At 41.3% G+C, this 127229-nt stretch overlaps 4 protein-coding genes across 9 annotated transcripts; 2 read left to right on the top strand and 2 right to left on the bottom strand.

Annotated features, from left to right (window-relative positions):
• Positions 1-5866: 5866 nt before the first annotated feature.
• On the bottom strand, positions 5867-20651 carry dctn2 (dynactin 2 (p50)). 4 transcript variants are annotated; one of them, XM_047583245.1, is made up of 16 exons: positions 20456-20651; positions 20066-20134; positions 18567-18575; positions 16568-16573; positions 15646-15742; positions 14665-14726; positions 14361-14459; positions 13308-13468; positions 12580-12733; positions 12290-12355; positions 12007-12045; positions 11711-11788; positions 10365-10436; positions 9320-9422; positions 8179-8270; positions 5867-6693 (listed from the first exon to the last, which is right to left on the bottom strand). In XM_047583245.1, exons 1-16 carry the CDS (start codon positions 20489-20491, stop codon positions 6607-6609), a joined length of 1230 nt encoding a protein of 409 aa, XP_047439201.1. In that variant the 5' UTR covers positions 20492-20651; the 3' UTR covers positions 5867-6606. The 4 variants fall into 4 exon arrangements, with proteins under 4 accessions (XP_047439201.1, XP_047439202.1, XP_047439203.1 ...); XM_047583246.1 differs by lacking the exon at positions 16568-16573; XM_047583247.1 differs by lacking the exon at positions 18567-18575.
• A 1079-nt stretch (positions 20652-21730) lies between these two features.
• On the top strand, positions 21731-77300 carry kif5ab (kinesin family member 5A, b). 2 transcript variants are annotated; one of them, XM_047583804.1, is made up of 29 exons: positions 21731-22227; positions 38944-39031; positions 40653-40726; positions 41043-41147; positions 41551-41599; positions 42712-42767; positions 43339-43426; positions 43600-43724; positions 45248-45352; positions 47030-47178; positions 48682-48830; positions 51323-51540; positions 52348-52416; positions 53405-53611; positions 56529-56675; positions 57196-57384; positions 57988-58105; positions 60461-60525; positions 61033-61142; positions 62725-62826; positions 63357-63417; positions 63537-63608; positions 63708-63812; positions 65707-65923; positions 67822-68125; positions 69799-69863; positions 72270-72297; positions 72720-72802; positions 74361-77300. In XM_047583804.1, exons 1-28 carry the CDS (start codon positions 22099-22101, stop codon positions 72787-72789), a joined length of 3264 nt encoding a protein of 1087 aa, XP_047439760.1. In that variant the 5' UTR covers positions 21731-22098; the 3' UTR covers positions 72790-72802; positions 74361-77300. The 2 variants fall into 2 exon arrangements, with proteins under 2 accessions (XP_047439760.1, XP_047439759.1); XM_047583803.1 differs by having other exon boundaries at positions 72690-72802.
• A 1821-nt stretch (positions 77301-79121) lies between these two features.
• On the top strand, positions 79122-91316 carry soat2 (sterol O-acyltransferase 2). Of its 2 annotated transcripts, XM_047581918.1 has the most exons (16): positions 79122-79260; positions 81085-81171; positions 81417-81475; positions 81593-81732; positions 81844-81897; positions 82381-82488; positions 83144-83426; positions 84581-84656; positions 85502-85586; positions 85955-86000; positions 86304-86433; positions 86883-86980; positions 87782-87880; positions 88013-88148; positions 88547-88692; positions 89866-91316. In XM_047581918.1, the coding sequence occupies exons 2-16, from the start codon at positions 81093-81095 to the stop codon at positions 89920-89922; spliced, it is 1596 nt and encodes a 531-aa protein (XP_047437874.1). In that variant the 5' UTR covers positions 79122-79260; positions 81085-81092; the 3' UTR covers positions 89923-91316. The 2 variants fall into 2 exon arrangements, with proteins under 2 accessions (XP_047437874.1, XP_047437875.1); XM_047581919.1 differs by having other exon boundaries at positions 79129-81171.
• Positions 91317-92126: 810 nt separating this feature from the next.
• igsf8 (immunoglobulin superfamily, member 8) lies at positions 92127-105352 on the bottom strand. Its single transcript, XM_047583619.1, has 8 exons — positions 105204-105352; positions 104892-105059; positions 101479-101859; positions 99901-100362; positions 97155-97333; positions 96711-96963; positions 95704-96150; positions 92127-94910 (listed from the first exon to the last, which is right to left on the bottom strand). The coding sequence occupies exons 2-8, from the start codon at positions 104947-104949 to the stop codon at positions 94783-94785; spliced, it is 1908 nt and encodes a 635-aa protein (XP_047439575.1). The 5' UTR covers positions 104950-105059; positions 105204-105352; the 3' UTR covers positions 92127-94782.
• Between the last annotated feature and the right edge of the window lie 21877 nt (positions 105353-127229).

Genomic DNA, 127229 nt, shown 5'->3' with positions numbered 1-127229 from the left:
GTAGGCTATATATAGGCGATTTATTTTGCGCTTATTTGCTCGTGACGGGTTTATTAATTGAGTGGCGATCCACTCGTTTTCCCCTGACTTTTGATTATATGTGTTTGTGTAAAGTTTGTCGGTGACACTGTCTGCACACACCTGCTTTAACGTCACAGCAACCAGAGGGAAATAACATCCCATTAAATAACGTCCCATTGAAACTTGAATATGGGGACGGGGTATGTGTAGAGGACAGGTGTTTGTTATTTGTCCGGTATTTTTTAACATGCCGAAGATTTTAAGCACACGTGCACAGCGGGTGTCATATTCTCGCTCGTTTCATACCGCGCGCTCTGCTGCAGCTCCGCGAGATATCAAAACACGGGCTCGGTCAGTGGAGCGTCAGTAGCGCGAGCTGCTGCTGCTGCTGCTACTGGGTGTGATCCAGCAGCAGACTGGCCCCCTTCAGATGTCCGTCTGTTTTTTTGTTTTGTTAATATTTTATTTTATTTTGTTTTTCACCTGTTGATGATAAAATGCGGCAGGATTATCCATTATTGAATAATAGAAACTTTTATTCAACCTCACTCTCTCAAACATGCCTGTTATAATCAACAAACAAAACCGAACACACACACAATTTGTTTATAACCGATATATAAAAATGTTTCACATGACTATTAAAGTATTAGTTTAACACCATAACCCGCACATATATCAACATTAGCGCCTGTGGTGTGTTATGCGTATATAATCGACCTATCAAACTGCTATGGTTGTTAAAACTAATATAAATATATAAAGAAATAAAACATTAGCAACACAGTTACTTTGTGTATATGACAAATATATAGGAAGACATCAGGTGGATGTTATGATTTTAGTTTTAAAGCACAACTCTCGTACTCAAAGATGAACATTAGCTCATGTGGTGTCCCATTTACAGATAAACGACCTGTAATAGATTATATGCATGACAGCATAAATATGCTATCAATAAAATAAACGTATGAATTAATATTATATTGTTCGTATGTATAAAAAATTTAATACGTGAAATAAATAGAACAACAGATAGCCTATAAATAGCTTAAGAAGCGACCACATGAACATTTTAGCTTACTGACAGTACCAAATTGATCCAAGTAAAAATAAAAAAGGCTGCCACAGAGATAATAAAGTATATGAAAGCGTACATGTGGGTATGTGACAGGTAGTTATAACACAGAGTTCAACGAGGTCACTGTCCCAGACACACACGCAGCCTCGACTTAATGTGCTGTGATGGTTAAGTGTGTCGGCCATTACTAAGGTAAACAACGGCGGCGACAACAACAACAACAAAGAAAATGACACGATAAAAATTTCGTCATGTTTCACTGTTGGTGCGGGCTCTTCGCCCAGCTCCTGACACTTTTTCTGCCCTAATCCCAAACTCGGCGCACACTAACTGTTTTCTTTTTTCATGCAAGCCTCGACATGCACAGCCCCATAGCAACAGCGCCAAGTAGCGAATAGAAAGCTCAAATACTGTCTCTAGGACCCGGGTTAAAGCGCTGCAGGAAGCACCGAGAACACGTCACGACTTGAGTGGCTGTTGCTGAGTAGTTCAGCATACTTTCTCTACACCCCTCCTTCTCCACCCCTGCCGTCTGTTTATTTTGTCAGTCCCGTCGTCTGCGTTGTAGTCATTATAAAACACTGTTTACAAACCCACATCTAGGTTGCCTCCTTTATAGTTTTTCACCATGTTTTGATGACAACTAGTCCCTTTTTTCTTATGTACTGGTATTTTTCTTGGTGCATAATAGAGAGAGAAAAAATAAAATTAAATACAAAAACACTGTCTTATAGGTGACATATAATATTTACCCTTCATTGTTTATTTAATTGTGATGTTTTTATGGAAGAGTGTGAACAAGTGCTTAAAGCCACAAACTGTCAGTGGATCCGCCTGTGGTTGGGCTTTCAGTCCTCACTGATGATTGTGTTCGGACACCTTAGCCGTTTCGGTATTCTTGCAATGGTTTATTAGCTGTTTCCTAATCTCACAAATGTGTTTTTTTTGTCTTTATGAAGTCACGGATAGTGTAATAGAGTTCTTTTTAATTTATATTTTCTACCAAATCACCACATAATAGTCATATATTTCAATATATCATTTTAAATAAGGTAAACAAGGCAAAAAAAATAAATAAAAATATATCAGTAATGTCCTCATGAGTTTATTATACATGACAATATTCAGATACATTTACTGTGAACACAAGAGGTGAAACACCGTGTGTTACTGTGAAAATGTATATTCTATTTGCTTCCACGCTGTTTTAAACGAAGCATACCTGCTTGAAATTTAGCCCACGATAAGCAATGGAAGATATAAGAAAAACTCACTATGGTGTTGGTTCATCAATGATTATCTCTCCCCACCCAGCCCCCCCTTAAAAACACAACTCGTCGTCTGCTTTCTTTTGTTTTACAGGCAGAAAGAGTCTGGGGAATTTCCAGCCACCACACCACGTTCCCCTTCTTTCTGTCCTGTGCCCTTGGTCCAAGCTCCACACCCAGTTCCTCTCGACACACACACACACACTCGCACACCAGCTGTCGGAATCCTTCGCTTCTCTGAACTGAGACCAACTGATACAGCTGTTAACAAGTACTGCTCATAAAGTGGAGCCCCTTTTTTGTATCCTGGCTTGTCCGTTCCCATCATTTGTTTCAACTCTCGTCCGACGTCCGCTGACAAAAAGCAGAGAGAGCTCCTCGTCTTAACTGACCTGTTGGTGGAAACTCAAATTCGCACTACACAGAATAAAAAATAAATAAAATTGAAAAAAAAAATCCTTGTATTCCTGACACAGCCATGCACGGGCGACACTTTAAAAGTGCAAATGAGACATTTTGCCAACAGTGTGGACTATAAGCTTTGTCACTACATTCATCTCTTTCGCCAATACTGCAATTCTCTATTGTGTGATTAGGTCCATTTGCATTTTCTTTTCTCAGGAGGTTCCCCATCTATCACCCCTTTTTCCAACAGACTACCTTAGGGCCCTCAAAGAAAAGAAATCACTTCAGCCTTTATTGACTCATGCACTCAATAACATCTTGTCCAGGTTTAACAGCTAAGTGTCACATCTACTTGTTGAGATTTCTGTTTGGAGATTTAGAACGACTTTGCGGACAATCCTGTTAGGTCTGTTAAACTCTGTTTACCTATGAGCCTCGCCTATCTTTACCCCATCATCGCCGTCTTCCCCGTTTTCATTCGCTACCAGCCTCATTCTGCCCCACGACTGCAGACTGTTCACCCTCTGCTTACCTCCGCCCTCCTCCTCCTCCTCCTCCTCCTCCTCTGTCCTTTCCCTTCGCTTCACCCCAGCCTCCTCACCTGTCCGGACCCATTGAGGAAAATCTGACAAACCGATGCCGAGCCCTTTGTGTGATTTGCCTCCACTTCTCTGAATTCCTGCCTCTCGTTTATTTTCAGCATTAGGATCTCTGCACTTGTTTGTCGAGGTAGCCGCAACGTTAGCGCTGAAGTTGAATTTGAACTTTATTAAATATTTCATCATCATTTTCCCCGACCTTTAAACATCTCTAACTAAGTTGGTTCAGTTGTTTTCATGATTGTGATTTAATGTTTTAAAGCCTCTTAAGAACAATACAGCTGTGTGACCGTTGCCGTCAAAAACCACTGTTTCTGCCTTGATTTCTTCATTCACTTATATGTCAAGGATAAAACATAAAAAAATAGAAGGCAAAAAAAAAAAAAGATATACAAACCTAAGCAAGAGACTGTAGGGCATTAAAGTTTAAACGGCTGTCTGAACAGGTGGGTTCGCTGGCAGTGAAACACACACTCCAGGTTCTTACGCCATCCTTTTCTTCCTCTACTCCCAGTTTTTCCCCAGATCAGCACCAGAAACAGAGATTTTAGAGCAATTTGTGCTCCCTACAGCCTCCCCTGTGTTCAGCTGCTCTGCGCTGGCAGAGGACTTAAACATCAACCCTGTCCAATACATTAAATGGCAGGCGGTGCTGACATTTATATGTAAGTGGCTGCATGTATCCTGTAGAGTCAAGAATTCCTATTTCGGTTTCCATCTACAGTGCGTCACCTAAAATAGACAGTTCTTTTTTTTTCTTTTTTTCAATAGAGCTTCCGTTTTTTCATCCCATATTTATTCAGTGTTGTAAGGCAGCCATGCTCTAAAATAAAACTATAATATTTTGTGGCTCTTGTTAAAGAAGGGGGGAAAAAAATGCTGTGAGCTCTCTCCCCTTGGCAAATCCTCAATTTGTGCTTGTGTTGAAATGTGCCTTAACAGATGGGTCTGGGTGAGACCCAATCGAGCACACCCAAAATAGAAGGACAAATGCAGTACAACATGATATACAGTACACAGTACGTCTGTGTGCTCATCTGGGGCATTCCCTTCTAAGTCGGAGCTCTGGATCTGGTTCCCTGGAAGTTGCACTTGATACGCCCTGTCTAAGAAGGCCTGAGAGAAAGCTAGAGTCCATGCTTGGCCCCTAATCAGGAATGGAAGTAAAATATGTGATAAAGCCATAAGACGCAGCTTTAATACTGTACAACTTTGTCTTTTTTTTTTTAAATATCTAATGTACACTTTAGACATTTAAAGCGCACTTTAGACCTGCATGTTTCTGTTGGCACGCCGTATCCTTCTAATAATCCACTTGTGGCAGCTTGGCTTGATAGTTACTTAACTCACAGGAGCTGATGTGTCTGGATGAGTCACCAGAAACACCTGATCCTTGAACTGTTATCGGCCAGTTTTTGTGACCAATGCCACCTGACTTCACACACGAGCTGAGACTTTACACCTTCTAATGGCAAACGGATTTGGGTTTGACCTCAAATTCATCCGGTGCCTGCTGTTAATTTACTCCTCGTGTCATAGTTTGTGTTGTCGCTGCCCCGTGGGAACAGAGCTTTTAGCCCTATAACATTACAGTGTTAGACAGATGACAGCAGATCCACAAGACAGAGAATGAGGTTTGGGGTGAGAAACAGCAAATCTCACAATTGGACAGTTTTAAAATTATTTTTGTTCATATGGTCGTCATGTAACCTACACTGTGTTTTTAAATACATTTCAGAAGTTTTTGGTTCCAATGCGTTAGTTTAAACTCGTAGGAATTAAACAACTTATGTGTGCATTAACGATTTAAATAACACAGAAACTAATGTGCTTTAATGATGTTATTTAATAGTATCCATTGTTGGCTTGACGTTTATTTTATTAGATGCTCTGCTACCACCTAGTGGTCATAAATAACACAAAAATTAAGAGATCTTTAGTTTGACTGTTTAGGAAGGTAGCGTTTGAAAATACAGCTGTTAAATTTTATATGTTCTTATTTGAAAGTGTTTTACACAGCAAAGTGTGTTTCACACACAAATCCATTCCTATATGACAATCATGCACTAAATTGTGGTTTCACAAAGGTTATAACAGCAGTTAATTGTAAACATTAACTTGAACTGTTTCCATTTTGGAGGCTGTTTCGTAGTACTACGTTTCTATTATTTTCACATCCCTATCTTAGTCAGTGTGCAAGGTTAAGTAACAGAAACCATTTGATGTTTCATTCATTACAGTTTAACAGCATCACAAACAACTACCTCCACAATGATACACTTGAATCACCTCTCTGACCCCGTTTCAACATCAGCTGAACGTCAGCTGAACGTTATAACAATCATGGAGGAGGATTAGTGCAGGACCATCAGGAACAGGAACTTCTGTTATTGCTCTTTTAAAAGCAGCAAAATTACATTTACATTTGAATTTTCTTTTTTTTTTTAGTACAAAAGTAGATCCCGGTGCCATGAAATCAAAGGAGCCAAGCATATCGCACTTTGTTTTATTGATCAGTTTCCATGACCACAGATGAACAGTAATACAGTGGACTTGTAGGCAATGACAAAGCAGATTAAAAGTTTGTTTGTGGCATCTGGTCTCAGTCATAATAATATAGTTACAAGCGACTGAGCGTGAAGAAACAATAACAGGCGTATTTACAAGCTTTCCTTCTGTGACATAACCCTGACACCCAAACATGCTCCTGCTACAACGATACAGGACAATAGATCTTAATTTATTCATTTTTTTTTTACACATCTTTAACATGTCGTACAGCCTTCTAACTTCACTGTGATCCATTGCATTTGAGCAAAGTTTACAGTACAAATCCTGCAATAGTGTAAATTCCTTATGTTTAATACTAATAATTATAAAAACAATCCAATCTAAAACTAACGATAAGCTAAAGAGGGGCTTCAATCAGCGGCATGTATAGAGAGGACAGATGTGTTTTCAGTTGATCTGTTTGCTGCAAGAGAAAGGAAGCTGAACGGAGGGTGGACAAGAACATTTGGTCTCTTTTTTTGTTGTTGTTGCTGCTATTCCATCTTATCCAACTTTATGACATCCCACTCGTGAAAAAAAGGCAGAGGCGGAAGTAGAGAGCAAGAGAAGGATGGCCAGAAAGGACAGCGTGAAACCCCTAATCCCCTTCATCTGTGCTCTCTCGCCAACTCTTAATTGTCCATGTTCTTCTCTCCTGGACCGGTCCAAACACTGCCACCGTTTATTTAGAAAGCTTCTTCATCCTCTGATCTAGAGCAGCAAAGTTCTCTTCTATAGCCACCAGATTTTCCTTCATGGTCTGCTGCACCTGTTGGGAAGAGGGGAAAGGTTAGTGGAAGAGAGAAGAAAACATAGGCAGCATTGGTGAACGGCAGCAGAAAACAAAGAGGAAATTTAGAAGGGACAACATTTGTGTCTAACTAAACACAAAACAGTTGCTGTGTTTACATGGACACGAGTATTCCAGCAATAATCAGAATTAAATCCCAATCTAATCATAAATTGTTTAAGTTTGGTTGAAGAAATATTGTCTGTGGAAACACTGAAACTAATTTTCAAACAATTCTCAAGTCTAACTTTTCTTTTCAACAAAAACATCAACTTAATTGGTTCCTGCCTCGGAAATGTGACGTTTACTTTTCTCTGGATTCTATAATTTGTAAATGTAATATTTTGTTTCCGTGAAGTTGACATGACAAAACAAGACATTTGCATTTTACATTTGAGGCTAAATAATCAAAACACGTCTACAGATTAACTGACAATAAAAATAAGCATTACTTGCAGGTCTCTTTAATATGTTTACATAAGTCTGTCATGTGGATTCGAGGAAAAATTTTTGAGGACACACTAATAATTACTAAAATGCTGCTGAGAGCCATCGTTAAAAGGCGATGCCATTCAGGCTGCACAGAACTGGATTAAAAGGAAATCATTGAAAAGCACAAAAGCCTGTAGGACACTTCATGTACAAGGCCACACACTGAAAAGAAAGAATTTTCAAGGAACAAAATAAAAGGAGAAATATTTTACTTGACAAAGCAGTGTTGTGTGTGTCCAGTTAAACCGGGAAAACCCAGAGTCATTATTGACTGAGCCCAAGAGAGGCTTAGAGCGTCTGTGCTCATAATAAAGGACTGTACTTTGTTACTTCTAACCATGAAAAGCAGCCTTTGCTCCACACTCTGTTTGCGCTGCCTGCATCGCTTGCAGTGGTCATGCTGTTTGCATGGTTTTGTATTGTTTGCCTAAGCTCACACACACTTTATGCTCAGTGCCTTATTTTGTACTTAGTCCCAGGTCTCCATGTAGCTCCACGGTATTGAAGGAACATCCCCTCATCTCATTATCAACCGCTATGAGTGGATCATTTTATTATTTAGACTTGGTGTATTTTTTTTTTTAAGTATTTTTTTAAGTTTTATTTTTAAGTATTTTGACTTCTTGTTTCTTTTGGCACTCTGTCAGCATCTTTGCAAACTCTGAATTCACTTGTGGCAGCTTGGTGTGGCTGACACTTAATTCCGAGGAACTGATGTGTTCAGATGACTCATCAGAAACCGTGCTGTACGTTATCTGTCGCCCTTTGCCTCCAATACTGCCTCACTTCAAACATGAACTCGCTTTTAGTGTTCATGCTTTAGTTTCGTGCTCTACCAACAGACTCGGCCTCCTCTTAATTTACTCCGTCAACGAAGGCCCATCAGAGGAGCCCTGTCGCATTTAGCTGCAACAGGAGGACTTATTTGTGTTGCCCCAACAGGCGAGCAGAGCCGTGAACTGAACTACCTACCTGTGTTAGCAGGGTGTTGTTGTCTTTCAAAGAGTTGTTGACCATCTGCTGAGTGGTGTCCAGATGGGTCAGCAGTTGGCCAAACTGCATGGCTGTGAAGCAGACGGTTGAAGTGAAGAGAAAAGGTGGAAAGATGGAAGGAGACAGTATTTGTTTTCAAATTGAAACAAACTTGCTTACAACATGTCTTTGTTCTCAGAAACAGTGAAAGGGATTAGTGCTAATCTAATCTGAATGTCTGCTTGAAAGATTAAAAAAAAAAAGTTTATTGGTAAAAAAAAAAAAAGATCAGGAGAGTGAGGAAAAAATCTGTAGCTGAAGCTTATTGAGCGGAAAACCCTTCAGCTGCAGACTGTGACAGATGGAGACTGGATGATAAATGACCTCTTTCAGCTCTCAGAAATGAATTATCAATATAATCTAATGCCAAGGTTCCGCTTTCATGTGCTAAATAATAAAAAGATGATAATGTGATATCTAATATCATGCATCTCTTTCTCCCCGAGGGTTGTTTAACAGTATTGCAAGATTAAGTCTAATTCTGTTACCATTCTGAGTCCCCTCTCAGTGCTTTCCTTGGCCTTTGTTATAATAGATCGGTATAGTTTGGGCTAATTCTATTATCCTTCTGAATTCCATTTCCATCTTTTGTTTCACAGACATTTCTATAGTAGATGCAAATCTTCCAGGCCAAGTATTACTTCCCAGCACAGATGCTGCATGAAACGTGATCCAGGTTCATACCCTGTTATGTTCCACAGCAACATCCTACATATTTTGAATCTTTAATGCCACATCCCCACCCCCACTAACCTACATACATCCTCTCCTTGAACTCTCATGGGTGTCAGTTCAAGGTTCTTCTTCCCTCACATAAAAGAATAGAACATAAATTATCTGAGTTTTTCATTGTTATTACCCCGACTGGGGTGAAATTTGCCCCTAAAGCGATAACAATTCAATATTTGAACCAATTACTCACAGTACATTAATTTAATACTGGATAAAATGAACTCCACCACCTCCAAACATCTCAACAACCTCCTCAATTCACAATTCAGAGCAGTGTGTGAATAGGCAGGGAACCTCTTGGACTGCCACCTTGTAATTAGGCCTGTGTGTTCCTGCTCCTGTGTGTTACCTTGCTCATGCAGCTCCTTGACGGCGACAAGCCGCTGCACCACCTGAGGTATAGAAGTGGAGACTGCGTCCCACTTCTGCACCACGTCATACAGCTGCGTCACCTGACAGGTAAACACAGTCATAGACACATTTAATGCCAGGAGAAAGAACTGTGTTTACTAAATAAATAAATAATTAAGGGGAGGCCACAATATGACACAATATTTTTTGGAATAATAAACACGTTACATCATTCTGAGTATCTCGATGATGAATTTATATTTTGTCCCAAGGAAAACTGGGTCAACATCTGTTTTATCCTCCAAGATGTTCTTTTAAGTGTGCTTATCACATGTGTATAATTTTTATTGCTGCAAAATGAGAGTCAATCCAAGTGATGGACCAACACGGTTATAAAAACCTGCCATAAAGGCTGCATGAACCTGACAAACAAGTCCAGACTAGTCCAAATGAAATGAATGAAACGGTTCAACAGCACCATCTAGTGGACTGAAAGAAAAACTATTATTCTTGTATCAGAAATTTAAGTAACAAAAGGATCCGTAGTTGAGGCCTGTATATTAATATTATGAGTTACAGTTTTACGCCTAATGTTACAAAAAAAAAATATATAAAATAAATGTATCCAACTGAGTCCAAAACTATTTTTGTCTACATTGGGGCAGTAGATAAACTAATCTGCCACACAACACTCAGTTGATCCTTCGATTTGAACCTGAGTCCACACTAGGACATCAAGAGTCGACCATTTTTTAATTCCAAGAATTTGTTCAAACACTGTACAAATCAATAAAATAGGGAGAACGGGTAAATAATAAAAAGTCAGACTCTAGTAATCTTTTTCAAATACACATTTTTACCACTAAGACTAAACTTGTAAGATTATTCTTTGTGAGTCAGATTATATACAAAGTCCTTCTTAATATAAATAAGGAAGAAGAAGAATCTTCCACTGAAAGTGCTTCACTCTGAATCAGGAATTTGTGAGTTTCCATTTATGTGAGAATATCAATGCATTTATTCATTACTGATGGAGTACCAACCTTGTTTTGTGTTTCAGCGTCCTCAATCGCTGCCTTGTGTTTGGCAATCTCATTCATCTTCCCCAGTACACTCTGGAGAGGAAACAAGCCACGTAGTTATAAATTCAAATACAGTACAATTTAAAGGCAGATAATAGGGGAAAAAAAAGACCATGTGTAATCTGAATATGTCATCAAGGCTGGGCGGTATATCGGTTCATACCGGTATTTTTTTCTGTTGTGATATGAATTTTTAATAAACCGGTGTATTTGACTACAAAGCACTTGGAACGCTGCACCGCGAGACACTGAGAAAATGGAACAGTGAAAAATTAAGTGGCAGAACAAGAGTGCCAAAAAAAAAAAAAAGGTGCCGTGTTTTTTTTTTTAAGGGTGACTAGATGTCCCTGCTTTCCAGGGACAGTCCCCGTTTTGGATGACCTGTTTCCCAGCTAAAGCTGTCTCCAAAAGTGTCCCCATTTTTTTTTTTTTTTTTTTTTTTTTATAAAGCTTTTTATGAATAAGAGAAAAATCGTTGCACGCAGACTACAATTGTTATGGTAGCCGGTAGCACTGCTATTGACATCACAGACATAGCAGTTTAAATGTTTAAATGTGAATTAATATGTCAAAATAAATGAAACTGTAATTGTCCCAATTTCATCTTAATAACATTTTTTTTTTATCTCCAAGCTGTGTCCACATCAGCAGGCAGTGGTAACATGGGGCCATGAAAACCTGTTTTACTACTAGTGCAGGATTATTCTACAATATTTACTCATCATCACAGTAAAATAATCCACCCTTCCCCTTTGACTATCTACTATCTGTGAATATGTGATTGACCCTGACATAACGTGACACCGTCAGAATTTTGAAAAACGCCACCATATACATTGTTGGTCAAACCGCCCTACGTGTAACCTAAGGGTGCCACAGAATGACACCACATAACTGCAATGTCCAGTCTGACCCCTTAAGACCTTAGGGCCTTAAAAATGAAGCTATGAAGATGTGCCAACAACTAAATTTTCTTTAGTTATAAAGAAAGTTATAAACTGGTAGTTGCATTAAAAGAACGTGGTCACTTTATGTGACAGATGGATGCCTTCACACAGCGTAATTATCTATGTAGGCATCACCTGCCTGACTCAGCTTCACTCATGTTCTCTCCTCTTTAAGTGTTTCTGAACTAGCAGGGAGTTAGACACACTGCCAAGATGGCAGCCAACACACTGACCTTCACACTGATCAGTATTTCACCACTCACTGCTCCAATAAATTCCAAAAAACTTGCCCTTTGGCAGCGAAAACGCCCCTCCCACCTAACCTCACCCTCTACTGTATGCTTTTTGGAGAACAGTCACCTGCAGTCTCGCCTCCACTTGATCCAGAGTAGCCGAATCCAGGGCGCTGACCCTCGCCTGCAGGAGCTCTATAGTGTCCTGATAAAAAGAAGCACAGAAGTTACATATAAGCTTGAACACAGAACTTTGTGTTCTTGCTCCTGCTACTGGCACAGCAGCAACAAACAAACTTGGAAGCACTGATGTCATCTTTGAAGTATGACCCATTTCTCTGGCTGCACATCAGATGCACACAGTTGTGAATACAGACACAATCTACACACAGTGTGTTCCAAAGAAAGTAGTCGACTTCTTACCATTAAACTAGCTCCTTGTGCGCCAGCACTCAGAGGTCCCTGCAATATAAACACCGAGAGGGAAGATCGATTTTAAGAGAAAGCAATGAGGCCGCCCACATAATATACATAAATGAAAGTGGAAGATTTTATTTTTAATTTCACTTCGTGGATGGTTTAACGGAGCAAAAGACGCATGAAAATTCTGCTGGTGTGAGAGTGTGAGGGAGAGTAAAATCCACAGAAGCAGTGTGAACGAGAGGAAAGCATTAGAGTGGATTCGTGTGTCTGAGTCGATGTGTACCTGCTTGTCTGATCCCGAGCCAACAGCAATCTCCAGCTCAGCTAGACGCTTCTCCAATTCTGCCATCTAAAGGAAAGGCAACACATGGTTGGCAGCGACAACAGCGTCCCACAAGACACACACACACACACACACACACACAAACACCCACACATTTGCACCGTCCTCCCCTTTTGTCCGGTTTATTGCCATCAAAGATTCTGACATTTCTCTTATGAGAACAAAGCACGTCAAAAACGCTTCAGACGTGTGTCAGACACTTCACTCTCCCGCCTGCCTTTCAACTTTACCTTCGCAGCGTCATTGAATTTTTCCTGCTCTGGTCTGCTGTGTAGCTCGTAGAGTACCACTCCGTCTGGGGCTTTAGCTGATGCCGTTGGTTTGCTGTCTCCTGCAGCACTGCCACGGCTGCCCTTAGCTGCTTCAAGCTGGGTGAGGAGACGCCTGGGGGGACAAAAGAAAGATAAGAAAGTGCGAAAGGATTTCACGTTCGATATTGTTATCTGTCCTGTGTGCTGCTGCTACTACTACGTCTCTGGTCCCCTCCTCAATCTTGAATCCAATCTTTTCAGGCACTGTTTTAAACAGTAATGTCAAGATGAGCTTGAATCTCCTGACATTAACTTGTGTCGTTGCTTCCTTTTCGCTCAACCTTCAGCTCCACTCACTCATTTCTTATGGCTCCCTGTGTTCCCTCATCTTTCACCTTCTCCAGTTTTTATTTTCCTCCCTCAATTATTAAGCCGTGGTGCTCTCCAGGCAGTGACACAACAAGATCAACATCCAGTTACACTGCATTTTCCCTGCAACTCCTTATCTTCTTATATCTAGGTTGTGGTCCAAAGTTCAGTGAAATGAATTGCTCTGCTCCTCTGACTGTCTCTTGACTCCGTTTCTTCAGAGTACATTGTGCTATGGTCTCCGTCATGGTCTAATGCGCAGTGTTAAAAGTTTCAGACTCCAGCTGCTCCACCTCTTTCTTGCTTCACGGACTCGTCACCCCTCCTTCTCAACTCACCTGGCCAGAGCACCGTCTGGGTCAGCCAGGTTGATGTGTGCCTGTGGTCCCAGCAGAGAGTCGAGATGCGCAGACACCAGCTGCTGTTTGAGCTGGGCTGCATGTTGGGCGAGAACCACAGGGGTGAGGCGCTCCTCTGCGTTACTCTCCTTTGTAGCCTCCTGGAAGCAGAGGACATTTTTAAGTAACTCAAGTCTACGCAGCGGCTTCAATTTTTGAAACGACTGTAGAAAAGTTGAAGAAATCCATGATACGAAAGTCCGTCTTTTCCACCCCTCGCACAACGTCTACAACGAACTGCTCTAACAAGCTATTTAACGAATTTAAGTAATTAACCCAGGGAGATCATCTCTGAGTTATGGTCTGTTTGGACAAAAATGGATCTGAAATATGTGAAGTAGTGCTCCAGATGTTTCTATGCCTTCTTTAATACATATTCAAAGCTCTTCCCTTCCGTCTCTTCTACAGAGGAGATGTATGGTATAATCTTAACACTGAAAAATACCAAAACAGTTTTTTACATTTTAAAGTTATCCTGGCACAATATCATAAATGATCATATTATTCCTTAGCCAATCTCTTTTACGATATAAGTGAATGCTTCAAACTCAAGCATGCAAAATGTGACTCTTTTGTATTTGCTTTTCTATTTGCTTCATTTACCCTGATGGATGACAGCACATTACTTGGCGAATGTCAACTTCTCCAAGGAGACATTTTTTAACATTAGATTTAGAGACAGTAGCAGAGAGGCTGCCATCGTATCAATGGCTATGTTGTATCTTAAATTACACCCCGGTGTTAGATGCACACAGTCTGTACTGTGTTGCATCCAAATTTAATTAATGTCTCGTTTGATCGGTCTTTGTTAGTCTGAAAAGCAGGTGTAATCAAGGGGTTGGTATGATTTTTCGTGATTGCATGGAATTAAAATAAAGGCCGGATAATAGGAGAACAGAGTCATTTGTGTACTGCTTTGGCAAAGGGAAGTAAGTGTGTGTGTGTGTGTGTGTGTGTGTGTGCGTGTGTGTGTGTGTGTTGCTGGCAGTCCACCTGGATGGCGTCCACCTCCTGAGTGAGCTCCTGGATCTCATTCACCAGACGCTGATACTTCTGCTGGGGCGTCTCCTTCACTCCGCAGCCCTCTCCCAGCTAAACAAAGATGAGAGGTAGTGGTATGAATATTACACAAGTGAGTCTAGCAGAGAAAAAGAAGCCTGGAGAAAAACGATCGCACCACACCCTCATCCTCTCAGGCTTTTTGACTTTATCAGAAAACACATGTAGTAAGAAAAATGGATCACCTTCTGAAAAGTTAAAAAGTGAAGTAATGGATTTCTGAACAGAACATACTCACAATTTCAAATTCTCCTGACTCATAGCCCACTCTTCTGCTTCTACTGATTCTGTCGGAGAAGTCTGTGAGAAACAGAGAGAAATGTGTTGTAAGAGAAACTGGGTAACTGACGATAAAAGCCGACAGGTGTTGGCATGAATAATGGAAGGGAATGGAATATTTTGAGAAGTTGTCTACACGTTCTGCATTTATAGTTTCTCTTATAAATTTCAAGTAAATATATTTTGTGAACCCCCTCTTTTTTTTTTTAAATGACAGCAAACGGAAAACATTAAACCGCACTAATGAAGGCATGGCAGCCAAAGTTTCACTGTGGGAAAAAATTACACAAGTACTATTGAGACTCATTCTGGCAACTGTTAACAATTTTAGCAATAATTATAATAATTTTTTATTATTGGAAATGTTGCCTTTTTGTATTATATGCATATTAACAACATAATTATAATGATGTTTTTCCATTTACATGAACCACAGCGTAGCAATAAATGCCAGTGCCCATACTCGCTGCTGATGCTCCATTTGCGATGCAATTATTTACGGAAATTTACCTGAAAATTATGACTAATCACAAAAGTGTTTGCACGTAGCATTGAGGATGTGTTTTAAGTGTGTCTTTATTTCCTTAGCATGAATATAACGATCGTATTGGATCAATTACTCCTTGGATCAGAACAAACTGTAGGTGTGAAAAGAAACTTAGTCATTGTCTGAATATTTTTTGTTTTCCGAGTTAATTTATTTCTAAGGAAGATGTAACATTTTAAAAGGTTAAAATATTCCTAATTCCTAAAAAATAAGATGGGAATGAGAAATAAAGTCATCTAGTGGAATGATGTGGCTCTTTAAGTACATTATGGAAAACAAGGGAGCTCTGAGACCAGGCTCTTTGAAGCAGGTCATTTGTCCATTTGCACTCTAGAATAATTTAAGCTAATACCATGTAATAAGGAAGAGGATTATCTTCCACTACAAACTGACCAAGTCCCTTGGTGCTGACGTGCTTGTCTTTGAACTTGTCATAGGCTGCATTGGGGTTGACCACAATCCTCTCCACACTGTCGCTGCAAAGCTCCTCCTGTCATTGAAACAGCAGGAAATTAAGTCAGATAAACATGAATTAAATCATTAAGGGCATGAAAGGCTTAAGAGAAAACAAAGATTAAAAAAAAAAAAAGCTTACTGACTACTCAGCTCACTGAGCCAGTGAGCTGGAAGTCACTGGAAATCATTTTTGTCAGGTCGGGTAAGATACAGTGTGATTGGAAAACCTGAACACTGCCCTGAAATGTGATTTAAAAGATTTAAATCAGCGTTTTATTGCTTATCAAGGCCACATACCCTCTGAAATTGAAAAAGCCACATAGCCATAAATTGTTTAAAAAATCTTCACATTCATTATTTGAGGTTTTGTTTTGAAGAATTTCAACTTAATTCAGAGGAGCAGGCAAGAGGAAAAAAACAAAAACAAAACAAAATGATGCATGTCAAACACACAGTTTTGCCTAGGATTAAGTGTAGAGTATTCTGTAAAGTTTCAACATTCATATATAAAACAGTCCATGTGTGCTACACTGTAAGTCTATCATAATAAAACAATGTCAGGTTGATGAAAAGGCCAGCCTGAAGTCATTAACACTTTCTCTTACTAAATGACAGCTCTTTGATTAGTGATTCTGAGAAGCACAAAATTACGCTTGATCAAAACTTTCTAGTGATCAGTTATGATGGCGTAGAGGCTATGGGTAGGATTAAGAACACAACAGACACATAGATGCATAACATGAGTGGGATCACACACAGATTGGAATAAAAAAATACAGACAAAACACAAGACACTTAAACAAGATGCCGGGCGAAGGAGGATGGGGAGGAAGAGGAGGAGAGTTAGTCAGGCTCTTACCAGCTCCTTGGGTTTCCAAAGAGAGTTAGAGAAAATAACGGAAGAGCAGAGGGAGAGAAAAAAGTAGGGTGGGAGAAAGAGAGAGAGAGAGAGAGAGAGAGAGAGAGAGACAACACAGATTAATGTGGTTATCACATGCCATGCACACAACAGGAACAGTTGGCCGGGGTCGGGGACAGATAAGAAAGAAAGCAGTGTTCTGAGAGTTGCTGCTAAAAAACTCTGGAGACACTTCAGACAGCTTATGATGTCTGTAGTTCTTTCTCTCTTCCCCGAGACAGGGTGGTAAGATGTCTGTGGATTTAATAACCAAGAGTCTGGTGTTTAAAAAAAAAAAAAAACAATCCATGGGTCAGAATTTTTGGGACGGTTTAAGAGGTCCTAAGAGAAATAAGACGACGTAAAAGGCCTGAATTCCCTAAAATGCATTCTGTTGCTGTTATCCATCACCGAATCATTCAGTTGGAATTCTTAGCAACATGCACTTCATTCAAAATAAATCAGCTTGACTGAACCAAAGCAAGCGATCAGCTACGAGGGGTGAATGATAAGTTTGTGGGCTATGGTAGAACACACATTTTCCCCCAAAGTAGCCCCCTCTAACATGTACGCAATATGCCAGCAGTCCATCACTGGGCATACGAGCAGCATCTGAAACCCTCTTGGAAGTCTTGGACATCCAGGTAGCAGTCAAAACTGTACTGACTTGAAATTTTCAGTTACCCAAACATAAATACTAAAAGACCTTAAGCAGTTGAACTGCGTGTGCATGTATCAAGAGCAGTGCAACTCATTTCCTTCCATCTTAGACCACAAACCTATCAGTTACCCTTCATATATGTAAGATAATGCCTCTGTAAATTGTGTGATCTTGGATTTTCCCAAACAAATAATGATGAATTACTCTGCCACATACGTGTAGCAGTTCCCAACTGAAGGCTTTAGTGACCAAAAAAAGCCTGAATAAAAGAATGGGCAAAATGTAGGAGAATGCAAATTCTCCACAAATGACGACTACAAACCCAAAACAAGCGATAAGACAAATCTAACTTCCACTTATATGTGTAACTGAGGTTACAGTGAGTTACAGTCTGCAGCTGTGACTGAATTAATTTAACAGCAAAACAAATAATTTTATATTTACAGAGGAGCCATCATCTCAATGTAGCTCAATCATGTTGCTCATTAATTTAATAAAGACAGTATTAGTTGCATCTTTGATTATGTAGAATACACAAACATAAGCATAGTTTTTGATCCAAGTACCAGAGGGAAAATCAAAAACAAAATCTTATAAGTGTAGTAGCCAAGGCTTAAATTTTTCTGGCCACATTTGCGGTATATGACAACACCACAGGTAGAGAGCACGGGCTGGCATATTTCTGCTTTTTTAGGTTAAACCCAGACACGTTTATCGAACTGTCTCAAAATTTACAGTCCACTCCACATTGCGACTGAGATTTCATGATATTACAGCCATCTTGCATAGTGTGGCATGCAATGATCCTGCAAGAAGTAATCATACAGTGTACAGAGGCCTTGAAAAAGTCCAGTTAGTGAGAATAGTGTGGTTAGCCAGGAAGCAAATGTTAGAACATGAAAAGGGATTAAAAATGGAAGTCTACAGAACAAATAACACAAACACGCCTCTTTCTCCTATCCGAGCGTCACAATCACACAGATGCACACTAAAGCCTTCACTGCTCCGTCAAAGCATGACCCAGTGAAACAGTGAATTAGTTTTCCTTGAAGACCCACTGACACCATTATGCCCTGAAAAGTGTAAATCAGCAGCCAAAATAGCGGGAAAAAGGAATCAATTCCTCGCACGCCAAAACAATCAGAAACGGATTAATTAGAGCATAAAAAGGGCCACATCATCGATCCATTTCTCATTTCATCCCAATTAATGGAGGTAGAAAACGTGGAGATCAAAAATGAATAAAACATGCATAAAAAGGCATTGAGCTCACTGAGAGAAAAATGGAGCCAATCTTACTTGTACAAACTAGGGTCCCGGGAGGGTTGGGGGGGAGTCAAAACAAGGGTGAGGGAATGGGGAGGATGAATGTGGAAACATGGAAGGGAAAATGCCAATTAGGTTTCACTGGTCACAGCTGGTCAGTAAACACCTCAGACATGTTGAAAAGCAAAGTCAGACCCGACTCCTTACAATGTGCTTACCAACAGCACTGTTAAGAAGGACTGAAAGCCTGAAACCACATCGCTAACACTAGACAGCAGTGGGAAGAGCCACATTTCTACAAGTCACAAGATGATCACCATGACATACACATACACAGTACCATTCATTCCCTGATACCTATAAATAGAGCTTGGAGGAGACTTTGGGAAAAGCTTGTTCTCCATTACGTCTTTGTCTATTAATCGTCTCCAAATACACACACACTTACCAAACTGTTAGGTACACCAGGGAAAATGAATATACTCTAATGTAACAGTCCTACACTAAATATCAGTGTTTCATTCAAAACAGCTGAACAGCACCAAAAGTTACATCCTCCAAACTGAATTAGTGCATTTCTTACAGAGCTACAAGATAAACTGAACATTAAAAGCAGCCATGGAGGCGGATTTAGCGCGGTACTGTTATTAGAATTCATCCATTTTCACTAGTGCACCCGTTGTTTTTGGCAAGTGTGTATAAGCACGTACTTAAAATGTTCATAAATTTGTAAGTTTTAATGGAATACAAGCAAAATAAACTATGAACTGTTTGGAGACTTAAGCTTTATCCATTAAACATTAATACATTAGTTGGTGAGGAGACAGCACAATGCACTGGCACCATAGATGAGATTTCACAGCTAACAACACAATGAGTATGTGACCAAAGACCACAGGTGTCAAACATATGGCCCGCAGGCCAGATTAGACCCTCCGTTGGGCCGCTTTTGGCCTGTGGGATGATTCTGCAAAGTACAATAACTACATTGAAGACATCAACAGCAATTTTTCCCCCAAAAAAAGTAAGTGCTATTCCTGGGCTTCACGCACTTATGGACATGGCACAACACTGAGACCTAGAACTACACAGAAACTGCACTTCTTTTTCTTAAGATGCAGAACACACTAGTCCAGCTGTTCATTACATGCTTTGTAGTTCATTAAATGTAGACACTTTCATAATGTGCTTTTTTACACTAAAACAAAGTAAAATATTTGGAGATGCTATTTATAGATTAATATATTAGTCCTGATCCGGTCACCCTCGAAATCAAACTGGGCACAATGAGTTTGACACCCCTGCTGTAGGCTATTTAAATGCATTGCTCTGCCTTGTAAATTAGGTAGTTAAGATAAGCCAAGTAATTGTGCAGTTAGTTGATGAATGGCGGAAAACATAATGCACGCTGATTACAATAAACCTACATCTGCACTTCTCTTTTGTATGTTAGATGTAAACACTTGTTCGCTAGTTAGCTTTATGTGCAGACAATTATCCGACAGACAGCAAACGTTTAGGACATAGCTTACCGACTCAAACTGAGCCTGGTCATCTTCTGGAAGGTCACCGGTCTCGTACACGTCCGGTTCGTTAAAGGCCTGTTGAAACAATTAGGTAAACAATATAATACGATTGGACATGTCCCGTTTATTCCCGTTAGCCTGGCCAACGCCCCGGCCCAGTCCACTACACACATTTCCTAAGCCTTGCTCTGTGGTGGCTTATAACACAAAATGTCCTGCTAACTGGTGAGTTAGTTACTCTAAAGCTATATGTATTAGCAGTAAGTTGTTCAGTTATTACAAACAATATGCACAACAATGGGGCCTGCGGTGTTAGCTAACTTAGCTGTCATCTAGGAGCTAGCACTGCTTACATACAGCAGTCCGGCTAGCTGTCGTTTAGCTTTAGCCACTTACAATTCCTGGCAAGTTTGCGTATTTCGGGTCAGCCATTGTCAGCGGGAGGCAAAAACGGCACCAGCAAACCACGAGAGAATAACACAGTAGTCTTTAAAACGTGTAAACTGTCAATGGACCGAGTCGGCTATCGATGGGTGAGCCAGCAGTCTCTGAGCCGCCCGGCTGATGTGGTCACCAGCCTGATATGACGGAGTGTGCGCTCGGTTTCTTACAGACACATTCGGATGGGCGGTGCTGCGTTTGCTGCAGCAAAGGGAGAGAGACTTTTGACGGAGTTTTACAGGCAACAAAACAAACATACCCCAAATGTGGAGCGTCATTACGCACGCGTTCCGTTTATCCAATAAGATTTAAAGATCTCCTTCGATTGTTTAGAAACATTTCAGTAGATTTTCTGCTTTAAGCACAATATGGTATGGCACTCATGTTCTCTTGAATTATTAATTAGTTCCAACAAAAACGTAACGCAGCTTTGTATTAATTTTTAATGATAACAGGGATGAGTTGCAACAGAGTTGCCACGTGAGGGCGCCAAAGGAACGAGCAAACAACTTGATCAATGAACCAAAGATGGTCAATGAAGAAGATGATTCATTGTATGGGAAAGCAGATGTTCTAAAGTGGTTTATATCAGTAATATAGTGTTGTTGTTTATTTCTTTTTCTTTTTAAAAGAAATAGCTCTCCAGAGTTATAGGCTACACGAAAATCGTAATTTGAAATTAGTTCAGTGTTTATTTAAGTCTGAGATTGATAGTGAGGTCGGACGTCTCTTTTCGTTCTTGCTTTCATCTCAGAAATATTGTGTTGCAAACGTAGGGCACTGGATTTAAAACAAAGGGATTTGTCACGCTGTAGGTGCGTAAAGTCTTTTTAGATGTCAGAGATAAAATGATAGAGCCTTTGACTCATGCAAAACACATTGCTGTGACTACCAGTTCGGTGCAACCATGAAAATAATAATAAAACAAATGTTCGCCCTACTTAAAAAGCACTACTGTCCTCAGTAGGGAAAATACGCAATGAGGCTTTTGTGCAAGTTGCTGCTTCTGAATGTGTTTGATGTTTAAATTTGAACTTTTTTTGTTTGTTGTTTTTTTTATGAAGATCGGTACTCTTCAAATAAAAGTGGCAGAGTTGGAGCTCTTCCCACTGCTCCTCTGCTCAGTGGTGCTGGTGAGAAAGGATTTGAGTCGCTACTCCACCACGCCCCGCCCCCAGTGAGAGAGCAGGGATGACAGTGATGCAAGGCATGCTTCTGAGCAGCCTGCATCCTATCCAGACCGACCGGACCACTTTGGACTACCCTACTCCCCCATTTACAACTCTCCATCTGTTCTCCACAGCTCACCTGCGTCTTAGTTTGGTCCGAGAGGGCATTTTAAACAAGAAACCCCTCAAACTATTTCTTTTTCTGTTTTTATTGTACATTTCTGTAATGATTTTGGATCCCCAAAACTCGTAGTTGTCCATTATTCCAAATGCATCGCCTCCTAGTCTCGCTTTGCGTGTGGGCATAATCGGTGGGTTCAGTCAACGTCCAGGTGCCTCGGGAAAAAAGATTGCAAAGGGAATATTTTATAACCTTTTTTTTTGTAAATCATCTTTTGGAAGCGCATCCACTATTTCATTCCTTCCACAATGGCTGATGCCAACGCTGAATGCAATATCAAGGTGTTGTGTCGATTTCGTCCACTGAACCAGTCCGAAATTATCCGCGGAGATAAGTTTATACCAATATTTCAAGGAGAAGACACTGTCATCCTCGGGGTAAGTTATTTCTAATGATCCCTTCCTTTTTGACACCTTCCCATGCAGTCGATGAACGCTAGGGGTTACACTTATCATCTTACACACACACCAGATACTGGACAGACTGAAGACTGGTAGCTTAAAGGCTTCTCACTGGGATCAAACTAAGTATAGCTTCCATCAATATTATCACTACGATTAGCTCGCTGGATTCGTTGATCTATAGGCTGCTGCCTAAAAAAATAAGCACTGATCAAAACGATGATAAGCCATTCAGTGCTATGTTGAAGAATATCTACCACTTTCTTTTTCAAATGCAGTCCAAGATCATCCAACTCCACAATCAGTAATTCAAAAAAAAAAAGGAAAATCAATTCACCACTTTATGAAAATGCATTTGGACCCCACCTCCATAATCACCCCCAGGTCCATTATTTGCTCCTTCTTTAGGATTGATCTGCTGGAATTTGGTGTGTCCCCTGTCTCAGATAATTATGCAGAATTGATTGATGTCCATTCTGATGCATCTTGTTGTCAGCCTTTAATGCACCGTTGAATTATGGGGTGGTGCAAGTCTAATGAGGGTCATAATTACGCTCTGTGGATTGTTTCTGTGCAGTAAATAGAATCTGGCTTTATCTCAATGCAAATGGATTGCTGTCATTGCTTAGGAGCTGTAAGGAGATTGGGCCGTGCCATAAAATGTTTATCAGTCTGATGAATTCCCATCTGAGGCGGAGGTTAAAAGTGTGATTGTGATCTCTTTACCGTTGACATTTTAGTGAAATGACTAGCGTGCAGGAGGACGATTAGAGTGGTCTAAATGCAAATATTCTTGTTGTTTGGATGTAAAGCCCATCTGGACCAGGGCTTACACACAATGCATGCATAGATACATGCATAAATCCATACATACAGAAATGCACATGCATGCACACAATGAAATTTCTACAAACTGCTCATACTTTCCCTGCACACACACTATAGAGGGAAATCCACACCCATCTGGCCTGAGGGCTGACTTCAAGTGATGATGAAGATAGCTGAAAATCCCTACCGGCTTTCTCTGTTGTCACACACACACACACACACACACACACACACACACACACACACACACACACACACACACACACATTCAAATGCACCACAGCTTAGTTGGGATAGATGTCTCTGCATGACTGTCTTGCAAATCTTGGCTGTAGCAGCAGGATTCCTGCAATAGACTGAATGCTCATTATCACATTATTTTAAAGTCTGTTTGGGGATGGAAGCTTAAACTGCTTGAAATCCTCCATCCCGGTGTCAGTCTTGACAGTGGTATTTAAATAATTTGTGTAAGTGTTGAAAGACAAAGAATGAAAAGGATGTTCGCTCTTACAGATGGTGATTACGAATTTATTGTGTGACACCGCTGCTTGTGTTCCAGTCCTGCAATTATGTGTCAAACAAAGAAAATGTGTGCTTCTTATGAACCTACGGATGACAGCAAGAAACAGTGCAGAAATGAAGTTAAGTTATATCAACACGTCCAGGGAGGTGTGATCTGTCACTATGGGAAGAACCTGCTGTTGTTCACCATGAATATTGGTGGCAACAAGAGCATTCACAATGTCTACTTGTATTTCCACTCATCTCACGTACAAAGTGTCCTTTAATGTTTTTCTTTTCGGATGATTGTTATTTATGAATGTATAGAATGTATAATGTAATGTATACAATTACTTCAGAAGCTTTCATGTGAAGTGTTTTTCATGTGCAAATGTAGTCAGTGTTTGTAATCTCCTCCTGTGGTGCTTCACTATCTTTCTAATACTCTCCAAGGAAGTTGTAAAGAAATATGCCTCCTGCGAGTTGAAATGCTGCGGCCGTCAGATTGGATCAGGAGGTAAAATATCAGGCTGACAGACAGGCGGGCGTGCTGCAAGGGCCCCGCAGCGACAACTAGACACTCACATTTTGGCGGTTGATAAAAACAATTCGCGTTTGGACAGTGCTGATGGAGTCACATTCGTCTGCTTGAGAAAGGCTTCTTGCAGAACTTGTTAGCTGACAGAAGCAATGATTTGAGCTGCTGAGCGATGGTTCGGCTGCACCCGGGTGGCAGGCAAGAGGAGACTTGCAGAGATTAAATATCGGAGAAGATCGTGTGTTGGTGCGCTCCAAATTGATGAAGGAGCATCTCTGGGGACTTGGAGGTTTTGGGAGTGGTGCAGCCTGCACAAAACAAAAAGCATTGATTATCGGATCCATTTTAATGGCAGCTTGAATGATTTGAACTTTAACCTGTCAACGTAAGTCTACATTAGCAGTGAGAATTTCACCGTGACAAACAAGAGAAATTACAAAAATAAAATAATGAATTCATTTTAGGGAATTGTGGAGATTAGCTGCTTAAAGCTACGTATCTTGTGATTACATCTTTTCACTTGTAAGAGAAGTATTGGTTATAGCATTGCTTATTCTGTTAAACATTACACAGTTGCTTAAATTATAACCAATTTGTCCAGAAGAAGAAGGTCCAGCAGATGTGGAGCAGCATTTACTTTCGTTGGTGTTTTGTTTCAGAATTTCCAAGTTTTGGTCTCCACCACCTCCTGGCCACTAAATCCTCCACTTAGGCGTAGTCGCTAACTGAGTCTGTCTGCAGTTCACCTTGAGGGCGTGCAGACTTCCCCGCAGTAACAGTAGAGCTAATTTGCAGCATCCGTATTGACAACAGAAGTGAAGAGTGGGGCGTTCTTTCACAAAGTACAGAGTTAACGACTGAAGAGCGGCTGAAAGCAGCAGTGGAGCATGATATGAAGTAGGTCATGCATTATAGTTGAGGTCAAATGCGGAATACGTTTTATTATATTCCCCCGGTGAGACAGTCATCTTTCGGAGCAGTTCATTTTTCTCCACGCACGTCACATCTTCTACCCGTGTGATGGGGGAATAAATGCCTGTGTTTATTATTAGTGGTTTGTTTCGGTGTCTTTTCTCACCATCTCATGCGAGGCCACCTGTGGAGCCCCACAGGGCTCTGGGGCTGTGTGACAGTAATAATTACTCACCCTGCGCTGCCCCAAGGCATGGCCTTTGTGTTTGCTCCACAGTGGAGTGACACAGCTGTCTCTACTATTTCACTGTCTAGAATAATGCGGCGTCACAAGGGCCAGATTGTCCCTCGTAATCTTCTGGCAGGGAAAAAGGACTGCCACGATGAATCACGCTTTCTCTTCTATGAATAAATACATGATAGTGGCAGCCTCCGAGGCTCCATGGTATGGAATTTTCTCTCTCCTGTTTTTCAGCGTTGGCATATAGATATCATGTGAAGGTAATATGAGCTGTCCATAGGCTTGACTTATTAAAAATGTATTGTGCTCACATATGAATCATATCCACATATACAGTATTATTATATAATGTGGGCTATCTGAATAAAATAACAGTCATGTCAGACCTGAGCCATTCATGCCGTGTTTATTTATTTATTTTGTGGTACAGTATTTCTCTTCAGCTGCAAGAGCTGTAAGAGCCTCGCTGGTGCTCAAGAGGATAAACAGCATCATTTTCTTTCCCTTTATCCAAGGTAAAAAAAAAAAAAAAAAAGAAAAACATTACAGTTCATTAGTTCATTTGTCTGTTGGTGCTGAAAACCCCTGATTTTTTTTTTTTTTTTTTTTTTCCCGGCGCAATCAGGCTCCGGTGTAAATTAACCAGCTCATGGAGGCGGACACATATTATTAAATCCTTCTCTAATTATGAGCAAGGAAGAGGGGAAACTTCCACAGTGGATCCGCAGCGTCTTTAAAACTATACTGTAGGTCACTGCGCCTCCAAAACTTTGGGTCCCTGTTATGGTAAGCCATTCGTTTTCTGAGATAAGAGGTATTTTTTAATGAGAGCCCGTAGCCAAGTCACACAGATGTAGACAGAAAATAATGAGGAAACTTTCTTCTTTGTGTTTGGCAATTCAAGCTGTATTTATGTTTATATGCGACTGCTCTGACCAGAATAAAACAACTAACCTCTACACAGAACCTTCTTGACATCATCATGGGGAGTGGATGGATGGATGGATGGATGGATGGATGGATGGATGGATGGATGGATGGATGGATGGATGGATGGATAGAAATACAATGCAAATCACTCAGCCTGTGTAAATGAGACCACTTGAAACGGCACAAACCACCTATTGATTCTCTATTTTCTGCTCACCATTTATAATTGTATGGATTAACTTTCTACGACTGCCGTTCTCTTGTGTGCTCACAAATCTCCCATAGAGAGTCCACAGTCTGCAGCTGTCATAACTGGGAAATCCTCGTTGTTTACATATTTAGGAAGGTTAGTGGATTAACGGCTTTATAGCGTTCACAAAGACAGAGTATGCGCTGCACTCCAGCTCTCTCAACATGAAGGTTGTTATTCTCTCCTAAAGCTGAATTTTATGGGAATAAATCAGGGTCATATGGCGTGCCACTGCAGAAAATAGGCATGTAATGCAGTTCAAAATTAATTGAGGATTATTCATCAGCAGCCACTTAAGATGTCCCCGAGTCTAATTTCTGATGGGATGTGGCTCTTTCCTCGTGATCCTCAGCTGCGAGACGATTGTCTTTTCATCTCATGTCCCCTCCGTGATCAGACGCAGAAGTAGGAAATAGGAGGAGGAAACAGCTGCTGCTGAAACAAACTGTTGACAGTGCATGTCGGGCGCCGCGTAGAGTCGTCTACCTGTCTCGTACTTTTTGTTGTTTATAGTTCCACTGGAGCCATTTCTCCTCAAGGATATTTCTTTGCCGTGGCTTTAACTGTCTGCAAACCAAACTGAATCACAAATGGAGGTCTAAGGGCTCCCCGGCTCTCTCCCGCCCCCCCGTGCACGCTTTAGTGCTCTAATTCCATCTCCGCAGTACACACACCCGATCCAATTAGGCAGCGTAATGGGATTGCTGCGCGGGGTCAAGATCTGTGCTCATTTGTCCTGTTGGACGCCTGCATCCGAGCAGTTTCCCTCCTGGGATCAGACCTCATCTCCTCCCTCCCTCTCGCTCTTTCTGCCATTCTTTTCCTCAACGCATGCCTCCTTGTGTTTTCTCTGTTTAGCTGGATTTCACAGTGTAATGATTCTGCAGCTCATTTCCTCGTGAGTCAGCAACAGTATTGGGAAGATGTGACAGAAGAAGATCAGTCTCGTGTGTCAGCTCATTAAAATTTGTACGGCGTCCTAGCAGGTTTTAATGGAATGGGTTGTAGCCTGTCAGCCATGAGCCAGAATATTTTAAGTCACTTCGGTTATGTAGACTTGTTTGCTTTAATATTAACATTATATCGAGATCGGTTTAGTCAGCAGTCACACTCAACAGGATATTAGCTGCCAGTTTGTTCAGCTCATCTTTATTTTTACTCGGCGTGCACGCGTGCCAGGGTAAGATAAGCTCGTGCCAGCTCGTCAACGCTTTTCCTCCCTATTTCTCTTCCTTTATGACAGAAGTGGTCTGTGATTACCAAGCTTTTTCCTCCAGGGAGTGTTAATGGACCATCCTCTTCTGATTAGCCACGGCCCTGCCCAGGACGCCGCCTGGTCCCCATGTTTGCCCTCGGCGTCTGTGGGCAGTTCATCACAGCCCACCGCACATGCTCTCACACGTGTTTGCATGTTCCAAGACCCCGAGCAGTTGGTGCCATGCTAGCATCGTAACGGGGTGGCAAGGAAATCCCAGTGAGAGGAAAGGAGCATCCCAGAAGTCTGTGTGCCCAGGACTCCGGTTTCCTTCAATTAGTTACAGTTCAGCTCCTCAGACTGACATTTGAGAACGCTGACTCCGCATCACTGTTTTGTCTCTCCTCCACAGGGGAGCTATGCTTCAAAAGGCAATTTTCTTCACTGTTTTTGATCTAGGTTAATCGAATTTACTCTGATGTTGGGATTTTATTCAAATGCCATAGCATAAAAGAGACCTGGAAAATCTTGGCTAACATAAATTTCAGACTTATTTTAATCTCTGCGTGTCCAAGGATCGGTCCCAGCTCCGACTTTTAAAAAACACTTTTCTCCAGGCTACAGCACAACAGCGGAGTTTCTTTGTGGCTCCCAGTAGGCACATCAATAACGGCAACAAACCGATCCTGTTCTCCTTCTCTTCCATCTCCTAGAGTTGGTAATTAATGCAATTCTATGCAAACTCTTAGAACGACTTGCTTTTTCTTTTTTTTTTCTTTTTTTCCTGGAGGCTTTTTATTATCCAAATTACCACGCTGCATGTCTCAGTCATTACTAGTGGCTGAATTACAAAAAGGAAAACAGTCATAACTATATTGACAAATTTTACACAAAATATAAATCATTGCTCAAATCGAGTTCTTGGATTGCTTCCTTTGCCAAGCAGTAATTCCCTCACTGGGTTTAATCACTGCTGCCCGCGTACATGTTGAAAGAAACGTGAGCTTACACTGCAACTGGCTACAGCTTCTTCCACTCTACCCTTGCACAATCCAATTTATTATTCATTCTCTGCCACACGTGGTCATTAACAAGGCTCATACTAATGGTCCGATGCAGCGCCTTGGTACCCTCGATAGACTGCTGCATGTGCTTTCCTCCGGCTCTCGTGCTTTTTGAGGATCCACATCCTGGATTCTGATTTAATTTGAACTGTGGACCATCTGTACTTCAATTTAGCACAGAGTTAAAGATGTCGGAAGTTATTGCATCATAAGTTGGGCGCATTATCATTACATCGGAGCATTACTTCTCCAGTTGATGCATTTGGCTCACGAGTCTCTGTACTAATTGAATTACTGGTAGAAAAGCATCAGTGGCTTGGTTAAGGGGTTTCTTCTTCACCATGGCGTTACTTTCAAAACGAGACCCTCTTCCCAAATGGTATGCCCTGTTTATAATAAGACAAATGTGTGATGAAGTGATGCCGTGCCTATTTAGTGTTAGTAAGTGTAGACTGAGTGACATTAGAAGCCGTGCATTTTTAAAGTAAGCTTGCCGTTTGAAAAACAAGCTGTCTTCAGTATTAAATGCTAAATGTGTTTGGATTTTTTTCCCCAGTGTGCCAAAGCAGTGTAGACAGAGACAAAGCTGCTGTCAGGAGTAATCTCTTGTCCCACGTGAATTAATTTTGACTGTTTTACTTATACACAACTTGAGCTGAAAGCAGGTGGCTGCTGGCTGAAAGGGAGATAACGACTGCAAGGACGAAAGACCTTTCCTCTGACATCAAAAACTCCCTTTGGAGGAGGAGGACGGGCTAATGGCTGGGCTCTCAGACTGTCTCGTGTAGTGATCGAAGCTCTTTGTTCCTGGTAGGGGTCAGTGATCCCAGTTCATGTTTGACAACTCAGTTTGTCCTCGAGGTTCATTTCTGTTTGCCGTGGGACTTATATAATTGTATAACATAAATAAATCGAAAGTGTTTGAGGGCTGAGGGCCCAATCAAAAGTGACATTGCCAGCGAGCGGTGGAACAGGCAAAGCGTTACTAAGATGATGAGGCCACCTTTGTCATCTATGACGTGTTTCCTCTCGTCTTCTTGCGCGCTGCCTACCTTTCCCTCTCTTTCAATCTCCTTTGTTTATTTATCTGTCTCTCTGTCTTATCTGCATTCAGTGTTTATTTGAACTGGGTTAAGTTTTTTGTGTGCTTTACTGTTCAAGGTTGCTCTGGGCTCTGCTTCGTGTGCTTCAGCTCGTTTCCATACAACCAAAAGACAACCCTGCATGCACAGTTATTAAGCAAGTTGCACATTTGAGTATTAGTTGTTTTATTTAACAACAACAGTGCTCTTGGTCGATGCAACATGTTAAAAAACTTCAAATCTGTGAAGGAAGTGTCTTCTAGACGCTGGCAGTAGGTTTGGGAGTTGAGTTTGAGTTCATCTTTAACCCGAAAAGGTCCAACAAGCTCAACTTTAATAAATCCAGCCCATATGAGTACCCCACCTCCACCTTGCTGGCATCTGAGTGGGAGTGGAGTTCTTTTCCCATTGCGGATCCAGCCACAGGATCATCCATTTGGTCCACCAAGACTCACTCTCATTTCTGTCTTCAGTCTGTCTTCAGATATTTCTTGGCCCAGTCGTGTGTTTTAACTTGTGTGACTCAATGTGTGACTCAATGTGTTCAATTATGGTCAGGTTGTAGCCTTTCTTGCCTTCGCCCTATCTGTGAACACTTAACACCTTCTGGATACTCCAGGAAGACTACAGGTCTGGACAGCACTGGAGGATAATGGGTTCCTGGTAGCTCCACGTTTGATTCCTCTCAAATCTTTGGCAGTTAATTTGCGTCTTTTTTTCTCAAGACGTTTGTTCTGCCCCATTTGGCGATTTGCAACTAAACGTTTGATGGTTCTGTGGTCACGTCCTAATATCTTGACAATTTCAAGAGTGCCGCGTCCTTCTAAAAGATGTTTGAAAAGACGAGGAAAAGAAGCTGCCTAATAATTGTGCACACCTGATAGGGACCTGGTAGGGTGTTGATGTCCAGAGGTCACACACACTCCCTCATTACACCATTGCACATCACCCACTATGCTTAAATCCAATAGGCGTTCATTCAGACTGGAGTCGGAAAGTATACATAAAAATATTCTCTTGCCTTATGTGTGCTGTGCACTGTGCACTCAATTGTGCATTCAGCCTGTGAAATGGTTCCTTACCTTACAGGAGAAATGTACACATGCTTTTCTATCGCAGCAGAATCGTTTTGTGTTGTGCAGTAACTGTCATGTCTTCTTTCTATGGGTAGGGTCACAAAGAAACACTATCAATGTACAACTGTTAAAAATTATATTTAATTCACAGAATAAGTGAATATTGGAGGCTTTTGCGATTTGTCTGCAAAAGGTCGAATTGTTATTGTTCAAATAAACAGTTTCTTTGCCCTTTTCTGGCAACAAAGACCAGGGACATCGCCTGGCCCACAGCAACACTCAAACCAACACTCTCATTTGCTTATTCCACACAAGAGCTGGCAGTTGTTGCCTTACGCTGAGATTTTCTGGAGTCTTATTCTCACCATGAGGCACAGAGGCGCTCATTTGAAGGTGTAGCCTTTGTCATCCATCAACCAAACAGAAAAAAAAAATCCGTACAGCTGTTTTCTCTGCACCGCAAGGTGAGATTGTTTTCGCAACCTCTACTCCTATATGGCCACAGACGAATTTTCAAGCAAAGCCAGATTTATGGTTGCATGGCAGATGAATGCATAGCTACCTCACGAGCGGATGTGCACCCACTCAGGGTGTAAAGGCACGTCGCAGCGAAGCAGAACGCAACAGCTGTAGTTGCTCAAAAATACATTTCCGCGCTCACGGCTCTCCAACCGGACAAGAACAGCCTGCCTCCCACACACCCCTCTTTTGATTATCGTTTTCACTAAAAGTTATTATTGTTCAATATTATCTTGAAGTCCTGACGAGCAGCCGGCTAGCATTTTAACAAAACAGTGTTGTCACATCAGATGTCGCCCGCTGGAGTACAAACCAAGCTTTGCAGACAAAAATTCAAATTGATCTGAAAGAAGAACTAAGCAGACATGCTTTTTAATACTTTCTGATAAATTTATGTGTCTGTGGTGGGCATTGTCATAATAAACCAAACAATGCGTCATTTTCCTGATGTACTGAGAACAGGATGAAATATTTGTGCAATATCTTCAGACATAACGCATAACAATTATGACTTTCTTTTCTCTATTCCTGTCTATCTCTCATCTGTCATTTCAACCAAGTTTTCATTCTTATAATCACTTACTCCGTCTCATTTTCCTCTGCTTGATGCTGATCTCTTTTTTCCTCCTCACTCTACTTTCATCCATAGGGAGGCTTCTGGTCTTTTTTTTTTCTGCTCTAAATCTCAGCGAGCAAAGCCCAGTCTCTCCTTCCCTCTGTTCTTCGCTCCTCTTTTTCTCTCACTCATCCTGATAAATTATGCAGAATATTTCACTTTGATGAGGGGCTAATCGCTCCACTTCTATGTGGATCTTTTATAAACAACTTCGTGCAGGAAAATAAGTGAAATTATTAGATGAGTGTTAACAATGTTATGCGGGGCGGTAAACCTCTGCTCCCTAAGCTAGTGATTAAGTGAAATAGCTACAAAAATTGCCGTGATAAGTACAAGATAGCTGCAAGGCAGTTCGAAAATAAACCACCGCCGTCGGATTCTGGCGTTCAGACTGTATATCTGAAGCACTGAGCCGCTCTGCCCCCGAGGCACTGCCGGTCGACTCTGCTTAGAGTTGTCAGCAGCGTGAATTAGGAAATACAGTAATGTTAGGTAATATCGTGTGACTGGAGCTTTCGTGGTTGTGAGGGGTTTTCTGTTGTCAAGAGAACAGCTAATGATGCTGTTATCTGGGGCTCGAAGCATGGTTAGCTTGACGGAGGGGGCAGACACTGGCAGCCTGAACCTCTCTCTCCTGTCAGTCTTGTTGTGCTTCTGTGTGCATTTATGTGTGTGTTAGGAGAGAGAGAGAGAGGAGAGTTGATGAGTTTGTGGGGAAGACTGATACGGAGGCTGACAGAGACCGAGACAGGCGCACACACACTGAAACACTCTCACACATACAGACTCCGACAAGAGAAATTCAGACCCCTCCTTCTCCTCCTCCTCCTCCTCCTCCTCCTCCTCCTTCTCCTCCACCTCCTCCGCCTCTGCCCCCAGTCGAGCTCACACACCAGCACCAAACCACCACAAACGAGCCACAGTATGCAAAGTGAGCATCCCTCCACCCGACTGTCAGTCCGCCAGTGTGTCGAAGCACGAGGGTCTCATGCCTTAATCTTATTATCATCTCACACAGCTTCCTTTAAAATATGTAACTATGCATCTTCTGGCTTGTGCGAAGGAGGCTTTGTTGTGAAACTTGACGGACGGGAAGAAAATAACAAGGATGAAATCTGTTTTGTGACAACAAAACATGCGCAGAAGGTGCTTTGTTCTGTGTTGGCCTTTTCTTGCAGAATTGCGTCTTTGAACTGCGCTGGTCAACTGATAGGACATTTAATGCAGCTTTCTGGCACTTGTCTTCGTTTAATGAATGTCGTCTGTCACAAGTAAAGGTGGTTCCTACAAAGAGGTAATTACAGAGCTGTGAAACCGCTCAGGGACAAGGTCGGCGTGCATGGTGCCAGCACAATGCCATGAAGCAGGTGACTTCAATACAGAAAAGAGCTGTTTGTAGCCTTTTTGTCATGTTGTCATGTTGAGTTGTGTAACGACACTGATCTTTTATTTTTTATTTTTAGTTATTGCTGCATTCACACATGGTTGTGTTCTTCATAAGTGGAAATTTGAACATCAGAGTCCACTTACTGTGATGAGTTAACTCTTTGTATTAAGTTGCCCAGCTACTTGCCGAACTGTTACTGTTAGGACATCAACCGTTTCCTTGCATCTGTGCTCTCATCAGTTGGGCTGTTATTATTTGAACACCGAGCATTTACACGTCTCCCCATATCGTAACCATGAAGACTTCCATTTGAAGGCAGCGTCGACCATGATCTCATCTTAACCTTAAAGTTATTTATGGGGGTTTTCACATTGTTTAAGTTTGCTCTGTGTATTTATGTTGGCATGTCTTTCTGTCTAGACTTGTGTTGCTGCACATTTTGGTACATTGCTACGACAGACCGTCAGCTCTTTAGTGTGTATTGTGTTGCTCATGTACATGACGTAATCACAGCTGAAAATCCACTCATCGTAGAGCCACTAGTGGTCAAAAACCACACAAAATGCCTTTATGTTGCTTAAAACTATTTAATTCTTAAACTGAACATGTCAGACTTCTTAACATCTGCCCATAGTTTAAACTCCATAAAATTTGTTCATGGACCTTTTTGAGATCAGCTGGTGTTCACAAACGCATGTTGAAATGATTAATAATAACTCTCATTTAGGTTGATTTTGTTTTCTACAAACACCTGGCGTAAAATGTGGATGTTTAAGCACTCCTCTTCACTAATCAGCCACAACATTAAAACCACCGACTGGACAAGTGAATATTATTGACCGTCTTGTGATAATTCACTGTTCTGCTGGGAAACGTTTGGACCTGACATTCATGTGGATGTTACTTAAACAACCACCCACCTAGACCAGACCAGACCAGGCACCCCCACCCCATATCAATGACACTCTGTGACAGCAGCAGCAATGCCCAGCACAATACAGCCTGACACAGACAAACACACAAAACAGCACAAGGTGTTGACCTGGTCTCCAAATTCACTAGATCCCAAACTGATCAAGTATCTGTGGGATGATCCACAGAGGCCCCTCCCTTCAACCCAAAGGATCCAAAGGCCCCCACTAACAACACTGTGTTGCCAGACACCACAGGACACCGTCAGAAGACCCATATCCATTCTGTGTTGAGTCACAACTGTTTTGGAGGCACAAGGGAGATCTACACAATATTAGGCAGGTGGTCATAATGTTACGCCTGATCAGTGTATATTATTGGGGCTGGTCAGTTGTTGTACAGTGGGTTTTCAGTAAAAACTACTGCAGAAAAAAAACTGACTATTGATTGGAACATTCCAGCAGCGACGAGATCCCTCATATCTAAACATATTCATGTAAATCTTTTTTGGTACATCGCCTTCATCTTGCATAGCCCTGACAAACAGCTAATTATTTAGCAGGGAAGACGTGTAGGTTAATTTACGAGGTTACTTGTTGTTCACATATGTGCAATATTTGTGCAATTGTGTGAGCAGCCCTTTCCATGCTCTCTGGTTGTTGATCTCTACAATCCCTAAACGTGGCCTGCTATAAAGCTTCCCATCTGAATTCTGTAGTCGCTGCTAAAACACTTCATCCCCCTTTTTTTTCTTTTCTTGATGCTTGTTAAATTATACGCTTTGGTCAATTGGCTTTTTTATACGTTCTCTACTTCTCTCCCCTGTCATTTCCATTCTTGACTGTATTTTCCCCCTGTCTCTCTTTTTTTTATTGCTGTTGTGTGCTGATTATTTGTCTTGTTTTTTTCTACCTTCTCCACACCTCTGTTGTTCTTTTCTCCTGGCCCTGGTTCTGTCCGGCTCAGTCTTGTGCTTAATTAGCTATTCTTTGTCCGCCTGCCAATGATTCTCACGGCTTCTGTTTATCATTGCATTTTTTAAACTCTCTCGCCTTGTGTTTCTCCATCCCTCTTCCTCACTGCCTGCAAACACTAATTCTTTGTCTCCTGGCAGACAGACTGCCGATTGCAGGCTGGACAGGCAGGTCATGTGGGTGTTTGACATGGCACACGAAGCTGAGGGGCATGATGTGCAAGCACAGTTGGATACAATATTTGCTCACACACTTACAGACGTTGCTTCCATCTCCAGCTTCCTCCTGTACATCAGTGTCCACTCACATAATTGAGCTTTCAGATAAAGTACATTCATGTCTTCTGCATGGCGCTTTAACAGTGGACCCAGCGGCACAAATTATTGGCAAAGGGCTGTTTTCTGTACAGCTTATATAACTGACTCATTTTATTCATTCTGATGACGACCACATCATAATTCCTCCCTCTGCCTCCCTCCATCTTTGTTACTTAGCGTGGTTCACATGTGTATACTGTACAGATTTATAAATGGCTCACTGGGAGCAGAGTCAGTCCTAATCAGTTCTGATGGGGAGCTTGTTTGTACCTGCAGCTGTGATTACGCCGCTTGAAAGCAACAGATAAACAGTTCGGCCCATTATGAAGCAGAAAAGAAGGCATAAAAATAAAGCCCGGATTCTGCCAAACTGTCACCACACACTGTCACAGACAATTTTAGTTTTTTTTTTTTTTTTTTTCATTTTTGCAAAGCTTGAACTGTAAAGTAGGAGGTCATTGTTTGAACGCTCCCATTCATTGTCTTTTGCTCTGCAGTAATACAGACTCATTTTTAAGCTACAGTTATCAGGAGTGGCACAAATTGTATTTTGTTTCTTCCTCGCTGCTGCGGCTTTTCTGCATAAAACAACATCAACATTTCATTTCGTTGTGTCATTGTGCACACTGGCGAGCAAATTGCAGCGCCGGCAGCATGTTCAACCGTGGCAACACGGAAATAAATTCCTGTTTTGTTGTTTTTATTGTGACAAACATGGCGAAAGAAATTGAATCCTGAGCTAACTGCCAATAAATCACACACTCCGGTATGCCAGTTCATTAGGTACACTAATTACTGGAGCAGTCCTTCACTAAGTCTCAGCTTCGTGAAGGTTATAAAGGATGTGGTGTTCAGCGTTTCTTTAAATTAACCGTTGATTCAGCCGTTTTCATTTTGGAGGCTGTGGTTTGTTGTGATATTGTGTTGTGTTGTATTGACACAATTTTCTTTTATTTTAATAGCCCCATTTTAGTCGATCCTGCGGTTATATCACCACTTTCCTGACACGATTTGAACATAAACCAAATATTAAGAAGGATTTAGTGCAGAATTGTTACATTAGTGTGCATTTGTTTTCACTACCTAAGGAGCTTGACACTGAAGTGGAATTCATTCAATTCAAATGTTTGGTCAAAGTTGAGTTAAGAAAATGTTGTAATAGAATAAAGATTTTTTTGCTGAAAAAAAAAGAAAAAGCAAGTCAGCCTGAGTTCAAAACCACATAGCTGTGACAGCGTGAAGTTAGCTGCATAGATAGTCACAGCTTCCTTAAATAAAGAAAATTTACAACCAATTTTCTATCTGCTTCTTCAATGTGAAAAAAATCAAATTGCTTGTCCTAACAACATCTTAGCAGAGCAAGTTTATATATGTACCCATATATTATATATATCTATATATATGTACCCATCATATTTTTTCTTCCCTAGCCGTGCAGTGTAATTTAAGAGTTACATTTTCATCATTCATCATCATGCCCCATAAGTTATTGTTGACCACATAAACAATAGGATCTATCATTGTGATGAATTTGTTCTTCCTACAGATTCCTGCACACAAACTATCAGATGAATATAAAGCACTGAAAATGAGTGTGCCCTGATAGCCACGTAATAAATTTACCAAGAGCTGATTAGGAACATGATAGATTGGGAGTCTAACTACAAACGCATCCATCCCCGAAAGCCCCAGAATAGAAGTTATTATTCGCGCCGCAGATAAACTTTGTGTGCTTTGGGATTTTGTGTATCGCTCGCTGTTGACTGTGTCATTTGGAGGGTTGACAAACAGCAGGGCCCATATGTAATACTTAGGTGCAGGGGATTATTGCCGTATTTTATCCGAGGCTGCTGGTGCAGTCATAATCACGGTTTAGACCGTCCCCGGGGGTTGTGCGCCTTTCATGCAAAGAACAACAGAGACACGTGTCCTGACTATAAGTGTCATTTTCTTTGTGGTAGATTATGTAACAGTAAAAGGCACAAGCGTGGTAATTGGTGCTTGCGTTAAGACCATTAAAAAACCATAGTAATGTTTAGCCTGTCCCATATAGCCCAAAGATTTCCAACCTTAATCTCTTATTCATGTTTATATGATTTCATTCATGTCTGTTTAATTTAATAGTTGCACTAATAACATGCAGGAGAAAACAATAAGAGGTAATTTAGCGGCATTGGCTGCAGTTCAACTTTAATTTATATGGTTAATGTAATAATATAATGCATATAATGATGCAAGATTTGCTAAATAATGTGCATATTCATTGAAACTGAACAAAACTGGTGACACATCTCCCACAGATGTATTTTAGCATATCAGCTTCTTGCAGTTCCTCTAAGGTGTCTACTTCTGCAAGGTTCGTGGGTGTTGACATGCTCTGACACACACTCAGTCGCTTTGAATTTTACATGCATATACAAGCACCACCCACTCAGACGCACAAAATATATGTATCCATACACACACACACGGCACATGAAATTAGGCCTGTCAGCAGTTCGGCCAGGTTTTTTTTAGGACTGGACTTCTCTCAGTGATTAAATCACTGTGGGAGCTGGTTCAATGTGTGACTCACTGTGAGTGGTTAACTGGGTTTTTAGCTGTTGCTTGTGGCTAATTAATTGCATGACCGACAATCCAGCCTTGTGTGAATTAGCGCGTACTGTATTTGGCTGAGTATGTGAGCGTATGTTTAGTCACTGATAATCAGCTGGTTGGCTTTTGTTCCTGATCGGTTGCTGGTTGAGAGATTCACTGAGATCTGCTTCAGAAAAACAGACTATTTTTTTTTTTTTTTTTTTTTGCTTCTCTCTTTGTGCAGTTCTCACGCTGTCTCTCTCACATGCAGACACTGGTTTCATCTGCTTTACCCTCTCTGCATTTCCACTCCATTTCTTCTCTCTCCAAGTCCTTGAACATTGCTTCTAATGGTTTCACCTCAGATGTGATTTCGTTGTCTCTCTGTCTCTCTTGGGGTCAAACAGCCTTTATTCTAAGGCTGCACCGCGCTCATTCATAACTCCCACCGTTCCTCAACGGCGCAAAATACACACGGCGTACACACTGAGCCACTCAAAGGGAGACAGATGGGCCCCTTAATGTGACAGACGCACTGTTATTCAGGGCTGATACACACAGATGGACACTGCATCCATGAAGTGCATCCATATTAAAGAAATGTTGGCAAGGCACTTCTTTATAGTGGCGACATGGGTTTACATGATGTTTTTAGGATAAACATCGTGTCTGGAGTGTTCCTCTCTCACACGCCCTTCAACTCAGACACAGGGGAGAAAGAGGTGTTGAAAATAATCCCAGATGCTCTCTGATCTGTCTGTTTCTGTTTGCAGGGGAAGTCGTATGCGTTTGACCAGGTGTTTCCCACGAACACCACACAAGAGCAGGTCTACAATGCTTGTGCCAAACAGATTGTCAAAGGTGAGTCACATATAGGTTTGTCACTTTCACGACGCAAAAGCAGAGGTAAAACAAAACCACCGGACTCGCTTGAGAGTTTTCTTGCAGATGTTTCACCGATCGTCCACGTGACTTCTTCCACTCTGGGTAGTTCTTAACTGAAAGCCACCTGAACCTGGTGAAACATCTGCAAAAAAAACCTCACGGTTGCCTGTTTTTCTTTTAGCTTTGTTGTAGATATGACTTCAGGTCTGAAACTCCTCACAGACCCGAAAGAATTTTCTTCATAGTCAGTGGGTTTCATTCACTGATGATTCAGTCACATGACCTGCAGGTATGAGCACTAAAATGCACAGATCAAAGTCACCTGTGCTTACAGTGGCACGACAGGATGGATCCACCTCAAAGCTACCTCTATCTGCCTCTTTTTTTCCCTTGTTAGACTCTTACATTTCTTTCACCATCGTGGCAAGCGTGGAGCTCCGGCGGACTAGTTCTAGGTGGAACACGGGAAAGATTGATTTGGCAGCTGAGATTACCTATAGAGAGGAAGATTACCATGCAGGCGGTGGAGAGAAGAAATAAAAAGGCGAGATGAATTGCAGCAGGGTTAAAAATTCAAGCTAGGGATTTAACAAAATGAAGTTTTTTTTTTTTTTTTTTAAAGAAGTGAGATTTGAAAGGTGTCAGGGGAGCAGGGTAAATGAGAGGCGAGAGCAGAAAGCTGGCCTGGAGACAGATGTCTTGTGTTTTCACTTTCTCTGCTTTATAGTGTTTATATCCTTTCTTTGCGGCCTTTGTCTCACTCTCGTGTTGCCTCATCTCTTCCATCTTTTCCCTCCGGTGGTCCCTGTTGTTCAGCAGCCTCATCCCCTGCTGTCTTTATTTCCCTTTCAAAATAAAAAACACCTCTTTTTTCATCCTTTGTACTTTTATGTGTCACACTCTATTTCTGTGTCACCGTGACCGATGTGAAAGCAGATCAAGACATGTTGTGAAGATGAGGGGAAGGGCAGCGCAGGACGGGAGGGTGAGTGGGAGGAAGAAGAGGAGGCGGAAATGAAAAAAGGTTGTGCACGGTTGCAGCCGAGCACCTCTGTGATTAGTCTGTGGTCAGCTAACCTGTGGCAGCCGGCCTTTCAGGGTGATATGTTTCTCTTTATTGTTGTTTGACTTTTACTGCGGGGGCTTATTAAACTGTGTCAGCAATTTGACATTCAACAGAGTGGTTCTTTATAACCTCGACCTGCGAGGGGGAGTTGTGTTTCGCCGTGGTTGCCACCAAATGAATGGAGGGGAGTAAATAGCCTACATCGGTACCTGCTCGGTACCTCACTGAGCGCCTCCTGTTGACACCGCGGGTTGTTGTTGTTGTTGTTGTTTATTGTGTGCAGCCACAGAGGTCGTTCCGCACCATACCGCCCTTAAATACCGTGCACTCCTCAGCGCATGCCGGCTTTACGAGACTCAGTTTGATCTCTGTCTGGAGCAAAGGTCAAAGATATTTTCTTCTCTCTTGATACTTCATGTCTAGTTTTTAACTGCTGAACTCTGTAATTCTGGCACTCCAACTGCTAACTTTTTTTTTCTCCCCCTTGTCTCTTTCTCTAACACATTTTCTGTTTCTTCCTCCTCCTTTTAGATGTTTTGGGTGGATACAACGGGACCATATTTGCCTATGGGCAGACTTCCTCTGGAAAGACGCACACCATGGAGGTACAGTGTTTCTAAATAATTCAAAAGGTAGCCCTCTTACTTTGGCACACATACTTTGCTTCTTTATTTTTTATGGACTACCTCCTCCTTTGCTCGCGCTGACAGTACATCAGCCACCATCACAGCCATCGCTCTCCATCTCTCTTTCCCATCCTCCTTTACAACCCTCTCTGGGATACGACCTTGCTTCTTTTCAAGTCAAAAGCCTCTCAGCCATGCTTTCTTTTACTATTCGCTCTACTTAATACATCCCAAGGTCTGCGTTTATCCCCCCTATTCGCTCTCGTGTTCTTATCTTGTCTCATTCTTCCTGCAGGGGAACCTTCATGATCCCCAGGGAATGGGAATCATACCCCGGATTGCAGAGGACATTTTTGAGCACATATTTGCCATGGATGAGAACCTGGAATTTCACATTAAGGTTGGTGTAGATTTCCATGTGTTTCTGTTCACGTGTGCGCAAGTGCAGATGGTGCGCACGCGCCCATTTTTGCTCCTACACGCTATGACATATTCAGCGGGAATTCAACTGGAACCTCTGATGTAATCCTCACGTGGATAGGCTGAGTGGAATCAGCCAAGCATCAATAAATCATGATTAGAAACCACCATGATCCCACAATATTTCCCCTTTTATACAGTCTCATAATAGAGGATAATACCTCACTGGACCCTCAGGAGGACAGATTGCTGCCATGTCATTTTGCGTTTTGTATTTGTGCTGTGATAAGCGAGCCCATCCCGCTCATTTATAGATTATCGCTGTGCCTCTCTCCTCTGGGGAAAATCAGCTGCTTGTTTTGATTTGTTGTGTTTTGCTGCAGGTCTCCTACTTTGAAATCTACCTGGATAAAATCAGAGACCTCCTGGATGGTATGCACAACTTGCATTTTCTTTCTCCCTCTTCTTTCTCTCTCTCTCTCTCTCTCTCTCTCTCTTTCAATTTCAAAATTCTCCCTCAAGTCGAGGCGAGCATGGGCATGCAGACAGGTACACATAATGTACACAGTTCATTTAAACATCAAAACGAAAGAAGAAATCTAAACAGCATTAAAAATTTAAGAGCAATTTCAGAAGAGCTTTAAAGCCTCACACCGTAGTTACACCCAGGAACATCATCTCCAGACATTCATATTTTTTATTCATAGGACGGAATAAAGCAGTCAAAACTGAATGTGGAAACCTTGTCTACATCTACATTTTTATTTCCTCATACTAACCCATCAAGGCAAAAATATTTGTCAACTCTCTCATCTTTGGTTGCCATGATAAGAAAAACCTACTATACAACCATACTTCCTTTCTTTATATTTTCACCAATCTGTATTCATATTTTACACCCAGAGGCACAACATCACTCCTCATATAGTCGTGTCACTGATAAATGACTTGTGTGAAATGATGAGGGCACTGGATAGAGAGCTGGATGCAGCATCACTGTGATTACATCTTTAATGGAGCCAGAGACGGTGGTGAAAGCCTCCATCCGTATGCAGGGGGGGTTCACAGAGGCCGAGGAACAACACACACGAAAATAGAGATGAATCAAGGCAGCAAAGAGGACAACACACTGTAGAGGTGTTTGAGAGGAACGCGCACAAACTGCACCGACTTCAAGGGGGGAAGAAAGCTTCAACAATCCTTTGAAATTTGGTCGGTCTTTCAAATGCGAAGTGCAGAAATTAGCACTTTGTTCGTCGACCTTAGCGCTTGTTCGTGTTTAACCTCTCTGTGACTTTGCCAAAAAATAGTTCAGTTCCAATAAAGACATTCAAACATTTTTTTTCCCCACACCACATTAGTGGAGGCTCACGCACACAAATATGAGGGGGACATAGTCAGGTGTGACCTTATTTATGGCTGGAAGACAAACAGTGACCTGCAGTTGGTCATTTGTACACACACACACACACGCACACACACACACACACACGCAATGGGTAAAACAATGACCTCTCTCCCTTTGTTTCCCCTTCACACCACAGTGACAAAAATCAACCTGTCGGTGCACGAAGACAAATACAGAGTTCCTTATGTGAAGGTGAGTCAGCCATAGATATGTTTCAGATGAGGAGCAAATTATCATTATTTTCTCCAGTATGTATGGGTATTTGTGTTGTGGGATAAAGGAATAAATTGGTGTTTTTAAAAACAACACACACACTCACTGCCACTTTATTAGGTACACCTTGCTAGTAAAAGGTTGGACCTCCTTTTGCCTTCAGAACCGCCTTAATTCGTAATGACATACTTTCAATAAGGGGTTGGAAACATTCCTCAGAGATTTTGGTCCATATTGACATGATAGCATCACACAGTTGCTGCAGATTTGTGGGCTGCACATCTATGATGCACATCTCCCATTCCACCACATCCCAGGAAATGAGCTTTTAGTGAACAAATCTCACACATGTCCATTTCACATGGGTAAAAACAATCATCTGTCTTTGTCTCTTGCCAGTGACTGTTGTCCCCTTGACCGATGGCTGTTTATCGGACGGGATGGGGACAGCCGTCTCAAAATATTGCTTTAAAGTTGCAGGATAGTGATCAGACATAGATCATATCAGTTTGTTGAAATGTGTCAATGAATGTGCGTTTGTTTCATTTAGGGCTGCACGGAACGCTTTGTCACAAGTCCTGAGGAAGTGATGGACGTGATAGATGAAGGGAAGGCCAACCGGCACGTTGCTGTCACCAGTGAGTCACACAGTTGATCTCACTGATGTTCTGACACTCAACCTGTCAGAAATTGCATGTCAGATGTTTTTTTTTTCACGTGTAATGTGATCAAAGTGCAAGGGGGAGGGGAGGAAATAGCACACTGAATGACATTTCATTTAAAGAGTCTCCTTGCTCTTTTTGTTCTTCAGACATGAATGAGCATAGTTCCCGCAGTCACAGCATATTCCTGATAAACATCAAGCAAGAAAACGTGGAGACAGAGCAGAAGCTGAGTGGCAAGCTGTACCTGGTCGACCTTGCTGGTAGTGAGAAGGTTGGAACAACGGGCTGTTTTCTTTTAATCACGTTAAAATTAGGGCATTTTATTGTAACTAGCTCTCAACATTTACTGCTGACAAGATCTCAAGACCAAATGTCTTTCTTCCCAAATTGTGTTTTCAGACATCAAATGAGCTGATAAACAGAGAATAAAAGCCCAAACTTACCCTTACAAACACATTTTAGTTTTCACCATGACATACCAGTGGGTTATTTTGAAGTCCACAGTGAGGAGTTGGGTTAACCTGTTTCTGATACGATGTCAAGTTTGAACGGATCCACTTGATTGCACTGTTGAAGAGAGAAAAGTATTTTCTGAGGAATAATATGCCTCAGAAATGGTTTCTGTTGGTTCAATAAAACTCTAGAGGAGGTTTCAGCCTTGACAAACCTCAAATTATTCGGAAACACAAACCACAAATTATTTCCCTGCTTCAAGGTTTGTTTCCTTTTTTCTTTAGGGGGAATTCTGAGTCAGCTTACTTCGTCTATTAAATGATTTATCTAAGGTCAAAGATCATAAACTGGAAAGCAGAAAATACATTAGAGACACAACATGGCCTTTGGCTTCTGTGTATGGTCTGGTGTTGATAGTACAGATGCAAAATACAGAATAGTGTGTGTGTGTTACAGTAGTAGTATGTGGCCTTGTAGTCTGGATAGATGCTGACAACTGCAGTTTTTAGCTAATACTTGCTGAAGGTGGATCTGTGAGTCCTCCTTTGGGGTGAATAGCTGGAAATGGTTCTGCTTCAGTAACTTATGAGACTTTGATAAAAAAATACAGTTTAAAGAAGAGGAAGCCAGTGATCCACAGAAGGCTGTGATAGGACAACTTTCTTTCCTCTATAATTAAGCCTCTCATTATATTGCTGTAAATAAGTGTATCTCATAGCGATTGTGACATGGAATGGCCCGCCCGTTCCTTTCAAAGCTAAATCTCTTGCAGGAGCCTTTTCAAAAGCTCATTGAAGCTCATTTTTTAACAACAAACAAAACAATGAATCAATGTCTTATTTTACTTGTCTGTAATTTTCTTGCAGTTTTCTTGCAGATATCCAATTTGGGGGGAAAAAAGACAGTTGAGTTTTTTTGGTTGTGATGAGTCCAGAAGGTTTAAATGTCTTTGGGATTACCATGACCTGGACAACTGAGAACCTTTTTATTTTTAAAATGAAAAAGAGTTCACTTTTCACCCATATAGTAGCTTCTTGGTTCTTTTATGTTTTTATTTTTTAAAATTCATAATTTTACCCTGAACCACATCCTGCTTCACAAATTTCACAAATTCACACATTTTCGCATTTCATTTCTTAATTTACATTGGAAGGGAAGCAACTGAACGGTCTATGTTTTCTGTATCCTACAGTTTATGTCGTCATCATCTAGAAACTGTGCTATGAATTTACAGTTACATGGGTTCTTGGGGCATGTAAATAGCATCACCAGAACAATAAATACAGTTTCCTGTTTGTTTTATGAACTAATTCCTCCTATCTGCCTGTGTATCTGTGTCAGGTCAGTAAGACAGGTGCAGAGGGAGCAGTGCTGGATGAGGCCAAGAACATCAACAAGTCCCTGTCGGCCCTGGGGAATGTCATTTCAGCTCTGGCTGAGGGAACGGTGAGGTGGAGAAAAGCTCTGCAGTCCTTCTTATCTATCGGCGGTGGCCTACGGCTCGGCTTCGTTATTGATTGTTTTTAACAGATACCTAATGCTTGTGGGCAAAGTAATATGTTTCCAAAAATTGAGTCCGGGCTGCAGTGAATTAGCTGAAAGTATTAGATTAGAACCGCCTAAATATCCTGGATGAGGAAAAGGAATCAAATGACACCAGCAGACAGTCAAATCCAAACTGACAGCACACTGCATGTGCCCAGTGTCTCTACAGATAAGACCCCTGCTTACTTTAAGGGAATAGTTCACTTAATTTCCAAAGCTTACTTGGTTTGTTGCCAAGAGTTAAATTGAAACACTGATAACAGTGTCACAGGTACATGGAGGATCTATCTGGGCTTAAGACAGAACGAACAGCAGCGAGCAGATGGAAACAACTAGCTTAGCTTTGTCCAGATGTCTTTCATCTTGTTGTCATTGGCTATGCTTATATGGATGTTGCTTCAAAGCAGATTAGTGATACCATCTTATCTCTTTGCATGGATTTTTTTCAAAAAGCTGCATTTATATTATTGGAAACATTATTCATCACATAGATTTCTGAAACGTGCAAAGTGGTGCTGTGGGATACACATTTTCCAATTTCATTGGCAACAATGAATTCATTCAATAGAAGAAGATGACTATGGTGGATCCAAGCTGAGTCTGACACACTCAGTTCCTCTTTTTCCACACTTGTTTGAACCACTTCAACCACTGAGGCATTCAATAATTATTCTTTGAAGGTCTCCAACACAAAATAGTTGTCTGTAGGATGAGTCCTGATATGCTACCAATATGTTTCTGTTCCTTGCGGTGGTTCATCAAGTCAACTCGTTTACCAGACAAGGGTGTGGAGAGAGAGTGTTTTAACATCAGAGTAAAATGATCAGATCATCCATGATTATGTGCTTCTTAGAAGCTAATATGTTCCCATGTTCCCCCCACAAATTTCTGAATGAATGAATGAACCTAGTAACAGTCAGCATCTTTAAGTAACCTGAACCACATGCCTTGCACATGCATTGAAAAGCAAAAAGCTTCGAAAACTTTGTCTCTAGAGGCAAAAGCAACACACCCCTGAATGCAAACCAGCGTTCTGAATACTTCCATATTGTAATTCCTGTCTTGCAGCTGGGCTGGGTGCATGCTGCAGTGACATGTTAGCTAGTTTTCGCTGACCCTCACCCATAATTCCCACCCCTGCTACAGCTGGTAACGTGACCCACTCTAACCACTCTGTAGTCGTTCCAAGCTCCATCGCTGTAATTAAAACGTCCACCACCTCCTATTATATAACTGTGAAGGCTTAGGGAAGTCCTCGTAAAAATAATGGAAAGGCTCGCAGGCTGTAAATGTCTCACAAATCTTTCATAAATCTATTGGTATTCATTTTTCATTCATTGAGCAAGGACACCGCCTGTTTGAAGCATTTCCAAAGGTAATAAAGGTAAAACTGTGATGAATGCGGCAGAAGGAGATGAATTGTGTCGATGCTAACAGCCCATTCTTTCTTAGTTTTTCAAAGAAAGCTATGGCAGTGCAGCGATTCATGAGGTCGTTCTGGTTTTTAATCATCTCCTCTGTCTTTTTTCTGCCTGTCCCTCGTTCCTTTTCTTCCTCCCTTTGCATGTCTCTTTGTAGAAAGCCCACGTGCCGTACCGTGACAGCAAAATGACTCGTATCCTACAAGACTCACTGGGCGGGAACTGTCGCACCACCATGTTTATCTGTTGCTCTCCCTCCAGCTACAATGATGCAGAGACAAAATCCACCTTGATGTTTGGCCAACGGTAACATGAACCTATGCTAAGTAGCCGTGAGGTGCTGCACTGCGCTGCACAACACACAAACACTGTAAAGTATGAACCTGAATCTGTTTCACTAAGCTGCACCTGTTAGAATGTTTTTGCTTAAATGTGTCCGCCCCAGATATGCTGCTCACATATTACTGCCTACTTGATGATCCACACGTTGCTGTAGAGGCTAGGTTTGTGCTGGGATTGCATAAAGAGCATCCCTGCTAATCTAATCAGTAAGCTGCATTCGTAGGTTTGGATTTCTTTCCTCTCCCATTGCTCACTGGCAGCTCAAAGGAATGCAGCTCTAAAGAAGACTCCTTAAGCCCTTTTCCCCTACGAATGATTTGAGATTGACATGTGAGGGCTGGCTGAAATAAATAATGTCTTGCCGGATAAAAGGATTCTCAGCAGATATTTGAAATTTCTTTCTCAGTTAACAACTGTTGAATGCTGTGGTTGGCTTCTTTGTAAAAATCAGTATGATATGAAAAATACAGAGACTGGATATTGAACTAATATTGTCACAGCTTATGGGGATAGGTCAGTATCACCAGTGAATTAAATAACCATAACTTTGCATTAATACGGCGGCTTTAAAACATGCTGGGAAGGACTGAAGGCGTAGCTTGAGTAACTTTTGTTAATAATTAATAACAGAGAATTGATCTTGGACTGTGGATTTAGGTACACAGTGTTTAGTCGCAGTTCATTGACTCTTTATTGTGCATTCACTTTTTTCTCACATAGATTAGATTAGATTAGATTAGATTAGATTAGATTAGATTAGATTAGATTAGATTAGATTAGATTAGATTAGATTAGATTAGATTAGATTGAACTTTAAATACAGTTTGGCGTCTAACTAGAAGTGCAAATAGCAAAAATGCATAACTAACCCAATGATAGAGGAAACGCCGTGGCTATTGTATTAAGTAGGTAAGCATTTACTTTTATTTGTATTTTCCTGATGTGTCCTGATCTGATGAGACATCTCCAGATGATGCTGTTTGTCTTGCTAATATCAGGGAATACATGAACAAGGACAACAGTGTTTTCTCTCCGGAGTGTGAAATTAAGTGATAGTCACTAAGTGCTGAACACTGAATCCATTTACTGGTGTCACAATCCAGGAATAACTTATTGTCACCTACATATTCCATCTTCGTAAGCACTGTATAATGTATATGCTAATGGTGTGAGTATGTTTTAGGTAGTCTGATGCATTTTCACCTGTTGAATTCTTGCCTCTTACTTTTCCCTCTGCATGCACCATCAAACACAGTTGGCAGCAACCCAATTTGCATACCAATTAATAAGATGCGAGCCCATTTTCAGTGAGCAGCCGAGGCTGAAAGCCATTTTTGAGTCTTTCTCTGTTCTCTCACACCTTGCTTTAGTCGTCATTTTTTTCCTTCTCACCTTCTTAACTCATTCTGTTTCCTTCTCTTCTATCCCCTGTCTCCCCACCCTACCTTTCTGCTCCCATCTGATTAGAGCCAAGACCATAAGAAATACTGTGTCAGTGAACCTGGAGCTCACAGCAGAGCAGTGGAAGAAGAAGTACGAAAAGGAAAAGGAGAAGAACAGGTCAATGAAGGAGACTATTCAAAGACTCGAGGCTGAGCTGAACCATTGGAGGAAAGGTAACAGCTGTACTGAGAAAAAAAAAACATGAACATAAACTTTCTTCAACAAGCAGTTTGGAAATCATTGGTACTGCTTATGTTAAACGTCAACCATAGTAACTTTTCATGCAGGCTAGACACAAAGTTTTAACAATCTTTGTGGTTTGAGTTGCATTGAAAAGGCATTAATGACCTTCAAGGTGTGTTATAACAACTCTTAAGACGACCTGATGTTTAATACTGCACAATAGTCACTTCTAACTGTTAATATGTCTGCTATTCTGGTTAATAACACAATACCTGCAAAACTACATTCCCTACCACATCAGCTGCACTTCATGCTTATTAACAGTTAGCATGCTACCATGCTAATCTAAGAAGGTAAAATAGTAAACATTATACCTGCTAAGCTTCAGAATATTATTAGCATTGTGATTGTGTGCATGCTAAGTTCGATTTTAGCTCAAAAACATTACTGTGCATAAAGTCTTATAGAGCAGTAGAACAGTAGCTGTAGAAAAAAAGATATAACGGGGATGATAATTCTGTTTTAAGAAAAATAATTGTAGGCCAACATCCTGAATTATGTTTATTGTTGACAAAGAGATCGACTGCCCACTAAAGGCCTTGTTAACAAAATAGTTTGCAGAAGAATAATCGCTTCAATAAGCTCTACATGACCCTTTTCATGCATGGAAGCATATTCACCAACAGAATGAAAATTTCACCGGTCCACAGACATTACATTTCAGGCCACGTAAAGTGCAGATTTGACCTCATTTTGGTATCAACTGAATAGCTGCCAGTAGAGATGCGAGGCAAAGGCAGCCAAACAGACTTGCTGGACTCGCGCCAAAAACATTTAAAAGTCTCTTTCTGGCTACTTCTTTTCCATATTCTTCAGACTTTTCCACTTAATATAATTGGATTCCCTCTCACACTTTACTGAAGGCAGGGGATGTTGCAGACTTTATGTTTTATGAATCCTTATGTATTAGTAATCGTCAGAGCAAAAAGGGGCTACTAACATTTATAGAGGATTCACAACATACACTGATCTTCTCACATGTCAGCGCGTGCACACACACACACACACACACTCACACAAACACACCACCGCTGTTCTTCCCAAATGTCACCGCTTTCAGTGGCAGTGATTGGCTGACATTCAGGATGTGTAATGAGTCTTGTCCGATGTTTTTCTTGGAGAGCGTTGAGAGCACTGGTGAAACGCTGTTACGTTATTGTACATTATTGAACTCAGATCAGTGAAAATAATTGCTCTTATTGCTTCATCCATTTCAGTTATTCTCAGTCTCCTTCGCACGCGGCCACAATCGTTCCTTCAAATCTCTCTGTATCTCTTTCACAATTTAGTGCTCTTAATTTGCTAATGGATCATTTTGACAACCTCGTTTTTCCCCATTCCCTTCCCACTGCTTCCTATATTGTTCCACACCTCAGGGCAGGAACTCCCCCGAAATGGACGCTGTTGACCTCTATCTTGTACCACATTACCCAACTCTTTAGTCAAGGGTGCCCTAAAGACAGGAACTGGTGTGTCTAACACTAAATCATATCCCTCTACAGTTAAGAGTGGGCATCTCATGTGCTTTGCAAAGCAGAGACATGTTGCATTTAATTTGACGGCTTATTTTATTGATCAGGGCAAGGATCTAATCTGTCGGAGGTGTCAGTTGCATGTTTAATCTTGAGTATAGATTTCTGTAACCTTGTCTCAAAGATCAAGTCACTCAGTTTCCTAATTGATCCTTTACTTTCCAGCTACAAAGCCTTAAAGAGTAATGACACACACACAGAAGCAGGCAAACTGAGAAAACGTAATAATGTGTAATAAATTGTGCACTTCAGGGAGTGAGGTGACAAACACATTATACAGAACAATAAGCATAACACAGAACAATAAATGCAGCACAATAGAATATATTACATTACATTGATTATTTCTCAGTTTACAGTTTGCTTTTTGTTACTCAGACTCAAATATTTACTGACTATTCATCACTATTCATGCTGTCCTTGTCGTACGTTCTAGTACAGTATGTCTGTCCTTAGACACTTTATGTGTTCAACTTTATGTGACATGACTCAAATGTCAGACTCTCTTTTATGTTATGCAGAGTTTGTGTTTTTCAATTAACTAGCTGCTTCTTCCTTTTCCCGTAAACCTCTTGATGCTCTCTGCGCATCAATCCAGAGTAGCTGTCATTTCAACTTGTTTTACTTTGTACAATTAGAATAATGTATTTTCTCATGCTCCAACAGTTTACCATTATATACATGGTATGTAAATAATAATATGAGCATATGTTAGGGCACTGAAATATCTCACACTTGCCATTAAAATGCATTCGGGAGTACAGGAATGACATATGCTGAAGATTAACCCGCTAATCCCTTTTTATGCGTTAATCCGAAGGGGGGGATTCGACAGAGATAAGAGTGACACGTTTACAAAGGGAATCAAATGTTTTGTTCCTCGTCCATAGGCGAGGAGGCCGCTTTGCTGGGGGAGCTCAGTGGAAGATCGGAGGATGCCCCTGTGGTGCCTCCAGAATCCGAGGAGCCAGTTGTCGATATGTGCAGCCCCTGCAGCCCGTGCAGCCCCTGCTCCATTGCCTCCTCCATTGTGGTTCATATATCTGAGGAGGAGCGTTACAAGTATGAGGAGGAGATCCGCAAGCTTTACAAACAGCTGGATGATAAGGTAATAAATACATGTCACATGAGGATAATTTGTGCATGAAGGTTTTTTTTACATAATGTTATGCACACGTGAATTGAAAGAGCATACATAATACATGTATTAATCATGTTAATGAATTCAGGTGCATTCACACTAATGTAGGAACACATATCATTGGGGAAATAATGTTTGACAGTCAAGCAGTAAAGCTTAGTTTATTTCAACACATTCTTTATGCACAAACTGTGGATTGCAGAATCTTATAACGTCTTATTTTATTGTTTTCATTAACACATACATCATTAAATATGCAGGGGCAATATACTGTTGAACCAGTGGCACATTTTTCTGTACATTTCTGTACAATGTATATGAGGAAAATAGCCATAATGTTTCCACATATGCAGACATATCTGGGTGTGCGGATGTCTATACAGGGTAATCCATGGGGATGCATAAATTTGGTACACCTACAATTATAGACCTGATGCATGACACTCTGTGTCACATGTTGCGTGTATTTATACACAGCAGTCGCCCGGAACATTTACTGTGTTTCTGGTTGTATGTAAGTCGAGTTTAGCATTGAGCTTGCTTTCATTGTAGTGTACATGAGCAACTGATCGTAGACCATTAAATAAATGATTTGAATAAATTTGAATAATAATTTGACTTGCCTTTATTAATATACAGTGCGTTTTCTTATTGTCTTGCTGCACTGTTGCAACGTCTGCACGGCTGCGACTGCACACTGAAGCCAATACAGTGTTCAGTAAATAACACATGAAACGAACTGCATCCATCACATCTGTCTCTTTACCACTAAAGGATGACGAGATCAACCATCAGAGCCAGATGGTTGAGAAGCTGAAGGAGCAGATGCTTGACCAGGAGGAGGTAAAATATCTACACTTTACATCCTTTCGTCAGTTCGTTTAAACAGCTCACAGCAAGAATTCAAATGTTGCAATGAAAGTCCCACTGTGAGGCGAAGGCAGCCACGAGAGGTTTATTATCTCACCCTTGAGATGAATGAGGGAAAAGTAAAACTCTTTTCAGGTAGCAGGTGCTTGGAGAAATTAAACTGCCTCGTTTAATCATGAGTGTATTTATGTCCAGAGCAGATTTAATTTGAACAGATTTCAGTGGCTGGAATCAAAGGCAGATGATGGACTGAAACTTGATCCATATTGTTTTTTTATTTCACTTGGTTAATATAGTGACTGATTCCATCTTTGGGAATTTATTTTGATGTAGTAGAAAACACAAACAGTAAAATGTGCAGGCTTCTACCTCACTACCTCATTGAAATGTAATTAGGAGCCGTATTTAAAGCACATGGTCATAACCAGAGACAGGCATTAGGAGGCAGTCCGCCAAGTAAAGGACTAAATTTGTCCATTCATATCCTCAAATTGTCCCGCTGTGTGCTGCGCAGACATAATCATAACCACAATTTGTGCACAGTAACATGCAGTTATATTCATGTGTCCCATCAGTTTGCCGAAGGCTACAGTGCAAATATGCAGGCACCTCATGCAGAGCGGCATCTACATTTAATGACGTCCATTCACTGAGATGACCCTCAGTGGGCTGCAGCAGAGCAGCAAACATCATGGTGGCAAAACATCATCGGCTCCTACAGTGTCACTTGATGATGTTTCATCTGTTCAGTTGCACCTGCATTGCGTAACAGGGCCTGTGCACCAGTTTATCTCTTATTACCAGGAGAATAAGATAAACGATGCAATAATGTTTTATTAAAACCCGAGCAGCTCTGCCCTGTGAGCGGTGCTCCACGTTTTCTGGGCTTTGGTTTTTCTTTAAACCAAATCCTGCTGTGTTTACAGTTTTTATTTTTGCTGTGTCTCCGTGTGCCTCTCAGCTGTTGGCGTCATCCAAGGGTGACAGCGAGAAGGTGCAGTCCGAGCTCGGCAGGCTACAGGCGGAGAACGAGTCTGCTAAGGCGGAGGTGAAGGAAGTCCTTCAGGCCCTGGAGGAGTTGGCTGTCAACTACGACCAGAAGAGCCTGGAGGTCGAGGAGAAGAGCGCACAGAACAAGCTCCTGGCTGAAGAACTTGCAAAGAAAATGGTGGGTTGGACTTTCAAGTAGCGTGATTCATATCACAGAAGTGACTATATATATGTATATAGTTTGGCTAAGATGGGAGAAATCTAAAAGGAGCATTAAAGAGAAAAAGGCAACGAGACAAAGGAGACTCTCCTGGCTTTATCACAAACGGATAAATGTTCAGATTTCGCACTGTGGTGATTCATGCTGCGGTAAAGCAGGTTGAGAAGAGGAAATGAAGAAAAGGAACTTTCAGTTGTGAAATAATCTAAGCATCACTCCATTTAAGGCCCTGTCTTACAAGAATATGTCTGACTACTGCTTCAAAGGCCAATTAGAGAGAAAATGAGAGCAATTAGAGCTACATGGAAGCTGCATGGGAGGACAGATAAGAAAGAAAATTAAGACATATTGTGCCTCCAGAATTCATAAACTGTTCCCTGCAAGAAAAAGGAAAAAAAAAAAAAAAAAAAATAGAAAAAAAATCACTGTCACAGTGGCAGTGGTAGGTAATACGCGTGTCATTGGTTGTTTTTCACTATAACTGCACGTGGATTTGGGAGCAGTCAGTGATGTAAGAGATTACATTTTAGTCAATAAAATCTTGCGTAATTCATTTAAAAATGATTTACAATATTCAGGTTTTATGAAGCAAAGCCTTTCAGTAGCTGGGTTCAGGGCTGTCGGTTTTCGAGGCTTTGAAAAATCTTAAAAACTGCATTTTCCATGGCAGACTCAGTATTTTCTCCCAAAAGCAAAAACACAATCGTGTATTGTGCTTTTGTAGCATTTATTTTTCTTCTCTGTGCTCTCCCGGGGAGGACGTGGTTCAGTCTAATATTTTAGTGCATCAGTCACGATTTAGGTGGGTTGTCTGGCCACTATCCGTCACCTACACAGTTGAGGCTGGAGTGTTAAATAATACAGTATCTCAAAGAAGTTTTTGCTTTGTACAGTATTTTTAGCACTGTTGGCTACTCAGTCAAGATCATAATGTCGCACGATTGCCACCAAGCCAAGGTTTTTAATTACGTTTTGGCGCACTGTCGCTTTAAATTGTATGCCAAATGAGTTCCTGTTAGCAGTTGTATATATCCAGGATGTAAGGCCAATTGTCCCTGGATCACTTCAATAATGAAGAAAACATCAAGGCCTGTGGTTAAATATTGATTTTCAAGGTTGTGTAGAGATATTGTGAAAAATATGTTTTTCAAGAGGAGGTTTGTTCATAAAGCAGATAGGTATTAATGTAAGAGTTCCAGCAGCTTTAAGATAAGGAAGAAGGAACAAGATTATCCGTGAAACAAAGTTCTGCTCATGCGTTATCATTTTAAAAGTTTGCAACTGATTGTATTCCTTGTGCTGCATTTTTCAGAAAATAAAAAAATAAAAGTGTGAATAATAGAGATAGAGCCGTAATAAAGACCACTGACAGAGCTCAGACCTTAACACAGTTGACTCACTCAGTGGACAGAGTGGAACATTATTCACCTTCTTAAAGCCGCTTCAGTATTTCATGCACGGTTTTACAGTCTGTCAGAGTGTCCTCCCCCTCCTCCTGCTCCGTCTTTCTTTCAGAAGCTGATCCAGATTGATGAAAGCATCTATAACATCTGCACACCTTATAGAAAGCCTTTTTTCACTTCATTTAGCTCAACACCTCCACTGCGTTTTCAGTCTGTTCTGCCCTGACCTCTCACCTGACATGACGCGTTCTCAAGCAGCCTGACTTGACGAGAAGCCGAACGCAAGAGAGTACACGAGACAAGTGAATACAGGAAAAGAGAAAATCTATTTACTGCAACGTCTCAGGGCGTTTTCCCAGCTGCAGTCTGAATCTGCAGGGCTAGTTCTCCACTCCCTTCAGTCCAGCTGCTAGTCTAATGAGCAGTGTTGTATTTCTCACGTGTACTTTATAAGGGGGGCTTCATTTAGCCAAAAAACAAAGTGCAGTGAAGTGCATTCATCACAGTCAGGTTTTCTCTTTCTCTACAGCCATCTTCTGAAACCGCATCCTTCTTCTGCAGGAGGCCACAGCACCGCTCACTGTCACTGCCATTCATCTGCTCCTTTAAGCGCCTTCTTTCCTCCATCTTTCCACTTAAGCACCGTTTTACCATAAACCCAATTCATCATTCCAGTCAGCTACTCTTTTACTGTATATCTTCACAAATCTTTCGTCAGCTAAACTGAACATTTCTCATTAACCTTTTTTTGTCCTTAAAGAAATCAATTTTAGTTAATTATATACTGCCATTTGGGCAAAATAAATGTTCCGACGTGAGAAGTGACCTGGAAAATGACAGCAGGGCTTGGAGTTAATGAAGATGAAAAACACGATAAAGCGGTGAATGCTATGTTATTTAAGCGGGGGATTGGTTACTGGTGGACTTGTCAATGGACTTATGATCCACGGGGGCAGTGAATTAAAATGTGCTGTTAAGAAGAGCTCAACTACATTTACCTCCTACAAAAATGCATCACCCACCTTTCACTGTATTTCGTCATGCTTGTAGACTCTACTACGTAGAGTATCGATTGTACCAAAATGGTTTATTGTTTTTCAGCCATTGTGGGTACAGCATTGTCTAGAAACTGCCTTCTGCGCAAAAATGATGAATGGTGAATTCAGCACCATTGTTCACTCTCCCAGATCCTTTCATCCACCACAGACGCCATCAACCCACATCTCTGTAGTTTATTGATTTGTTATTTAGTGGCTATTAGATGTTTCTACTCGGGTTTCACGAAAGAAAATAGGTCAGAGGTTAAAATGCATCTAAGTGCTTTCTCAGTCGTTTTCCTCACAATTTTATCTCACTTATCTTTTGCGCGTCCTTCTCATTTCCTCTCAGTCACTCTCTGACCGCGGTGCCTTTCCCTCTCTCTCATCCCGTCTTCTGCAACTTTGTCGCCTTTCTCCTCTCGTCTCCCGCAGGCTCACCTCATGGCGCTGGAAGCGGAGCTGTCCCGTATCCGCGAAGCAAGCAGCCACCAAAGAAAGCGCATCGCAGAGATTCTGAACGGGCTCATGAGGGACCTGAGTGAGTTCAGCACCATCGTTGGAAACGGGGACATCAAGCTGGTGAGTGATGGGGGGAGGTGCAAAGTGTAGATGTAGTTGCCAAAGAAACTGAGATGAAACCGGAGGCTCAAAAGATACGGAAATTACAATCATATCATGAATATGGGCTTGAATTGCAGATTTGCATACATTTAGATTTTTCTCTAAATTTGAGATCTCTGTATAAATGTTTAAACATCTTGATGAGCATTTAAAAGTGTGTGTTTGTGTTTAGAAGGACTAACTCAAGCCCTTGTGTTTTTACATATACTGTATATACAGGTTTATCTGCTGCCATGTCTTATGTTTAGACTGCTCTTTCATTCTCTGCCGTTCCTTTCAGCACACCTTAGCCACAGCATCTGTAAAACGATGCTGCTGTTAACCCAATGGCTTTTAGCACAAAATGCCAGAAGGTGTTTATAAGATCCTTCCCTCGCCTGCCCCTTTAATCTCCCAACTGTCTTCAAGTCGTCCCCGCTCAATCTCGATCAAACATCCAGTCTTTTAACTGTCTCCATCTTATTTCATTGATCTCCAGCCCATGGAGATCACTGGAGCGATCGAGGAAGAGTTCACCGTGGCTCGCCTGTATATCAATAAAATCAAGTCAGAGGTGAAGTCCATGGTGAAGCGCTGCCGCCACCTGGAGAGCCTTCAAACGGAGTGTCACCGTAAGATGGAGGAGACGGGCCGAGAGCTGTCCTCGTGTCACCTCCTCATCTCGCAGGTGAAGATGTGTTCTGAGAGAGGGCGAAAGCGATGAAGAGGCTATTGCTGGTGGTGATATTTGGAGAGGGCGCCTGATATAAGTATTAGAGAAACTAAAAACAGCTGGTGTTAGAAAGAGTGTGTTACTCCAGAAGTAAATGGTGTGTTGTCTTGGCAACATGTCAGCAATTCCTTCTGAAACAACTCATTGCCAAATATTAATTATCACCACAAATGACTGAGTGCCGTTTTAGCATACGCTTCAGTCTAATTACCATTATGCATAGCTGCGTCGTCTTTTGTGAAGTTAATGATGAAGAACAATGTGTTCACAGCATCAAACAGATTTTTATTTCTTTTGCATCAGGATCTTTCAGTGTACAAACTCACTCTGTGTGTAATGTGTTGAATGCCTGAAGCCACCACCATGTAAATTTTACTGTCTTTTGGCGTTTAAACTAAACTCCCTAATGGCATGAGATTATAAATATTCAATATAAACCATGAGCGTTCAACAAAGATGGAAAGCAGCTTTTATTCTCGGTATAAAGTGCTCCCTTGGGTTGACGTCTTTGCTCATCAGTAAACTTTCTGCATCTGAGATCTGTGTTCTGACTTTCAGCATGAGGCAAAGATCCGCTCTCTAACGGAGTACATGCAGAAGGTTGAACTGAAGAAGAGGCAGCTGGAGGACAGCTATGATTCTCTAACCGAGGAGCTGGCCAAGCTCCAAGCTCAAGGTAAGCGTTGTTATCTTTTGTCTTTATAGTTAAAAAAGAAGAAGACGTAAACTGTACATGAAACATACTGTTGACCCATAAAAAAAGTCATGCAAAGAGACGGCCCAGCTGAGCTTTTGATCTAGATGCTAACGCTTATTAGCATGCATTTAGGTGTAATGTAGAATTTTAAGCCAGAATTCTGGACAAATTACTGTTATGACTGATCGATGGTGCAAGATGAAAAGGTTATTGCAACTCATCCTGAGGGGGAATATGAATGAACCCAGTTTCATGACCATCCATCCAATATTTGACATGTTTCAAATATTAAAACCACAAATGTCAAAACGTGTGATGGCGCATGATGAAAGGTGCAGGGATCTCAAAAGTGGTATGACACGTCATCAGTGAACAATTTGCACAAAATTGTGTTACAAGCTGAAACAAATAGATGATTATATATATAGACAACCAGCTTGCTTTCCCTTTAATTGGGCCTAGTTTGTTATAACAGATATATTCTATTCAAGAAGTCAAGAGTCCGACCCACTCATGATGCCAGAGGAAAGGACATCTTCACATGAACAGTTAAGATCATTTGAGTTAATCTTCAAAGCACCACTAATAGCTTTGTAAAATGATGACAATTTGTACAACAGGCCGGGATCAACTGACCAGCCAACCATCCACACAGCCCCTCTGTTAAACATTCATTTTCTATAACTGTAATATCCTGCAGAGGCTCGCAGGGCGATGGAGCCTATCCTAGCAGACAGCGGGCGTGAGGCAAATGATCACAGGACGAACACAGAGAGACAAACAGTCGTTTACATCTACGTCCAATCACCAATAAAGCACAGACATGTGTATCTTTGGGAGGAAACCAGAGCACCAGGAGAAAAATATTTTTACCAGAAACACAGTGAAAACTCTCAGTGTACTACTAAAACTATTCTTGAGACACTCAAGGTGATGATTCTCTCAGACTGTTAAAACATATTTATCTTTTTTGAGGTGAAATCTAACTATCTAGGCGAACCTGGTGTTCGGGGCTCAGCAGAGCACAAACAGTAGAGATGCAGCGCACATAAAATGTACAGCCATGACTTTTGTAATAAAGTGTCTTTGCCTCAGGCTCAGGTTTAGATTTTGTGCCTACGTGAGTGGGATGCCAAACCAGATGTAAAGATTTTAAAATTTATTCTGATTTTGAAGTGGAGGTAGAAAAAAATTCAATATGGTCTGATCAGCAAAGCAGATTTCTGGTTGATAAATTAAACCAATTTTAAGTAGCATTATTCCAATGAATTCATATTGTTAAGATGACATTGTCCTGAAGGGCTTAATATTATGATTGATGATCACACGTACTGCGTGACATTGTGGGGCCGTCCTGCACAATGTTTACATCTACATTGTAAATCTTGATTAACTGCTGACTTGAGATGTCAATCTCAAGGTGTCATCAATGCAAGGTCGTCGCTTGAGGTGTCATCAGGGTTTTCACACAATTCGACAAAGTCTTCTATGTGCAAAATAATTAAAGAAAAAAAAAAGAACCAATGAGTCCAAAATGGGTGATTGTATTTCTCATGTCACAAAATCCAATTTTAAACCATGTTGTGGGAAGATATTTAATGTTTTCTCAGTTTCTTGTATAAAGTTTTCATGAGAAAAAAAATAAAATAAAATAATTAAAGCTGCATTTTAGCTGTGGCCTGTAGGAAGTGGGAGGAAGCGGCTTCACATTTAAGTCTGTGCCAGAGGTCCCCCTATCCCGTCAAGGAAAAGAAAAACACCGGTAAACGCTGATGGACAGGCTAGGCTTCCAAGCACCAGCACAGATAGATTAATTGTACATTTGAAATTTGTGCAAGGTCTAGCTAAGTGCAGGTGCTCCCAGTGCGCCGACACAATTCACAAATCAGGCCAAAGGCAAAGTAAGTCGTTCCTCCTCTTGAGTCCCATTGACCAGCATTTAATAGCTGGTGGAATCAGAGGGAGGGAAATCAATTTTAGCCCAACCTAACACCCAGGCCAAGGGGTCCTCAAGGCATTACAGAAGTATATAAATACAAAGTGCTGCAGGGCACGCTGCTCATCACAGCCTCGGCGACGTCGAGAGCCCCGTAATTTGATCAACCGACGGAGGAACAGCAGCGAGTCAATATCAGACCAGCGTGACACAATAGATGTCTTTTCAAATAGATATTATCACACTCTAGGCATGGCTCGGATCACGCTGACCTTGCTGGTGCTGCTGTCAGTGTGTCACTGTGGTTTATCTGTGTCTCCCTTTTTCTTCTTTGACTTTTTTTAAAAAAAAATTTTTAATTGCCATCCACCTTTGTTATTTGTTGTTGCGTGTTTCAGAGAGTATGTCACAGGTGACCGGGGGGGAGAATCACGCGTCTGTTCAGAGTTCCTGCGCTATAAAGGTAACCATGACTACAGCGAGAGCGAATTAGTGTACTGACCTTTTATCACATCGGCTTGGAGCTGGGCTATCCGCAGGTGTGCATGTGTCAGGGGTGTGTGTGTGTGTGTGTTACAACTTCTAAAGACATATGAAAATCATGAAGCAGTTTTTTGATAGAAGGCATCACCCTTTTACTGATTATGTTCATATATATTTCTTTTATAATTCACAGCTGCTAGATCTGATTGTATTTATTATTATTTTTGCTTGTATTTGTGGATTTTTTTTTTTGGTCATGTCACTATGTGTGTTGTTCTGCAGCATGGTCCCATTTCATTAGCTGTGTGTCATATCATTTTCAGTGGCAGTGTGTGATGCAGGATGTGTGTGTGTTTAATGCCCCATGCGGCCTCTCGTGTCCACATGTGCTCCTGCAGTGTGTGTAATTTTCTCCTTGCTATTTTGTCATTTTGTGTGCCTTTTGTTCCCATGGCACGGTACTCCCTCCTCTCTCTCACTGCCTCAGAGGGCTCTGGAGCAGCAGATGGAGTCGCACCGTGAGACGCACAGCAAACAGCTTGGGCGCCTTCGAGATGACATCAATGAAAAGCAGAAGATCATCGATGACTTGACTGAGTCTGTGTTTTGCTGTGATTCTTCACTTTGTCTGATGCTAAATGAGGCTTTCCTTTCGGAATAAAGACTCCGTTTAACAAGTTGTTGACATAGAATACAATAAAGGGAGGGCTATTTTAAAGTAATGATGATGCTGTAGATCAATCTTAACAGTATTTACCCGTTTATTTGAGAGTGGTTTGTGTAGCAATCCTGCAAAGCCTGAAAAGCTTCATTTCCTCAGAACAGGGCAACAATAACAATATTTAACTTTGCTTTTATCCAGCTTTTCTCTGTCGTCATACGTCAGACCTTTAGCTTTAAGACCAGACCTACTTAAAAAAATATGTCAATTCTATCATGAGATATTAATTCTACAAACTTGCTGAATTCGTAGATATTAGGCTTCAAAGACATACATTTTTGATGGGGTCCTGCTTTTGATTGACAGGTTCTCCTCATCTGGTTATTTACAGCTCTGAAAAAGTACCGCACTGTCTCATGTCTCAGTAGCAGAGTTTTCTAAAAAAAAAAAAAAAAGTCTAAGCCCTGCTGTAGCTGTAAGTGTGGCTGAGATGGATACGTGTGGGTGGTTTACATGGTGTGGAAACTGCATTGTTGGAGGACTTCTAACTGAGCTGCTGCTGAACCCCAGCGTGAGAAGCAGCCTGGTTTGGCCCATTTCAAAAGCTGTCCCTTCAGGTCCCATGTTTTGATGATGTACTATACCAAGCGTGGCCATATGGTAGGAGACAACTGGGCAGACCCTCTTGAGGGAACTAAACTACATTTCCCTGCTGGCCTGGGAGTGTCTGTTAACACCCAAGGAGCAGCTGCAGAAAATTTCTGTGTGAAAAGACCTTTTGGGGCTGCTCTGCTTATCCCACTTGCACAGCCTTATTTGGTTAAGCTGCTTGGAAAATGGATGGACGGATGGATGGATGTCTGTGAGGTAGAACGCCTGAGAAATAGGAGCAGTGATGCCCTTCAGATTCTTTAAATCCAACAGGGAAAGTGGGTTCTTCCAAATTGCAAGGATTAGAAAAAACCTTTTTTTTTTTTTTTTTCAAAATCAAATTTGGGTTATACACAGTGATACATTCAGGTGTGTATCTTTTTGACAAGTTCCCTATAATTCTGAAAACTACATGTGACCGTACGCCTTTCAGATATTTGTTTTTGACCTAATTACAGTCTTGGCCCACCCAAGTACCCCTGCGGTCTGCCAATATGCTTGTCTGGCCAGTTTGCCTTTGATGTGAATTGAGGGCAAAAATAAATCTTAACCCAGCTGAAATGCTTCTCAATCATTTTTTGCTTCTGTGCGCATGTTGAGCTGGAGCCCTATGCCTCACTCTAAGGCAAGACATTTTTCCCTCGTATGACAGTGAGGTAGTAGACAGGCTACTCTAAAAGTAAAGAAAAAATGTGGGACTCAGGTTACAGCGATAGATGGTGCAAAGTTAAATAGACGACATCTGACTTCCTTTTGCAGATTGTATGTCATTATATATTCTGCCTCAACTTGTACAGTATAAATTTGTTTGTGTTGCCACTTGTTAAACGCTTAAATCTCTTAGTGAGTCCGTCTTTATTTTTCCAGTTGTAACCAGAAACAGCAGCTGGAGTTGGAGCAACTGCACAGTGACTTTGAGCGTCTCAGGAGCAAGGAGCATCACAAGAGCCGGCAGCTGGAGGAACTGATGTGAGTATCTGCTTTACTGTCCTGGCTGGCTTTCAAACACTTCACCATATGGAGGCCTTGGGGCAAGCTGCCTCCTTTGATTCACGTCTTCCACTTCTCTGTGGCATTTGTCTTCCTTTTGTCTATTTATTTTTCTCTCTCCTCCGGAGCTTTTACAGTACGTGACTCACTCTGTGTGGAATAATGCAGTTATGCACATTGTGGCCAAAATTAGCTGGAAGCTAACAGCTTTAACCCTCCCTTTCCCTGTTTCTCTCATGGTCCCATTCTCCTTGTCTACTTCGTTTTGCGTCTCTATTATGGAGTTTTGGATTAAGGTAGCAGCTGGTTGTTAAGAGGCCTCCTTCTGAACTGACCTTTGCAGCATATTGCATCAGATGACAGATGGGTAGCAGCCCACGAGTGGGGCAGCCAATCTACAGTTCCTTTGTTCTCTATTCATGAATTATTCTGGTTATTCTCATTTGAGTATGAAGAAGTTCAGCTAAAATTTTCAGTATCTGTCTGACTATCTGTCTGTATATCTGTAGGTTCCTCCATGAGCGTCATGAGCAGTCAAAGCAGGATCTCAAAGGGCTAGAAGAGACCGTTGTAAGTCTAAACTGGCTGGCTGTCACGGTTCACATGAATACCCCCAGATCCCTCTGATCCACTAAATGTTATCTAACGGCTTTAACTGCACTGTTTCCTCTTCTCTCGTCACGCTGAAGGCTCGTGAGCTCCACACCCTGCACAACCTCCGCAAGCTTTTTGTTCAGGACCTCACGACTCGAGTTAGAAAAGTAAGCCAAACGTAACTAGACTGCACCGCACCCTGAAAAGCTGTAATGCGTCATTGTATTTTTTACCCCATGTTGAAACATGTGTATCAATATTGACAGAGTGCAGAGATGGAGCCCGATGATACTGGGGGATATATCACCCAGAAACAGAAGATTTCCTTCCTTGAAAACAACCTGGACCAGCTTACAAAAGTTCACAAACAGGTAATAATAAGAAGCTGATAGAAATTACAGTTACTGAGCAGGAAACACATGACCTGGTTTCTTTTGGAAGCCTGGTTCTCACCGTGGCAGAGCAGCAACTCGGATAAGTCTCAGCCCGATGCTAAATGGACGAGGAAGGCAAAAAGTGCAAGACAAATTAAAATGCAGGGAAGTGTGCACCATTTGTCATCGCTCTCTTATGGGCAAAAGTAACTCTAGGACCATCAGTCATTACTGCGACAACTTCACATGAAAGTCTCCTTGAAAACAGAGCAGCAGGAGGTGTTAACACAAGGAGGGACCCAGCAGACAACACTGATTCACATTTGATAAACACAAACGCTTTCATTCTCGAATGAGTGCTCTCAGTCGCGCTCCCTCTCGCAAGCATATACACTCCACATCTTTCTTTAATATTCCTAAATGGGCTCCAGCAGTGGACTAAGTGTTGACGTGCTAAACATTTCGCCGACTGGCGCATACTCTGAGGCTGGCAGATTGGTGAGAGCTGCACTGCAGCAGTTTGTCAGGCAGAAAACCAATCCTAAAGTGGCTGCTGGGAGACTCCGACCCCATTCACCACCTGCTGATAGTGTAGGAATGGAAGACCAAAGTCATGGTCATAAATCAGCAAACTCCAAGCAGGAACAGATAAGGCAAAGACGGACAGTGCATTGGGACTGCTACTATCTCTGTCCCTGTCTATCTGCACGCACACACACAACCGTCAGAATTTTCTCTTATAACATCACTTACCTCCCGTGGGAATCTAACCTCAATGATTTTTTATTTTATTATTATTATTATTTTAAAATGACACACCGCCAGACCTGGCCTGTTGTATAAATTTACCCACTTGCGAAAAAGTCTTGATGCTCAGTATCTCTGCAGGTTATCGATGAGTTTCCACGATCACGCAGCAGCAGACTGTCAAAGTTTAAGGTGCTCAGTCATTACCTTCACAACATAACATTTCCCAACAAGAAACATGCCACAATTTTGAATCAATAAACGTCTGCATTGATTTTTGCATCATAGGCGTAAATGTGTTAGAGTTGTTTCATATTATTACATAATGAGAACACTACGATCAATAAAGTTTCACTCTCTCTATTTACCCCATGGTGTTTTGTAAAGTGTAGTAGCTACTGTTTTCTGCATAATCGGTCATAAAATTGTTCTTTTTTGTGCTAGGTACACAAAATTATAATTAATGTTTTTTGTTTTTTTTTTTATTGTAGACCTATTAAATATTTGTAGCACTGGTGTTTTTACCTGCTGCTGCAGAACTTTTCTGCACAACTTTAAAGAGGACGTCAGCTCATCCTTGTTTGAATGTCTGGTATGAACGCTTCTCTTGAGACAGCAGCTGGCGTAGATGATATTTTCCCTTGGAATCAATTTTTTCTCTTGGCCAAGCCCAGATTGTGTTTGTCCATAATTGCAATCAAGATGAAAGCTCTACCATATTCTAAGAGAATTTTTTTTTGAAGTGCAGTTTGCTTTCTCAACATAAAGGATAGTATGAATCTTTTCCTCCTCAGCTGATGTTCTTCTGTTCTGCCCGACCGCACTGATTGGCTCTATCTGACAAAGACTTTCCATTTCTAGACCTAGGTGTTACATGGTCACTTATATTTGTTACTGCTTATACTATCCACTGCTATCTTAGCCAAAGGGACCAATATTGACCAATATAAAAAGACATCACACTAGTCTTAAGGAGAGTCTTAACTTCTCATTCCTGCTCCAACATACAGACATTAAAAACTGAGGTGAAAGTCGAAAAAAAAGTATCCCCTACAGAAATGGGAAAAACTAAAAAATGTTCCTTTGTTAAGGACAAAAAAAAAAGAACTACAAGGCTGTGTGTCTGTTCTTATGCGCGTTGCAGCTGGTGCGTGACAATGCAGATCTTCGCTGCGAGCTTCCGAAACTGGAGAAACGTCTTCGGTATACAGCTGAGCGAGTTAAGGCGTTGGAGGGCGCACTGAAGGAGGCAAAGGAAGGAGCCATGAATGACCGCCGCCGCTACCAGCAGGAGGTGGAGCGAATCAAGGATGTGATGAGAGCCCGCAATCCCTTCCGCCGGCCCCACGCTGCCCACATAGGTAACGCACAACACCTCGTTGTTAGATTTTCCATAAAATAACTAAAAAAGCCACAGTGAACTACGTGTTATGTTACACTGTTGTATGTGTCACTACTTTAGAAACTGTGTAAATTGGATCTGTGAGTGTTAATAATTCCACTGCTGTTAAGGATGTTAACTGGTTTCTTATAATTCCAGCAGTTGAGTCTGCAAGCAGAGCACATACACGGCCTTTTTCATGTCTACTAGTACATTTTTCATGCAGTCACTGCGGTAATTTCAACTGTAAAGCAAAAAAGGCTATTACAGAAAAAATATGTAAAAAACCACATGTCGTCATTCAGATCAGAGCTTTTTATGTCCTTTACATCTGATATTTTTCCTTCCCTTTCGCATCCCTTGCAAGTCACATTGAGAAAAAGGCTTGAGCATGGTGTAGCCGCCCCTTTTATGTCCCTGCTGTGATTTCCTCACATGCTGCATCCATTGTATGCTTCAGTCCCTCTCCTCTGTCATGTCCTTTCTTCTCTCTCCTGGATAACCATAGTTTAGACACTGCCAAACTATTTCTGTATTCAGGAAGTGAGAGTACATGAAACTCATGTTTGCCATTGTGGAACGCACTGAGGTGTACAACAGGTGATGTTCTGTCCCTATAAACCAAACAGAGTTTGGTTATTCAAGCGTGTAAAAATATAACTGTTGGAATATTTAAACAAAAACTAAGAAACCAACCAACGAAGAGCAGCTGGTCTTTCTGGAGACATCATGATCATCATTTATCAGTAGAAAATTAATTTTATTTCTTGCAATTACAGGATAATTATGAAGAACTCAGAAATAATTGTCTGGTGTATTTGATTACTCCCGATCCCAGCCTTCATGACAGCTGCCGTTACTCTCAGGGAGGATCCATAACCGAACTGTAGAATCCCTGAAGCGCCCTCCACTGTGAAGTGGCACCAGGTTAATCATCTATTTTAATGATGAGCACTGATCTGAATGTTTGCTTTCAGGGCTTTCTGGCAGAAAGGCTTTCTGGCTTTGTAACGCAAAGGGTCTGTTTGAGCCTGAGCTACGATATTTTCCAGGACCTGGCAGAGTAGATTTACTAAATGTAACCAGACTCTGAAAACTGAAAACAACCAGTTAACAAAAGCTTAAATTTCTCCTGTTGTGGTTCGATCTAGGACACCAACGCTAATCTCTTTGATGAGAGCCCTATGCTTAACTACCTGACTGCTGAAGCAATCCAGTGTTTTTTCATTAATTTTTAACCACAAAAAAATGACCTTTTTCAGTTGAGAAGATTAATTATCACCAAAAAACTAAATCTGCTGTATCATAATCAAGTAATTAACTTTTGATCTTAGAAAATAGTTGCAAGCTCAAGGAAACAACTATTATTTTCCTTGGAGGGTCAGAGAAACGAAGCCATCAAGGGGAAAAGCAAGGAAATAGCAGTTTCCTTGAGAAGCATTTTCTCTTGAAATCAGCCATGCTGTGAAGGTGGGAAAAATAATAATTGCCGGCACACTACAGCATGAAAGAAATGGGAATCATTAGAAGGGCAGTGTAATCCATTTTGATCACTAGCTCATTTCATCTGGTTGCACTGAAGATAACGGCAACACAGAAATGAGAGATGCATATCCTGCTGTCGTGAGAAAATGAGCTATTGATTTGGACGAGCGTTTTCAGAATAATGATTTTCATTTGAGGATTATGCCAGAGCAGTTGTGAATAACTGTGCTGCCCGATAATACATTCTTAGTGTTCCCAGGGCATACAAAATATTGTGTTATTTGCAAGTACAGTGTGTATCAAGATACTTCAGGGCCAAATAAATATGTCTTTCTCTGAATGAATGGATCAATAAGTATACAATCCATAACAATCATCTGTTATCGCTCGCAGCCAAACCTGTGCGTCCAGGCCACTATCCAGCCTGCTCCCCGACCAACCCCTTCTTCATCCGAGGCTACAGTGAACACCCCATCGCCTTCTGCAATGTTTTCCACAACAGCAACAACCAGCCACTGTCTGCTCCTTCTCCTGCTCCTGCTCCTGCTCCTGCTCCTGCTCCTGCTCCTGCTCCTGCTCCTCAGACTCTGGAGAGTGAGCCCAGGTTACCCAAGGTCAACTCCAACCAGAACAGAGACCCCAAACACCTCAACTCTCAAAACAACGACACACATGACAACGATGTTCAGAACAACTCGTGAGTAAATGTGTTCAGTCAGTCCAGTTAAATGTGATCTCTTTGTGTTGTTCTTCTACCCATATGTTTTGACTTTATCTCAGAAACACAAAAGTAGATGGACAAAATAACCTTAACACATGCCCCACTGGCTCACATTCATTCATTCACCCATTCATTCATCTTTTGTAACTACTTGTCCTCTGGTGGGTCGCAGGGGGGCCTCTCCCAGCTTTGCATGACCATTTGTCTGTAGCAGGGTTGAGCTGTGCTCTAACGGTTAGAGACACAGATTGGGTTCTTTGTGTGTACATACGGCTGCAAAGGTCTTGGGTGTGTAACTATATACACTCACTTGACACCTGCCAAACAGCTAATCAATGCATTTAGTGATCAAGACAACTTGCTGAAGTTCAGGCTGAGCATCACAATGAGGAGGAAAGGGGATTTAAGTGACTTTGAAAGTGGTGTGGTTGTTGGTGCCAGAGAGTATTCCAGAAACTGCTTCTACTGGGATTTTCATGCACAACCATCTCTAGGGTTTACAGAGAATGGTCCAAAAAAGAGACAATATCCAGTGAGTAGCAGTAACTCAAATAGCCACTCGTTACAACTAAGGAATGCAGAATACCATCTCTGAACACACAACACGTCCAACCTTGAAGAAGATGGACTACAGCAACAGAAGACCACACACGCTGCCACTCCTGTCAGCTAAGAACAGGAAACTGAGACTTCAGTTCACACAAGCTCACCAACACTGGACAACAGAAGATTGGAAAAATGTCGGCTGGTCTGACAAGTCTCGATTTCAGCTGCCATGTATCAGTGGTTCAGGCTGGTGGTGGTGGTGTAATGGTGTGGGGGATATTTTCTTGTCACACTTAGGGCTCCTTAGTACAAACTGAGCATGGTTTAAATGCCACAGCCTACCTGAGTATTGTTGCTGACCATGTCCATCCCTTTATGACCACAGTGTACCATCTTCTGACGGCTACTTCCAGCAGGATAATGTCACAAAGCTTCTGTAACATGACAATGAGTTCACTGTACTCCAATGGCCTCCACAGTCACCGGATCTCAATCCAATAGAGCACCTTTCCTGACATGTTAAACAACTTTAATTCTACAACTGTAACTTCCTCTGCTTTTAACCAGCTCATACCATAATGTCTTTGAATGACATTTAACATTTTCACTGTCAATATCAACTAAAGGTCCCACTGGCCTTTTTTTCTGACCCTTCAACCGCTTTCGTGAACTTTGACAAATTAATCTTAATTTAAAGTTCATTAGTTGACCTTTACTGGAGGCTTCAGCAACAGTGTGGTTCTCGAGACAACAATCCACAGACAAGGATGGTTGCTTTGGGAAATGGCGAGTAAATGGACTGTGAGTTAAAGTTGTTTTGTCAGAGCTCTATTTAGTTAAATATTGCAAATTCATTTTAGTTTATACCTCCACCTGCAAACAATCTCTGTTCTGCTTCTGAAAAGCTTAAACATCTTAAGGCTCAGCCTGTGTGTCTAATGTGATGTGACACAATCTGTAATCAGTTTTGACATGGGCGGGCAATTATTTTCCAATTTTCAGTTACACACATTTTGTCTTTCTTATTCAGACACCAAAATAAAAACTGTGTTTTGAACTTCCAAAACGACGCTGACTCGAGCATCTGCTTCTTGTTTTCGCAGACTTCCGACTGAACCGGCAAGTCAAGTGGACAGCAACACTCCAGACATGCTCGATTCTGAAAATGGTGAGCCCTGTTCACGTGGAGCCTGTTAAAATAATGAGAACTATTATGTTTTTGATCAGGAGAGGTACATTTTTATTTTTTTATTTTTTTGTGATTGCCTATGCCATCATACCAGCCATTATGTGTGAATGTTGTTTTATGTGCTCTTACTGAGTGATTGCTCTGCTGCAGTCATAACCATTCAATTTTTCTTGCTTTCATCTTCACGTAATTGGCTTGTAGTCAATAGATTCAACCGTCAGCTCTGATCCACTGGAGAGAGAGGTGCCGGCTCTCGATGTAGGTCAACCATCTATGCATAAAATGTCCATATACCGACAGAATACAAACTGTCAAGTTTTAAAATTCACCTCGAAATATGTGCTGTTGATTGTGTGATACTTTTTTTATATTTGCCTGAGGCTCTTGTGCAGGCTCATGTTTGAGTGTGTGTGTGTGTCTGCATCCATCAGCGACAGGCTCTGGAGGACACAGATTAGGCTTCCAGTGTCATTACTCAGACTGATAGACGACAGACAGGCTGGATGGCCACTTCAGCCTCTGACCCAGTGATGACAGTTGTTAGGTTGTGTAACAACACCACACCTCTTTGATTCTCACAGGATTATCAATAAAAGTCAGAAACTGGGTTAGAACTAATATATCAGTCTGCTGTGATAATGCTGCCTGGTATTAAATATCAGATATCACAGATTTACTTCTGCTTTAACTCAGTCACATGCGGTAGAGGTTGCAACTTCTGTCTTTATTTATAGTTATTCCAGCCACATTGCAGCCAACACTTCCCATCTTTCCATCTCAGTAGATGGTCTAAATTCATGGAAATGGTTATTAAGTTAATTATTAAACAACTGTACCTTTGTTCTGTACCAGAGCACAGCATAGAAACTAATTGAAATCATCGTAAATCAAACTCTTCCGATGGCATTTTACAGTTTCAAACTCAAAACCTTGATGCGGTAGTTGACAAAGTAATCTACAAAGATTAATTTTCTAAAGCCTCCAGCAACAGTTTGACATGAAAACTGCACGAATGAAGACATAATTGGAACCTTTACCTTGAGTTAAAATTATTCTGTTAAAATTCAAAGTGCATCTTGCCCGTTAGAGCCAACGTATCGATCTGCTTCGATATCAGATGTAACTGTCCAGGGATGACTTAAATTATTTAATCAGACTAGACCGTTTTAGATTTTTGCTTCCATCAGGAATATTCTGGGCCAGATATGCTAATGTTTTGCAGTTTTGTCTGTGAAAATACTCACCCTCAGACGGCTCTGGCACAGATAGGCGCTCAGCTGCTGTTATATATATTCTTAAGTGTCCCCAAAATGGACAAATGGCATTTTACAAGTAAAGTGGCTGTTCAATGTAATTTATTAATAAGTAAATTTTTCTGAGGCCAGATTTCCTCCTGGTTCATGACTAGGAATTTACACTCTGTGCACTGTGCCATGAATTTCAATAAGAGCTTATGAGAAAGTGTACAATTCATATCCAAACAGCTCTGCAAGGACTGCACCTCGTACCCCACACGTCCTCTTTCATAAGTTAGGTGTAGGCTTGACGGTGCAGATTGCCTTTGATGGCATCTGATTTTCATTAACTGTCACAATATTTTTTTTATCTTAAGGGATTAAACTAAACAGCCATATAATCCATTCAAGCGTGTGGTCCCATGATACGTAGCCAGCTCAGCAAATTGCAAGCAAATTAAATAAACTTGCTTCCATGCATAACAATGAATACATTTGGGGAGGTTTGCTGGAGGAACAACTGAAGGTTCTTGTTATGCAAGGCCGTCTACGTGTCATGTCAAACACAAAGTCTAGTGAATATTTTGTGAAATTGATCTCTGTCAGGGTTGTTCGGAGGAAACACACATCTCCAAGGACTGTAGTTATAAAGCACCGGGGCAAGGAGGATTTCTTTTCATTGTACAAAACACACGGAAAATTTATTCAGCCGGGTCCCATTTTCCAAGTTCTGCTGCACTATTGCTCCTCCTGTAATGACGGTTGTTTATGAAGCTTGCGCTCTTTTTTTGAAGACACTTTATGAAAGAGAGCTTTTAATTTGTTGCACATGTGTTTCTTTGTTAATATTAATTGTACCTGGTCTAAAATTGCTGCACTTTCCATTTGTCCTAGTTCATAATGACCCAAATGAATTAGTATCCTTACCTCACTGATTGGAGGCAAGGATCAATAATGCTCATAAACAGTTATATTAGTCATCCAGGTCAACACTCATTGTCTTATTACACTGCTGCTTGTTGCAAAGCCATCTGTCCTCAATGGCTTTGGACTGTTTCAGTTAAACCCACTTTTCTCCCTTTAGTGCTCACACCACAAACCCTGTCACTGTGCACCTGCCTGCCTCCTCACGCACTCTTTCTGTTCACAGGTAACACCACAGATATCAATGACAACAGGTAAGCCTGGCGCACACTTCGTGATTACTGCAAAACCCTAGCTGCTATCTTTAGCTTTGTTGATGCTTTGTGTTTTATTGTGGATCTTCTACGATGGCCTAGCCACAGTTTAATTTCCTGTTAATTGATGTATAGAAGTAATAATGCGTCTAGTGTGTTTGGTAACAAGGTGTTTAGAGAAGGCAGAACTTGCAGATTTGCACTGCCGCGTTCACCTTGCATGCACTGTCTGATCCCACTTGTGTTTTAAAACTAACCTCACTGACTTGCGTCCCTCACTGCTGTGTCTTTCTGCTCCATCGCTGCCCCCTTGTTGCTGCTGCTGCTGCTGCTGCTGTGAACGCTGCTGGCGATGACGCTGCGACGGTCTGTGACTCTGGTGTGTTGGTTAGCATGTGTCTGAATGTGACTTCTGTGTCCAGAACTGATGTCTGTGACAATCAGGACCCAGCCAAACTCTACAACTTGCAGCCAGAAGCCTCGGCCAGCTAATAGCCCTGAGGAGGTAAGACAACCAGAACCAGAGACAAAGAGAAACTCCTCCTCAGTGAGGGGCTGGTTTCCCACCTGAAAAATGGTATTCCTATAACCTCTTCATCATTTGCTGGTCAACAGCTGCTGTTGTCTTTGTTGTGGCCGCAGGAGTTTAAAGTATCAGCTTCACACTGAGCAGCAGTGGTTTTGGAGCTTCATAAAATTAAACCTACATCTGCTGCATTAAAATGACATCTTCTGTTTTGTATTGATGTTTATTACCTAAAATTCAGTCTTAAAATGGCAACTGAAGTCCAAGTGAATGATGGCGACGTCAAATGTCACACTTTTAAAACTTGCAAATTACAAATTAATTTCTGCATAAACGATCCTTAACGATCGTTACACCATCCATATTTTCATCCTTGCCTGCTTGTTTTGGGTTCTAGGTTTGGAAAAGCTTCTATAGACAGGATTTTTATGCTATGGAAATAAAAATGATCTGAAAATTGAGCTGATTGTTCAGAAGTACTGCATGGCATTTGAGTAGATCCATGAAGTGTGTCAATATTACATCTGCAAATTGGAGTTTGCAGGGTGAAACGGGAAGTACGTTTATTTATAGAAATGATATTTTCTCGTTCACACTTTTTCGAGATAGCAACTTTTTACGACCTAATATCTGTCTGGTTTGTGAGGAGGCCCGAGTCTTATGAAGCCTTTAGAGGCTATTTGGTCTCTTGCAGTTCTAACACTGCCAGCTGCCAGGGTGATTTCTTTTTCTTTCCCACACTAAAAATACAAACCTTCATGTGTGTGCTGAGAAACATTTGGCACAAAAAAATACTTTACAAACACCATCTGTCCAGGATGAGCACTTTTTAAAAATTACTTCTAAATCCCAGCCGAATCGAACAGTATTATAAAAATAAAAAATAAATTGCTGTGGGAACGACCCATATAACAAATGGGAATTAAATTATCACTGCTTCTGGGATTTTACTTCATCCCAATAGTTTTGCTCTTCCTTTTATTTGTTTTGCTTTATTTATTTATTATTTACCATTAAATTTAATACACATTCACACTGACTTATTGAGGGGGCAACAGAGTGAACTGATTTTATTTCATTTAGACTGCAGTCATTTTCTGCCTTAGGTCAAACTAGTAATGTGGAATAGTCTTGACAGTGCACCATTCAACCTGCAGACTGACGACTGTATAGAAGGCGCTACGTGATGATATCGGAAAGTTTTCAAGCCCTATAAACTGCCACAAAGTTTTACGCAGAGTAAATATAAGATTTTCCACAGACAAGGTGGATTTTACATACTGTGAAGTCTAAATCCGTCCCAGGAGTGCTCTGTGACGCTCTCAGACATAAGCAACTCCCAATGAAGACAGACCAGACATAAAATGAAAAAGAAAAATGAAAAAAGACATGTTCCTCCTGGCAATTTTAGCATGACTCACCGGCTGCCGTCTCCTCTTCTCTGCCATCTTTCCCTGTCGCTGTTCCTTTCAAAGGTATCTGACTGTCGCTCTAACTCTCTCTTTCTCTCTTCGTGTGTCCCTCTCTTTCTCTCCAGCCGGATGTTTTTGTCTGAGGACTCTTCTGTAAATCTGCATGCAGCTGATCACTGTCCTCCCAGACTCCCCTTCGTCTCCCATCCTCACCTGCCGTGAACAGACGTCCCTTGTCTCCTTTCCCCACCCCGCCTGCTCTTCTTCTATCCCTCCTCCTTTCTATGCTATGATGTGTTGGGTTTGAGTGCAGGTAGCAGTTTGGCGAGCACTGCGTCTCAGATGTCTGACCGGGCAGCCTACACCCATATTGCCGCTGCACTCCCTCCCCCGTCACTTGAAATACAGAGGGACCACAAATAGAAAGGTGGGGGGAAAAGAAGGTGCAGTGAGATATGTTACCACTAGGGTGTGCTGTTTGTCTCAGTGAGGGACAGAGATTTCATAAAAACCAATGCATTCAACAGTCTGAAGTTATTATTATGATAATTATTAATAAGAACACAAAGTTCAAATGTGCTAAACAACATGAAAACAGTGTGATCTAACTCACTTTACCAATATTTGTACTTTTGACTGCATGTTGATTTTTGATGTTGGTCAGAAAACATTATGATGAAATGTGTCAGTCAATGTGTCAGGAGATGCTGGGTAGCCTAGAGCTAATGGGAAGTAGAAGAAGGAAGAAAGAAGTTTAAAGATCAACACTGGGTGTGTGCTGTATGTCACTGGCAGTAAATGAGAGTAATGAACAGCCAACCAACAGACTCATTTGATGCCCCCAGCCTGCCTGTGGCTCTCATGAAAAATTCAAACGCAGGCTAATTTGTGAACAATTTCCACCATTCCCAAAAATGTCAATCTAATTACAATGTGCATTCTTAGAGGCTGTGTAGTCATAGCAACAGTAGGCCACATTGTTACACAGGCTAAACAAAATTAAAGCACACACAGGGGTATAGAGAAAGATGAAGAGGAGTCAAATTATTCAAAATTAACTATCAAGCTTTAGATGAAACACGATGCATCTTCCTCTTGAAACTTTTGAATCCTGTTGTGTGCGCTGACACACGGGCCAAATGAGGAAGCTGGTTAGTGCTCTATATAATAGTCAAATGTTCGGTGGTTAACAACAGTCACCCTAGCATGTCTGACTTTTGATACACATGCCTTGCTTTAACTGATATGTAAAGCAGCTACATCCGAACCACAAGTGAAGACAAAAATACAGGGTTGTCATGGTGTAGCAGAAAAAAGAGACTTTTAAGCTGTAAATCGAACCCTTAAAAACTGCCTGTCTGAGATTGTATGTGAAATATTAAGTCATTGTCATCTAAGAGCATGGCAGAGTCAAAAAAAAAGAAACAAGTGTAGCAACTATTTTTATACTGCTAGTTTTAATTAGAAAGATATATAATATTTATTATTTGCTCTTTAAACTTTAAATGTTAATTATTCCTGAGTTATGCCAGTTGTTGAATGTGTGTTATTTTTGGCACATGTTTCTTTTACCAGAATGATAAAGACTTCAGATCTCCACCGTTTTGTCAGTAATGAAAATGCATGTGTGCAGCCGCCGTTCCAAAATTCATTTTCTGAACCGCCTCAGAGCGAAACCAAAGCCCCAGTTGTCTGAGTGCAGTGAATCCTTCTGAGGAGAATCCTGCTCTGTAATAACTCACATGAGACACGAACCAGGGGTTACTGTAGGCTATCAAGAGCCCGCACAGTCCTATCTCTTCCCGCTGAAGTACGCACACACACACACACGCACACACACACAAACTGAGATAAAGCACCTCATCAGTGAAGTATCTAACCTTTGGCCTGAAAATACACACACACATTATAAATCCTGCCTGTTACTTGGGCACCGTCTGAGTTATCTGAGCAGATAAGTTGATTCACTTATTTTCCAGTGACACACTGGCGGTCAGTCGCCTCACCCAGCCCGTCTCTGTTGACCTCCTGATCAGACAGTCTGGATGAGGGTCAGGGGTGACGGTGGAAAGGCTGACCTGTGTGTGCACTTGTGTACTTGTGCGTTCTGCGGAGGACAGAATCTGTATCTCATTAGCAGACTCTCCTGCTCTTTGACTCTCTGTGATGCCAGATAGACCACTAACAGTTCCCATTTTACCTTAAATGATACTGAGACATGTTTAAACTGATGCAACGGTACAGGGAGTCCAGGTACAGGCGGTAACAACATTTGTGTTGAGGAGGTGCATAGAGGTTTGTCTTCTTCAGTATTTTATCATTCTTTAAAAACACACACATACTATTTTAAACCTGTAAATATACACTCAGATCAGACACTTTTGACAATGTAGTTTCCAAAAAAAAAAAAAAACATTTGTTAGAGCATCATAGCCTTAAAGCAAATGATACTGTAACTAATTTTACAGGCGTATTGGTATTTATCACCCTTTAACGCTAAACGTGTCGCCTGTTACCTCCTCATCCCACCACAGCACCGACGTTCATCAGAATTGTATGCAGCACTTTATCTTTTTATTCTCTTTTTTAACCCCTTCATCTTTCTTTACTGCGACTCTTTTCCTCAAAGGCTTTTAGTCTTGAATCTCGGTGCATTTGTACAACTTAAAGAAACCACGTTTTTGTCAGCGTCAGTATGAACAGATATTCTCCCGACGTGCACCATGGTTGCGTGTCAGTCTGAACGACTGAGTGTAGATCTGTCTTTCTTATTGTTCTGTTTGTCTTGAGGAAATTATAACAAGTCCGAGAATATTCTGGCAAAAAAAAATAAAGCAGCTATGCTGTGTCATAGATATGCAGAAAATGAAGTATGACGTGAATGGTGGAGTGGTAAAGAAGATACAAAGGCGATATGTCTGTGTTTGTTTGTGCAGTCGTGTCTTGGTTGGTTTGTTTATAGCGCGTGATTTAGTGCATGGAGTTCTCTCTCTTCTGTAGCGGCTGAGAAACAGCATTGTTATCTCATGAAAATTCATTTCAATAAATATGATCCTGTGTACGTAGCCACTTGTCTTTTCATTTTTTTAACAGCATTTTAAAGACATATGACGCGGATTTGCACTTGTGGTTAACGGAATATAAAGATTAAATAACTATGCTTCAGATATACAAACATAAGCTGCACCAGTAGAGGAAATGTCATCAGCAGCAAAAACCCTGGACTTCATAAAGTCACCTTCACTCCTGATTAAGTCTTGTTTAACTTTGTGTTGCTAAGAATGATAATCACGTTTTGCACTTTGTACCTAATGTTTGAAACTGTGTTTGTTTAAAATGCAGATAGATTAGTCAAATTAGAGTTCATGTAAGAGTTATATCAAGAGCTGAAATCGAGGAGACAAACAAACGGCTTGCCCAGTGTGTTCTGTCTGTTTGTGGTGTATTGCTAAAAACAAACCGTTTTTTTGATTTACCAACTCGTTTTTTTTTTTTTTTTATGTTACGCTCAACTGTGCCTTTAGCACAGAATACAGAATACACAATGATCCTTTCTGTATACGTCTGTTATCAGTAAGTGGTTTCACACAGTTCTCATCAGATTGAAAGAGTGCAGCTGTTTTTAGTATTTTTGCGTAGTATTTTTTTTCTGCTTTGTTACACACAGACACACATTCACTGATACATTTTTTCACTCAAGATCATCTTTCACTGCCTTAAGATATAAAATAGTTTGTTGTTGATGTGTGTTTTTTTTTTGTTTTTTTGTTTTTTTGCCAGAGTTCAAAACAACCAGCAAGTAAAACACACCTACACTGACCCAGCATAAGATTATGACCATTGACTGGAGAAGTAAATAACATTGACCATCTTGTGACAATACAATGTTTGGCTGGGAAATGTTTGGACCCACCTCGACCAGACCAGACACCCCCACCCCGTAGCAATGACACGCCTTGATGGCAGCAGTCATCCTCATCAGGATGCAGCCTGACACAGACACACACACAAAAACGGTTTTGGAACAAAAAAAAAAAAAAAAACATGAAGAACACTAACAAGGTATTGACCTGACCTCCAAATTCACTAGATCCCAAACTGATCAAATATCTGTGGGATGATCCACAGACCCAAAGCCCCCCCCCCCACTAACAACATCCTGTTACCAGACACCACAGGACACCCTTAGCAGGCCCATGTCCATCCTCTGATGAATCACAACTGTTTTGGAAGCACAAGGGATACCTACACAATATTAGCAATCTGGTCATAATGTTATGACTGATCAGCGTATACACCTGTTATTTCTTTCTTATTATAAAATCCGGTCTCCATCTGTAATTTGGTGTTAAAAATAAAATCGCCGTTTTATACAGTTTCACATTTATACATTGAGCTAAGATTTAAGGTGAGCTCAGAGAAATATTTCTCTTTCAATGGATGAGGAAAGTCTTGTAGTTTGACACTTTGCACATTCTGCAATGCAACAGAGGCCAAACACATATTTGAGTGATGGGGGGAAAATAACTACACATCTCTACATTTTTAGATGTCGAAGTGCTTTTGTTTCAATCTTAAGTTTGATTTGTAAAAAACAAACATTTGAGGTGAGGTGACAGACTGAGAACCCTTTCAGGCGTTACAATATCTTCAGGCCAGCATGAGTGCGTTACAGTCAAGTATATAAAGGCTGTGGATACATCTTGCAATATCTGTGTAGTTGAATATGTCAGACTCCAGAGTATAGGTCAAACTCCAGCTCTCTACTGCATGATCTCATGCATCAACAGAGAAGATGGATTGGGGTTGGGCAGCAGAGGATCTGGTTTGCCCAGGGACAGGAGCCAAAAGGGCAAAGTCTAGAAAACCAGCTGTGGACAGGACACACACAGATCACAAGAACTGTGACACGGACTTATTTAAACATACCCCAGCAACTCTCTCTCTATCTCAGTGAGGCTGATCAACTGAAATAGCTCCTCATCATCCTGTGGACTGCTGACTGAGCCCGGGGCCCGAAACACTGTGAGTACAAGTCTGACACAATGATCAATGTTTATGAAGGATGTCGCATCTACCTGACACAGCTGTGTTTGACGTCTGTCACTTTTATGATTTCGATTCTGCACTTTTGTGAGTTGAGGTTTTAAATATAACAGCGATGCAGAACAACACTAAATCAATGTGACTGCTGTGACCAACCAAGTTATTTGTGATGTGACACAGCAGCTTGACGTGAACAAGAAACAATAAAATGAAAGTTACGTTGGTGTGCAGAAATGAGAAGATGAAAGTTATGATGGTCAAGTTTTAAAAACTTTCATTGAGCACATCAAAATTGTAGCTCACTGACAGCATCGTATAGATCGCGGAAATTGTAGCTCATAAATCCAAAAAATGCCATGTTTATATTGACAGAAGTGGAGTTTCATGTCTCAATTTATATATAAATAAATATATATATAACCCACCTAGACCAGACTATCATATGTGTACTCCGGTATCCTCCTACACTCCAAACACTCTTGATTCTAAACTGCCCATAGGTGTGAGCATGAGTGTGAATGGTTGTTTGTCTATGTGTTAGCCCTACAATAGACTGGCGACCTGTCCAGGGTACCCCACCTCTCAACAGCTGGGATATGCTCCAGCAACCCCTGTGACCTCGGATAGACAGTAATAGAAGATGACATGAGATATATATATGACCATGAAATTGTAGCTCATACATACAAAAAACCTATACTAAAATTTCATGTTTCAATTTTCCTGAATATCTACAAAACACTTTGACTGTATGTCAGACATTACATTTTACGATGTGAGCAGGTTAAAAATAGGCCAAGCCAGTAAATGTTTTCTTAAACAATCCCACTCAAGTCACCGCAAACAATCCAGCATGGATTACAAAATGAGGTTACTCTCCCAGGAAGTGCGTTTAACACAAACTCTTTGCCAGTCTCATGTGCGTCTTATCTAGCGCGTGTGTGAACAGCCACAGGAGCTTTATCATCTATTTACATTGTTCCGGTTGAACTATGATGACTGTCGGCAACACTCGTTGTGAAAAACCACTGTAGGTAACTATCGTTCAGGACCCCATGGCCTACATGTCCCTCTATCCAGATGAGCTGCTCGTGCACTTTGTGATTCACGTAAGTGAGTGTGCTTCCTGGCACCGAGGCTTATCAGGAATACCGATTTCATATTAATATGATGCAAGCATTGGCCCACTGACCTGATGTAATCTCTCGATTTATAGTCATCTCTACATTGTTAAACTTCAACAGAGAGTAAATCCACCTGTACTTTTCCCCGTGGGTTGAAACATACAGATTTGTTGCACCACAGTCCATTGATATTGCTGCACTTTTAGTGGGGGTATATCTCATGTCATTTATTGTGTCGTTTTCTTGAACAAGCCCAATAAACTCACCACGAACAAGGCTCTGCAAAGATAAGTCACATCTGGGTGACCCTCTAAAGTGTCATCTCTGTCTCTGAGTCATCTCATCATGTGCAGAATGTATCATCTGTGTATCTATGCAAAGTCCAAAGAGTGTTTTAGTACTAGTTTACCTTATATTATAGCACCACTGGGGCTATACATGGATCCAAGTAGCCCTGTGTAAACTCCTTTTATTTTCTCATTTTCATGAATACGAGCAAGTTCGACCATTAATCACCCACTACCACAGGCAACAGTGTGACATCACATGCATTACTCTCGTTGAGTTCTTTTAAATTCCCATTTCTTTTCCTCGGCAAAGCAGTGGTGTGTGTTACTAACCTGCATTATCATCTGCACGAGTCGCAGCCGTACATTTTAATAGCTGTGGCTCATTTCAGTGGTAACCATGGCAACCGCAGAGTCACAAAATGGACTGTGGCGTCGAAACATCAAGGCCCAGCAGTCAGACGACTCCTCCAGCTGTGGTATGATCAGAAAGAAATGCTTTTTTATGCTGTGACTTTTAAAATGTTTTGTTGACAATGTTCTTGGAGACTGCAATTGTTGGCGTTGATCAAATTTTTTGATCAATCAAAATTATGGATGGGTAGTTATTGGATGTGGTAGTCATTTACATTTTAATTTGCCTCCCTTGGTTAAATATATTTCGGTTTCATGTAATACTGTAATAGTATGACAGTTTAAGCAACATGTGTCCTTCTGTCTGCAGCTGGGAGCCATGACGACGCGCAGGAAGAAGATTTCAGGCAGTGGGAAAAAAATGCACAAGTAACTTTTTTCTCTTGCTCAGCCGAAAAGAAACTAACCCTGTCATTATCTGTGCACTGGAAACAAGAGCACCATGTGAGTGAGGAAAAAATGTTGTCTTTGTCCGCCTCCATGTAGAAGATAAAGGTGAAAGTTATGAAGCAGGTCCAGGAGCAGCTCAGTGAAATCCTAGACAGAGCTCTGACTGAGTCCGTCCAGCCTGTCACGCACGCCCAGTTGAGAGTGAATGGAAAGGCAGCAAATAAAAACTCCTCCAAGTGAGACAAGTTTTACTGTGTCATATATTATTTCATGTTAGTCCAGTAGGTATTGTTATTTTCTCAACAACTGCAGTTAAACTGCCTGTTTCTCTGTGTGGTTTGTGTCAGATTTCAGAAAATGGACGATGGCAAAGTGTTTATGGACAGAGCGTCACTGCTGGAGTGAGTATAAAAGCGCAGACCAACGTTAGCTTCAACACAGGGGCGCTGTTAATGGATGGATTAAAGGAAGATGAAAGTAGCAAGAGACATTATAATTTTCAAGAATTCAAGCTAACATCTTCAAATGTCGTTTTGACTGAACAACACTCCGACACACAAAGATGTTTATAATCACATAGAGACATTTTTTGCTAAAACATGATTTGATCATCAAGGTAGCTGTCATTTTTTATTTGCCTTACTTTCCTTACCTTGACAGCGTCTTTACTGAATGTATTAAAGAACAATAATAAGGATATTGCTCAGGGATGTGAGCATGATACACTGTGTAATACTATGGGATCCACTACAATTTTCCATCCAGTGTAGATGATCCAGATAATCTCCCTGGTGTGTTTGCGTCTTAGTACGCAGCTCAACAGATGCACATGAAGACAACAGACAGTATTTTAATGACTTCACACTCTGTTTCCTCCCCATCAGTGAACTGTTTGAGATCAGCCACATCCGGACCATCTACCACATGTTCATAGCCATACTCCTCATCTTCTGTTTGAGCACGCTGGCCGTTGACTACATCGACCAGGGCAGGTCTGTGGGACACATGGAGGTCACTCTACAGAAATCAAACTCAATTATCCCACAGAAAAAAAAAAAACTTGTTAGGTCTTATCTTCCGTTGCTCCTCATTGTGTCGCCCCCTCCTTTCCCTCTCCGCTCGTCTGGCAGCAGAACGATAGTGCGGCCGGTCCCTCTGAGCATTTCTGCTGTTGCTCTAGGCAGCTCGGTAATGAGTCGGCCATTGTCTGCGTGTGCAAATGTTCCACATTTGAACAAGCGCCAGCAGCCGACACCACTGTGTGCAAATGGTGTGAGGCATTCACTCTCAGATAATATTGATTTTAACGTGGCTAAATTGATGAAATGAAAATAATTATAACGTTGGCCTCGTACGAAGCCGTGTTAAATTAAGCAAATCCTTTGACATGCTCTATTGAGTGGGTATTTTAAATCTTTTTATTATTATTGCTGCCAGAGGGGTCCTATGTCTTTAAATTAGAGTAATATGAATGCGTTTAACATTTGGTGGCATTTATAAGGCAGCCTTCAGTATCATTAGCTGTTATTCAAAACCCTGTTTACATCTGTTGAGAGCGTATGTCCTTAATAAGATTAGGATTTATATGCTTATTGAAAGTACATTGAGAGTAAAGGAAAAAGTAATTTAATGTGTTTTTTATCTCAGGCTGGTCTTGGAGTTCGACCTGCTGTTCTTCGCTTTTGGGAAGCTGGGAACGGTCACCTGGGCCTGGGCTGTTATGTTTGCGTACACCCTGCTTGTCCCCTACTACACCCTGCGGTTTTGGGGTTCTCTGTACCACAGCATTCGCTCCAAGCTCTGGCTGTCTTTAGGGACGGGGATAGTCCTCTGTGCCATACAGACCTGTGTACTGGGACTCTTCCCAATATACGTGGTTGTACATCACCAGCTGCCACCTGCCTCGCGGTTCATCGTGATCCTGGAGCAGGTATGCGCATGGTTTAAAAATAGATAGCTTTTGTTATGTGGCTAGGCACTGCACTTGAAGTGTGACCCCATGTGGCACAACATATTTTTCTGTTCTGATATTATTTGTTGAAATCTAAATTGTTTCTAAATTGCATAAAAAAACATGCCCAAAAATAAACCCTTGGCATAAAATCTCTTAGCTCTACGGTGCATGCACCCTGCACCCTGCACTGTAGATAACATTATATTTAATTGTAACACTAATTGTACGAGGAAGCCTTGTGTTGTTGCCGTGTGCTGGAGCACTGCGATAAGGAAGGGTTACTGGACGAAGATGAGAGCCTTCCAACTGGAAACTCACCAAAATAGCCTAATAGCATAATTGCCGTAGTCATTTTTTGACTCACTGTTACAATATCAATATGAAATGTGCTTGTTAAAAATTGTGTTTTTTTCTTGTTTTCGAAAACCGTTCAAGCATGACTTAGGTAATTATGCTATTTGGCTAACGATGTGTCAGGGTAGTCAACATTTGAACATCAGAAAGCCACGTGTAAAATATTACACTGGTCTCCAAAGGATCATTTGATGTCCATCTGTTGGAGTGAGATGAGCACAGTGCTTCAATGCTTTGGGGTAACCTGGGTCTAGTCACTCCATGTTTTGCATGTACCTTGATTCATCTGATCACAGATGAACAGCTTTAAATATGTTTGTTCACCATCATGCATTTCCGCATGAGTGATTGCTTTTGTTTTGATCACAGCACTGTGATCGATGCAAATAACATGCAGCCTACATTATTTGGGGCTAAGAGGAACACGGTGCGCTGACTCGAAACAGTGCGTCGCTATCTACCACTGGTGTTCCGAGAATTGTCCCTTGCGGTGCCGTTTCTGCTTTATGCAGATTGATGAAGCATCCTGTCTGAAAATGATGTTCTCAGACTGTGCTGCTCACCCCATTGTTCCACTCCTGATTTATTACATGAAAGTGCAGAAACAATAAGTTAATGTGGACAAACTCAAAAACCAGGGACGTAACTTTAAAGGAACGCATTAATTATTTTAGACACATTGCCAGATCATGCGGTAAAGACGCACAAAGTAGAAGAAGCCGCTAATTATGACACACTGTCTCACTTCACATAGTAACTGTGTCCACTTTCCTCAGATTCGATTCCAGATGAAAACCTATTCCTTCATGAGGGAGACGGCTCCTGTGATTGTGAAGAATGCACCAAAGGAAGGTACCGTATTGATGACATGTACCTATGACTCAAATAATAAATGACTAAAACCAAGCTCATCAGGTTACAGAGATTCATCTTGAGGTCCAAACTGAAAATGAATTCACCCGCAGAAAACTTTGAGAACGTGTAAGAGGCGCTGTTGTGGAAGTCTACAATAAACACGAATAATTACTCACTGCAGCAAAGAGCCCCCAGAGAAAACTATAAATATTAAAGCTCAATGTGAAATAGTTTGTAGAAGTGTCTACTTTGATTGCGTTTTTGAAATGAAAGCTGAAAGGGTACCGCTGTTTAAAATTTTAAAAAGTCATGCATTTTTATACAAACCTGTGCTGTTTTACAAATGGTGAAGCACAGCAAACAATACGGGAAAAGAAATTGGAGTCATTAAGTTCGACATAAAGGCTTAACGATTTAGTGATAAACCCACCACCGGTTAATTTCAAAGATGGCCGTTTGTTAGCAGGTTCCTGCATGAAGGCACAGTAAAGCTTTACAATTCACGAACGGTAAAGTTAAATGGCTAACATCTAACAGCACAATGAAAGGAGAACAATCAAATGAGTAGAAGTGTAGCCCTGACTCAAAGATCTCAAAGATTTATTTGATTTAAATTTATTTGCCATCTATACATGCACATATGAGGTTGTTTTCTGCATCTAACCACTGAAATGCATGCAAGTAGCCAGGGAGCAGCTTCGGGGGTTTTAAGTTTTAAGGCACCTCAGGACCCAGCGACCCCACCTTCCCACTGACCACATTCTCTACCCAATACCCCACAGCTCCCAATGTGATGTGATACTTATGATACTCATACTTATGGAAATGCTTTTCCTTTTCAGGAAAAAGTCCCACATTCCCAACATTGTCCAGCTATCTGTACTTCCTCTTCTGTCCGACACTCATCTACAGAGAATCCTACCCTCGGTAAGACACGCCGCTCCATCGCCTTAATCCCACAACCGCCTCTTCTGTTTGGTCTCCTAATTAGCAACATGTGCTGTGTACAAATGTCATAGGACAAACTGGGTGTCACATTAACCTTGTGCGCCGCAAACTCTCGACAGATGAAAGAACGCGTTTAATGAGGAACCCTGAAACATCCTTTCATTATAGATGTAGGTAAAGGCAATCACCCTGAGGTTCTGAGAGGAGATTGCCACATGGTGTACGTGATTTGGACCTAAAAATAGTCTAGCTAAGACAACACCGCATCAGAAGACATACTTAAGAATATGGCCCACTAATAAAACGACGTACATTTCTCTTTGTGACATCTTGTTGTTTCCTCACAGAAACAGCCACATACGATGGAAGTACGTTGGTGTTACACTTGGCAAGGTAAGATGAAACCACCTTTCATTTTCACGTTTAATTACCATATACAGTAGACAGAATGTGTCATTGAAAGTGTACCCTTTGTAGCGTTGCTGACCCAGATAAGAAGAAGTTGCACATGTATGATAACGTCTGTAATTAGAGGCGCCTCATAGCTAAAATCTCTGATATCTAATTCCACGCTGTTCTTTTTTCTCCTTTGCATGACTGATACTGTGATGTGCACTCCATTTTATTTCCTCTTTTTCCAGGATATGCAGTACTTTTTAACTTGTTTTCATATTTTTCTTTATGCCCAATTTGCAGATTTTGGGATGCCTGTTTTATGGCTACTTTATCTTGGTGCGCCTCTGTGTGCCTGCCTTCAGACCCGACATCAACCAGCCTTTTAGCAAACGGACAATGGTTCTGGCTGTGTTCAACTCTATATTACCAGGTACTTTCCGTCATCCAGCGACTTGTTCGTGTGCAGGGACTTTCTAGAGAAAATAAGAAAAAAAAACAAGTTAGTAGGAAGTTCTGTGCAAAGCAAACATGTTAATTAAAGTTCATCTGTAACATCACTTGTGCTTATACCTCCTGTACCTCTGATCTTATATGAGTTGGCTCACGTTTAAATACTCACTATTAAATGGAGGAAAGGAGTCTCTGGTGTCTCTAAGTCAGTGATACGATTAAAGATGCTATAATGCAATCAGATGCAGGTAACTAAAGACTGCCATGTTTATTACTCTCTTGATGTGAAGAGCTATCTTAGTAAGTGCTGATATTAAACCAGAGTCAGAGTCAGGTTACAGTTCTTATGAGAAATCTCCTTCGATCAATGCCCAAAATGAAAGTATTGCTCATAACACACACTCTCTCTCTCTCCCTGTTTGTGTTCAGGAATAATGCTTCTTCTGCTGTGCTTCTTTGCCTTCCTGCACTGCTGGCTCAACCTCTTCGGGGAGCTGCTGCGTTTCGCTGACAGGATGTTCTATAAGGTGTGTGGCGCGGTTGATTTTTTTTCCAGTGGCATCTCCTCTTCTGTGAGCTCATTACTTTCAAAAACACTTACCCTTTCTTGTGGAAAATTAATTATAAATGATTAATTACAAGTGAAATCGCAGCAGGGAGGCCCGATTGTCCCCAAACAGTTAAACCTCTTATCGTTACACTGTGTTGACACATCAGTCTGAAATTATACACTTCCCTCTTGTTGTGGGTCATACCCACTGCAACATGTTTTGTTCCTGTGTGTCTCGTCCTGTAAACCTGTAGATGTGGTTAAATTCAAATTTGGTGTTTAAACTAGAATAGGTCAAAGAGGAACCGAACTGGGTCCTTTATACCTCAACCTCTAAAGAAGTGGGCCCTCAAGTCTACTGCTGTGTCTATACTGTGCTGAGACAATGCAACAAAATATTGTTTGTTGTATTTGTTCTATACCCAAGTGACAATAGAGTCTGTCTATGTCTGTGTCCATGTCTATGTTTATTTACAACTTTAAAGTGAAAAACCCCTCCAGTAATCCAGTAATTGGATCCACTATACAGAGCTGCCAGGCTTTTGGCTCCATGACTGACATCCGCATCTTTGAACTGGCTGAGTTTTAAGGCTGCGATTGATTCCCCATGCTCAGACGTTCTCAGAGAGATCAATGTGGGTCCCTCTAGCCAGCATAACCGAGAATAATCCAGAATAAAATCTTCATAAGTATATAAATTGTTTAACTGGGGTCCAAGTATTTGGTTTTTGTGTTTTTAATTCCACACTGAATTAATTATCCTCTGTTGTTTTTCTAGGACTGGTGGAACTCTACGTCTTTCGCCAACTACTATCGTACGTGGAACATAGTGGTTCACGACTGGCTGTATTACTATGGATACAGAGACTTCCTCTGGGTGAGTAGAGCACGTGTACAGCAGCGGATGCAGTAAATAAAGTAAACTCGTCACATGAAGAAGCGTGTATAGTAGTTTTATACACTCTCAACCAGCCTGACCTCTGAACTTTGAGCCTTCTGATCCCTGCAGCTGTCGAAAAGGAAATTCCGAGCAGCTGCCATGCTCTCTGTGTTCATCGTCTCTGCTGTCGTCCACGAGTACGCTTTATCTATGGGCTTTGGCTTCTTCTATCCCGTCATGTTCTTCCTCTTCGCATTCTTCGGAGGTGAGGGGCTTGCTTGTTATTCAGGACACAAAAACACCTTTTAAAAGGGGCCTTTTAAAAATAGAAAATAGATAATTATGCCACGTATAAATCAGCAGCTGAAGCTGAAACGCCGTGTCTGAATTATCTGTCCAGCTTGTTAAAATATGCAAATGGACAGCGCCTTCAAAGTTAAAATCTGTAATTATTCACACTTTTAGTAGCTGCCTTCAGAGGACTCTCATTATATGCATTTAAAGCAAATACACCAATGCATCATGTACTTTCCTTCCAGATGTTTTTTGACAGCTTTTTCTTATATGACTCATCTCTCCGTTTGTCCTCGTCACTCAACACAAATAAAGCCCCACTGATTAACCACAAATTAAAAAAAAAAAGTCCCTCTCATCCTCTCTTAGTGGCATTCAACTTTACAATGAATGACAAGCGTCAGAGCCCCGTGTTCAACGTCATCATGTGGACGTGTCTCTTCCTGGGTCAGGGCGTCCAGGTGTGTTTGTACTGCCAGGAGTGGTACGCCCAGATTCACTGCCCGCGGACGGGGGTACGTACTTCCTATGACTTTTATACACATAGTGCAAAGTGAGAGGATCATTGAGTTGGTCAGAGGTGTCGGCTGGTTGTTTATATACAGCATATTTTGTTTCTCACGCACAGCTATATTTTAGTAACAGAAAAGTGTCTGTTTTTATTAAAAATTTGTTCTCTTGGCTACATCCATGCATTGGTCTGAAACAAAATCAATAAAACTTGACACGTAGAGCCTTTACTGACCTTTTTTTTCAGTAGAACATATGAAGACAGTTCTTATTGTGAGACTTTGCTACAAAGGGTTTTTTTATACTGCGTGAGGGCATAAATAACTTCCCCCACTGGACTGTAGAGCTCAAAGAGAAGCTGCAGCAATGGTGAGGATTTAGTGCATGACCTGCTGTTTATATACATAGACAGTCACCGAGAGGAGCAGAGAGCATGTGATTGCATTTTGTGGATCTGAAAGGAAAAAGCAAGTTGTTTGTTTGTAGTATTCACCGCTGTAAAGACATCATTAGGGAGTACTTTGACCAGAGTTTCAGGGGCATTTATGCGGAAAATAGGCCAGTACGTGAATACATTTACAATAAGGAACATTTAAGATTAGAATAAAACACACACAAAAAAAAAAGCTTCATGAATATATTACGTGACTGCTTCTTGAATACTCTGATGCTGGACGTCACACAGACGTCAGTACCCTAATGACCGAGAGACAGATTTCCCAGTTGTGCCGTCTGTTCTTATCCCCAGTTACTCATTACTACTCACAGACAGAGATGCACACCCAACGTACACGCATGTAAGCCTGCGTAGCCGAGCCACATGTGTCGAGTGGCGGATGTGCGTGAAACTCTGACATGTATTTAACACTTGAACAGTCCCCGCCCCGACACCCTGCGTTTTCAAGAAGTCAAAGATGTGGAGGACTTGCATGACAGATGTGGCCAGATGTACTTACTCTCTGCGAGGCGTCCTGTGTGTCGCGGCATCATTCACACACACGGTGGCTTAACACAGATAACTTTGGTCTAAAAATAGGAGTGCTGCCTGTAGAACGGGATTATTACAAGACAACAGAGATATCATGTGAAAACAACAACAAAAAAAAAAACATCATGTTCCCAGAAGGAGGAGGAGGAGCCGTGCTCATATTTAGATGAATCTCACTCTTTCTCAACAGAATAGCTTCTGGGAGCTGGTGATGCCTCGATCCTGGTTCTGCAACTACCAGAGATGAAGGTGATGGAAGAACTGATGACGATGAACAGTGTAGAGAGTCGAGACAGAGCTGACGGAGCTGTCAGTGGTGGCCTGAGCAGAGGGAAGAGCAAAGACAATCAATGTCTTTGAGGACTTGTTAATGAATAAGGTTTTCTCTTTCTAATGGCCCACTGCATTGCCAAACAAATGGGATGTTATCCACATGTGACTGAACTGCATCAGGTTTTTATTTGCACTGATAGTATGAAATACTTCTCTATTCTCTAGAACATTGTTTTAAAATGAAAAATAGGCTTAATTTTTTTTTGTTTTTTTTTGTCCAAATCGAAAATCATAGTGTCTCAAAACAAGATTTTGTTTTATTACTGAGATAATACTGACGACGGAGCCTATGGCCCATTGATGAAATTATATGAAAATCTGCCGGTCTGAGACCTGAGTGTCTGTGGACACATTTCTGTGTAACATCCATCAAGCGTGATCTGTTAGCCATCACCCACAGCTTATTCTCTGTCAGAGACAATGGGTGAAGTTCAACAGACCATCAAGGCCACGTGGGCAGCACCGCTTGGCTCTCTGGGAGTCAGGTTTAAAAACCAGCTACTGTCATGGGTGCCGTCAAAGAGAACAAAGAGGAGCTCCTAAAGATTACTACTATAAATAGCTTTTTTGTGTTTGTGTTTGTCTGTCATCAGGAAGATACAGATTCTAGTGAGCTTTAGAGGTCAGTCAACTGTGTCGTTCCTCACAAAACAATATGATACTATGTACTGTATGTATAGGAAAGTAATTTATAACCACAACCTACCTAAATGTAATTTGTTTAATTTATGTGGCAACACATTGCCTTTATCTTTACTGTATTTATATGAAACATAAGAAATCGTAGGAACCTGAAAGGGATGCATTTCTCAGCTTATTAAACTTGTTGTATCTTTGGAAGTTTTTCTTTTTGTGTCATTTACAAAATGGAAACCAAACGGGAGAAAACCTTCAACATACTTCTCCCACAGCTGAGGGACCTGCGAGTATGTGTCACACGTTTGTTGACATTCAGCTGGCAGGGACTGGTTGGTAGAGCAGGTGTGTTAACCAACCAACCACAGACCGCTCAGCGTCTTATCAGCGTGCCCACAAAGCCTCTGCGTGTCCGCCTCCCGCATACAGTCATACAGGAAGGAGAGGATTAACATTGGTTCAGTGTTTGCATTAGTGATGTAATGCTCTGTAAACTGATACACCATAATACCAGCGGAGCTCAGAGAGCCAGGGCAGATAGTCTCAGAGGCACCATGGAACGCAGAATGAAATAGATTTCCCATGTCTACTGGCGGTTTGTCAAATGTTTACCTTAAATAATAAATAATAAAATTCATCCATTTGCAGTTTTCATCTCAAGCTTTCATTTAACTTGTCTGTCACGCATTTTATTTCTTTGATGGATGCTGTTGTGGTGTTGTGTGACAGCGTCTCCATCTTCTGTACGTGGCTGAGTCAATGAGAAATGCGTCCTTCGCTGGATGAATACACAGAGGCAAACAAAAGTGCATTAAGTAGAATTATGCCATATGGGGGCAGGGCAGAAAAAATAAAACCATAATGCGTGTTCCTAAAATCAGTGGAGATGTGGCTATGTAATTCACTTAGAATCACATTTTCTCATTTTCCCATCTGACAAATATAAATCTTATTTTCACAGTAGATCTGCTTTGATGTTGACCAGTTTCCAAGAGATATATCTTGCTTTCTAGCCACTAAAAGCTCCAATGCATCCACAAACTATTTGGCAGTGAACTCAAAGACGCTAAAAGGCTTAGTAGCACAGAGAGGAGACTTGCTAAAGGGAGAAACACATTGTCCATTAACAATTAAAATTCTAAGTCAAACAAAGGAAAATTTTAAACATTCAAAGTTGTCCATAAGGTTTCCACTAACATCAGCTGAAATAGACGCCTCTCCGCTTTCCTGCTTTCATCGAGGAAATTGAAGCGACCACAAGAAATGTTTTGGGTTTTTCATAATACTGATGGAAAATATGCTGAGCTAACTCGAGCACTTTGTCAGCCAGACAGCATTTTCTTTCCTCCCTGCCGAACGTCCTGGAACACAACCAAGACGTCTCGAGAACATTTACCAGGGTCTCCGTTTAAAACCGACTTTTGTCAAAGCAGCAAAAAAAATCAATTTAAAAAATGAGGAAATAAAACAGGCACGGTGACATTGTCAGTCCAGAGTGGTTTAATGGTTTTATCAACCGGCAGGTTTGTCAAAGCACCATGAGAAACAAACTGAGCAATAACCTGCCTTTACATACGTCGGTGGCAGTAAGATGCATTCGGGAAGTGGTATTAAAGCATGAGTATTCAAATGCAAACAAAACATATCACCTTGGCGAACAGGTTTTATACATATTCAGACAAAAACACAACTTCGACAGCAGTTTCATACTTTGCAAGCCATGTGCAACGCTGTTCACAGCTGGCAGTAATTCTTAGGGAGCAGACACTGAAATGAATCGAATGTGAGCCACATTAGCGACTCTGTAGGTTGGGGGAAGGGCAGCAGAACACACTGGAGCCATAAACAGGGATTAGAGATGATCACGCAGATACTCACTTACTTCACTCTGAAAATACCAGCCAGCACTGTCCTGCTGCTGCTGCTGCTGCTGTGTGAACGTGCATCTGTATATGAGTGTAATCGTGTGGTAGGTGGGCATGCACGGGAACAAATCAGCTTTGAGTAGTTGATCTGGAACAAAGTGGCTCAGGAAGCAAGCAGAGCTGTGATTTTATTCCCTAATGTTCGTGAACATTCATAATCGGGGTTTATGGGAGCACAGGTTGGATGGGACGGGGAGATTTAGAGGGAGTCTGACAGCGACAGACAGAAACTAAAGATATACTGAGACAGTAAAGTATAGCTCAGCGCAGACGAGTCAGACAGCTGACGTGAAACCATTCCAGTGAAAGCCACAAGCTGGATAACAACAAATTTTGCTTTCCTCCTCCTTTCCACGAACATGTATCTTCACCTTAAGTGATCACACAGTGTGGGCCTGCATGCACGACGGGGCTTCACTTAAGTGTTACTTTCAACAGGAAGAGGAGGATGGATTTCACCCATTTTAAGTGCGCAGACACAGTAAATCTGTCCAACAGATTTCTGTGGGCTAGGAGCGGAGTTATATTCATAATAAGCCCTGGCAGTAGAAATGTGTGGCCCAAACCATGATAGTTAGGGTGCTGACAATAGTGAGACTCCACTAAACCATCATATGACTGTACTCCCCTGGAAAGTCTCACCTCGTGGACAAGCATCTTAAACGGCGTGAAACAACACAGCAGTTCCCCTGTTAGTCAGCGTAAATAAAAGGGAATTCTTTTTCACAGTACTGTTTTTCTTTTTCTTTCTGGAGGGCATTTTTTTACTCTTTATTTGAAAGTGCAGTGGAGATAGGAAATGGGGAGGCAGAGAAGGGGGGAATGACAAGCAGGAAAGGGCGCCCGGTGCGGGATTCGAACCAGGGCCGACGAGCTAAACACCACCCCCACAGCACTGTTTTTCTATCTCAGTCACTGGACAGGAGCTTAGAAACCATTAATCACACACACACACACACACACACACACACACACACACACACACACACATACACACAGAAAAAGAGAACAAATGGCTTTTCATCTGGAAGAAAATCAAGAAAAAGAAGGATACCAAAGGCATTTGGTCTCAGTCCCACTTTTGTCCAAGCGCTTTGACGGAGCAGGACAAGACTGCTGCAGAATGTTAAACACAGGTACTTGCCAAAGAAACACAGTGCCACAGCTTTACATTAAGAAAATAAAACAGCTAAACTCCATAGAGTATTTACATATTTCAGTACAGTGCAATAGTCAGACCTTCCATTTCTCTTCGTCAAATCTTTACAAATCTATAAGTCCGTGTGTTTTACAGAGTGAAGCAACACAGGCAAGGAATGCTTGAAATAAGAACTGCTACTCAACTGGCTATTAGAAAGTCCCCCTGCCAGCAGCTTCCTATAAACTAACAGACAGAGACTTTGTTTACATGCAGAGCAGTGCTGGACTGCAGGCAGTGGAACATCCTGCTAAGCCTTTGGAGCCCCCATCGGCATTCATGTGACTGTCAGTGGCAGTGCCTTTCAACCATGCGCATACATTTAGACATTGGTTTTTGTGTTAAAAGAAAACCATGCAGTCTGAGGAACAAATAACTGGAACAGTATTGACAACTTGTAAAAACACAGAACTTTGTTTGTGGGATGCTTGCACCATTAGTCAGCGTAGGATGGCCTACTTATCCAGCATTGAACTGAGTAACATTTGGTCGCGTCACACTGTAATAATCAAACCAGGGCTTCTGAGAGGGTATGTGGCTAAAAGGAAACACTGTTGTCACGCCTGAGAGACAAACCTGGAGCGCCTTGCCTACTTTTTGACTATGTTGGCTTGTGAATTTTGACTATTTTTCAGTTGAAACATTATAATAAGATGGGAAAAAGTAATGACTAAGATTGTGGTTATGCTAAACCAAAAGAAATTGTCCACTTGAAGACTGGACTGAGCGATGGAGCAGTGGGGCCAAAAATCTGCCTTAAAATACCTATTAGTGCACAATGCAGCAATCACAAAAAAAAGATGTGTCAAGAGAAGGTTTGGATATAAAAATACAAGAAAATATAAAACAGATTTCTTTTGGCATTGATTGGTAAATAGGTAGGTCAAAACACAGAAAAATCAACTAACAAGGTCACAGTCTTTTTAATTTTTTTTTTGTGGGCCATCTCATCCAACAGGGTCTTAGCATCGCCTCTTTGCGCCATTGCGCAGATTTTAAAAACCACCGGCGACGCCTACTTTCGAGCACGCTGGCTCGCCAGCCGCTTCATGAAGCAACACGTTACTGTCGAGATGATGACAATGCCGACAAACAAGGCGGACGATACTCCGATCACCAAGGGAATGAGAAGGAGGTCAACAGCTGAGGAGACAGAAAAGGACAAAAATAATGCAGTGATACAAACTGACTTTTGTAATAAGACTGCAAGGTTAATTTTAATCCCTTTCCTTTCAGTTTTTTAATAAATAGGGACAACATGTCATCGGGCGAGAGGTGGGGTGCACCCTGGATAGGTCTGACTCAAGGAAGCATACACACTGATAACCACCAATTCAATGGACTATAACACTATGAGCCAATCCTCCCGATCTTTATATGTGAAGTAAAACACAATCCACCACTACATTTGCAACCAAACCTGGATGTTCATGTGCATGGTCATGCAGTGATTATCATTTCACCCAAACCACCTTCAGATGAACAGGGCATTTATAACTTCTTCCAGTTGGAATGGTTTTAGCAGAAACAAGACCTCTATTCATGTCCACGCTGGCTTATTATGCCTTGACCACACATTTAAGTGCATCTGTGCATACATTTTGTAAATACAGATACCTTGTCTGCCGTTTTCTAGTGAGGGTATGAAATGGTTCCTCATTTGAGGTCAAGAGTAAAGGCAAGAAATCTACGCTGGCTGTCCTCCAACTTGGTATCACAGGTTGCCAGCTAGACCCCTTGTTCGATTCAGCTTTTCGATCCTCAAAACCACCAGAATAAATCTTGGCCTCTAAACTCCTCTGGAGTCATGCTGTAGCTGCACCAAGCAGCTTCCAGAGTCAAACTCTCTGCAGTGCTGCCCCAAAGAAACAGCGAAGTAAATAAACTATTCCCTCACATCAATTTGATGTGTCTAGGCACAGTAGGCGACACTTACCTCTGGAGTACAGGTAAACAGTCACTGAAGTTGACTCGGCTTTGGCCCCCGTGTTGTACCAGCTTCCATGTGGGTCCTGCCCCCACACCTCGGCATGACAGGAGTACATGCCCTGGTCATCCATTGTCGCTGCGTGGACTCTCAGTCTGTATTGAATGGCGGACAAGCGGTCGACGCTAATCTCGCTGCCGTTGACGTAGATATTTGCAACGCCGTTGTACAACAGGGCAGCTACCAACGTGGGTTTTTCCACCACAGGAGGCTTTGGTGGAGTAACAACAGATCCTCTCTGGATGAGTGGTTTCGGGATTGGCCACCGCAGCCACAGCACCTGAGCCTGAGCTGGGCCCGCGGTTGTCACAGTGGCATTACAAATTAAGGTGATGGTGCTGCCTCGTTTTAGTAGGGGGCCACGAGAGAGCTGAGCGACAGCTGATACCAAAACATCTGTGGAGGGAAGCGGAGCAGTGGAAAAAATCACATTAGAGATGGTAAACTATAAAGTAAGGATACCCTGATGCAAATGCTGGCATCAGTGCGACACTGCACTCTTCAAACTACTCTGGTAAACCGCATTCAAACGCTTTAACTCATAGAACCTATGGTTAAAACATGTAACCAACATGAGATACACTGATGTGTAGTTGGTGACAGTAACGGACCTCCGATCTGATTTCCCAAACCAACAACCAAACTCAAAACATAATGAGGAAACCAGGTAGTGATGAGGAAGTTAGCCAACAAGCTCCAAGTATTTTGGAGCTGATAATGAGTTTCCCACGGCTCATCAGTGAACACCTCTGGAAAAGATCTCCTCTGGCTCTGTTTGCAGCATCACCCACAAAACGTGTCATTATATATCATGTATGTCATTATAACAGTTAATCAACATAGATCGAATTAGATAATCAACAACTACAATGTGGATACGATTTTGAACGACTAATGACCAGACTGGAACAAGCAAATTGTCCCACTCCAGGGCAGATATTACACCTGAGCCTCACCTTTGGTCTTCAGGTTGACAGTGACTCCCTCTGACCTCTGGGTGAGCGTTGCTGGCATGGAGAGGCCAGGGTTTGTCCTTCCAGCATACACACTCACCACACACCGGTACACCCCCGAGTCGGCAGGCCGGGCTGAGAAGAGCTTCAGGGAGTACCTCCCCTCTGCCACTTTCTCCATGGAGCCACCACTGGCTCTGCTGAGGTCATCCCCCCAGCTCACTATGCCATCCGGGTTCATGCGGGCCACCTCCACCTGAACATGTAACACAGAAAATATTAGACTGTGAATTTAAATCATTCGGTGAATTTATTTGTCTTTGGTTAGATCTGTCGATGCTTGGTTAATCTCTCAGCACATTTAATCCCTGCACTATCTTTCTACATACAAGCTGACGCAACTGAGCTGTACAAACTGAAAACATGAAATGAGCCGAATAACAGCACCTCGACTCCTCCGGTCCCAACCGCATCACTGCTTACAGATCCCCTTTTCATCCACTGAACCAGAAGGCCAGACTTTACATCAGACGGCAGCCCCAACACCTCACAGGTCAGGATGAGAGGAGAACCAACTTGCAGGGTCACCTCCTCTCTGGGCGAGGACGTCACTCGCAGAGACTCCGCTGGGGAAAGGAAAGAGATGCAAAGAGAAAGAGAGAGAGAAATAAAAGTTTGAGTAGTGAAGTAGTTGAAATTGTTCTCTGAGAGTTCTATTTCTCTGAGAGTGGCTACATTTAATAACCAGGATAAAATCACCTAAACTAAAGAGAAAAGAGCAAAATGCCTAACTACTACTGGATTAATATTACATGAGTTTATACGAATACCCACCCACATTTTATTCTGTGTAGATTTTACTTTCTTTTATCTATTTTATTTGTGTATTTCTATGCATTCTCCATTTTGCTCTCGTACTTGTTCAGCACTTTGTTGTTTTAAACGTTGTTTTAAATGTGCCATACAAATGAATAATGTACAATAATGTACAGCATAGAACAGCAGAGTCAACACAGAATTATACTTTTATGGATAAAAACAACTTCACTACAGAAATAAAGCAGAAGTGCGTATGTGCATCTTATATAAATGGGAAATTATTAGCTTTTTATAATTGTAAGCTATCAACACTAAGCCATTGTGTGCGCAAAGCCTCAGTGAGCCACAACTTTTCTAAAGACTCTTGATAATGGACACGCTATTTAAGTAAACAAAAGAAGACACGTCACACTATTGTATTAGTCAGACAACAGGGCCAGAAGAATCAGGACTAAATAGTGCTTGTCAGTGAGTGTCTGTCTGAAACAATGCAGCTACTGATGAGATCTAATGCTTCAGCTCTAGTGGGAACCCCAAAATTTCAAGACCAGTCGACCTACGAATCTTTTACTAAAAATCGCAAAAAGGGAGAAGCTGAAGTGCTTGAAGGAATGATTTCTAGATGCAGCAGCTCTGTTTTTAAGGACACATCTGTCCGACAGAACGATAGTCATCCTCTTTGCAAGTCACAAGAGGTCAAGGTGGGAGAAAAGATTACTTAATCCTTTAGATCTACACAAGCGCTTAGAATTTAAACTGAGCCAAAACAGCAAGGCAAAGCTATCCAGCTGCACAGCTAGCCTGCCACTGACCTATTAAATCCAGCTGGATAATCAACAAGAGAGCTGAGCATTTAGCTTGTCAGTCAGGTGACAGCTGAAGTCCTGAACAGATTGAGGGACAGAAAATGAATTGGTAGCCATTTCTAGAGTTAAAGACTTTATAGGTTCCCAAATGTGAGAACTGGCTGCTTTTCTTGGTCTTACACCACGGTAAATTTAGACCTAAACCTTTTATTGCTTCTCCTAGAAATGTTTTCTCTGAGAAAAAATAAAGAAGATATTTCATAATCGCAAATTATTATGTGCTGACAATAAAAGTAGGTGACAACACTTGCACACAGGAGCCGCACTAACCCCTGACCCTGCAGAGAACCCCTTACACCTAATGAACCTGAGCGCCAAACAAAAAAACAAGGCAACGCGTTGAATATAAATGTCTATCCAGTAATTTAATCAGCCGCCCATCCATGCAGTCTGTAAACTGATCAGCTAGCTCGGCACTCAGCTGAGCTCTGAGTAACACGAACATCCAGGACTTGAGCCTGAACACTGGACACAGTCCAATGTACTCAATGGCTCTACAAGTCCAGACCGACTGACACCACTTACTTGGCAGGAAGAGAGGAGAGAATAAAGAGCCTTGAACCGACAAGTAGAAACCAAACCTCTGATGTTTTTCATTCATTAGCTGTGTTTCTATTACATTTTTTCACAAAATAAAAGCGATATTTTGGAAATTTTGATAAAGTACCATTGCACTTTGTATGTGTTTCCATTGAAAGGTGTTGAGCTGCAATTCTCATAAAGTCTTGTCTTGTGATAACCCATAATTCTCTCAAATTCTCTTTGAGGACTTCCCTTTGAGGAAGATGGACTTCATATGAACTGGTCACATGACCCCCTGCATCATCTCTGGTGATGGGTAATTGCAAGAAAAGTGTTTCCATTGGACTTCTGCAATACACTGTTATGTCAATAAAAGTGTTTTAGTGACATTTTTGAATTGTAAACATTACCAGTTCTGTATTACAATATTTAAGTTTTGCATACTTCTAGAGCTAATGGAAACACAGCAACTGTCTCAGATGTGATCTATTTTACAATCACCTGGTTTTATTACTTACAGCAGGGATCTTTTTCAGGCCAAGGACCCCAAAACTGATGGAGAGATTAAGTAGGGAATTTAATATAGATCACATGTAGGGGACCTGTATTATGTGTTCTATATTAAACTTAGCCTAGCGCTATTTATAAATATACAGTATTATTATAATTTTGCATTCAGTATTGAGTTATCCCTTATCCCTTTACTAACATGTTGGATTTATGTTAATGTGTGTTTAAAGAAATAAAAAATATATATAAAAAAGTCTAATCATCCAAAGATTTTGCGACCCCCCCCCCCACCCCTGCAGTACCCCCACGGAGCCTCTAGGGGTCCTGGACCCCTGTTAAAGACTATTACAGCATAATCTTCACGTGTATGCTGTCTGAAGAATGATCACAAAACAATCAGCTGTTGTGAATTTGCCACGTGTCATCGTGGTTTTTGCAGCACACTAACTAGAAGTTACTCAGTCACACTCAGTTACCTAGCTGCTGGACAGTCAAGTTGCCAATGTCCAGTGTCCTCTGTGCAATCTTCTGCCACGATCGATCTGGGTCCAGAATCCACTGCGAGGCCTCACAGAAATACGAGCCGGTGTCGTCTGGCTGCACCGCCCTCATCTTCATCACGTACACACCCTGGCCTCCCTCTCCGCTCCTTTTCTCCAGCGTGATCTCTCCGGCGTCGTAGCGCTTCTGGTAGAAACGTCCGGGGACGATCGCCAGGAACTTGTCGATGGAGATAATCTCTCTAACCGTGCTGACCTCACCCCCAGCTTCAGTCCCCGAAACCTCTCCAATGCCACGCTTCCCAAATGTGATGGAAAGATGGGTAAGCTGCTCCGATTGGATGCTGGATGAACACGTCAGCGTTAATTCAGCCCCTTCTGGCACGGGCTGGCCAGTGAGTGAGCGGGAATAGCTGATCTGCAGCGTGTCTGGGATCACTATGGGTGAACAAAGACACACAGAAAGACAACGACATTACAAGGAGCTGCTGCAGAGGCCTGATTTATATTATATTGCCCCTGTGTGCTGTTTAGCTCCTTCCATGTTTAGAACAATAAAAGCAAATCATGAAATGAGGTTGGCACTTTCAAGTCTTTTATCTCCCTTAGCCTCGGCCAGTAGCTTCACCAACGGAAGAGGGAATATTATGACGATACACAACGATAAAACTAACACCCAGCATCCTCCAAACTAAGAAGTACACAAACAACATGATTAACAGAAACAAAACTGGTTACCATATGGATGGTGTGAAACTGCCTAAATATTTCTGGACAGCTTGAACAGATGGATCTCGGCGTAACAAGTTCACAGAGAGAAAGAGAAGCAAACTAGTCCAGATGGTGAGTATAAAAATGAGACGAAAATGAGGAATGATGCTCCAGATTGTACATGTAACAAAATTAGTCATTGAATCATGCCTGCCTGATAGCATTTTCTGTTAGTGTAAGTCCCAAGACTGACCCTGAATGTGACTGTTTGTTGTATATGTCAAAGCTAAAACAAGATTATGGAGTTGCAACCAGAGCTGCAGATCGTTTGGAAACATCTGACAGAAGCTGCTCATGCAACAGATCTGTTGTGATGTCTAACTTTGAGAATATTATGTCCAGTGTAATGAAAATAAATTATGAATCTGCTAGTGTTTTATTCTATGCTCTCTCTTTCACATTTACTGGCAGAAGGAATTAGGTTCAATACACCCTATTCTATTTTGGCTGCCACAAAAACAGAAAAACAGGACTACTTCTGAAACAGTACTACTACAGTGTACTTTATGGATTTAAACATATTTATTGAAGCTCTGCTTTGCTGCAATCCCTGGCCAGTAAAACAGATTTGTAAAGTCACAGAGTTGGTTGGTTCACAGATTAAGTCACGTAATATATGGTGCTTTATTTTCAAAAGAAATATTCCTAACATGTGCAGCATTCCATCATTTCATGGTAAAGATTATTAGCATCAGTAGGATGAAAGGACATAATATTGTTACAGGACTTCGAAGCAATAACTAGAGAACAGCATATACCAACATCCTTTATCTTGAGTCTTACCTTTCACAGTTACTGAGCCGCTGTAGTTCCCCTGGTAGGTGCTGTCCGTGCTGGGTGTGTAGCACTCATATTTTCCCTGATCTTCAGTCCGGAGCCTCTGGATCATCAGCCGGACCTTGTCCCCAGAGTCCCTCTCCACCCTCACCTCCCCGTTCCTCACCCGGGGCTGGAACGGGGCGTATGGGAAGCCCTTGTCCCTGGTCGACACCACCCCCATCTGTCTTCCACCAGCATCATCTCTGTACAGGAACCACTCGAAGTCCTGCGTACGAGGGCCTTCGTATCCCGACACGGTGCAGGGCAGCGAGAGAGGGAAGCCAGCAACTCGGAACAGGGGTCCGGCGGGAACAGTTACATCGCGGCACACAGCATACTGGAGTACTGTGAAATGAAAAAGAAACCCGAGATAAGCAAGAATGTGAGGTGAGTCAGTGGGAAAGACCGGAACCGGTCTCAGTTTGTGTGGGTCACTGTTTTGCCTCGCAGCATGTTTGGTGCACGGACTCACCGCTCAATACTCTGAGCTGATGACGGGCTAACAGGATATCAATACATTAAATAGCCGAACACTAGGGATGAGGCTCTGCGCCAGCTTCCTCAGAACAGCTTTACACATTTAGAAAAGAAATACAATATCTCAGTGAGGTCATGCATTAATTATTTTGTCAGGGGTAGTGTCTTAAGGGGCAGTTCACCAAAGCTAATATATACCAGTCGATTGTCTTATAGTGCTGTGTTTATAGTAATGTTTGCTGATGGTGGTTGTATTTCACTCCATGCGTAATAGTTTTTCCTATAATTTGTCATAAAGAATGAAATATTATAATCCCCTAAAGCCTAATGTGCTGTGTTTAAACTCCACATTAAAACTGAACAAAACTAAGGCAGCAGAGTGAAGCCAGTTTTCTTTTTTTTAGGCAACAGGCGGCGTCATCACTGTACGGCACTGTTATAAATTATTAAAAAGATATTCAAACATTTCTTCTCAGTGCACATGCAGCAACAGACAAAAGCCAAGTTTAGAGTAATGAAGTAAACACGATATGTTTGAACTACAAATCACAGGGAAACTGACTGAAAATATTTCACTCATGCATAAAGGGAGAACTAAAATGAACACGTCTCTTTACCGCTAAACAGAAGTCTGGTTTCAGTGTCAGTGTTCCTGAAATGGTGGCTTCAGGTCAACAGACACTCTCTTTAAGCTACAAGAACTGAAACTTCTCAACTATTCTCTCATTCTTAGGAAACTTGCCGAAAGTATTTGCATGGTGCTACCGATGCATGTTAAATAAAACAGGTCAGATTTTAGCATCTCCTGAGACACAGAAGTAACTGAATTGTTTCCTCTTTTAACAGAAGAGGTAAAATATGAGAGACATTCTGTAAGGATTATTGATTTCAGAGTTTCAGAATCCTTCTATTCACTGTTTCCATGCAATTTGTGGAAAATAATAACTATTGGTCAAATGATTAGGTAGCTAATTGAAGAACTGGTATGAAATATGATAACTGATTGATTAAGAGATTCGCAGACACTGTCTCATACGGGATGATATAACTTGATATGTATAGTTAACCAGGTATTTTAGGAGTTAGATAGATAGATTTTGCAATTTCGCAAAAGAGATTCTGGTGTTGGTCAAATAAAACAAGCAATATGAACAGCTCAGCTTAGGATGAAACATTTGAATTATTTTTATAGCATTACAAAATAATGACCAAATTATTAGAGACTCAAAATAATTGATAATGCAGCCCACCGTCTCCACAAAAATCCAGAGTATAAAATAACGATAAAAAACCTAATTTTAAATAGAAAATGTTCAGTCATACATATGTGCACACTAAAACATGTCACAAATTCAAAGAAAAAAGATCTGAACGGCTCACATAAATTAACTTCAGAACTATACTGCCATTTAGTCTTCAGTTGGCCAGACAGAGGTCAGACAGCTGATGGGATCAATATGTTTATCACATATTTTGGAGGGAAACAATTCAGGATTACCGCAGTGTCTCTGCAAACTGTTAAAAATATCATTTTAATATGAGTTTAATACTAAATGACTGTTGCTCCAAAGGATAAAAATGAATTTTATGAACTTTAAATGCAAATGAGATATGATCATCCTGACATAACAAGCACTACAGCCCCACCTAGCAACTGTTCTGAACAAAGATTACCTTGTTACTTAATAACACACTTAGCCAAAATGAATAACTACCCAAACAACTAGATATACAAGAGGAGTGTGTTTTGACATGCAAGTGAGTGTGTGCATATGTCCCTAAAACAACTGGAGCTTTCTCACAGGCAGAGCTGCAGCCCGACAACACGCCTATAGATAATGACATGGGAGACTAGTGGGAGGCTTAAGCGGATCAAGTCCTAATTAACATTGGGCCCGGCCTGATAGGGCTGGGGGACACCACAGCTTGTGACAATGCTCAATACTGTCTGGATTAAATGATGTGCAACACAGGGACCCTTCGTCTTCTAATCAAGGACCCACAAAGACATGTATGTTGGCCCACAAACCTCTGACTGATACTATTATGCCCCAAGGAAGCCTGACTCTTATTAGATATGATTCATGGTTAACTGTGAGCAAGGAGATAAAACCAATGTCAGCCATACACTCTCTCTCTATCCAAACTGTCAGGTCAAACTATAGTAAGTTTAAAAATGTAAAAGTCCCCGTTTTAAAAATATTAACGTGCATACATTGCCCTGTGTACCATAAAGAAACATACTTATTTTAAACTTTTAAGTGCATTTATTTTGTTGTTTTGTGACGTCGCTGCAACACACCTAAAGATAGCAGCGTTTCTGTCTTAGCGGAAACTTGAATGTCAACATTTTTGCCATGACAGCAGTAGATGAAAAGAAACAAATGTAGGAACTTTATGGACATATTATGACCACAGAGCGCAACTTAAAACAAGTAATAAAACATAAATGATCAGCCAAACATGAAGTGTAAAGGGGGATCAATAACTTAATGTGTCCACAGAAGAACAAACACGTTTATCATTATGCAAATAGCCCCACTGTGTCCAAATAAAGCAATGCCCAGGACTTCCTGGATGCCACACCTGTGCGACTTGGAAGAGACTTCTATCCGACCAGTCTCTTTTGCATTTGCAGGTAATAAAAAAAAGATAAATATTTTGATAGCTGAGGCACAGATGAGAAAAGGACGCCTTTAATGGCTATGATTGCATGATAAACCCGCAGCCTAACAAACCGGAGTAAAGCTACATGCTGTGACTAATATCTAAATTAATACTCTGATTGAAGAAACAATCATGCAAATGCAAAGTCTCCGTGTGACAGATGGCGGGGGCGGCGGTTTGTGCCGAGCCCACAGAGCAAACAGGTACAACAACACAAACGCGGAGGGACTCACCCCAGTGCAGAAATACAAATAATGCAGTTTTCACAGAAGAAGCCATCATGGTCCTCATCTTCCTCGCCGCTGATGTCCAGATAGATTAGTCAGATCTCTCTCTCCGTGTTCCTCGACTCGTTTACCGCCGATCATAGTTCATACCGCCGCGATGACCGATGGGATTATCTGCGAGGAGGGAGAATAGTGGGCAACAATGAAGCCAAACCACAGTTTACACAGAGCAGAGCAGAGGTGACGCCATCGGCTAAATGCAAGCTCAATGAACAGTGGTGTGCACGGAGATGCGTGCAATATTGCACATTTAATCACCCTTTCTCGTGCAGCGTCACATGCCCATCAGCAGAAGCCCTGATCCATAATATGTCGCTTTTTAAATTCAAACCGCCTCCTCAAACACGTTGTCCGGTGTAACCGTGGAGCGGCTCTCGGCATCACAAGGTGGAGGGGCGGGGGGGTGGGTTAGTGTCTGTGTGTGTGTGTGTGTGTGTGGAGGTGGAGGGGGAGTGGTTTGTGATAAAAGGGGGAGGAGCGCTAATGACAAACAGTCAGGCTAGTCCAATTGGCCAAGAAATAGCGAACGGGACATTTTGAACCAATCACAATAGAGAGTATCGAGAGAGCGCGGTAAAACCGCAAGGGGGCGCCAGAGCCACAAACAGGCGGTCCGTCCTGTGGCCCGAACAGGTGAATTAAAGGCTCGATCCATAGGCTGTTGTTTATAATATTATTATTATGTACAGTCTGTGACTCAGTGAGTGTCTGTGAGGATCCTCAGTGATCCAGGTCAAGGTATATCTAAAAACAAGGACAACCACATTGATTCAGTTTATGCTCAGTCAATGCTCGGAGGCGGAAGATTGTTACACAACTGAAACTCATTTGACTCAGGTGTTTTGTATTAAAACAAAAAACAAACAAAAAACAAAAACAAACAAACCAAAAAATAAATAAATTTAAAACAAAACAGAGGCCCCCTTTCAATTTTTTCCCTCCACAGGACTTTAAACAGGAAACCTCTTCACTTTCATTATTGTAATGCTCTAAAAAAGTATAATATTCTTGATCTAGACAGATATCAAATCTTAGTTTTAAATGTTCTTGCCCCTCCACCACTGAATGAAGTCATGAACAGAAAACGCATTGAAGGAAGAAGAACAAGAGCTGTAACCAGAGGTGACTATAATGTACCGATGCGTAGAACTAAATTCTTCTGGTCTTATCTGAAAGAAGAACACATTCCTAAAACAACTTACCGCCAAACATCCGAAACTGTGACAACTACCTACTTTTTACCTAAAAAAAGAAAAAAAAAAATCTCAAACACTGGTTAAAAATAAACCTAAATAGTTTTCTTAATCTGATGCATTCTCTGGTTTGGTTCTTGGTCCATTAATGATTTTTTAAATTTATTTTTTATGTAATTGTGGGTCAGATGTCTTGTCATAATACTGTCTGTCTGTGTCCTTTTTGTTTTGTTTTAACATTGTCTATCTGTGTCTGGTTCTGTAATTGTCTGTTATATATTGTTGTTTTAAAGTCTTCTCTGTCTGTGTTGTGTAACTACCTTGGGACTACAGCTAAAAATTAGCCTTTGTGCTAAGTCCGATGCCTTGTCTCAATTCAATAAACTAATAATAATAATAATAATAATAATAATAGTAATTGCTGCTTGGTTTTCTCACTTGGAATAACAAGGTCACTTTTCTCTATTATTGGAATAATAGTTTCATAATAATGTTGAGTTACTGGTTATTTAAGAGATGTGATCTGCTCTTTTCTTATAAGGATTTTGTTTGTCAAAATGTAATATTCCTGGGGATTAAGTAAAAATCTTTGATGCAATACCCTCTGGAGCCTCGGCTGTTCTGTCCAAAATTTGCCCCTGTTCTCCCCAACCGACACTCACTAACAAAACTTGATTTTTTTTATTATTTAACAAATCGGACAAATTCAAATGAGACATTGCTTCATTATTGTGCACGATATATTACAGAAGGCATCTCTAATAAGTTTAAAGACATATTTTTGTATCCATAAATTCTAATCTTTTCTCTATTTAAGTGAATAGCAGTTAGAATAGTAGACACTGGCATGCACTTAAGTGCAAATGATTGTGTATTTGTTGGTAATATTTTGGGCTTTTGGTCTAGATCTGTGAGATTTATCATAATCAATCATCATCAGTCAAGGTAACTAATGAGTAATCCCCTTTAACACCTGGGACTGGTTAGCTGCTAACACTTCTGTCCGTTTGCAGCAATGAAATACTGAATCACTAATCATTTGCTCCTTGGCAGGGTCTGATACAATTTCCCGGGGGAGACATCCCAAAGGGACCAATAAAGTCAAGTCTAAGTCTAAGTCTCTAAAATGAAATTGATGATTTGCAGTTAATAATGTACCATAGTCACTAAATTTAAATTGAAAGCTCCATCAAAAGCACATTTTCAAGCATTGAAATTGTCCTGGGAGAATGCAGCCAATTATCCCAGGGAAATTTAGATGCATTTAGTTCAAATGTATTTGCATTTTATTTAGTTATTTGTTTGTTTTCCAAAAATCAGTCAGTACAAATAAGCTGTATCTGAGGATACTGTACCACTTTTTATATTTATGGTTAAAGTGACATATCTGTTTCATGTGGAGGAATCCAGACCTGGAGTGGGTTTTTTGGAAAGTAAGATGCATACATGTTGCTGATAAATGCTGCGTTCTTGGTATACTTGCTATTTATATTCTACTTCTGAAACAGAAACAGCAGGTCACAGTGAGAGCAACACTCTCAAATTGCTTGTTACCGAAATAACTAATAGGTTTAGATTAATTACAGACGACAGTTGTGAACAAGACAAACTTCCTAGCCACCTACACAGAATCTCATTTACAGCTGTGAAGTTCACTATGGTTCCTACAATACAGATAAACTGTGTTGTACTTCTGCTAATTATACAACTCTAACAGTCTGTGCTGATATTCTGTGACACCAGTTTAGAGTTGAATGACTTCAATAAATGCATTTTCAATACTTTTTGAATATATGCCAATACTTATATTACCTATATTCTCTTCTATTGTATTTTTTCTTATTATTTTTATCTTATTATTTATATTACAATTAGTATCACACAAGACTCTAATCTCTGCCATTCAACTGTTTTTTTTGTTTGTTTTTTTGTTGTTGTTGTTGTTTTAAGATTGAGCTGTTTTGCAGAAAAATGTGCATCACACTGAACATTCATAAAAGAGAAAAAAGCAGAAAAAAGAGTAGTCTGAGGGACAAGTAGGCAGATAGTTCTACAACATGTTCAAGTTAAAAGGTACAAGATAACGTCCAAGCAGCTAGCTGTACCTGTGACCACAGCTGAAGGTCGGTTATGCATTAATCAACCTTCTTGGATGTAGCTTCAAGAAATGTATAGTTATGAGGTGAAAAGGGGGAATATGAAGGAATTTGCAAAAACAGAAGTTACACTGGTCTGGGGAGACTATCCTTTGGACACATTACAGCAATTTGTAATATAAGCAGCATTTTTATCCATTGTTAATGTGAACATAATAATTAGAGTAGCTTCAAATGAATATCTGAATGCACATATTTGCAGAATTGATAAATTTTCACAGCAGAACCAAGCTGTGTACTATCTTATAATGTTGTTATGCAGCTAAATTTAAACCTTAATCAAATATAATGACTCAAAACAAACATCTAAAAGCACCAAAGAATAAGTCAAAAGAAAAGACTAGACTGTTCTGAAGTGACCCGCCATGAGTCCTGACTTTAATCCAATTGAACATTGATGGAAAGAGCTGAGACTTGTGGCACATGTTGAAGGCACCCATCAAAATTCCAGGAAAAGCGTGGAAAACTATATTATACATGCATTTTTGTACTCCTACGTCTGGCTTTGCTTGTGGTTTCTCATATGTGTTACACATGAAATTGAGAATTGAGTTGGGGACAGTTGCAACCACTAGATGGCGGCATTCAGCTGCAGGCGTAACACACATAGAAACCTCAAAATAATGGAAATAGTGTGGGCAACAGTTTAATATCAACCAGAAATTAACACACGTGTTGCCAGTGTTATTATTAGTAAGAGAATATTGATAAATTATCTCCAGAACTATTAATGAAACATGGGTAATCCACAATAAAACGATTTGAGTATATTGATATCCTACTTTAACGATTTCTTTGCACTCTTGGATCCTGGACCATCTATACGTGAGGTTTTTGCACCATGTCATTTTAACAAGCTGACACTGATGTAAAACAGTGATTAAACCCAACTAACATTTCTGCGGCCCACAGAAGTAGTGCTGCTACATTCCTGCCTCCTTTCCCCCTTTTTTGTATTTCCCTCAGAGGAACAGCAATAAATGATTCTAACGAATTATTATTACTATTTCTGCAGTTACTATTTTTTCCACGGCTGAAGTGGAGTCTGGAGAAATGGTAGCAAAATGGAGAAACGTTTCAGCTGACTGCAGCGGGATATGGTCCTATAGTGTGGTTACGAGTGGGTATAATGTACAGTATGTGGGATGTTCATTGGTGGAAAAGGCCACTCAGATGCATCACTCTCTTAACATCATCAGGCCACACATCATTAGTGATACAACTTGTATTGTCTAGTTTCCTTTCCTTTCCTTTCCTTTCCTTTCCTTTCCTTTCCTTTCCTTTCCTTTCCTTTCCTTTCCTTTCCTTTCCTTTCCTTTCCTTTCCTTTCCTTTCCTTTCCTTTCCTCTTCTTTCCCCTCCTCTCCTCACTTTAGGCTACATGGAAACATGGATGACTTCACAGTGTGGCTCGGCAGCGCGAGAGGGGAAGTCATTAGGGTATTCTGGGTTAACAAGGCGGCAAGCAGGATATGCAGACTTCAGCAGGAGACTACACCAGCACTGAGGGATGGCACTCATGCAGAGTAAACTTCCTCGGTCTTATGGCTTCCAATATATTGCCGTTTTAACCAAGTTGGACAGTTGGAGCATGATGTAGTGCGATCCACTTTCAGAGAAATAAATCTCTAGGAGCTGCACCATTTGTTGTCTGTGTATCACTTATGTCAGGAAAGTGTCCAATCCCAAAGTCCTTGCTATTAAATTTGGTATTCTCCAGTGGTTAAAATTCATTTTAAGGACTTCTAGTGCTTATCAAGTGCCAAGTATTGAGTGATGGATATTGGCTATGTGTATTTTATTTGTACTGTTATTACATGTCTAGTACTTGTTCTTCACTTTCCTCTTTATTCCACTTTTCATTCTCTGTTCTTCTATCCCAAAGGTATGTTTTGCTCCAGCTGTATATATATATATATTATACCTAATATTTTATATATATATATATATATATATATATATATATATATATATATATATATATATATATATATATATATATATATATATATATATATATAATGCACAGTTATACAACATGTTACCCCCAATCAATTCAACTCATCAGAGAACAGACATGGTCCTTCTGAGGGTGTCCTGTGGTGTCTGTTAACAGGATGTTGTTAGTGGAGGCCTTTGGATCCTATGGGTCGAGGAGAGGGGTATCTGTGGATCATCCCACAGATACTTGATCAGTTTGGGATCTAGTGAATTTGAAGGTCAGGTCAACACCTTGTTCAGTTTTTCATGTTTTTGAGGTTGTTCCTAAACTGTTTTTGTGTGTGTCTGTATCAGGCTGCATCCTGCTGGGGATGACATCAAGGAGTGTAATTGCTATGGGGTGGAGGTGCCTGGTGATACATGTCTAAGTAATGTACACATAAGGTGCAAACATTTCCCAGCAGAACATTGTGTCGCCATAAGATATCTCTTTGTATTATATGCGATATTTTCATTTTTAATATTAATAAAATGTAAAATATAGTCTAGGACAGCTCTAAGTGACGACAGCAGAAGCAGCAGCTCCCAACGCTGTTACGGATTTAAAACCCCTCCTGTTTCCTCCTAAGGAAAATATTTGTCTCTAACCAGCTAGCTTTGTTGCCGCTTCGTCTGCTGTTAAGTGATGAACAAGTACACGCTGTGTATCTTTTTAAATAGCTGCTTGCTGCTATAAATGAGGTTAATGATAGCTGTGTCACTGGCTCTAAAAACCCAAGATACGCACTAAAGACATTAAAAACTCTACAGTATGGTTCACATTACACCCATCCTACATTATTAACGTACAAGCAACTGATTAGTGCAGATATAAGAAAAGATCTTCAACCACCAAATTACATCTTCTTTCCACTCGTTCTTCTCACCTTCTTCTTCAGTGCACTCACTCCCACTCTGTCTGTTTTAAGGCCACTATAGACTAAACTGTGACCCAGTGGAGACTGCCTCTAATTACTTTGTACTACAGTCATTTTACCCCTGTCATCGCAGGGACCTCACCAGGACCAAAGCGAGGATCCTTTCACTGTGTGTGGCATCGGTTCATACTGTAGGACGGTACGGACTGTATATAGATTGTCACCTTTTGTTCATTCATCTCGCCCATCTTGTGCTCAAATTATTTTCATTGGCAAACACGTCCGATGTTTCCGTCCCCCTGGATTTGTTTCTTTCTCCACATTTCCATCCTTTTGCCGTTTCTCAACTACAGTTTTTAAAGATGACTTGGGCTAAATCTATCCCTGGTTTATTTCTCTCTCAGCACATACACAAACACCTCCATTGACTGTCTATAGACCATCATGTACTATATACATATATATATGTATATATATATATATATATATATATATATATATATATATATTCGTTTTTCCTCCATTGCTGTCAGCAGCCCTATCACTGTGCTTCCTCAAGCTTACAGCTTCAGGGGACACGGTCGGCAGGCAGTAGTGGTGGAAGGTCCACTGCTTGACAAAACAAAGAAAAAGGGAAAGGACATGTACACGTACAGTTAATTTACTGCTGACGGGATATTAATAACTTTCCCCAGAGGACCTTTGGGTTTCTAGGTTTCCTCTCTTTATTACAGAATGCAACAACAATGTTTAGCTAAGCATTTGACCACATCGTTTGACTTCTTTTGGTCACTGTCTTGGACAGGAAATGTGTGAAGCTGATCAGTCAGTTTTTCTTGGAACAGACGACGTGTCCCGACTTGGGTTCTAAAATGTCTCTTTAAGAAGATGTTTAAAAAAAAAAAAAAAAAAACTTTGAGAACATATATATGACATATATGTGGGACGCCATGAGGGTAAAACCAGATGTCATGCCGTACCCCTGTGAAATATGTTTTTACAGTTTTATGTTCTGCTACGTGATGAACATATAAACCAAAGACACGATGGAGGAGGTGCTTTTTTAAATGTAAAATCTCTAATTGCAAATCAGCTAAAGTCGTTTATTCCTCAAAGAGCAAAATTTGCAGGATTTCTCTTCTTTGTGTCTGAATGGTACAATAATGTCATGAAGCACTGTGCACAATCTATATGTTGCATTGCACCGATACATTTTTTTTATGTCCACGTGTGTGTGTGTGTGGAACGATGACTAGTTGGCTTCTGGCAGCCATGCAGTGTAAAATGTTAGAAGTGGTCTCCCATGGTGTAATTGGCACAGACTGGAGGATAGTTTTAGCTGGCTGCCACGCCACAGACAGGCAGGCCTGGAGATAGACAAACAGAAAGTCTAATAGGCAATTTGGTGGACATGAAGAGACAGAAAGACAGAGGTGTGGAGGGGAAGGAAGGGGAAGGGAGGGGAGGGAAGAAGTTAGGAGAGGAGAGATGGAAGGGCAAGGGTAGGCCAAAAGAGTAAAGGGGAGGTCTGAAAAGGGGAATTGAAAACATATGTATGTGGTCTGGCTGCTGGTCTACCCCCCTCTGCCTCACCCAGGCAACCACACACAACAAAGAGGGGAGATGGGCCCGAAGTGGTGCGAGGCTGAGTGCGAAGGTGATGATACATGGGCAGTATTTATAGAAGAAAGAAGGTATCTATCAAAGGCTAAACAAATGCAGATGACACACCGGGTCATTTTAGCACTGGGTCACTTTTTTGTGTGTGTTTGTGTTCCCAAGTACATTATGTCTGTTTGTTTATGAACGAAACCAGATCAGTTGTGAATAATAACAGCAGTTGTGTATGTGTGCTTCTAAATTATAGCCTCCAGTAGATAAAGCAACTCTGTCGACCGTTAACAGCCCCGATACTTATCAACACATCCATAATGTAAACCTTCACAAATCTTTCAGACATCTGAGAAGTCTTCACAGTTTGTCTTCTCGTTTTTTTGCCAGCTGAGATAAAAACCAATGCCAGTAAGCTGTGCCTAATCCATTTGATGAGCTGGCCAAATTACGAAATAAAGCTCTCTTGTTGATGTTTGTTCAGCCGGCTCTGCACCACATCTGTGTGCTCTGCCAAAGATGGTTGCCTGAAGAAAGACATACCGAACCGTGCGGCTTTGTTGTGAAAAGCCCAACCAACAGAGTGGTGAGTCAAAGGTATTTCTCTACAACAATAATCCGACCGCAGCCAAGTGTGAAAATGACACATCCCATTCTAATTAAGTTTCATCATGACGTGCCATTTCAGACAATGTGGTAAACACACTTTGGAAAGCAAGTTTGCAAGTTGCCATTTGCTAGACAACCAAAGGGACAAAATGTATCTGGGTTAAACTTTTAATGATGCCGTATCAATATTTGAATCTCGCCAAGGCTCACGACTGAAATCTTTGAGATGTGAGGCTGTGAATTTGCTCATCGTGTCGCTCTGCAACAATGTAGCAATGTTACATCATACATTAAGAAAGACTCCAATTAATGGTGAAATTTTGCTTTGAGATACATACATAAGTCATGAGAAATTAAAAAATTACAATATATGATAGACTGATTATGATATACATCCTCACATGATGCAGATCATTTTAAATGATTATTTCTTTTATGATTATTTTATTAGGGGATTGTGGTTTATCCAACAGTTCTTTTGTGTGTGAGGCCATGTTTGTCGCACACATAGGGGAAATCGTACTTAATTTTGATATGATACTGCAGTAACTTCCACAGACCAGCTGAAGAGGAAGAAAATAAAAAGTTATAAACAGTTATAACCCATTGCTTGTCTAGATTGTAAAAGCAAGAAACAGTGATTATGAAATGAAAACAATTTTCAACAAAACATATTATAGTAAACAGAGCTGGTAATTTTAGCACAGTAAAAGAATTTTAGTGCCTCCAGCTGCTCACATGCCTCATAAATAATGTAATTCTATATGTGACATGAGAAACATAATTCATCATTTTTGGAACATGTTCACGCGCTCCATGTCACTGTGAGCGTTTGTGGGTGTAGAGTGTATTCTACACCCACAATGAGCTCTTTCTCATAACTTTCAGTGAGGAGCCATGCACACTGAACAACAACACTCCTGAACTCTGACCTCTAAAATGTACCGTATTAATGAACCATTACTGTAAATTACACAGATTCACTGGTATTACGTTACTACAACTAGGATTTCGAGAAAAGGCACATTTTTATCATTTTGGAGAAAGTCAACTATTTACTGCTCCGTGTTAAATGAAAGAATTTTCAACTACATTAAATCACACGACAGTGCGTCTCAGCTTTTCGCTGGTTTCCTGTAAACTGTTGAATTTTAATGACCAAACCCAGTTACCATCTGGAATAGGGTCAGAAATAGTTCCTTTGTACCACTGACTTACAGCATTCATGTAAATTATTGTGGTATTTTTCTTGCTTCACTACAGTAAAACTGAACCAAAAGCGGAAATGATAAATTATTCATGTGTGCGTGCGTAACACTATGCCAAAGTATGTATGTGTTTACGAACACAATATGCATAAATGTGGCGGCTCTGGAAGTTGCCCACCTGTGTACGGCTTCTGGTTTTGTGTGTGCACTTGCACGCGTGCGTCCGGAGAGTGTTTGAGTACCTGCGGTGATTAAAGTTGGGGGTCCGCAGCACGAGAGCGAGAGCATGCATGTACCGTCGGTGTGGTGACGGTAGGGGCGGTTAGAAAAAGAGGAGGGGGAGAAGGAGAATAAGGGAGGGTCGGACACAGAGAGAGACAGACGCCAGCCTCGGTTTGGAGCTGAGCCTGAGGAGGGACTGTGGCTGACAGGGAGTGGAGCGACTGGAGAACGGAGAGAGGGAGGGGGGGACGAAAGAAGAAAAAAATGTGTGGATTGAAATGCTGTAATATGAATGAATGACAGGAGAAGGGGAAGCTGTGTTAGCAATGAATGGGCTGAAGTAGCGAAAAGGGACAGAAAAGGAGATGATAATGAGTGGAGTGTCTGGAGGGAGGGAGGGATGGAGGAAGGAAGGAAGGACGGGGGAAATGGGGAAAAGAGGTTGTGTTCTGTGAGCTTGCTGCTGGAGGGATGCCGGGGCTGCGGAGTGAGGATGAGGAGGAGGAGGAAGAAAGAGGGGGGGGGGCTCATTAACCAGTGCGAGATTGGAGCCTCAGTGGCTTGCTCGAATTCAACCACACTCCGCCTTTGATGAGGGCTGGATCCTCAAGCTCAATCAGTCCCACATGAGTCCAACTGAGAGGGAGACGAAGAGGCCAGAAAGACTACGAGTGGGAGACTGGGGGAGGACGGCGGGGATGGAGGGAGAGAACGGAGGAAGGGAAGGAGGACAGGAAAAAAAGTGAGGAAACAGTAGATGGTGTGGAAGAGGAGGAACGGAGGAGGAGTGAGAGCAGCCCAGAGGAAAGAAAGGAGCACTATAGGAAGTAAGTGTCAGGATACTTCTGGTGATCAGCCCACAAAGAGGCACAGAGAACTGGTTTTAGGGGATGTTTCCCTTGAAAAACAAACTACTGTCCAGAATAAAATTGTTTTTGTAATACCAAAATATTTGAGTGGATCCATGACTCACTGTGAGGGAGGATTCATAAAAAGAAAACACACAGGCATGTTTGTGACTGTGCATATATTTGCATCACCCAGAACAAAAATACTGTGGACAAGATGTTTGCACATTTGCTGTGCCTTTTCCGTTGTGTGCGCGTGGAAGCGTGTGGGCAAAACACAACAAAGTGAAGACGTCGTGACAGCAAGTTTGACACTACATACGTGGCAAAAAAAATCACAAGACTGGATCGAGATCAGGCTTCAGCCGAACCCGATCTTTTGTAGTTATTTATTTTAAGTCTGCCATTAACTAAAACCACATCCCTGTAGCGTCAAACCGTCTTCTTCTTCTTCTGTTTTAGTGGCAGTTGTCTAGCGTCAAAGTTGTTAAAAATCCGAGAGGACGAAGAAAAAAAGGGCACGACTGCTACTCCTTCTGTTTTAGTGGTAGCTGTCTTGTGTCAAAGCTGTTAAAAATCCCAGAGGAAAAAAAATGACACGACTGCTCCTACTACTTATTCTGTTTTAGTGGCAGTTGGCTAGCATCAAAGCTGCTAAAGAAGAAGAAACAAAGTCACGTGACTAAACATGGCTGCTGTGTGGAAGTACTTTACTCGGAGAGATCAAGTCAGTCAGACATGTGTAAATTGTGCAGTGTGGATGGTAGTAAGCGTCATTTACAGCTCGATTTTCCCCAAAAAATAAATCCAAAAACAGAATACATCGAGTAGACTTTCAACACTGAATTAGCTCTGACAGTTCCTATTTGTTTTCCTTAGTTCAGTCAGACATGTTTTTATGTTTAGGTAAGATCGGATCAGGACTTGGATCAGCCGATACTCAAAATTGAAAGATCAGTATAGAACCGGAGGCATCTCTTATATTCACACACACAAACTGGTACAGTGAAAATTCTGTTGTTTTTATTCATTCTAAAAGTAATTTTTTTTCTCCTCTCAAACAGTAGACTGTCAAGATACATTTTCTGAGCTTTTGGTTGTAATTCACAGTCTTTAACAGTGGACAAAGTTCCGTTCAGTTATCGTGGAGATAGATACATAGAAATGTTAGATAAAAGCTCAGGCTCTTTTAGGATGTCCCATTCACAATGGGTCATAAGTTAAACATAAAAAACACCCCTAAATTAGTACAAACAATTAAAAATAGCCAAGCTATAAAACAATGCACTGCGTCTGAGCTGATTTCTCGTGCTCGCTATATTTGCAGCACAGTTCTGTTTAACGTTGTATTTGTTTTCTGGGTGTCAGAACGATGAAGGTGTTTTCTTCCTGCCACTATTCCTGATGTCTGTGCACGTTTTAAGGAAGCAGGAGGAGGACGGAGAGGCCCGCTTGCATGCGGGTGCGTGTCTGATCGTGTGACTGGCGTGTGGCATGTTGTCACTGCTGCGGATGAATATGGCAGCATTTAGTGGTTCTCCTGAAGCTCAGGTCTCTCTCTCTTTCCTTTCTCCTCCTCTCTCTCTCTCTCTCTCTCAACACCACATCAGCACCAGAGGGCCACAGGATCATTACCCCATTACTGTGTCTCTGCACGAGGCAGGATTAAAGTTACCGCCCCGTGTGCCTTCTTCCTTCTCCTTCCCTATATATGGCGCTCTGCAGGAACCAATTAATCGCAGCAGCCATGAGGGCTGCAATTAGTAAGTGTTTAACTAAATCAAAACATGTCCCTCTTTCTGCTCCGCTGTTAGTCGTGCTGTCAGTGGATGTAAACATTGACTTTCTTAATGAAAGGCTTCGGAGCCGGCGGAATCTGTTTGTCTTGTACAGACATCAGATATGAGGGATAATGCGGCATTAAATCAGAAAGCGAAACCTGTTTTATATGACGTGCTGCTTCTGTAAAGGCAGCGAGGAGTGCAGCAGCTGAGATGTAATTACATCTATGGTTGAAAAAAAAAGACAAAAAAAAAAAAACTGAAGGATGTTATCTGGATGATAACCTAAAGGCTGGATGCAACTCTATATTCTTCAGCTGAATACCCTCCACCACTTGGCAGACGTATGGACCTGAGGTTACTTTATTGGTTTCCCTAATTGGTGCCAGTTTCCATTTTCATTTCCAAAAATTACAGCGGCGCTCACTTTGCGTGCATCCGCAACGTGTGTGCGTGTTAGAGAAATAAAGAGAGGGGAGGGGGAGGGGAGGGCAAAAAAAAAAAAAAGGAAAACCGAGATAGAGGGAGCTGAGAGACACTCTGCATGTGTAAACGTATGCAGTAACTTTGTGATGACTGTTTGTGCTTTGTTCTGTTTATGTGTGTATAATGAGTCATCACTGATTGGCCAAGTTGATGTGGTCAGAGATGGAGGCAGAGGGGACACTTTACAGTAAGTGCATCAATGGAAAAGAACCTCTCTGGGAGGGAAGAGGAGGGGTACGGAGGGCGAGTACAGCAGAGGAGCACATTATTCCTGCGATTGTGGGAGTAAATTACACAAAAATATACAAAACTCACCACAGTTGAGCACAAAAGCCACCGTGACGGAGGAGCAGAAAAAAGAATACTTTAGATTTGGATAAACACACGCGCAGGGGCTGCAGGAAAAGTAAACAAGGCAGAGAAATTCTGGGCTGGAACAAATTAAGAAGGTAAAACTGCGTCAAACTACAGACGGTTTATCAGAATCAGAAGGTGACCTGGTTTAGCTGCTGCTCAAACATTAGCTCACCTTGTATTTAAAAACACTGTAAATCAAATCTTCAGGTTGTTTTTGTCTTGCACTCCAACACACACTCTCGGGGACAAGCAGAAGAAGGGAGAATACTCTGCCCCACCACTACACCCACTGTGGCCCATTATTCAGCAGCTCTTCCCCGTAAATGTGATAATTACATGCTTGGCCCTTCATAGAACAGCACAAATATACAAACCATGCTGCTTCTGTTTATTCTCCCTGTAATTCCCCCTTTATTTCCTCCTACGCTTAGTTAATCCATTATATACCAACACTGGTACATCATTGAGCAGTTTCCTGCTATATAGTGGTTGATCAAGGGCGACATCCACTGCCTTCATAATCCTACAAGCAGGAGGCAAGAACATTCATCTGTAAGGAAATGTGAATTTTCCCAAAACGTACTTGTTTAGATGCGAGTATACGTGCATCTGGGTTTGGACGATAATCTCTGCGTGCATGAAAAAAAAATTAAAATTTTAAAAAATGCGCAGAACATTTGGACGACTGTGTAGGTACTTGCGTGCGTGCGTCCATGTGTCGTCCCAATGTGTGCGTATACGTGCGTGTGTGCTGGCAGGCCAGAGCGCCATTGTGCAGCGGCAACCACAGGGCCTCCTTCTCCCCCAACCCGCCACAACAAAGAGCAATTAAACGCCGCTGCCTTGCCAGCTGAGGAGCCGACCGCCAGCCACACTTCCACAAACAGGCAGATCTGTTTAAAACCAAAGGGGAGAAGCAATAAAAGCCAACCTACTGAGAGCAAGCCCCTGCAATCCCCTTCCACTGATTCAAACCAGAGGGTGACTGGCTGGCTTCACCCTACCGCTCACGATCACGTTCGGGCCACACTACAGTCACATGTGCAGTTTTACATGCAAAACGATGTTGCTTAATGCGTATCATCTATAATCATTGACATTAAAGGTCAACATGATCAGCAATTAAGGGACTCTCATATGACGGGCTGAAACATGCCCGGGCTAGCGTGCTGACACTGCACGCCAAAACTTAAATCAACCCACCATATTTTTTTTTCCTGTATAGCAGAGCTCAGATGGACAGAGTTTTTCAGGGTTTTTTTTGCTGTATGTTTCATTTGAGACAGATTGCTCCTTAACAGGACGCGTATATGAAATTGGACTGTTTGTTTGACCTGCCAGATCCTTTTACGGATTAAAGCCTTTTCTTAACCACATTAAAACTTTGGAAATGGTAGTACATAGAGTACCAGCTCATTTCTTTCTTTAATTTTTCGGCGTCGGCCTCTGACAGGCACCTACGACTGACTGCATGATATGCATGAAAATACGGTCTTGCCGCCTCTTTGTTTTTATTCATTTGCTACTCATGTATTCAGTGGTAGAACTTGATTCTGTGTAATGTTCATTACAGCGTATTATACTATCAGGACTGTACTTATGTGAGATACATATATTATAATTATATTTACAGTCAGATACATTCCACAACGATGAGGTTACACCCGCAGGTTGTAGTGAACAGAGGGCTATTTGTTCAATGTAACCGAAAATTTTTAGGTCATGTTGCTTCAGAGGAGAATACCACAAGCTAATATTGATGGACAGTAATACAGGTACATAGTAAATCAATTAAAAAAAGGACAAAGACATTTAAAACCATATAATAGGTTTTGGTTGGTAGTTTAGGCTCCTGGCTAATATTCATTTATTATTATGGTGCGTTTGTATGTAATTGGTTTTATGCACCGTCTTTCATCTGGAATCAGTGATGATATAGGTTTAGGTTTGGTTTACAGCTTCTTAGCACCTGTCTTTTTGTAGTCTCACAGTCTGTCGCACAGTACATGACTTTGGACTTTTCCACTTTTTTTCGCACGCTTCTTTTGGTTGTCGTGTTCCTCTCCGACCCCAGCAGAGGGCAGGAGTGCAGGAACCTGTTCTGTAGCAGCTGTGAATCCTGTGCTGGCCCTGGACTAGCCCAGCCCACTCTAGCCCGGCTCGGCCTGGGTTCAGCGTGGGCCGCATCGCGGTGTCTCTGGTCAGGCAGCCTGGAGCCCTTGGGCGCTGGCAAGGGGTGCGGGCGTCCGGGAGGGGCCCCCTCAAAAGCCATCTACGAGGGGCCACACCCACACGGCCATTACGGTGAAGGCTGTTCTGGGCTTCTCCCGAGGCCGCCCGCCTGCCATTTTTAGAGCAGCAACAGAGTAGACCACATGCTGTGGCTTCAGGCAAGTGGGGGGAAGGAAGGTTTCTTCTTTATTTTCAGTCAAAGCGCCATGGGCTTTGGGAGAATTTCTACATTTGCACTCCGCTAGACTCAGTCAGCGTGGAGAAATTGTTTATCTCTTAGATGAAATAGAAAAACAAAAGTTCCTGATGAAAATTTTGAACCAACCCTCGCCCAGCAGCGAGGAATTTTTCATTCAGGAGAAATAAAATTCCATGTCCTGGTAATCAGTCTGTTTTTCTCTGCATGGTTTTGGTGTTTGTCCCAAGAGAACAAGAAAGAGAATAGATTAACTGAAAGTATTAAGCTCACTTCCAAGATCTTGTGAAATATGTTAAGTTTGGTTCAAACGGTCCTGCACGGTCTCAGTGTTTTTCAGGAGCATGTGTGGGTGAAGCGTTGGGTGGTCTAAAGGAGAGAAGACGTGAGCTTCCTCTTGCACACATATGGTGTGGCTTGGCCTTTTTTGTTTTGATTTTAGGGGTTTTAGGTTATAAGTAAGTAAGTTCCCTTTAGGTATGACCTGCTTATTTTACCTATAATGTCATTCTATTTCTGTGCGTGCCTTGCCCACTCCTCTCACCGTTTCTTGCAGACAGCTTGCTCAACATTAAACTCTGCACCGTCTGCATCATATCAAGCACTAGTTTTGACTAGTCTTTGACTTTGTCTTTATCCTCAATTTAGTCCCCAAACCCCCTCCTTCTGGCCCCGTTTTTGCTACCTTTGATCCCCCTCCCCTTTATTGATAAGTATCACCAGGAAGTCCCCACATCAGTCTCCTCTCCAAAAGAGGAAACACAAGTCAAGAACACTTCTGCTACACACAATCACTCAATAGACAGGGACATCTGATACCCTTGGTCACCCAACGCAAGCATAGAGACACTCTTTCCACCCACTTGAAGATAGTATCCGTCTCCTGCAGGGCAATATGTCTCTCATAAATAAACGATAGTTCCAGTTCTCCAAACCACATCGTTATGGCACTAAGACATCAAATGTAAAGCTCTGAACGATCCTCTGTTAAGAGAAGAGGCGATGGAGGCTTTGTCTTGTGAGTGGCAGACCACAGATCTGAAGTGGATCTCACGAGGGAGAGAAAAAATGCAATACAGACAGAAACAATCGTAGATATAGTTACGCTACAGGGCCTCACAATGTGTAGATTTGTATTTTTGGAAGATTCATTAAAAAGACGACAAAGTAAAGACGATTGTTATAAATGTGTCACAGCCATCTACATGAGGCCACCAGTTGGCAAAATTAGTGACTGATTAGATAATTCTATTGAAAGTAAGGAAAATGTCATCTCAAAAGAGGTTATAAGAGGTTTGTACATAGGTTCAGAGCAATAAGCACATCCAGGAAGGTAGTCCATTAAACCCGGGAGAGCGGAAGTTATTTCCAGGGTGAGGGGACCAGAGTTGACTGCTGGTGGCACACACTCGACACATGGAACAGATCACACGACACATGAAGTTGGATTTGCCTGTACAATATAAAGAAACCCAAAAAAAGAAAACCTCAATTTACTCCCTTTAAAAAAAAAAAAAACCTTCCTTCTTTTCGGCAGGGCTCCACCAAGGAGTAATGAGCTCCCACCCAAACCTCAGCACCAGCTGCTGTCAGGGTCTGGGGGCACTGACTAAATATGTATAAACCAACAGAGTAAGGTGGTCTTCTGCCGTGGCGGGTAGAGTGAGACATTCAAAGAAATCAATAAGTGTTCACATGTGATAGCAAAAGAAGCTACTGAGAGGGGTCAAGACAGCAGATAACTCAGATTTACCCCCCCGGACTCAACCACACCGGCCTTAATTAACTACAATGAGATTCATGTGGTGGTGTTTTGTCATGCGTCTTGAGTTTATTCACCGTGCAGAATAACCTTTACAGGGGGTCACGCTGATTTCTCTGTCTTAAATGTTCTACACAATAAGATATGCTGTGAATTTTTAAAGACATTTGGGAGAAAAAAAGTGTCAAGTTGTTTGGAGACAGTATGAAGATACTGTATGTGTTAAAGGCAGGATATGCCTGAAACAAGGTAGGTCATATGAAAAGGGAAACATCTTCATAGTTGTGGTGCTAAACACATGGGATCATAAGGAGAGATGAGAGAGAATGATTGTACAAATGGGGGGCGTCTTCTTGAAAGCACTGGTATTGTTTCACTCGGTCGTGCATCTAAAAAGTCAGAGGCACAGTTGTGTGAAGATGGGAAAAAAGGTTGAAAGGAGAAGCTTAAATGTTTTTTTCTACACGCACAAAGTGACTATGAATGTCACATTCCTCAAGAAGTTACAACAGCTGTTGGAAGCCACAACATCATTTCTGATGTCGGAGAGACGCGGGAGATGAAAGGGTGCAAATGTGTTTGATCACCTGGCAGGCACTTTGTATGAAGTTTTTAAGTTTTTATTTACAAGTCCAAGTCAGGTCACTGCTCTCTGAGTTCACCCAGGTCTTTCACGTCTCAAAGTTAAATCTATCTGTGAAAACTCTCAGTTATTCCAGTTATGGTATATCAAAAAATAATAAAAATATATACACAAAATGAAAAAACAAAGGTAGCTGAACTTCTTTGAGTTTTGTGAGAAAGAATATAACTCAATAACTCTACCAACATCTATTCTGAATCACCTTAGCTTTGTTTTAGATACCCAACATTCTCCATTACAAAAATGTGTTAATGACTTCTTTGACCCGATTTGACCGTAATTTAATAATCAAATATAAAAATGAAAATTATAATTGTAAAACCATTTTAAAAGACTAGTGTTAAATTTGTTTTTTCAAGTCAAATTTCAAAAATCCTTTTTTATTCCATGTCGTACACTACATCAAGAGTTTCTCAAATAATTTCTGTGACTGAAGCCTCACATGGCCACATTTCTGCCACAAGATAAACCTAAGTGTTGTTTCATTAACAAATCGGATGAGATTTGTTTTAGTGTAAGTTTAAGTGTGAATTGGGGTTAAAACATTTTTAATGAGTCTTTCTTGTTTTGCGTGAAACGTCGCAGGCGTCCACAACCCTCTCACACTGCATTTACGTATCTCAGAGACATCCTGCAGTGTCCAGTCAAAGGAGTCGTGCCATAAAAGTCTCTCTCATTTCACAAAGTATGTATAAAGAGATATTGAAAGAAACTGTCATTGCGTTCTGAGGAATTGCACACATGACGCCTGTTGGGGTCATTAAGTGGCCACAGGTCTCCTCGACAGACGGGGAGATTACAGGCCAGATGCTGGTTTGTATACAGCGAGAAGGCGGTGGACTGAGATTTGTTTGGGAGCAGATGGACTCCTGCATTTCTAGAGCTGATACTTGTGCGTAATACCCTGAATGATAAACATCATGCTCATATAGCATGTTACACAACATTCGTGATTCCAAAGTGGGAAAATATCCCTGTCTAACAGTAAAGGTTTTTCATGTGGAATTATTTCTGACGTGTGCGGTCGCAGAGACATCACAGCAATATGGGAACAAACCAACTGGCTGGATACATGGATGTCAAACTAAAATTACACTAAAACTATTAAAAAACAAGTACAAAAAAAAAATATTCAAAGAAATATGCAGAAGGAAACATTTAGCTTCTTTCCTATTTGCATTTCAAAAAAAATCAAAACGAAAGGATTAGTGGTACTTTGTCCTCATTGCTCTGTGTGATTGCCACCATGTCTGGTGACTGAATATGTTCGGTCCACTGGCTGAAATGCAGCCTGTTGGTGGTTGAATTACTTAAAACCACCAACATGCCCCAAAGTAGAGACAGACCACTCAAGCCGGGGCAGGTCATTTTATTAAAAGCATGTTGTTGCTTTTCATGTCTGACTCCAAAAAGGCACGTGACCAACATCTGATGCCATAATCAGCAGCATCGACAGCGGCGCAAATGAACATGATATTCACTCGTGCGTTGAACAACCCGCTACCCCGTCCCTCTTCCCCCTCCCAGCCAGTCTCGATGTCTATATGTCTCCCTCTTTCTCTCCTCTCCCCCACTTCTCTCGCTTTCCCATTTTCCGTTGACAAGCTCTCTGAAACTTTGACCACACAGCCTGGAAAAATAGCACAGAGTCATGCTGCAAGGCAAGTCTATCCCTGACCCTGATTCCCTCTCACCACATTTCCATCAGCAGCAAAGTAAAACACATCTAATCATTTCAATTTTCCCCCTCTGTCGCAGTATTATTAACATTGTTAATTTTCTGAGGGTTGCAGCCCAGAGGGGAATGTCAAGGGAAATGCATTATGGCGAGATATTCCATTGATCCTCCATTATACACACTTACTTGGTTGCAGTAATGGCCTAATGATACCGAGAGGCCAATTTAAACCCAATGTAGAAAACAGAAGGCCAGTCACCCCGAGAAAGAACGGTGCATTAAAAAGAAAGTATGCAATGTCAATGCGTAGACATCCCCTAAACTCTACAGCGTCCCAACTTTGTTTCATCCGTGTTTGTACTGCTGCTCTGCTCTAGCGCTACCACCAAGACGAATTGTCTGGCAGATCCTTCATTGCTATTTCAAGATGCCTGCTGGATGAACTTGCTGTAGTATCAAAGTGTACACAAAGAACACAGCATGTCCACAATACTTGAGAAACTACTATAATCTTACAACCATGTACTGTATAGTGATATCTGACTTACTTTACAGGCACAAAAGTCTACAATTTCACAAATCTAACTTAATACGTCCAACTAAAATATATTAACGTTTGCTAAGATGTCTGCGGGATTTCTTTCCTGTTCTCTGGCTGAATATTTAACACTAGCTGTTCCTAAGCAGTCCAATGTCTGAGCTATGAGTCTAATTCTCTTCAGTTGGATATTGAAGTATGACTGGCCATTCATACTAAAATTTTCAGATATATATTGAGATCAAAGCAGCCACACAAGAACTTAACTACAGGAATGGATCTTTGCAGATGCTGCAAAAGATAAACAAGGTTTGGTATCTCCGCCTCTGTCCTTCAATGGGAGGCAACAGTGAAAGGTGAAGTATGTTGTGTAAAAGACTGGACTCCGTCTTTCCTCAGAGAAACTGGATGTAAGCAAACACACTGTATCCTCGCTTCATGCCATTTGTCTCTGGGAGGAGTTTCTTTTTCTACAGAGCTGAACAACCAAGGAAAGTCTTCGCCAGAATGAAACGGCTCGACTCGATCTGCATGGAAAAGCTGACCACTGGCGAACATGATTGACAAAGTCGCTGCTGGACGCAATCTAATCGCTTCCTGTTTTTTACCAAGTTGAAGCGTTTTGTCTTTCTTCCTTTCTGTCTTTTTAGGTAAAGGATAAATACTCGGCCAGCACCAATCATAGTGGAGCTGATGTGAAAGCTTTTTGGAATAGATCGTAATTTCTATTAAAAAAAAAAAAGAAAAAGAAAATGCACATGTAGGCAGAGTGAGAAGAGCGATGTTTAAAAATCATGCTCATAATCAAAGTAATGGAATCATACTGCACACATGTTACAGTGTGTATCTGTTTCAATATGTGCTAATCAGCTACTAATTGTAGCTCAAATAAGTAGCTTTGATTATTCATGAATAATGAAAATAGTACCAGGGGTTTAACGTTTCATACAAGCCCAACTAGATCAGAAGAGCATCGAGTAAAAGCTCTTCAGAGACAATAAAAGAATCATTAGATTACATATTTCTATGGCCATCATCAGCACAACTTGGTCAGAGGTTGACAATATGAATACATCGATCACTTTTTTTCAGCTTTCGCCCATGTGATAGATTGACAGTTTCTCTAATGAGCCTTGTCTTTGGTTGTAGTCGTATTTGCTTGTTTGTTTTCTACTAGAAAAGATGAACTAATCAAGTCAAGTTTTAATCACTTCAGCTGTTGGTACATCTGACTAAAGACTAAAGGGTCTCCCAGCTATAAGACACTTAGAGTTTTTATCAACAAAAGTGTATCCTCTGTTTATTTTTCCCGAGGTATCTTACCTTTAAGGCCGAGAACTGACCTGTGCATTTTATTCTCTACGGTGAGAATGACAATAAAATGTCCTTTAGTCCTTGAACTAGAATCAACTGGGAAACATGTCAACTACAAAAAGCGACTTCTGGAAAGACCGGACAAGTGCAAGGATTTTTATTGGTCATTAACCACCATGCAGCAGGTTGTCACCCACAGTAACTATAATACATAGGTACTAAGTAACTTTAATATAGACACTAGTTTACAGTATATAGATTCTAGTAACAGTGACTAAACAAAATAAATAAAATAAGAGGCTGATAATGATTTTTCTTAATTCCGCAATCGCATGCTATGTGCTGCCACCCAGCAACCTGGAACTAACCAGTCAACTCATCATCACACACATCTGATAGCTGTCATATGGACAATAACTATTCTTTAACTTGTAATCAGCCCTCGGGAACACAGTCATGCCCACCCAACGCCCCGAGGTTCATCAAGCCTGCAGAGCCTGTACCCAAAAAACTAAACCACACGGTGCAGAAAATAGCAAATGGAAGAGAGAAAGCTTTTTGAAGAGGCTGTTAAGCACTTAACGCATTCTCTA

This window comes from Mugil cephalus, chromosome 4 (assembly GCF_022458985.1).
Source record: "Mugil cephalus isolate CIBA_MC_2020 chromosome 4, CIBA_Mcephalus_1.1, whole genome shotgun sequence".
Taxonomy (NCBI): Eukaryota; Metazoa; Chordata; class Actinopteri; order Mugiliformes; family Mugilidae; genus Mugil; species Mugil cephalus.
The sequence above is the reverse complement of the archived record's forward strand: the minus strand, read 5'-3'. Positions and strand labels throughout refer to the sequence as shown.

Bases quoted from the DNA above. Each gene is read 5' to 3' on its own strand.
- soat2 (XM_047581918.1), top strand. From the start codon at position 81,093: ATGGCAACCGCAGAGTCACAAAATGGACTGTGGCGTCGAAACATCAAG. The intron at 84,657-85,501 runs GTACCGTATTGA...TTTCCTTTTCAG, and splicing joins GAAGAATGCACCAAAGGAAG to GAAAAAGTCCCACATTCCCA. The intron at 86,001-86,303 runs GTAAGATGAAAC...CCCAATTTGCAG, and splicing joins TTGGTGTTACACTTGGCAAG to ATTTTGGGATGCCTGTTTTA.
- dctn2 (XM_047583245.1), bottom strand. From the start codon at position 20,491: ATGGCTGACCCGAAATACGCAAACTTGCCAGGAATT. The intron at 12,734-13,307 runs GTGAGTTGAGAA...TTGTCCCCCCAG, and splicing joins CCAGACGGTGCTCTGGCCAG to GCGTCTCCTCACCCAGCTTG. The intron at 9,423-10,364 runs GTTGGTACTCCA...TTTACCTGTCAG, and splicing joins ACGCTGAAACACAAAACAAG to GTGACGCAGCTGTATGACGT.
- kif5ab (XM_047583803.1), top strand. From the start codon at position 22,099: ATGGCTGATGCCAACGCTGAATGCAATATCAAGGTGTTGTGTCGATTT. The intron at 41,600-42,711 runs GTATGCACAACT...TTCACACCACAG, and splicing joins AATCAGAGACCTCCTGGATG to TGACAAAAATCAACCTGTCG. The intron at 48,831-51,322 runs GTAACAGCTGTA...CCTCGTCCATAG, and splicing joins GCTGAACCATTGGAGGAAAG to GCGAGGAGGCCGCTTTGCTG.
- igsf8 (XM_047583619.1), bottom strand. From the start codon at position 104,949: ATGAGGACCATGATGGCTTCTTCTGTGAAAACTGCATTATTTGTATTT. The intron at 100,363-101,478 runs GTAAGACTCAAG...GTTCACCCATAG, and splicing joins CGGCTCAGTAACTGTGAAAG to TGATCCCAGACACGCTGCAG. The intron at 96,964-97,154 runs GTGCTGTTATTC...TTACATGTTCAG, and splicing joins TTGGGACCGGAGGAGTCGAG to GTGGAGGTGGCCCGCATGAA.